The sequence below is a fragment of the Schistocerca nitens genome, chromosome 2 (genome assembly GCF_023898315.1).
Source record: "Schistocerca nitens isolate TAMUIC-IGC-003100 chromosome 2, iqSchNite1.1, whole genome shotgun sequence".
Taxonomy (NCBI): Eukaryota; Metazoa; Arthropoda; class Insecta; order Orthoptera; family Acrididae; genus Schistocerca; species Schistocerca nitens.
Genome location: NC_064615.1, coordinates 1,121,332,246 through 1,121,476,424, shown reverse-complemented (window position 1 = coordinate 1,121,476,424; position 144,179 = coordinate 1,121,332,246). Strand labels below are relative to the sequence as shown.

Here is a 144,179-nt window from a genome sequence, read left to right as displayed (position 1 = left end):
AAATTTTACCGCAGAAACCAGAGACAGAGTTGCTCGATGCTCCGCAGGAGTGCCGTACTGAGGTAAGTCAGTAGCATTACTACCATGAATAGTTAGTATGAAGAAAAGGCCTGACAGGGTTACAGCGCAGAAAAGCCAATTACACGTCTGACTGCATGCATTGCAGATTCACCCTCTCTGCGAAATTTGTTGATTTATTTGGAATGTCTCACGCTCCAGACATTCCTACATGACAGTAAAATGCAGTCGAAAATCAAGTTTACATGAAGGACTGTACAAGGGATTCATTTTATTACAATTCAGTAATACTAAAGTTCATTGGTTACAAGCTGTTAAGGTAAACTTTAGATCGAACTCATTACTACTGTTGAGATACAGTAAGCTTCAGTTGTAAAATTGCCATGAGTTCGGAATGCCACTAGCGTGACACATGTCGGTCTCCAAGGAGTTGAGATGCACCGATTATAGTCGACAGCCTTGAAGAGTCGCAGCTGGTCGAGCTCTACTGCTAGCCAGACTCTCATCTGTCCATCGGTGTAGTAAGCTCGAGGCAAACGTGTAGGATTAGGAGTTGGCTTTCAGTTTGCGACGATCGCGTTATACACGCAGTGCGATTTGGAATTGTGGGCCGAGCGAGATTGAAACCGGTTGGCTCATTATTAACGCAACTACGACGAGGATAGTGTTGAGCGATTTATGGAAACGTGGAATACATAAATCCGCGTGGCAAAAGTGAAATTATCACAGAACATACTTCTTGCGGAAATAAATCCTTGTTTACCTTGTGTCTTTAAGAAAGATATAATACTTTACTGAAGTATACGACCGTATCAAAGCTGGACTGTTCTGATGCTTGCCACTAAGCTTAGGTTGACCAGTGGCTGCCAGTAGATTGCGTCCTCAGCCATTTTGTGGGAGAAACAGACGAGGTCGGCTACAGGCCTCACTGTACTGTAAATGTAGACCGCAGTTGCACATCTTGTCTCATCAACACACACTAAACAGAGGTATCATTGCGAAGACGTATCAATAGTAAACGGAAAAGCTGCGATGCAGTTCTGTAATTGTGTGACATTAGGCAGACCTATTAGTTGAAATGATGTCTCGAATCCGACATCCATATGTCAGGGGATTTGAAACCAAGAGCTGGAAATAAATGACTATGAACGCCATAAATTAACATGTTGTGTGGCAGTAGGGGATAGATAAAGAAGACAGAAGGAATCACAGCATCTCAATGATTGTAGCCGACTAGATGGTGAACGTGCCACCTAAGACAGATGATAGAAACGGAATGACTATTGCACCAAATCAGTATGCGTGGTAACGGGTACGATGGTTCAACCCTTGTAAAAGTTCAATAGGATAAATGTGACGACATAAAGATTCCGAATGAACTTATGGAATACTCTATAACATCCACAAAGGCGCTCTACTGGGACTCTCTTGTCTACCTTCTAACATAGTTCACACCTAATTGCTCCAGCTAAACTTTCGTGTCGTCTGTTTTGCCTTATTGTGATACTGCCAACGGTTGTTCTAATGCTGACGCTCACATGATCTTTTAATTACGTTCTTAATGAAAACTATCTGGATAAGTAGACTGTAAGAGTATAAAAATTGTAAGAGCATACGAGCAGTTGGCAGAGACCACATGGAATCAACGGCACAAGCCGTAAGGAAAGGGCGAATGAAGGGTGGCCGAGGCATTTTCGGTACAGGTTCTGACAGACGTACCACGAGAACTGAAACAGTGCCATCCCATCTGTTCGTCCACACCGGTATCTGTCGGATGTGATGACGAAGCTATAGATAATTACTATAGTATTAGGACGTCTTTGTTCGATAGCAATTCATAAAAAGAAATATGACAAGAATTTTGATTTGTACAGTCAGTAGTAGGCTGCCTTCGAGGCTAAATTATTTAAATGAAACAGTGTTTTGGATCACCTTCCGTCACAGGCTGAGCAACATCTTATGAGGCAAACTCTATATCTACATATATGCTCCGCTCGCCACCATGCGGTGTGTGGCGGAGGGCACTACTCGCGCTATAGTCATATTTACCCCCCACCATCACACACCCACCCACCCACCCACCCACCCACCCACCCACACACACACACACACACACACACACACACACACACACACACACACACACACACACTTTTCCACTCGCGATTCGCACGAGGGAAAATCGACTGTCTGAACGCCTCAGTACGAGCTGTAAATTCCCTTATCTTTGAATGGTGATCATTGCGGGAATTGAAAGTTGGTCGTAATAATATATGATCTACATCCTCGGCGAAGATAGGGTTTTTGGAATTTAGTGAGCAGCCCCTTCCCTTTAGCTCGTCGTCTATCTGCAAGTGTGTCCCACTTCAAACGTCATAACCATGTAATCAGAAAACAACGAATGTGCGAAATACGACTTACATAGTAGTATTTACCAAAAGACTGCGCTTCGTAGTCACAAAAGAGGATTACCTCTGACCAATTTTTACTTCAGGTACTTAATCAGAGTAAATGAATAATTTAGTAGGAAATGGAAATTTGTGCCAACTGTGTTACTGGTTTCGCTGGTCCTGTTATAAAACATAGTCGAGATGCATCCAATCGAAAAGAACACGTGCTCTTTGACCCATCATCCTTTCCCATATCTAGACAAAATTTTCTAATGACCTCGTCAATGATGGTACGTTACCTCTCAATCAGCATACTCCCATCATTGCGGCTGCCACTGCACGTACTTTCTACATGTTATGTTGCCTCGCCACAGCTGTGCTGTTAGGGATTCGTCGGATAATATCTTTTTGAAATTTACTAGTGTGTGGTTGATGGTGTTGCACTGGTTATCTGAAATCCTAAGGAAGTCGAATACTTTATTGAATGACACGATCTAGGACAGATTCTATATGGCTAAAAACGCTCCTCACACTTATTAGCTGGGATGATTTGACAGAAGAGAGTGACGCACATAAATGCGCGCAAAATAGTTCCACGTGATAACACAGTAATAATTCTAGATATAAAAGTGTTACCACTGCATGAATACAAATGTGTGATACGTAACGAAACAGAAAACAATAATGAGAAATATATTGCTCAACAAGAAGGTTACTAGTAATGCATTAGGAAGTAATTCTATTTATTGGAGGTTAAAAATATGAAATCATATATATAACAGACATCAGTGAAGTAGAAGAACAACATCTGTTGGGGGGAAGCGGATGTAACTTTATTGGAGTGAATTAAAACATAAATCTTTAACAACTTCAGAGCAATGATACAAGTACTGGTATATGACACATGAACGTGAAAGACGTGTGAACGTTTTATACTTGACTAAACAGTTTTATTGTAAATTAAATTAATTATCTGGACAACTGAGAAGTATGTTTCCTTTTAATTCCAAACGATATCACGATTATTGGATGTATTACTTAACTTTATACATGATTCAGAGTAGTAATAAAAGACATATATATCGACATTTTCTTTAGCAAGGTCCCTTCTTTAGAGTTGAGTGCATGTTTTGCTACGTAGTTGCTGTACGTCTTTATGTGTCCTATTGTAAGAAGTAAACAAAAACCATCACAAACCTTACATGCCATGTAGACCACAGAGAATGTATGAAGTTTTTAGATCATCATTCTCTTAGCAAGTTTCATTCTTCTGAGTGATCATTTTGTATTATGGATTGCACGAAGCACTGCATGGGCAACCTGCTTCTTATGTTCGAACCTGAACGTATCTTAACAATTCTTACTTTCAAGCGCCCGATTAACTATTCCTCCTTGCCTTACCAGTATTCACGTTATCCTTCCTGATCAGTCTGGCCCATAAAAGTGTTCCCCCTCCATTACATTCCTGTACCTGTTAGTTCTCTACCTCCACCTTACCTTTTAACAGACATCTGTAGCACTGTTCTTCAGCTTTATTACAACCTACACATAGAGATCTCGTATAACCCATTTTAGAAAGTTAAGTCAGTGTGTATGGTTCTCTGTAGGTTAGACGCTTGCCTTTACAGCTGAGTCAGTGATGATGAAGTCAAACCATCCATAGGTCCGCGTCATTGGGCGTTTCGACGTGACCAATGTGCTAGAAGATATTCCACCGCTCGAAGACGACGCCTGTAAGCTGACTGTGAACGCCGAGACTATTTGCAAGAAAGCAGAGGTGGAATTCGCTGATCTTCCGAAGGAGGATCCCGCTGAGGTAAGTTAGTGTTATTAGTACAATGAAGAGCTAGCAGGAATAAATGGCCAATCAGTTTGGAGCAACGAAAAGACAAATTCATCTCAGACTGTCTGTATTGCAGAAACAGCCACCCTGCCGGACGATAATTTTCGCGAACCTCTCACAATCCGGATACCTTTCACGAATGTAAAATGTAGTCGACTGTCTCGTTTACATGAAGGGCTAAACGAGAGATTCACTATATTATATCCCAGATTACACTCTAAGACAAAAGAACGACGCACCACAAACGAATTATGAGAATAGGAAAGATATCGGTAGACGTGATGTACAGGTACAGACAAACAAATGACTATGCTTTCAAAAAAATTGGATGATCTTAACAAACTGAGCAAGTGAGAAACGCGTTGGTACACCTCTGGACCTTCTGCAAGCAGTTGGTGGCCTTGGCATTGATTGACATCATTGTTGGCTGTCCTCCTGAGATATCCTGCCACATTCTGTCCAGTTGGCGCGTTAGCAGTTCAAAATCCTCAGTTGGTTGAAGGTTCCCTTCCACAATGCTGCAGACGTTTTCAATTGAGAAGAATTCTGGCGACTTTGATGGTCAAGTTAAGGTTTGGCAAGAACGAAGACAATCAGCAGAAACTCTCGTCCTGTGCGGAAAAGCATTATCTTACTGAAATTTAATCCGAGGATGGTTTGTCATAAAGGGCAATAAAACGGGGTGCAGAATACGTTCGACGCACCACTGTGCAGTAAGATTGCCACGGACGACAACCAACCGAGTCCTGCTATGAAAGGGAAAGGCGCACAAAGCATTATTTCTGGTTGTCAGTCCATTCGTCGGGCGACATTCAGATTGGTATCTCACCGATGTCTGGGGTGTATATATGCGTATTCAGCTGGGTATCTCTTTGACACGAGTAGAATTGTCTTCAGCGAAGAAGCTCTCTTCGAGTTGAGCACCGGTGACCAAAGAAGACGTGTCCCAAGAAGCCCCTGGCTGCCGCCCTCCATACAGTCTGACAGCCAGGAGTGACGGTCTGGGGCGCCATTATTTTTCACAACTGGAACTACTTGGATTCCATTCGCGGCTCCTTTACAGTACAGCAGTACGTCGATGATATTCCATGCAACGCTTTGTTGCTATCAAGGGCTTATATTTCAGCAAGGCGGGAGTTTATACTGCCTCCTTTCTTGCTTGTCAGATCCTACCATGGCCGTTCAGTTCGTCGGCTCTCTCCGCAATTCAGAGCGTTCGGAGTGTTATGCGTAGGGTCCTCCGTCCAGTTCCAGATTTTGATGCTCTAACACTCCGATTGGCAGAATATGCCAGGGTGCCAGCAGGACATCCAGTAACTGCAGTAACCTGTGCCGCGTCGAAAAACTGCTGGTATAAAGCCCGGAGGAGGAACAGCGCATTATTGACTCCCTCAATTTGTGAAACCCTTTCTCTTACGTAAATAATTCAGTTTAACTGAAACTGTAGTAATTTGTTTGTCTATATATGTACATCACTTGCACGTGTTACATGTCTGGTGAACTCTTTTTTTTCTTGCTTCTCACAATGATCCCAATAACAATAAACAAGTTTTGTCTACTCGAGGTGTCCTCCTTCGACATATGTCTTTCAGTGGTCTGTGAAATTCGTTTCACAGTATAATGTGTTCCTTCTTACCCTCGTCTAATTCCTCTTTCCTTTCGATAATAATTACTTCAAGCTGGTGCTCTTTGTTGAACCTGTCCGTGCACTGTATCCCAGTTGCAGTTTTTCCTTTCTTGCTTCATACTGTCTTGCAATCTGAGCCCTAGGTATTGATTTATGTGATTGAGTTTCTTCCAAAGTTTTCTTAAATTTTCCTGTGTCTATTATTCTCACTGCCAAGTTTAGAGTTTCTTCTCCATTATTTTTAAACTTGTGTATTCACATCTGCTGGCTTAATTTTCTGTATTTAGGTATTTTCTTCTTTGGTGAATAAAATTCATTACTGATGAGTTGTCTTTTCCTCCATTTGATCCTATGCATCTTTCATTATCACATCTCTCGAAACCAACCGTTCGTCATCTTTTGCAATACATCTCCCTTTCTGAATCAGCGGTTGCCTAAACCTCCCTTTGAAACACTCGATAGTCTTCTGAAGTCTTCTGGTATCTCCAGGTTTCCAAAAGATACATAGCTTCCTTTCACTGTTTAAAAAAAAAAACCAAATTAAACTGATTTCTGTGCACATTTTTCCAGACACCTTTCTTTATAATTAATTGCCCATAGCTCATGGTGCTCTGTTATATTTTATATTGTCCTGCTCTCGAATTCCTGCCTTGCATCACAATTACTTGTTTTCTCCTTTCATGCAATGAATATGTTTTTCTATTTAAACTTTATTTATTTCCACCTTATAATTATGTACAAGCTAGCAGCCTATGGTATTAACCTCATGTAAGTGTAGGACTGATGTTTATCTGGCTACTCATGTTCATCTGGCTACTAAGTTGTTCGGCCGCAATCCTATTTTCTTGTACAAAAATAAATCATCTCCTGAGAAATTTCCATTTGCTTTCAGCTGTAGGAAGTACCCACACAACAAACCCCACCTCACTGACCAAATTAGCTCCATTTAGCAGCAATACGTGTATCAGGGGGAAGTGCCTAATCAGGACGCCAACGAGCACCTTACTTCGTCCCGCTGGCTGTAATGAGGCACGCCTCAGCCAGGTAGCAGGCTTCACCAGTGAGGCAGCTGCATACACTGACACTTTAGACTATACGCCGGCAGACAGTGTGTTGTCTTTTCGTTTACAATTCCATCATTTCATTGCAACAGATTCCCTCATACCCTGACGCCCAGCGCAATATCACATATTTCCGTATTTACTTTAAGTTATGTTGGGTGTCCAGAAACCGAAAAATGCACTGAATAAGCAAATGTGCACTAGGGGAAGGAGAGGAAATGGGTAATTTTGGAGGACTCGTAACAGCTGAAATCAAACAATGCTTATAACTGACACACAGTTCTTCATTGAATAAAAGTAAACCACCGGGTTGGGTAATTCCCAGTTACAAGATTGCTCGCAAGCAGTTGAACTATCCATTTTAGATTAACATCAACAAATTCAGAACAGATAATTCGATAACAGTAACAACACCCACATCAGACTGACTTACATGCAATGAATTACATTGAAAGGACAACTTAATTAATAACGTGCCAGAAATCGTATCAGTGTGTATCTAGTTAAAGTCCCGTTGCTAATAGAGAGATCTTCAGCGGTATCCCATTGACCATTGTGCGATAGACGAACACTCTTGTTTGTAAACAATTTACTTCTCTTTTATATTTTTTAACGCTTAGCAGCCGTACTGTATTCTCTGAAGGCTGGACTTCTTAGTATCATTTTAGCGCTTCTCTGACGTTAACAGGACGTTGTGCTCCTGTCCTGGATTTGATTATACTCTGCTGCTACAACTCGAAATCTTCTATCATTGCTCGTGGAACTCGTACATGAGGCCATCTTTGGCGATTGAATGTGCTCGTATATTATAAATGTTGTGAGGCTAGTCTAAGGTTTTCAATTTTCTCAAGCAGTTTAATGCTGTTTTGTTCAACCAACTACCCTATCATGAATGACTTCATTAAGTTCATTATGTAAGTCTCTGGCTCTAGACCGTCGGAGTTCTTTGAAAATGAGTCTCATGCATCTGTTTCATATGACTTGAAAAGATTTTATATTTGTCTAGTGTACTGTGCCCCAAAACTAACTTCTGTATGTCATGGCCTTCATCGTGATTGCCTCATAACGTCTTATTTTTGTATTGACGATCACGTTTTCGCTGTCTAGTAAGTCATGTAGGGCATCAACTAGTCTGATCGTTTTTTCTTTCTTAACTTGTATGCGTAAGTTGAATATAAATTTATTGTCTAATAATACACCTGGCTATTTGACCTGATTGGTCCCCTGTATCTGTCTGTTACTGATTTGCAGTCGGCCCCTCAGGTCTGGTCTTCTTGTGGAGAACAGGACTATGCGTTTCTTATCAGCACTTACACGCACCATGTTATATTTTGTCCGCTGCTCTGTGACAGTTAGATGCCTCTAAAGGCGGCCTATGGCTGCATTCACTCTGCCTCAACATCGTTTGCTAAATACCCCAATTACAAGTTTATAAATTGTAACAGACCGGAGACGACATGTAAAAGTGTATTATTTATTAGCTATCAGCTGTTATGAATATCGTTAAAGCTTATTTTTATTTCTTCTTTTCTTTGCTATACACCCGTAATAACAAGAATGGTATTCCATATTAACTGTTTGTTCGTCACAGTGTCTGGTTATACTTTGCTACTATTATTTTATTATGTCGGTCCTAGGTGAAGACTGATTTTGTCCCAACTATAGCTATGCTGTTTGCCTAGGTGGACGCTGCTGATAATGAAAAACCTCGTAAAGACGTGGAGGAAGGGGCAGCCGAGGATCTCAGCAGCCTTACTTCGGTTGCTGCTTCCAGCAACTGAAGAAAAGATTTATTTGTTCCAATAGTTCATGTTTGTTTCGAGTTTTTTGTTCTCTTCGAGTTATTTGTTCAGTTTTGTTCTTTGTTCTTGTGTTCGAGTTTTATATTTGTTCAGTTTTGAATTTTCATTACCAATCTTTTTCTCATTTATATACAAAAAATTAATCTTTTGTTTTCCGTCAACTGTTGTCTACTTCTTTAAGTGTGTTACTGTAAAATGAGAGTTTATGAACATACTTTCTAAGAAGTTCATTTTCCTGTATTTAACAGCAAGCAGTTGTAGACGCTTTACATTCTGCAAAGTGATCAAAGATAGCTATTTAAAATAAAACAACACAGCCTGCTGTCAACCGAATGCCAAACACATAAGCCCCTCGTCCACAGCACCAAATACATTGTCACCTCACGGCTGAGCCATTTTATGTAGTCTTATAGACGTGGGTATAGTACACTTCTCATTTCGTAGACAGCCAGATGCCATTCAGAGAAATAATTTTCAGAGAAATAATATTCAGAGAAATAATAATATATATATCCTTGTTGCCACAGGATACATTACTTGTAATTGATCACCATATGCAGCTGTATTACCACCAACCACTACGATGTGCATTCAGGATAGTCTAAGGCACTTGAAAACCTCAGTACAGTGCCATAAATAGGGTAAACATGTACCTCCACCTGTAGCGCATATTTTAGCTTAGTGTACAATACCACATTCACTTCACAATGACACACTTCATAAGATGCTGAGAAGCTCAATTTAATTTTATAGTTTTTAGAGTGGTTTGGATAAGTGTGTGTAAAGAGGTGTAACACCGTATCTCCAATGACTATGGGTAAAATCATGGCCCGGAAATTTTTCCACACTTGTGAACAACTTATATGGGGGTATATACCGGCCATAAGATGTTTAGGACTCCGTTAGATGAAACATTTATGGAACTTTGCGACGACCTCTCAAAATCTACTTCTCCTACGAAGCTTACTTCCATGTAGCAGATGCGTACATATCTCAAGATTGCGCGTTCGTACCGATATAAATTGGCGCCCTCAATCTGATGTTTGAGAGATTTGTAATATATTTTCTGTGATGCTCCTTGCGCCCTTCCAAGAGTACAGTACCTTTCTACTCGTAGTTTGTTTAGGAATATTGTATACATGCTCTATACGAATTTCTCATCTCCATCTTCCGTTGATACACGGGGTAGCTACTTCAGGAAAGGCAGTTGGAACAAGTTAAACTGTTAATAAATGGCAAGCCCTCACGGAAGAGTGTTTTTTTTTGGTGGGGGGGGGGAGGTGGTTTGAGGGCGCTCAACTACTGAGGTCATTAGCGCCCAGTCACAATTGTTAGAGCACATAGAAGCTAGTAAAACTCAAGGGGGGGGGACACCAGAAAGTCCTTACAAAGATGCAGATAAAATAAGTGAAAGAGTTAGATGCCTTTGGACAAGCCAGTCAAAGTAATAAAACGAAGAACACGAGCAGCTGCTCGAGCGTCATCAGCTAAAATATCCTGTAAAGTAGATGGCAGAGACAGGACAACACGAGATTGACTAAAACTGGGACACAACAATAAAACATGGCGCACTGTCAAGGCATGACCACAAGGGCACTGCGGGGCTGGGTCACCGGAGAGCAGGTAGCGGTGGCTAAACCGGCAATGCCCAATCCGCAACTTGGTCAGAAGGACCTCTTCTCGCCGAGATGGTGGGGAGGAGGTTGTCCAAGCAGTTGGGAACGGTTTTTACTGCCCGGAGCTTGTTTCCTTGAGGTGATGACCAAGTATCCCACCACAATGACACAAGCCTCTTACAAACAACCCCACTAATGTCAGCTGACGGGACACAATGGGAGGCTGGCCGAGGCAGGAGGACTGCAGCCTTGGCTGCAGCATCAGCAGCCTCATTCCCAGGCGCTCCTACATGGCCGGGAACCCACAGAAAGCTGACAGGTGAGCCATCATCAGCAAAAGAATGGAGGGACTGCTGGACCCGTTGCACCAACGGATGGACCGGATATGGAGCTCCAAGGCTCTCAAGAGCACTGAGTGAATCAGAGCAGAGTAAATACGATGAATGACGGTGGCGGCGGGCATACTGAACGGCCTGATGGAGAGCAAAAAGCTCGGCCGTAAAGCTGGAACATTGGTCGAGGAGCCGGTATTTAAAGGTGACGGCCCCGACGACAGAGGCACAGCCGACACCATCGTCAGTTTTGGAGCCATCAGTGTAAATAAAGGTGTGACTGGTAAGTCACGCACGAAGTTCAACAAACCGTGAGCAATACACTGCAGCCAAAGTACCCTCCTTCGGGAGCGAGCTAAGGTCGAGATAAATATGAACCGGAGCCTGGAGCCAAGGTGGTGTCGGGCTCTCACCCTCTCTGAAGGTGGTAGGGAGAGCAAAATCCAATTGTCGAAGCAGGCGACGAAAGCGGACTCCAGGGGGCAGCAGGGCAGACACATACAACCCATACTGACGGTCGAGAGAATCGGCGAAGAAGGACTGATAAGAGGGGTGGTCGGGCATTGACAACAGCCGGCAGGCATACCCACAAAGCAGTACGTCGCGCCGGTAGGTCAATCGTAATTCGGCAGCTTCAGCATAAAGACTCTCGACGGGACTAGTGTAGAATGCTCCGGTCACAAGACGTAACCCCGATGGTGGATGGAGTTGAGATGGCGTAAGAGGGATGGCCGAGCAGACGAGTAAACGAGGCTCCAAATTCCAGCTTTATATCGGACTATGGACCGATACAAGCGAAGCAGGACAGTGCGATACGCTCCCCAAGATGAACCACTAAGAACTCTGAGGTCATTAAGGGAACGTGTACAACGGGCAGCCAAATAAGAGACGTGCGAAGACCAACAAAGTTTCCTGTCCAGTGTGAGCCCTAGAAACTTAATTGTTTCCACGAATGGGAGAACAACGGGACCGAGATGTGAGGATGGCGGAAGGAACGCTTTATATCGCCAAAAGTTGATGCAAACCGTCTTCTCTTCAGAGAACCAGAAGCCATTTGCCACACTCCATGAGTATAGGCTGTCTAGACAACGCTGAAGGCAGCACTCCAGGAGACATGTTCGCTGGGCACTGCAGTAGATCACGAAGTCATCAGCAAAAAGAGAGCCTGAGACATAAGGTGGAATGCAATCCATAATTGGATTGATCGCAATGGCAAAAAGGGCTACGCTCAAGACAGAGCCCTGAGGCACTCCGTTCTCCTGGAGGAAGACGTCGGACAATACAGAACCCACACGTATCCTGAACTTTCGATCTGTTAAAAAGGAATTAATAAAAAGGGGCAGACGACCGCGTAGACCCCACCTGTGCCTAGTGCGGAGGATACCTCCTCTCCAACTGGTATCATAAGCCTTCTCCAAATCGAAGAACACGGCTACCGTTGGGCGCTTTCGCAAAAAGTGGGTCATGATGAATGTCGACAAGGTCACAAGGTGGTCAACAGCGGAGCGGCGGCGACGAAAGCCGCATTGAACATTGGATTCTTTAATCTCGACGGCTACTTACCAAACTAACCGAGCGTTAACCATGCGCTCCATCACCTTACAGACACAGCTTGTAAGAGAAATGGGGCGGTAACTAGAAGGAAGGTGTCTATCCTTCCCGGGTTTGGGTATAGGAACAACGACGGCGTCACGCCAACGCATGGGGACCTGACCTTCGGTCCAGACGCGATTGTAGGTACGAAGAAGGAAGCTTTTGCCTGCCGGAGAAAGGTGTGCCAGCATCTGAACGTGAATGGCATCTGGCCCCGAAGCAGAGGACCAGGAAAGTGCAAGTGCACGTTCGAGTACCCGCATAGTAAAGGGGGCATTATAATTTTCCAGATTCGGCGAGTGGAAGGAAGGTCGCCGAGCCTCTTCTGCCTCTTTCTGGGAAGGAAGGCAGGGTGGTAATGGGTGGAGCTTGAAACCTCCGCGAAAAAGCGGCCGAAGGCGTTGGAGACAGCCACAGGATCAACAAGGACCCCATTACCTGAATTCAGGCCAGGTACCGAGGAGTGGGCCTAAATGCCCGACAGCCGGCGCAGGCCACCCCAGACGACAGAAGAGAGAGTAAAACTGTTGGTGAAACAGGCCCAAAAAGCTTTTTTGCTGTCTTTGATGACTACGGCATTGCGCTCGGAGTCGTTTGTATCCAATACAATTCTCCAACGTAGGATGGCGGCGAAAGGTGCGTAAAGCACAGATAGCGTCTCTACAAGCCTCATTCCACCAGGGGACGGAAACGCGACGTGAAGAAGAGGTAGTACATTCGGCAGCATTGATGATAATAGCCGTGAGGTATTCGACCTGACTGTCACAACTGAGAAAATCGTGGTCCGGAAAGGTCGCCAGGGAGGAGTAAAGTCCCCAGTCAGCTTTCGGTATGTTCCAGCTCGAAGGATGTGGGGATGGGGTGTGGTGCAGGAGACGAACGACACAGGGGAAGTGGTCGCTCGAATAGGTGTCAGAAAGGACATACCACTCGAACCGACGGGCAAGAGTGGTAGAACAGATCGAGAGGTCCAAGTGGGAGTAGGTATGGGTAGAGTCCGAGAGGCCAGTATTGAGGCAGACAAGATTGAGATGGTTGAAGACATCCGCCAAGAGTGAGCCTCTCTGACAGGATGCAGGAGAGCCCCAAAGGGTATGATGGGCATTGAAGTCGCCAAACAATAAAAATGGCGGAGGAAGCTGAACAATCAGGTGCATCATGTCAGCCCGACTAACAGCGGATGACGATGGAGTGTAGACGGTACAAACAGAAAACGTAAAGGCAGAAAGAGTAATACAGTCAGCTATTGCTTGGAGTTGGGTGGTCAATGGGATGGGATGGTAATAGACATCGTCCCGAACGAGTAACATGACCCCACCATGAGCTGGAATACCGTCCACAGGGGTGAGGTCAGACCGCTTCGAGGTATAGTGGGTAAATGCAATACGGTCATTTGGGCGCAACTTGGTTTCCTGGAGACCAAGGACGAGCAGACAGTGCAGGCGGAGGAGCAGTTGTAATTCCTCCTGATTCGATCGAATACTTCTTATGTTCCAATGTAACAAAGCCATCGCTAGTCAGAAAAAAGGGGGAACGAAACGGGTGAAGAGCTGGTCACCTCGACGGCTGCGGAGGGCCAGGTTTCGAGGGAACAATGCTACAACCGGCGGGAGGCGGATCCTGTTCCATCGAGTCGTCGCCAGCTGCGGCCGCTGTCCCAGGTTGCGTAGGAGGGGCAGCATCATTCGCTGACAAGAGGCCAGCTGAGCGCCTGGCAGCAGAGCGTCCCGGCGAAACTGAGGATGGCCGGGAGTGGCGACTCACGGATGGAGCGTCAGACTAAACGCGCTGGGGTGGAGAGGGGGATAGAGACTTCTTCTTGGAGGCCTTCTTGGAAGACCGATGAGGCACGGGGATGGCGGGCTGGACCCGAAGAAGGTCCTCACGCGCGGGGTCCGTTTTGGAACGCCGGACGTTGGAAGCCGGGGTCCGGAACGTTTCCCCGATAGACGCCTGAGAAGAGGATCGCTTCTCAGGCGGCAGAGGGGGAGGAGGAGGAAGGGTGGCCCTGGGGCAGAGGGGGCAGGGGCCGCGAGGGAGGAAGATTTGGAAGGGAGGGATTTGGGAGGCAGAGGCATAGACCCCGGACGGGGTGAGGAGGCGGAGGGGGGACAGGATAGGGGTGGGGATACTGTGGAAGGAGTGGACACGACTGAGGCAAAGGAAGTTGTCAACGTCACAGGATAGAGGCGGTCATACTTCTTCCTGGCCTCAGAATAAGAGAGACGATCCAAAGTTTTTAATTCTCGAATCTTCTTCTCCATCTGATACGCGGGGCAGTCTAAAGATCTAGGCGAGTGGATGCCAGGACAATTGACGCACCGAGGTGGTGGGGTGCATGTATGTTCCTCACGAAGAGGACATCCACAATCGCCACAAAGTGGCTCAGTCTCACACCGTGACGACATGTGCCCAAAGTGCAAACACCGAAAACAGCGCATAGGCGGCGGGACGTTAGGTCGCACGTCGCACCGGTAGCACATCACCTTTACCTTCTCCGGGAGAACGTCCCCCTCGAAGGCGAGGATAAAGGCCCCGGTGTCGATGCGACGGTCTTTGGGGCCGCGCTGGACTCGCTGGACGAAATGCATGCCTCGGCGCTCCAGGTTGGCCCTGAGCTCCTCATCAGATTGCAGCAGGAGGTCCCGATGAAAAATAACCCTCTGCATCCTATTCAGTGCCAGATGCGGGACAATGGACACTGGGATGACCCCTAGTCGGTCGCATGCCTGGAGCGCCGCCGACTGTGTGGCGGAGGTGGTCTTTATAAGAACGGACCCCGAACGCATTTTACTGAGAGCCTCGATTTCCCCAAAGATGTCCTCGATGTGCTGGACAAAGAACATGGGCTTGGAGGTGGCGAACGTCCCCCCATTGGTCCGAGAACAGACTAAATAGCGGGGGAAGTACTTCGCCCCAAGCCGGCGGGCCTGTCCTTCCTCCCAGGGAGTTGCCAAGGGGGAAAGGGCAGTAGAACCAGAACCAGAGACAGTACCTTTCTTTTTAAAAGACTCGGCCGTAGAGCATCCTGATACATGTTGACGTTTCATCTGCGAAACGTCCGCCCCGATACCACCCACTCCGACCAGGGGCTCTCCCCACGGGCGCCACCCAGCCTCAGCAAGGGCCACCTGGCAGGATGACCGTTGCCGGGAGTCCTGATGCCCCAAGGAGACGGGCATCTACTCCTTGGCTGACGTGGGGAGGGTGCAGCTCAGGTATCGGCAGTACGATCCCTGTGTTGTTAGGGGGCTACAACCTAGAGGGTACATGACGACCCCACCACAATGGGCTGGCTACTGTGCTGGATTTCTGGTGCCATGGAAAGTCCATCATGATCGTAGGTGCAGATGGGGACGCACTATGGGCGTAACTTGTGCAACCCATTAGGCGTTTAGGCCCAATTTGAGGAATAGTGGGTGTGGTTACAACGCCATTACAATGCTGAGTGCCAAGGTCTTAGTGCACTGAGGACCAGTGATACACCATGTAAGGCGTCCTTCCCCAAAAGGCTCGTACTTCTGTAGAATTTTGAAAAATGGAGGTCAAACCCCAAGGGGGACCATCACATGGAAGGCCGAAACGGTTGAATCTCCTTTTAGTCGCCTCTTACGACAGGCAGGAATACCTCGGGCCTATTCTTACCCCGGACCCGCAGGGGGGCTCACGGAAGAGGTTTGTCTCCCATTATTTTCAGGTATGGGTAACTGTATGGTTCAGTGTGAATGATACATACGCATTAATGTAAGAGTACGATTTTTAATCCCTATAGACATAGAAACCGTTGGTTCTTTAACGTCAGTTTGATTAATTGTACTGCATCTTGCCAAGATAATACCAAAATTGTGATTTTATCCTTTGTATGCAATATCGTGGAAATACAGAACAACGTCATTGGTCGACACAAAATGATTTTAGCTCTGTTAATCCTGGCTCTGCTTGATCTTTGTTATTCGTTGTGTACACCAGCTCACTGATCTCACCTTATTCATAACTTTGAGTGAGATCATTTTCGGAAACCTGTTCTGCTATCTTCACCCTGAATGCGATCAGAACCTTCGGAGTAGAGGTAATGTCGCTTGGAACATATAACATCCGAAAACTGGCAACTTAATAGAGCAGGGCTTAACAACTGGCATGTTTTGAGCGCGAGTACTCGCGTCTGCTCAGGCCCGTGCTCGCGAGCAGGTGCAAGCTCGCGGAGTAGGGAGGGAGGGGAGGGAGGGGAAATGCGCGCGCACGTTTGAATAGCGTCGCAGCGTGCCTATTCAATCCGCGCCGACTGTGTAACGTTTAAAGTACTACGATCAGCTCTAACAGTCACTTCGCTGGTTAAGAATCATGTCAAGTCGGCGTTGTGTAACCCCAACCATGCTTTCGCAGTTCAACCCCCATTGGGAGGAATTGTATCTGTTTAAAGAAAAAGATGGTGTTGCAAAATGTTTAGTATGTCACAAAACGCTGAATTCTTTTAGGAAATTTAATTTGCAGCGACATTATATGTCGTACCACGCGAAAGACTACGGAAGTGGAAAATGTGATGGACTAGATCGTGCACAGGAAGTTATTAAACTTAAAAGGAAGATATCCGAAGAAGATCTGGACGACGAAGAAAAATCAACTGAGGCAGCTCTCAGAGGGAGTTACAAATTTGCCTTGCTTTTAGCAAAATCCCTGCGCCCCTTCACTGATGGCGATTTAATAAAAGAATGTTTGGTAGTTGCAGCGGAACATTTGTGTCCATCTCAAGTTGAACAGTTTCGGATTGTGCCATTATCTAACATGACCATTATGCGTCACATACAGGACATGGCAGACGACGTCCAGAGCCAGCTTGCAAATATCTGTAAAGATTTTATGGCGTATTCTCTAGCTCTGGACGAAAGTATTGAAATCACTGGAACAGCGCAGCTTGCCATATTTATTAGAGGTGTTAATAGAGATCTACAGGTGAGGGAGGAGCTCCTCGATGTAGTAGCCATGAAGAACATTACAACCGGAGGTGATATTTTAAGTAGTGTTGAAGAAATGTTGAAAATATAGGATTGTCGTGGAATTCTTTAGTTTCAGTGTCTACAGACGGTGCACCAGCGATGACAGGGGAAAAAATCAGGTTTCGTTGCGCTGTTGAAGGAGAAAATGCAAAAACTGACCGTGCCGAATGAAATAAGGGACGTTCACTGTGTGATCCACCAGAAAAACTTTGCAAAGAGTATCAGTCTAAAAAATGTGATGAGTGTTGTTCGTACAATCAATTATATAAGGAAGCATGGGCTACAACACAGGCAATTTAAAAGCTTTCTTGAGGATGTAGAAAGCCAGTATGGTAGCCTGCCTTATTACAGCTAGGTTCGCTGGCTTAGTCGTGGCGAATTATTAAATCGATTTTTTTGCCTATTAGATGAGATAAATATGTTCATGGAAATAAATAACATGCTTGTTCCTGAATTGAAAGAGCCTTCAAGGAAATGTGATCTCGCGTTCTTAGCAGATTTAACTAGCCATCTGAATGCTTTGAACATTTCACTACAAGGTAAAGATCTGCTAATTACTCATTTCATAGATCGAATACGAGCTTTTAAAATGAAATTGACACTTTGGCTGAGTCAGCTGGAAACAGGAAGTCTAGCTCATTTTCCTAAATTATCATCCGTGCAAGATGTTCACAAAGACTGTGAACGTTATTCACATAGTTTAGTAGCCCTTAGCCGGCCGTGGTGGCCGAGCGGCTCTAGGCGCTACAGTCTGGAACCGCGAAACCGCTATGGTCACCGGTTCGAATCCTGCCTCGGGCATGGATGTGTGTGATGTCCTTAGGTTAGTTAGGTTTAAGTAGTTCTAGGTTCTAGGGGACTGATGATCTCAGATGTTGAGTCCCATAGTGCTCAGAGCCATTTGAACCATTTTAGTTGCCCTTAAGGAAAAATTTGATCAACGCTTTCAAGATCTGACAGCTCCATATTCCACGAATATTGAAGAGATTCGTCCTGAGCTGCGACTAGAAATTATTGACTTGCAGTGTGACAGAGAATACAGAGGCAAATTTCAGAACAAGAAAAATATTTTGGAATTCTACAGACACTTCCCTCAGGATAGATTTCCTCGTTTGCACAAACTGGCGGCTACAATAATATCAATGTTCGGTTCCACGTATGTTTGTGAACAACTGTTCTCTGCAATGAAATGTTACAAGACGCGCCTGAGAAACGCATTGTCTGATCGAAATTTAAACTGGACGCTGCGCCTACAATGCGGAAGAACAATTACTCCGAACATAGACGCAATTGTAAAGGGCAAAAAGTACAAGGTAACCGAGAATCCAACACTTCAGTGACACCTTTTATTGTGTAACAGTTCACAAATTAATACGAATGTAGAGGCATACACTAAGCTAATAAAATTATGTGGCACGTGTACGTTCTCCTTTGTTTCATTTGTCGCAGTAATAATTCGTGAGCGATATCTCTGCAGGTGGCCGCGGATTTACATTGACTGGCAGCAGCTGTTGTGTGCCCCACGTGACTCTCCCCACTCTCCGCTTTGATCCGGTAGTGGGGGTAGCGTGCTCGCGTTGCTCCGCGCTCGCGCCTTGCTGCTCACAGCTTGCTCCGCGAGCACGTATGTTGTGAAGCCCTGTAATAGAGCCTAATAGAGAGATGAAAAGGCCAACGCCTCTTCAGCCGATATGTTTAGTCCGAACTGCGGAGGAACGTATGAATGGACCATAGCAGAGCGCAAAGTTTACAAAAGTATCTCTGTCGCTAAAATAAAAATAGAAAATAAAATTTGGAGAAAGACTGCAATGAACGTTCTCTGAACTATTGGTTTGTTGCTAGACTAATAACACATCTCACTTTTGCTACTCGAAAATCACGAAATGCATAAAGTGAATGTAAAAACTATTTCGGCAGCAACATATTCCTGATGCGAAACTATTCCAGCAGACACACTACTAAGCTAGCAAGAACACAGAGTACATATCTATGTGATGTAAGAATTATTTTCCACGTCGAATTCAAAACAGATATAAACACGCTAGATAAAATAAAATTGTAGGGAGGCGTCCGTTTCGTTGGTCCGCAAGCGTTTGAAGGCATCAGAAAAAGGACGGTAATTATATGTTTTTGTAAGTCATTCATCGATTCAAGTTTAATGCCATTCTTGAGTAACTGAACGAATAACAAGCGCTTCTGAGACTTCGTAATGTTTAACTAACCGCAGTAACAAAATAAAAGAAAAAATATCAGAAGAAAGAAGTCTCTATCCCACGGAAAATATTAATGTCCTACTTCATAAAAAAATCCAATAGCAGCAGTATATCATGAAACTGACTATTTGTCTTACAGCGAACTCTGCTTCAGCAACCAACTAAAGAAAAAGTGCCTACAATTAGCCGTAATATCGGAACCAAAACAAAACCTTCTGTTCTGCATCATAATAAAACTGAAATAAACATCTCATGTTCAGACAGCCACGCAAAGAGAATGACGCAATTTTAAAAACATTACAAGCAAATCCTGGTTGTTGTACGCGCGAAATTTTAATGAGACGTAATGCATCAAAAAATCAGTAGATTCCAATACTTGGTGATGCGTATGATGTTTACAGGAACAAACTGAATCATTCACTTCTAATCCTGACAGTGAATGTGAGTATAGTAAGGTAGCAAACAGTTATCGTGGCAGACATCCCTTACAGAAATCATCAAATAGATTCTTCTTGTGTAAAAGACATTCAAGAAACAAGGCAGAGCGTAAAGAAATATTTGCCAGTCAATTGGGAATGTATTTTTTCTGTTTGCTTTATGTCTCCTCTGTTAACTACAAATGCCCACTGATTGCTTCTTACCTTATGCCAAGGTGATACTGTAATGGACTTTTTCTGCGCCAAATAACGAATTTTCAGTGATTCATTACATGTGTAATGATAATGTGATATAAGCTGTACCACAAGTTTTTTTGTTATTTTGTATTTAAGTGCAAATGAAAGATGAAGTATTTTTTATATTCTAATGTTACAAGCACTTTGGTCTGTGCAGTTTACACGTATAGAGACCGCTTTCGTCTAGCAGGAAAACTTTTATTTGTGCAAAATTTTGTTAAGGAGGAATCGAGAAATGATAGGAGTCAGTCGATGATGTTTCTCAGTAACTTTATGACGAATAGACAGGACAAGAAATTTAAGAGTGATAATTTCGAGGAACGTTAGGGAGTTTCTTTGTGACGAAAGTCACAAGATTTTATGTAGAGCTTGTAATTATGGTAACGAGGAGAAGAATGCAGTTTGACCATACAGAGACAAGGATAGTTTTAGGAAAAGACAAAGATCTTAATGTTATCAATGAAGAGGAGATGCAAGAGAAGAAGATTTCAACCAAAAAGATAGCAAGAAAAAATATCAAAAAAGGCAATTCAAGACTATAAAATTTGACAATGAATCGATGCAGGAGAAAAGAAAAATAAAACCTTCAGAAGTATGAGAAGAACTAGCAGTCATCACAAAACACTAGCGTACAGTGAATTTGCCGAGGCTGAGTACACTGAATAGTTATCGGCTTTATTTTGATTGAGGAAAGACTTTAAAAAAAATGGTTCAAATGGCTCTGAGCACTATGGGACTTAACATCTGAGGTCATCAGTCCCCTAGAACTTAGAACTACTTAAACCTAACCAACCCTAAGGACATCACACACATCCATGCCCGAGGTAGGATTCGAACCTGCGACAGTAGCGGTCGCGCGGTTCCAGACTGAAGCGCCTAGAACCGCACGGCCACAACGGCCGGCGAGGAAAGACTATGAACGTCAACAGTAACGTGGATGGTGTTGTGAAAAGTGACCTGTAATGATGACCAAGGCACACATTATTTGAAGAATGTTTCTCAATGCACATTATGTGCAGACGTTAATTATAATTAGAGACGTTTAACATATCTTGAAGGTTAGAGAATGTTATCCAGAAGAACAATCGTTGGGCTGATATATTTTTATATTCACTGAAACAAAGATTTGTCTTGCAATTAAATGTTGTTTTCATGCTATTAGAGAATGTATGATTTCTGTATAGTCAATATTTTTCTTGTAGAGTGAAGTGCAACAGTTGGTGTTGGTTATGCCCTGCATAAAGTTTGCCCTCCCTGCGAAAATGACTCTACTCTCAGTGACGATTCTCAGAGTCTGACACTAAAAAAGTGCAATGGACTTTATATTTGATGTTTGGAATGGTCCGTTTGTCAGAAAATCTTCAGGACAGGGATTTTTTTTTAAAGAATGGAAAACTGCGCTTACCAAGTCTTGATCCTAGCTCCCACAAAGTAGTCCCCTTGGCTACCTACTCACAGTTGCCAACGTTGCTGGAGGTCTTAGAAGCAAGCAGGGAAAGTTTCAACTGTGGTGCTTGTAAGTTCATTTCTCACAGCCCATTTGGTGGATGTGGGATGTCAGTAATAGAATGACTGACCAGATACTCGATAACAGATGAAGCATTAAGGGGTCTTGCATTATCGTGCAGTAAGAAGCAGTCTTGTGAATGCCGCATATTAGGGCGGCGATGTCGAATTGATTGTTGCAAACCTTTCAAGACATTGATGTAAGCAGTTTGGTTCACTGTTTGATATGGAGGTCATAGTCGTGGCGAACTAATCGTTTAGTATCAAAAAATGCGTTCAACATTGTCTTTGTTCTCGAAGATTGTCGTTTTTTACAATTTTCGAGGCTCATGATCCAGAATATTCCTCCATTCAGCATTTGACGCTTCATGTGAGGGCGTTAACGGTAGACCAAACTTAAGCGCTAACAATAACGTTTGACGGAAATGTGGAATGACTATCCAGTACTTCAGCAGACACTCTTCCCTTTCCTCTTTCTGTCGGTCTGTTAGTGTGTGAGGGACGAGTACGGCAATAATTTTCCGTTTGCTTGAATCTTCGCATAAAATCTTAAGACACACATCAAGATTCAAATTGAGTTCTTCTGATATCACACGCACAGCTGCAAGTCGCTTGCTATAAAAACCTTATACGCTCCACGTTTGCATCGGTATGTGCTGCAGACGGGCGACCAGATCGTGTTCGTCTTGATTTGAATCTCTGTCTTCACGAAACCCTTTGTGTTCTTGAAAGTGCCTCGCCTGCATTTATTGCCCAGTTTCACTAGACGTATTCCAGAGCTTGATGCACAACTTTACACTCACTCTTTGCTCATGATCAGTATCCATTGTGTTAGCGTAAGTAATGTGCCAAAAACCCAAACAGTGTGTTGCTAAGCACACCACTGTCACATCGTTCGTTTTGTACGGTAACATGGGCGAGGTCATTTCAGGAATGGACACATGCCAGGTAACATAAAAACAACATTTGTCCTTATTAGTATTGCAAACTCAGAAACAAAAAACCTTGTCCTAGAATTTTTCTGAAAAAGGGAGCGTTTTAAAATATTTACTGCTGGTTAACTTTTCCTTTTACTGAAAACAAGTTGAATGTTCCTAGGATCTAGCTTTCCTCTCATTAGTAATATATGAGTAGTAGTTGTGCGTTAATACGTAATATGATTATCTATCTGTGGCGAGCTTGTAATACCACAAAACGAGTAATCAGATCGATGCAGGTGCCCTCTCAAAAAAGTAGCTTAATAAAACAAAAAGTATCGTAATTCTGAATATTCATTATTGGTAACTAGTTCCGAATCAAATATAAATAGAATTGGCCACGAGAGTATTTAACTTGTTACTTCCACCCAATGCTTCCAAAAAGGCTTGTTTAGTAGCTAACACATGTTGAATCCCAAAAACTGTAATTCATTTAACTTAATCTATCGTTGGTATGGATTTGAAATAAAACGTATAAGATTTATAACTTGGGCTATTATTGTGCCTCATATACCCAGAATTCCCGATAATGACATCACCTAAAGTAACATGAATCACAAGTTGTCCTTAGTACACCCCTACAAAAATCAGTTTTTCAACGAATATTAGAAGATCATGTCCGGTACAGCTTATTAAGTGAATGAAATACCGACTTGCTAAAGCCTACCGCAAGATAAAGGGATTTCACAAACAGAACGCAAGCTATTTCAAAGAATCGTATTCACTGCTAGTCACTCTGGCATGAGCTAGACAGATTTGCACTAGTCAACATGGCTCGCCCACTGCCAGCATTTCATAGTGCATAACGGTTAGATATGCCCAGGGCAGTTTTGCTCTTAATAAAGTGTCTGACACCTACAAACTATTGTTGATTCTCTCACACACACACACACACACACACAGATATACATACTATTGGCCATTAAAATTTCTACACCACAAAGATGACGTGCTACAGACGCGAAATTTAACCGACAGGAAGAAGATGCTGTGATACGCAAATGATTAGCTTTTCAGAGCATTCTCACAAGATTGGCGCCGGTGGCGACACCTACAACGTGCTGACATGAGGGAAGTTTCCAACCGATTTCTCATGCACAAACAGCAGTTGACAGTCGTTGCCTGGTGAAAAGTTGTTGTGATGCCTCGTGTTAGGACGAAGAATGCGTACCATCATGTTTCCGACTTTGACGAAGTTCGGATTGTAGTCTACCGCGATTGCGGTTTATCGTATCGCAACATTGCTGCTCGCGTTGGTCGAGATCCAATGACTGTTAGCAGAATATGGAATTGGTGGGTTCAGGAGGGTAATACGGAACGCCGTGCTGGATCCCTACGGCCTCGTATCACTAGCAGTCGAGATGACAGGCATCTTATCCACATGGCTGTACCGGACTGGGCAGCCATGTCTCGATCCATGAGACAACAGATGGGGACGTTTCCAAAATAACAACCATCTGCACGAACAGTTCGACGACGTTTGCAGCAGCATGGACTATCAGCTCGGAGACCATGGCTGCTGTTACCCTTGACGCTGCATCACAGACAGGAGCGCCGGCGATGGTGTACTCAACGACGAACCTGGGTGCACGAATGGCAAAACGTCATTTTTTTCGGGTGAATCCAGGTTCTGTTTACAGCATCATGATGGTCTCATCCGTGCTTGGCGACATCGCGGTGAACGCACATTGGAAGCGTGAATTCGTCATCGCCATACTGGCGGATCACTCGGCGTGATGGTATGGGTTGCCATTGGTTACACGTCTCGGTCACCTCTTGTCCGTATTGACGGCACTTTGAACAGTGGACGTTACATTTCAGATGTGTTATGACCCGTGGCTCTACCATTCATTCGATCCCTGCGAACCCTACATTTCAGCAGGATAATGCACGACCGCATGTTTCAGGTCCTGTACGGGCCTTTCTGTATACAGAGAATGTTAGACTGCTGCCCTGGCCAGCACATTCTCCAGATCTCTCACCAATTGAAAACGTCTGATCGATGGTGGCCGAGCAGCTGGCCAGTCACAATACGCCAGTCACTACTCTTGATGAATTGTGGTATCTTGTTGAAGCTGCATGGGCAGGTGTACCTGTACACGCCATCCAAGCTCTGTTTGACCCAATGCCCAGGCGTATCAGTGCTGTTATTACGGCCAGAGGTGGCTATTCTGTGTAATGATTTCTCAGGATCTATGCACCCACATTGCGTGTAAGTGTAATCACATGTCAGTTCTAGTATAATATATTTGTCCAATGAATACCCGATTATCATAGGGGTGTGTGTGCGTATAAAGACACACACCTGTTTGTGTGTGTATGTGAAAGCAGCAATAGTTTCAATGTGTCATATATATTCTCAGCATGTGTAAATGCAGGCACCTTCAACAACACATTATTTCACACTATAAGACAGAACATCCTATCCCTACCATAGTCATGGGCAGATGAATAAGAAGCCTTCATTATTGTTCTGCTTTTATATGGCCAATGACTTTGGACCTGATTACCTCGTTGGCTGGGGCCCTCTTGCTCTTATTAACCTTATTATGTACACTATCACAGCAGATCACATAACGAAAGTCAATCAGTAGGTTCAAAGGTGAGAGAAATAATCCCTTTGTAGATAACTTAGATGAAACAAACCGAATCTGTAGAATTTGGCAAATATCCAAGTATAATGGACAACTTTCATCAGACTCTCTTAAAACGGGAGAGCAGGCTTGAAACTTTTTCATGAACTAAATACAAGAACACATTCCAAGCTGATCGCTTTTCGCAACATCTACTGCTAGGAAGTCGTACTTATTCGCAAGTACAATCAGAAATAAAATATTTCACTATCCACTAAATAGCACAAAATTTCTTTGATAAATAATCTTGATAAATTTCAATATGTTCCTCCTGAAATTATCATCAGTGTCTGTGAGGGTAATTGTATTCTATGGTATTGATCAACAACATTAGTAATACGTGTAACACTGATCTAGTAAAATGTGAGAAGTTCCCAGGAATGATACTTGAAAGATGTTAGCCATATCGAAGTCATGATTGTAATATGATTTAAATTATTTACAATTAACAGTAGAAGTTGTGCAAAATACTTAGATTCAAAAAGCTCTTGCATAAGAGACAAATGTAAATCGTCACAAAAATGAAATGACTTAGTCAAAGCTATGGCCTGACTGTTGTGATGTAAGTGAACATCAACAGCTAATATGTGAAAGTAGTACAAAATACAAAAATATGATATTAGAGTGTGGATGCGATGTAAATGAAACACACATAGCTAGCATATCAATAGAATTATTCTAAGAAGCTTAAGCTTAAGGTTACTCTCAATAGCTAACTTACAGGTATGTACTTTAAGTGTACTATCTTAACTATTTTATAAATCTGAGCACCCATCTCATTTATGCTCTTCTTTGGGGTAGAATTGTATATGCCAAAAAACAGAAGATTATTGTTTTGGCAACTTCATCATGGTCGTATGAAGGACACATTAAATGTGTAGAATCACTAAGTCGATGGAGATAATCTATATAGAAAAGATCAAACAAATCTTAATACTCGAGACCCGATTATTTATCACACCAACGATATTATTGCAAAGGATTATGAAGTGGTTTCCAGTATAGCCTAGTGATACACAAAAATTTGCCTCAGGTGGCACGTGCAGTTACTTAGCTAATGTTGTAATTACCAAGGCTCAATACGTGAGAGCATTAATGAATCTAGATGGTCCACAATGATAGAGAATTGATCGTTGTCATGTTCAATTAACGTAGATGAAGTTACAAGTGTCATGCAACACATAACAGTTAGCCATCTGTGAAACATAGAATGATAAGAAATGAGCTTGTGTTTATAAACTAGAAGAAGCTGACACACACATTATTCGTTCGTGTAACAAGGAATGGCTGATCTATTAGTGGCACCAGAATTACCTTCCATGCCGTTTGGTGGCTTGAGTATGATGTAGATGTCTGACGTGTGCTCAAAGACAGGGCGCTAATCGTTATCTTTGGTGCATCTAGTATACGAAAAACGTATATACTACAATGACAATATTTTGTTTCATTACTATCAGGATTGTTCACTTCTGCTTAACTACAAAATTTGTACTTAATTTAATTGATGAAAGGTGCGTATCAGAGATAACCATTTTAGATTTCCCTTGTCCATTATAATTATTGTTGTATCTCGGGAAGACAAATGTTTTACGTAGGAAGGGTGCAGTAACTTTGTTATGTTCTGCAGACTGTCTCTTTTCTGCTTGCATTTTCTTAGATTTTTTTATCATACCAGGGGAAGAATTCACACTGGGGACGGATATGACTTATTCTCGGTTTTATTACGCTCGATATTCAACATATTTCGTACCCTTACCGACCTTTACGAAACATGGATGATTAGTTGGTTGTGAGAATGTCTGTGTAAATACGAACGCACGCACATCGATAATTTAGATGGTCCTCTACGGTCCCGTCTTGGACCGTGGAATGGCCGTTCGATCTTTTCCCAGGGGCTACGTTGTGTCGGCAGTCTAGCGGGTGCGAGCAGAGGGGGGAAGCTCGGTCTGCTTGTTCATTCGTAACGAGTGGCTTCTCGATTGGTTCCTTGAAGATCACCGCGCAAGAAAAACGATTGCTTCAATTTTTTATGCTTAGGAAATACTGAAATGAGAAACCAGGTGCTGTGTCTGCTGTCTCCTGATTGGAGGAGACGCTCGGCACCACTGCAGAGTCGCTTTGTCGACTGGTCAGTTCGCCACTTCCAAGGTTTTATCTGTCTCTGTCCTCGGAGTTGCTGCAGACTGAAAGTTGTTCAAAGTCAGCAGACGCTGTTCGGGGTCTGTTTAGTGTCACTGCCACTGCTGTGCTCACTAGAAATGTGATTTTAGTTGTGAGATAGTAAGTATTTTCACGTTAGGAAGTATCTGCGATTTTTAATTCATTTGTCGGAAGCACTTTTTGGACACTTCGTGAGTGATAAATATCTGGTCGTTTAACTAGATTCAGTTAGGGAAGGCCTTGTTCCTCATCCAGTCATGATTTACTTCTTGCATCACGATCCTTATTAAGTTTCTTGATTTCTTTGCATTGTCGGCTTGAAGCCAGTTTTCGCAGATCGTCTGCCCTAGAGATGGTGACCTTGTCGTCTGCTCTCTTCAAGTGTCTGGATTTTTGTTTCACTTGAGTGTCCAGTTTGAATTTTTCACTTAACCTAATCCCTACGGAATACTGTTGACTAAAATAGTTAAAGCAGACACCCCTCACTGATCGATAGTGAAAGGACTTTCTACATTATAAGTGTTTACAGGAGTAGAGTATTTCATTCTGTTTCGTGAATAAATGTAGCCTGGAGTCAACTACTAAGCCAAACTTCTCGCTAACGTGCATTCCAGCACACCATCCAATATTCCTGCGCTCATTAAGCCCAACTGCCCTGTAATTAAAATCTATGAGAAGACATATTTAAATTTTATCCCTCATCGGCCGTTCTCAAGTTTGCGTTAGATTTCCCTTTGCACACATTAATAAAAACAAAACAAAAAAAAGAAATTACGACCAAATTCAATTAAGCGACTTCAGCCAGTTCGGCGCAGTGCGTGTCTGAGAATGATAAACATTTGTGGGGTCCTGCCCATTCTTCTCGCGTAGAATGCCTAACGGATGGTGCGCTCTCGGAATGTTGTACAACAATTCACGCAAAATCACATTAATAGTTATTATTACAAATAAGAAGAATGACAAAACTTAACTTGTATTTACAATAAGTGATCGCAAGCTATGGGCGATATGCAAATAAGTGGCCTTTGCTATATACAGTGTTAATGCAAGCAGTTGATATGGATCACACTTCACTGGTATCATCATAGCACTCCCTGCTGGGCCGTGCTGATGCTGTCCGAATACTGAGCGGCCAAGGTTGGCAGGAGCGGCGCTTATGTTCTCCTCTCGTAGAGGCCGCTGCTGTCGTGGTGCGGTCCTAATCAGCGCACCACTGGCTGACGTTGTTTCACCGCCTTCTCTTCTCTTGCGTTCTTCAGCTCCGTTCTGGCGCTTCTGGTTACGCCAGAACAACATTGTGCAAAAGGAAACATGGAACTTCGAAAATGGTCACGTTACATGCCGAAAGCTCGGCCCGCAGAATGCTCAGTTATGAAAATTTAGACGATATCAGTAATTTTTTTCAGCAATGGGCGTGTTTTAACCTAGACGAATCTAATTAAGGTTAGTTGAAACAATTCTTCGTCTCAGCACAGCATAGAAAGACCAGTTATTTCACAAAGTTTTGAAAGGAATAGACAATGCAAAATGTATGTGGTGGATGAAATACCGACTTGCTTATCCTGATGGCCAATTGAACGCAGTTTATAAACGGAAACTGGAAAAGTGAACTGTAACCGCAGAAAGGCACTCTCCCATGGCATTCTGTAGAATGCGCTCCTTTGTACCTGATCAGAAAACTTAACATTTACATAAGATGAAAATCAAAATGAAATAAAATTCCAATCAAAGAAGATTTATTCCGGTGACACATAAACTCTATTTATCACGTCGACAGCCCAACATTTCTCGCCAAATACTTAGTAAAGAAAACGATGGTCATCTCAGATGCAGAATAGTCGTATAAGAGGATCTGTAATATCATACAAGGACTTAACACACACAAACCCACTGCTGCTTTAATATATTGCTTACTCTGTGATTTGACTGCGTGTTATACAATTTCAGCAAGATTGCAATAAAACTAGTTACTTATTATTAATGTAACATGAGGTTTCATTCAATAACTGCTTTTCACGGCTAGTGATCGTTATTTTGTTAGACAAATCTCCACCTGGGAATGTGTAGCAATGTTGTCTGCCAAGCATTGTAAATGGCACTAAGTTCACCCACAAAAGTAATCATATACATTCCAGCAAACAAGCTAAATGTATGGTGTGTAATCTGAATTAAACAAGAGTATTGATTTTTAGTAATTTTCAGTGCTATTTCATAATACTCTTTTTACTAGTTACAGATCCTTTATCGAATTTAACGCTACTGTTATTCGAGGCGGCAACACTTTCCCCTAAGCAAAATGAACAGTTTTGTCGCACAAAACCTCACGCACACAACACTAATGTATTTTTTCGTGTCAAAATATTTCATAAAAGTTAAGAAATAATCAAGCTTCATACATCAGCTTATACGAATTTGTATCACATAAGATGCTGTTTCCTTTCATAGAAGTTCACTATATTTAGAGATAATTCACAGTCTAATTGGAATTTATTACCTCAGATTAGGTTCTGGGCCACCAATAGAGATTTATTATCGCTATTATGAGCAACAACATTTATGTCTGTATATAAAGTCAATTAAAAACTATCACTGCAGTATTTGACTAAGATGGCAGCTAACGTAAGGCAATGAGTTATCAATTCTGCTCCAACCCCTGTTTTAATACTAACAAATAATATATATTAAACCTTTTTGTACCTTCACTATATGCATTAACATTTGAAAATATTTCTTAGTGTTAATCGCTTATTATTCAGCGTTTACCAATAAACCACGCTGTAGATCAATAGCTCCAATGGTTGCGCTGCTTTGTAGCTGATCAGGAAACTTAACATTTACATATGACGAGAATCAAAACGAAGTAAAACTCCAATCACAGAAGATTTATTTCAGTGACACAAACTGTTATTACCAAATATTAAATTAGCAACATATTACGGTTTTTTACTGACCTCTGTGTTACCAGACATCAGTCACATCCTATCAGTACAACACTTCGGACAAGAAGAAGGATTATCCTAGAAGAGTCAGATAACAAAGAGGTTTCCTTTATGTTTTTCTGTAAGTATTGTCTAAGATATAGTTTTTTACAAAATATTAAATTATGCTATTGACAATAATTATTTATTATTTTACTAACGACAAAGTCCTTTTTATTAATATCATGAGCATGTTCATTCACTTTCTACACACAGTGCTGTCGTGAATGTTATTCTGAATAAAATATAGGCGTGGATATTACAACTCTCACAGTCTTCTCGTCATATATGAGGGGCAGTCAACAAGTAATGAAAAGCATTTTTTTTTTTGCTCCACCATTTTTGTTACAAGATGCATATTTTGTTACAAGATGCATATTTTGTTGTGAGGCATCGTGATATATTTCTGCTTCACACCCTCCAGTTTCATGGAATTCAGACAGGTGGCGGCGCTATACGTAACCTTCGAAATGGCGCCTGTAACGGAGGTGCATTACAAGCAGAGAGCTGTCACTGAGTTTCTTCTGGCGGAAAACTGGAGTATCACAGATATTCAGGCCGCTTGCAGAATGTCTACGGAGATCTGGCAGTGAACAAAATCACGGTGAGTCACTGGGCGAGGTGTCTGGCATCATCGCAACAAGGTCGCGTAAATCTGCCTGACAGCCAGCCTGCCGGCCGGCCGCACACAGCTGTCACTCCTGCAGTGTTGCAATGTGTGGGCTCTCTGTCTCCAAGTGACCCATGAGTCACAATCAGACGCCAGGCTGCACAGCTGTGTGTCTCTGTTGGTGGTGCTGACTCACTCAAAGTCATCTGCTAACATTTCGCACCTTCAGACTTCCATCTGCTTGTCCAACGAATGATGCACTCTGCGGAAAGCAGTACGTGGGTGATGGAGAGCTTACTGATACAGCTAGACGGTGGCTCAGACGTTGGCCAGTAGAATGGTACCATGCGAGACTACAGGCCCTCCCAGTAGGGTGGCATAAGGCTGTCACACTGAACGGAGGTGATGTTGAAAAATAGACTTTTGTAGGCAAATCCTGTGGGGAATAGTATGGCGTATTTGAACCCATAATACGCTCTCAGGAAAAAGAAATGGTTGTTTTACTTACTGAACGCCCCTCACGTATATACAGTCGGTCTCAAATGTTCAAATGTGTGTGTAATCTTATGGGACTTAACTGCTAAGATCATCAGTTCCAAAGCTTACACACTACTTAACCTAAATTATCCTAAGGACAAACACACACACACCCATGCCCGAGGGAGGACTCGAACCTCTGCCGGGACCAGCCGCACAGTTGTCAGTCTCAATGGTACACCATTTTACACCGTAAGAAAGGAAACCTTTCTCTATCACAGCCTCCTGTTTTCCTTCGGAATTTGTAAAAGAATGCCTAACGTCTCAGCTCTCTTTCCCTTGGTTGGCTTAGGTTATTCAGGTCCTAAATAACTCAAACAGAGAAACTACCGTAACAGGCGCTGCAGCGAAAGTTTATCAGTGGGTTCTGCGATAACAACAGAAGTTCGTCGCGAATAAGCGACACATAAGTAACTGAAGGTTGGCAATGTGCAAATATAACAAGCAAATTTAATTTTGATAAGACACGGCAAAAGGAATCGAGGATTGTCAGTTTCGAAATGGAGGAAGAGTGGAGAGTTAAAAGTACAGTAGAAGACCAGGGCTAGAGTACAGTAATCAGGTTCAAATTGATGTACATTGTGGTTAAAATTTATGTAAATTTCGGTAGTTACGTAGAGCTGAAGAGCTTTACACAGAACAGGAAGCAGTCTTCGACTGATCTCCACAACGACACAGACATGTGTAACGCTAATTATTTACAGGTGGTACTTAGCTAGGAAAGCCGATAATTGAGAAAAGTATTCTTCGCAAAATCAAGCAAAACAAAGGCTGAATTCTTTGTTTTCTCTGTTGTCCTCACTACTTGACGCAAATTTTTTGATAACTGTCTCACCCAATTTGATATTTTAGCTTACTTCCTGTTGCACTGAATTTCAGTGCAAGACCATCCACGGATATGGATCTGAACCTCATCTGATCTGTACGACCTAAAATTTCTTGGCATATCTTTCGATATGTTCTCTCATTGAAAGATGTATTGTTTTCGTCACCGATACATGAAATGTGATAGTTTTCATCTTTGTCCCGAGATTGTGTTATGTTGTGAGGGTGTAACTTCGCAGGTCTTTCTTGAGACAGGATGACAGTGACTGTTTTCTATTTTGGACAAATACAAATACTCTCGATGCTTTTTTAATGAGTTTCTCTCTTTTTGATCAGTTTGTGGATGTGGCTTCCATAGCCGAAAACATCACGCTTGTTAAAATATTCTGGGTTATTACTGGGTTTGTTAGCTGAATTTTTGGGAAGAAACCCAACTTTAAACTGTTCCGAAACATTTTCTGTGATCAGGAGAGCATCACATTCTGTTTGGTAAAACTCTTGGCCTGGAAGTCACGCGCCTGTATTGTCATACGATATGCGGGCACACGATAGAGATTATTAAACATACCGATAATTTAATGAGATTAAGCTGATTGTGAAACTGAAGGGTATCTTTATTCCACTGCTATAGAAGATGAGTACTGTTCTTCTATCATGGGGCGATATCATAGTGAATGCAGTAATCGACAATGGCCAATTAAGCTTGAACCTTTTGAAAACATGTGGCAGCATATCTGTGCAGGGGAGCACGCAGAAACGAACTTTTATTGCAGTCAGTAATGAGCCAGCAGCTTGCAAGCTGGAACGCAAGTCGATTTCTTCGAATTATACATAGAAGAGATAATTAATATAGAAGTATCTTGAAGGACATCTGGAGCGACTGGATACAGTGTTGTGGAATTAATCGGTCCGCGTAACTGCTACAATCACCAGTGAGTATACGACGAGTATAACAACTGACACAAATAGTCTGTTAGATAAAGTATTACGCGCAACAGCCGCGGAATACACTTAAGTCCGACATAATGCTGTCACAACCGAGCAGAAAACTCTTTTGTCTACAACTGACATTTTCAACGTAATGTGATCGTTGCACGGATGGCGTTTGTTGCGAAATAGAACGGCGCACACTGCCGCCTTGGCTAGGATTGAATTTATGTTCACGCCTGCATTTCTTGCGGTGTTTCCTTGTTTTTACTCAACTCCCATACAACAGCACACACTCACACTAATATCCCTCCCGTATTGGGGGAAGTGTCAAAGGCTTGCAGTTAAGGCAAATGCAAATTGCAGTTAAAGATGACAGTCTCCATTTTACTGGAGTGTGTAAAACATAAGAGAAAACGAAAGGAAAAGAAGGAAGATTGGATTTAACGCCCCGTCCATATCTAGGTCATTACAGATGGAGCACAAGCTCGCATTCTGTTAAGGGTGGGGAACGAAATCGGCAGTGCCCTTTCGAAGGAACTACCCCGACATTTCTCTGGAGCGATTTCGGGAAATCACTGAAACCTAAATCTGGATGGAATTTGTTACTTCTCACTCCATTAAGTTCTAATTTCTCTGAATCATCGAATCTGTAAATTAGTTATCGCCAAAGGTATCTTTCACGATAATATATGTTTATGCTTATTACCTTTTTCTTTCATTTCATAACTTTATTGTAAAGCCTAACTCTGAATGACACGGATATCATACTACTGCTTGGTGTAATCATTGAAGCTGCTGCTCTCATTAGGGAACGTACTGAAACACTCGCACAACCAACAGTACATGTCCTCCATAGAGTCCGCGTATGCAATGAAGCTGACTGTGGGATACTCTAGAATTTATTGTCAACTGTAAAACACTTGTAATGTGACATGCACAAGAGGGCTTAAGGTGAATCTGTTACAAAAAATGATATTTTTCAATTGACACTTTGTAGCATACGTTGTAACATTTACTACCTGTTATATATCTGTACATGTGTAAACCCGATATTTTATTGAACAGCACTGAAGCTGAATATGAAACTATACTATCTCTAAAACTATTCGAGAATATGTCCATATGAATATTTCGCCTTCAAATGATCGTTCTTCTGATACCCCTGAAAAGTCAACATACCTGCCGAGAAAACCTGTACCCAAGGGGTTTGCAGTTTAATTTTTTTCGTGTTTACACATTTAGTACTTAGTTGTGTGGACCAATGCCTGAAGCTATTTGAAGAAATAATAATATGAGGGACGTTCAGTGTGTAATACAACAGATATTTCTGAAGGCAGTTTGGTTTGATTTGCCATTCCAGTGTAGGATATTGTTTCCCTCTCCTTTGGATACGAAACTCTATTTTTCAGTAAAATTCTTCAGGGTATCAGACCGCATCGTCATAATTTAAAATGCGCCAACGTTTCGGCCAGCGTTGCAGCTAGGGCCTTACGTTAACTGCTAAATGAACACACTTGGTCCCTTAAATAGCTGCACGAGAAAACCGTGTCGTTACTTGATTGGCTGTAAAAGGAGGTGGAGGAGGAGTGAAAGGTATGCTTTATTGGTGTTTCCTTTATTATCTGTCATTGGCTGAAATAGCTGTTTTCTATTGGTCTTTATATTAATCCACCCCATTGGAGGAGATGGACGAATAGCGAACTGGTGATGGCTGTGACGTCACACTGTTTCCATGCTGTCCAGAAGCCGGCTGCGGCGTGCCATTGCTTTGTGTGCTCGCGACCTCTGCTGCGGCTCTCCGCGTGTCTGCATGGGCCGCCACGGCTCTGCCGCCGCTCCGTAGCCCTACTATTGCAGGCTGCCAAGACCTCGGAAGCTTGTACCCGTCCTCTCTATTCATGTTGGCGGGTCTTTTGGCTATTTCTATCGCCTCTCTAATCTTTCTTTTGAAAGTGAGAGGCTGTTTCGCCAGGACGCGGGCTTCTTGAAAAAATATTGGTTTCCCGCACTCATCTCGGTGTTCCGCCACTGCTGACTTCGTGTGTTGTTTCAGGCGGATATATCTTTCATGTTCCGAGAGCCTTGTGCTAATCGGACGTCCTGTCTCACCTATGTAGACTAATCCACACGCACAACCAATTTCATACACGCCAGCTGTGTGTAGTTTGTCAACTGCATCCTTGGTAGAACCGAGCATGTCTGATATTTTGTTTCTGCTTCGGAAAATTGGTTTGATGTCGGCTTTTCGTAGAAGTTTGCCAATACGTTCGGTGACCCCTTGTACATATGGTAACACAGCAATGCTCTGTGCCTCCTTCTGCTCTTCCCTATTAGTCTTCTCCCTTGTCGACATGGTGCTGTCTATCATCTGCTTCCCATAGCCATTAGTTCCGAAGATGGACCTGAGGCGTTCAAGTTCTGTCTTCAGATGTTCTTCGTCGCTTAGCCTTCGTCGCTTAGCCTCTCACTTTCAAAAGAAAGATTAGAGAGGCGATAGAAATAGCCAAAAGACCCGCCAACATGAATAGAGAGGACGGGTACAAGCTTCTGAGGTCTTGGCTGCCTGCAATAGCAGGGCTACGGAGCGGCGGCAGAGCCGTGGCGGCCCATGCAGACACTAGGAGAGCCGCAGCACTGGTCGCGAGCACACAAAGCAATGGCACGCCGCAGCCGGCTTCTGGACAGCATGGAAAGAGTGTGACGTCACAGCCATCACCTGTTCGCTATTCGTCCGTCTCCTCCAATGGGGTGGATTAATATAAAGACCAATAGAAAACAGCTATTTCAGCCAATGACAGATAATTAAGGAAACACCAATAAAGCATACCTTTCACCCCTCCTCCTCCTCCTTTTACAGCCAATCAAGTAACGACACGGTTTTCTCGTGCAGCTATTTAAGGAACCAAGTGTGTTCATTTAGCAGTTAACGTAAGGCCCTGATGAAGGCTAGCTGCAACGCTGGCCGAAACGTTGGCGCATTTTAAATTATGACGATGCGGTCTGATACCCTGAAGAATTTTATTGAAGAAGACAACGGCCGCGGAAGCCTACGCTTACATTTAACCAACCTGTATGGGCAGGAAATCCACGGAAACATCAAGAAGTTAGAAACACTGCGTTTAAAAAGATGTAAACTGCTGAATGTCCTTGCTTTTTTGAAGATATGCAGAGACACGAGTGTTGTGCCGTATTCTTTGCGGTTGACGTCTCACATAAAAACGAACAAGGCGAGGAATATCTGTGTTAAAGCCAGTAAAGCATTGCTACGGGAAAGGATGCGCAACATCCGCAAAAGTCTCGATGCTCACAACAGGAATTTGTGTGATCTGCACCTATTTCTGGCCGGAAAACTTCAGATGGAAGACTGGGATAAAGTCGACAGGTTAACCTTTCAGCAAGCATCAAGGACCAGCAATAGTATTACTAACCGCCAGATGAGAAAGTACGACAAAGTACAACAGAAAGCCACGGACGAAACATTGACGCTGGACAGGCGACGGACAGTGGTCAACCTCTCCAGCCACACCTTGAGCGAAGCAACCACAGCAATTCTGTCCAAGGGGATGAATTTCGCAGTCGCACCTAAGTGAGTTCCAAAAGAAGATATCATAGAATCCGTAGAGGCTTCGGTACGTCATCTGCCACAGGCCGAGGCGGAGAAGATCCGGCAGGAAACGGTCAGAGTTCTGAATAAAGCAAAGCCACCGAAGCAAAACATCAACGCTGAGGAATACCATGCCATCAAGGAACTCAGGGACAACCCCCTCTTAGTAGTGGTACAGGCAGATAAGGGCAACGCCACTGTAGTCTTGGACACAACTGATTACAACAAACGAATGGAAGATATTCTCGCAGAACCTATCTACAAGAAACTTCAGGGAGATCCGACGGCCAAGGTAATCAAAACGACGCAGGCACTGCTCAAGCACTCTAGAATCAACTTCGACAAGGCCAGAAGATTCATCCCGCAAGTGACACAGGCACCAAGGATATATGGTGTACCGAAGGTACACAGAACAGACTTCCCCTTAAGGCCCATAGTAAACAGTATAAATTCGCCGACCTACTACCTAGCGAAAGAACTGGCACCTAGGCTCCGACACCTAGTGCATCAAACCGAGTCCTACGTTAAGGATTCCTCTCACTTCGTGTCTCTCCTAAAGGAAATGCGTGTTACGGACCAAGATCTGATGGTTAGTTTCGACGTCAAATCCCTATTCACGAATGTCCCAGTGTCAGATACTGTGAACATCTTAGAAGAACGCGTGGCACCTGATTTATGTGAGCTTGTGCGCCACTGTCTGACGACCACCTATTTCAAGTGGAGAGGTCAATTTTATGAACAAACTGACGGTGTAGCTATGGGCACACCCCTATCGCCTATCGCAGCAGAAATTTTCATGGAGGCATTTGAGGAAACAGCCCTCCAGTCCGCACCATTACGCCCAAATTGTTGGCTTCGCTATGTCGATGATACTTTCGTCATCTGGCCCCACGGAGAGGAGGAGTTACAGAACTTCCACAAGCACCTTAACCAACAGCATAGGAAAATTCAGTTTACAATGGAAACAGAGAAGAATGGGGTGCTGCCTTATCTCGACGTGGAAGTTTATCGAAAACCTGATGGTAAACTTGGCCACAAAGTGTACAGGAAACCAACCAATACGGACAGGTACCTTCACGCCTGCTCCCACCATCACCCCACGCAGAAGAAGTCCGCCCTGCACACGCTAACGAAGAGAGCGTACAGGATAAGCGACGAAGAACATCTGAAGACAGAACTTGAACGCCTCAGGTCCATCTTCGGAACTAATGGCTATGGGAAGCAGATGATAGACAGCACCATGTCGACAAGGGAGAAGACTAATAGGGAAGAGCAGAAGGAGGCACAGAGCATTGCTGTGTTACCATATGTACAAGGGGTCACCGAACGTATTGGCAAACTTCTACGAAAAGCCGACATCAAACCAATTTTCCGAAGCAGAAACAAAATATCAGACATGCTCGGTTCTACCAAGGATGCAGTTGACAAACTACACACAGCTGGCGTGTATGAAATTGGTTGCGCGTGTGGATTAGTCTACATAGGTGAGACGGGACGTCCGATTAGAACAAGGCTCTCGGAACATGAAAGATATATCCGCCTGAAACAACACACTAAGTCAGCAGTGGCGGAACACCGAGACGAGTGCGGGAAACCAATATTTTTTCAAGAAGCCCGCGTCCTGGCGAAACAGCCTCTCACTTTCAAAAGAAAGATTAGAGAGGCGATAGAAATAGCCAAAAGACCCGCCAACATGAATAGAGAGGACGGGTACAAGCTTCCGAGGTCTTGGCTGCCTGCAATAGCAGGGCTACGGAGCGGCGGCAGAGCCGTGGCGGCCCATGCAGACACGAGGAGAGCCGCAGCAGTGGTCGCGAGCACACAAAGCAATGGCACGCCGCAGCCGGCTTCTGGACAGCATGGAAACAGTGTGACGTCACAGCCATCACCTGTTCGCTATTCGTCCGTCTCCTCCAATGGGGTGGATTAATATAAAGACCAATAGAAAACAGCTATTTCAGCCAATGACAGATATAAAAGGAAACACCAATAAAGCATACCTTTTACCCCTCCTCCTCCTCCTTTTACAGCCAATCAAGTAACGACACGGTTTTCTCGTGCAGCTATTTAAGGAACCAAGTGTGTTCATTTAGCAGTTAACGTAAGGCCCTGATGAAGGCTAGCTGTAACGCTGGCCGAAACGTTGGCGCATTTTAAATTATGACGATGCGGTCTGATACCCTGAAGAATTTTATTGAAGAAGACAACGGCTGCGGAAGGCTACGCTTACATCTATTTTTCAGCATAATCTACGTCCGATGAGACGGCCTTACGCCTCCCTACAACGGTGACGTGTACGTGCGCATGGTACCACCTGCTGGTCCACGTCGGAGCCAACGTCGGAGCCAACGTCTTGTAGCATCATCCACGTACAGCTTCCTGCGGAGTCTATTCTTCTTTCGACCAGAGACATGGAACTCGGAAAGTGCGAGATCCAGGCTGTAGGTTGAATGAGGAAGACCATTCCAGTGAAGTGTTGTGAGCTTCTCTTGGATACAAAAATGGTTCAAATGGCTCTGAGCACTACAGGACTTAACATCTATGGTCATCAGTCCCCTCGAACTTAGAACTCCTTAAACCTAACTAACCTAAGGACATCTCACACTTCCATGCTCGAGGCAGGATTCGAACCTGCGACAGTTGCAGCTCTTGGATACGCAGACATGTGTCGTTCACATTTTCGTGGCAACGAACACGCTGAGGTCGATCCTTCAGTTTCATGATGGCAGCAGGGCAAACTTCAGAGTGTCCACACTACGAACAGAGATGTCCAGCTCTGGAGCGAGGTGTCTGTCTGTGATCCGTCAGTCACCTCGAATGAAAACGTCCACACGTTCCAACACTGCAGGAGTCACAGCCGTGTGCAACGAACCGGCACGAGGGAGATAGGTCAGGTTAGCGCGACTCTGTTGCAGAGATGACAGACGCCCTCCCAGGCCTCGGTAGACGTTCTGCAAGCACTTATGAATATCTGCGATACTCTGGATTTCCACCAAAAGAAACTTAATGACAGCGCTGTGCTTTGAACGCACCTGCATTACAGATGCCATTTGGAAGGCGACATATAGCGCCGCCACATATCGAAACTTCATAAAACTACAGAAGCTGAAGCGTGATATTCCAAATTCTTGATGTTTTCAACAGAAAGGGACAGAGAAAAAAGTATGTTATATTATTTGTTGAACGCCCCTCGTAGAACGATGCCTTCATTTCCAATGTGTACTTTACTCCGTCGACGTTGTGTAGCTTTACAGACCTGTCGTGAGCAAAGAAATTGTTTGGAACAAATGCTGCTACGTATTTATTTATTTACATACAGTTGCGGTCAAACCGAATGTCGGTTTGAATAAGGCAAAAACTGCTCTTGTACCTGTTCTAGGCTCTAGAAGCTACTCGTTAAGGCGTTCCACTGAAGTCGTCCATCGGAGAGACAGATCTGTTTGCCCGCCGGCGGAGAGGAGTATGGACTGCGATCGGGCGATAACGGGCTGCCCCGCCGGAGCTACGCGGGCCGCCTGTCCTCTGGAGGCGAACAGCCGCTGAGGCGCGCCACTTGCCGTCAGGATGGAGCGGTACGCAGGTCGCGTCGCCCTGGTGACGGGCGCCAACTCCGGCATCGGAGCCGCCACCGCACGGGCGCTGCTCAGGAGGGGGCTCGAGGTCGTCGGCCTCGACAAGAGGATCGACAGGGTCCAGGTAATTAATTAACCAGCAGCCTCGGTACAGCATCTCAAAACTGGACAGGTTCAAAATCTGTCCCAGAAATTCTGAAACAGAAATAGCGTTGGTTTCAGTGCCATATAGAAATGAATGTGATGTATTAAGAGTAAGGTATTACTTTTTTCTATTTTTAACTCCATCACTTTTTTATGACACAATCGTAACTGGTTTTCAGCCTTCATAGGTCATCCTCAAATGCTACTTTTTTTGAGTCATCAGTCTTCTGACTTGTTTGATGCCGAGTGCCACGAATTCCTCTCCTGTACCAAACTCATCATCTCAGAGTAGCACCTGCAACCGACGTCCTCAGTTATTTCCTGAATGTATTCCAATCTCTGTCCTCCTCTGCAGTTTGTCTCCTCTACATCTCCATCTAGTATTATGGAAGTCATTCCCTGATGTCTTAGATGTCCTATCGTCCTGTCCCTTCACCATGTGAATCTTTTCCACATATCCATTTGCTCTCCGATTCTGTGCAGAAATTCGTCTTCATTGCCTTATCATTTAACCTTACTTTCAACATTCGTCCATAGCTCCACATCTCAAATGTTTCGATTCTCTTCGGTTCCGTTTTTCCCACAGCCCATGCTTCACTACCACACGATGTTGTGCACCAAATGTACCCTCTCAGAAATTCCTTCCACAAATTAAGGCCCTTATTGCCAGTGATAGTCTGCTTTTGATGTCCATCTTGCCCCGTCCGACACTGGACATATTTTTGCCCAGGAAGCAGAGTCCATTAACTTCATCTACTTCATGACCATCGGTCGCTGTTCTCATTTCTGCTTCTTCCCATTACTTTCGTCTTTCTTAGATTTACTCTCAATCCATATTCTGTACTCATTAGACTATTAATTCAGTTCAGCAGATCATGTAGTTCTTCTTCACTTCCACTGAAGATAGCAATGTCATCAGCAAATCTTATCATTGATATCCCTTCACCTTGAATTTTAATCCATCTCCTGAACATTTCTTTTATTTCCATCATTGCTTCTTCGATGGTACAGTAGAGACGAAAGGCTGCATCCCTGACTTACACACTTTTTAATCCGAGCACTTCGTTCTTGGTCGTCCACTCTTATTATTCCCTTCTGGCTCTTCTACGCATTGTATACTAACCGTCCCTCCCTATAGCTTACCCCTATTTTTCTCAGAATTTCGAACATCTTGCACAATTTTACATTCTCTAAAGCTTCTTCCAGGTCTACAAATCCTATGAATGTAGCTTGATATTTCTTTAGTCTTGGTTCCATTTTCAACCAACATGTCAGGATTGCGTCTCTGGTGACTATCTTTTCTTAAGCCATGAGCTGTTAAGCTGAATGTGCGATAATTCTCGTGCTTGTCAGCTCTTGCAGTCTTCGGAACCATGTGGATGATATTCTTCCGAAAGTCAAATGGTATGTCACCAGACTACTCATAAATCCTACACACCAACCTGAATAGTCGTCTTGTTCCCACTTCCGCCAAGGATTTTGGAAATTCTCCTGGAATGTTATCTATCCGTTCGGCCTTATTTGATCTTAAGTCCTCCAAAGCTGTCTTGAATTCTGACTTTAATACTGGATCTCCTATCTCTTCTAAATCCACTACTGTTTCTTTTTCTATCACAACGGATATATCTTCCCCTTCGTAGTGGCCTTCAATGTACTCTTTCCAACTATCTACTCTCTCGTCTGCATTTAGCAGTGGAACTCCTGTTGCACTCTTAATGTTACCACCCTTGCTATTAATTTCACCGTAGGCTGTTATGTTTTTCCTATATGTTGAGTCAATCCTACCGACCTTCGTTTTTTTTTCGATTTCTTCACATTTTTCATCCGGCCGTTTTGTCTTAGCTTCCCTGCGCTTCCTATTTATTTCATTCCTCAGCAACTTGTATTTCTGTATTCCTTTATTTCCCTGAACCCTAGACTTCCTATTTATTTCATTCCTCAGCAACTTGTATTTCCGTATTCCTGAATTTCCCTGAACACTTCTATACTTCCTTCTTTCACCGATCAACTGAAGTATAGTTTCTTCGGAGCTATTTTCTTTGTACCAATGTTTCCTTTCCAACTTCTCTGATGCCCCTTTTTGGAAATGTCTATACCTCTTCAACTGTACTGGCTACTAAGCTATTCCTTATTGCTGTATCTACAGCCTTAGAGAACTTCGAGCGTATCTTGTCGTTCCTTAGTACTTGCGTATCCCACTTCTTTGGTATTGGTTCTTCGTGACTAAAATCTTACACTTCAGCCTACTCTTCATCACTACTACATTCTGATCTGATTCTATATCTGCTCCTGGGTACGCCTTACAGTCGAGTATCTGATTTCGGAATCTCTGTATGTGTATGACGTTATCTAACTGAAATATTCCCTTATCACAGAGACTTTTGCAAGTATACCTCGTCCTCTTGCGATTCTTGTACAGAATATTCACTATTACTAGCTTAAATTTATTACAGAACTGAATCAGTCTTTCTCCTCCCTCATTCCTTTTCTCAAGCCCATATTCTCCTTCCCTTAAAACTGTATTCTAGTCCCCGATTACTATTACATGTTTATCTCCCTATTCGTACTGTATTACCCGCTCAATATCCTCATATACTTCCTCCATCTCTTAATACTCAGTTTGCGAAGTCGGCATTTACACATGAACTATCGTTAGTGTTGGTTTGCTGTCGATTGGGATAGAAACAACCCTGTCAAAGAACTGTTCACAGTAACACACTCTCTGCCCTACCTTCTATTCGTAATGAATCCTACTCCCGCTACGCCATTTGATGCCGTGCGATATTACCCTATACTCATCTGACAATAAATCCGTTTCTTCTTTCCATTTCACTTCACTGGCCTCTACTATGTCTATAACGAGCCTTAGAATTTATCTTTTCAGATTTTCTAGCCCCCCGACCACGTTCAAGCTCCTGACAAACCCACGTCCCGACTCGTAGAACGTTATCCTTTCATTGGTTATCTAACCTTCTCATGGTCACCTCCCCTTTGGCAGTCCCCTCCCAGAGATCCGAATGGTGGACTATTCCGGAATCTTTTTCCAATGGAGATATCATCATGAAACTTTTTTCAGTTACATGCTATATATCTTGTGGATACACGTTATGTGTGTTTAATGCAGTGATTTCCGTTGCCTTCTGCATTGTTGATTGCGTTTACGTAAGCTTATGGACTGACTTTTTTCTGGTTCATAAACATTTGATCTTTATCTGTTATTACTTTTCTGTTGTAGTTTCATCTACTGGCATGTTCCATGAACTTGGATATTTGATATTGTTGATTCTTCCGCCCTTAGGAGCAGTTTCCTTACCCGAGGTCAAGAGGGTGCCCTGAAGCTCCGTCCGCTGCACCGCCCTCTTTGACAAGGCCGTTGCCAGAACGAGGGTGATTCTTATGCCAGAAGTCCTCGGCCGCCAATGCTGGTTATTAATCAATATTTAAACAGTTTCGTGTTTCGAACTTGGGACCGAAGACGTTTTCGTTACTAATCAAAGACGATACCCCTCGACCACTTGTGCATCACCAGTGCTGCTATGGACAATACTAACGGTTACAGTAAGACCTGAAACAAGTGCTATATTTTCACTTGGTTTACTTGTAAGCTTAGTAATGTTGGTTTCATACCTATGAGCGGTATTTGATGAACAAGTGCTCATCACCGTTTCCACAAACGGTACGTTGTTTTTTGCAAAATGTATTAACAGTTCTTGCAGCTAACAAGTGAGTCCGACTGTAGGACTGTAATACTGTAAACACTATTGTCTGAACTTGCCATGTTCACAGAGATTCAAAACACGTTATCGAATGTCGGCAAACAAACAGACCAAGACTTACCTTAATGTTGCGTTTGGCTTCTATATTCACATTAGTGAAATCCTTCAGTACAGTCCAGGTTTTCTCAGTAGTGTTTACCGGAATGAAAGTGTCATCCCTCCGCGGATTCCCATTTATTTTCACGAAGCATCTTTGCTATATTTGAGTGTTTCTAGAGTGTGTAGTAACAAATCAAACGGACCGTCTCTGAGTTGCTTCGATATCTTCATTTAATCCGAACTTCTGGAGACCCCAAAGTACTGGAGTATTACTCAAGAATGGGTCGCACAATTGTTCTATTCGCGGTCTCCTTCATTTCTGCGCTAAATTTTCGTCAGAATTCTTCCAATAAATTTAAATCGATAAATCGCCATCGCTACTGCCGACACTACTTGCGCGTTTCATTTCATATCGCTTTGCAATGTTACACGTAGACATACAGAGTGTAACAGGTGTAATTTATTTTATTTTTATTTACACATCAAGCTAATGTCCAAGGTCATGGAATGTGTCAGTACATTAAATTACAACATAAAGGTAATAACAGACCAAAATCAAACGTTTATGAATCACAAAACGTCTGTCCATAAGTTTAAGTAAACGCGATCAACAATACAACAAGAATCACCTTAATTTTTCAAGGAATTCCTCGACAGAATAGAAGGAGTGACCCATGAGGAAACTCTTCAGTTTCGATTTGAATGCGCGTGTATTACTGCTAAGATGTTTTAATTCGAGTGGTAGCTATTTGAAATGGATGCAGCAGTATACTGCACACCTTTCTGCACAAGAGTCAGAGAAGTCCGATCCAAATGCAGGTTTGATTTCTGCCGAGTATTAACTGAGTGAATGCTGCTTATTCTTTGGAATAAGCTAATATTGTTAACAAGAAATGACAGTAAGGAATATATAATCCCGACCGGTTGGCCGTGCAGTCTAACGCATGGCTTTCCGGGTGGGAAGGAGCGCCGGTGTGTGTGTGTGTGTGTGTGTGTGTGTGTGTGTGTGTGTGAAATCTTATGGGACTTAACTGCTAAGGCAATCAGTCCCTAAGCTTACACACTACTTAACCTAAATTATTCTTAGGACAAACACACACATCCATGCCCGAGGGAGGACCTCGAACCTCCGCCGGGACCAGCCGCACAGTCCATGACTGCAGCGCCTGAGACCGCTCGGCTAATCCCGCGCGGCGCAGCTCCGGTCCCCAGCACGAATCCGCCCAGCGGATTTGTGTCTAGGTCCGTCAGGCAGTTTTCCATTTGCCTCGGCAAATGCGTGCTGGTTCCCCTTATTCCGCCTCAGCTACACCGTCGGCGACTGCTGCTCAAACAAGTTCTCTACGTACGCGTACACCACCATTACTCTACCACGCAAACATAAGGGTTACACTCGTCTGGCGTGAGCGTTCCCTGGGGGGTCCACCGGTGTCCGAACCGCACAATAACCCTGGGTTCGGTGTGGGGCGGCGGAGCGGTAAAGTGGACTGTCGTAGTCGTCGTCGGGCTGCGGCAGGGACGGAGCCTCTCCGTCGTTTCTAGGTCCTCGGTTAACATATATATATTGAGAGGCCAATGTTAAAATACCCAGACTCGTGAACAGGGGTCGACAAGAGGTTCGTGAACTTACACCACTTACTGCCCGAACCACTCGTTTCAGAGCCAAAAATATCCTTTTAAAATGGGAAGAGTTACACCAAAATATAATACCATACGACATAAGCGAATGAATATAAGCAAAGTAGACTAATTTTCGTGTCGAACGATCTCTCACTTCAGATACCGTTCGAATAGTAAGAATGGCAGCTTTAAGTCTCTGAACAAGATCCTGACAGTGGGATTTCCATCACAGTTTACTAACTATCTGAACACCTAGCAATTTGAACTGCTCCGTTTCATTAATCATATACCCATTCTGTAAAATTAAAACGTCGGGTTTTGTTGAATTGTGTGTCAGAAGCAGTAAAAACTGGGTCTTCCTGTGATTTAGCGTTAGTTTATTTTCTACAAGCCATGAACTTAGGTCATAAACTGCACTATGTGAAACCGTTCCAGTGTTGCACCCAACATCCTTTACTACCAAGCTAGAGTCATCAGCAAACAGAAATGTTTTGAGCTACCCGTTTTACTAGATGGCATGTCATTTTTATAAATAAGGAACAGGAGCTGCCCCACTCACTCACTCATACGTGGGGCATCCCCCACCTGACCGTACCCCGCTCAAACCCCACACCACAGCCATTCTCAACATTGATAATAATGTTTTCCTGTTTGTTGCTAAAGAAAGAGGTGAACCAATTGTGAGCTTCTTCCCATATTCCGTATGGTCCAAATTCTGCAGCAATATTTTGTGATCAACACAATCAAACGCCTTAGTTAAATAAAATAATGTGCCTAGCGTTCGAAAGCTTGTGTTTAACCCATCCAGTGCGTCACAGAGAAAAGAGAATTAGCATTTTCAGTTGTTAAATGACTTCTAAAGCCGAACTGTACATTTGATAGCAAATCAATAACTTTTATAAACACTGCTGGCATAGAAATAAGTCTAAAATTATCTACATTATCCCTTCCTCCTTTTATATAAAGTGGCTTTACTACTGAGTACTTTTGTCGCTCAGGAAACTGTCCATTCCTAAAGGACAAATTACAAATATGGCTAAATACAGGGCTAACATGTGCAGCACGGTAGCACGGTTCTTTAATATTCTGCAAGACACTCCATCATAACCATGAGAGACCTTAGTCTTCAGCGATTTAATTATTGACTCAGTATCCCTCTTGTCAATATCACAGAGGAGTGTTTCAGACACCAATCTCGGAGAGACATTTGTCAAGAAAATTGTATGATTCCCTTTAGAAAATAAATTTTTATTTAATTCATCAGCAATGCTCAGAAAATGATTGTTAAATGCTGTACATATATCTGATTTATCAGTAACAGAAATATTTTTACTACGAACTGACTTTATATCGTCGACCTTGTGCCGCTGACCAGGCACTTGCTTCACAACCGACCACATGGTATTAATTTTATCGTGTGAATTAGCTATTCTATTTGCATACCACATAATTTTTGCCTTCCTAATGACATTCTTAACCACCTTACACTACTGTTTGTAATGGGCCACTGCAGCTTGATAGTGACTGCTTCTAGCATTTTGGTATGAATCCCGCTTTGTTCTACATGATATCCTTATCATACCAGTCAGCCACCCGGGCAGCCTTTTACTGCTAGTACCACGTTTAGGATGTTCCAATGAAAGCAGCTCGCAAAGAGCATGAGAAATCTGTTAAGGAAAGCATCATATTTGTGATCTATTTTATCGGCACAATAAAAATCCTGCCTCTCTTTTTCCTTAACGAGGTTTAAGAAACTGTCTATTGCTGTTGGATTATCTTTCCTACATAGTTTGTAAGTATACGTGACTTTTGTTTTTGTACAAAAGCCCTATAGTGTTAAAATTTGTGGATCATGGTCTGAAAGGCCATTCATCCTTTTACTAACAGAATGCCCATCTAGTAATGAAGAATGAATAAAAATGTTGCCTATGGCTGTGCTACTGTTCCCCTGCAACGTAGTTGAAAAAAACACCGCCTGCATCAGAATATACGAATTTAGGAGATTTATCAACATCCTTTTTCTTGCACCATCATACACAAAATTTATATTGAAGTCAGCACATGTAATTAATTTCTGGTACTTCCTACAAAGTTAACCAAAAACCCTGTCTAGCTTGAGTAGAAATAATCTGAAGTCAGAGTTAGGGGACCTAAAAACAACCAGAGTTAGCAGTTTAGTGTCACTAAATTCAACTGCCCCTCCTCAACATTCAAATATGTGTTCAGTGCAGTGCTGTGATACGTCTGTGGACTCACACGGAATACTGTTTTTTACATACATAACCACTCCTCCACCCCGCAAGGAACTCCTTGAAAAACAGCCAGCTAATCTGTGTCCTGGTAAATGAAGCCTCTGAAGTGTTAAATTATTTAAGTGGTGCTCCGATATACCAATAATCTATAAGCAGTTCTCTAATTTTGTCTCTAATACCTCTTATATTTTGAAGAAATATTCTAATTCCTTCTCTACTTGGAAAAATGACGTCCTCTGAACGTAAGGCCTGAGTTAGAGGGACTTGCTTTATGTAAGTGCAGGTATTTCTACTGGTGTCTGAGGACAGCGTACGGAACAATATTACATCTTTATTTATGTCACTGCAGTCTAAAAGTCGTAGTCATTACAAGTAATATCATTTAGTTGGTTAGTATCTCTAAGTAGATGTTGCAAGAGAAAACAGTGAATGACCGTCTTTCCCCTGGGCAGCAAGTCGGGTGTGAAGTGTGGACGTGTGGTCACAAAACGCTTAGTGTATACTGACAGGCATAATACTCTTAATGGTGCAGTATGATCATGCAGAAAGCCTCAGGTCCTAAAGTTTCTGATGTGTTTGTAGGAAGACTGTTCCACGCAGAGAAACAACAACCAGCACGCTGATGTGTGTAAACATCAAGGTCCCATGTATAAGAATGTCCGCACTAACAGCTGTTACAGCCTGGATAATCACCATGTCTTTGTCCTTCAGCACAACACTACTAATGTACCCAACAATACAGGAGTGTTTTTCGTACTCATCGGCATTAACAGACACTTTTCTACATTTGTAGCAAGCTGTCATTCATCATATCAAATTGAAATGTTCTCCGACTCATCCTGTAGCCTCCAACACACTCTATGAAAACACTGTGCCTTACACTGCAGTGTAGTCAGCAAACAGTTGCCTTATCCATCACATCGTTTATCCATATTTAGAGAATAAGATAGGTTCTATCACTCGTCCTTGGCATGCTCCATATAATAACCTGGTCTCATTTGCCCTCTGGAACAACGTACAAGGTACTGGTCCATACTGTCGGACCTTCATTAAACCACAACACAGCACTGTGTGACAATGTTTGGAATGCATTCTGGAAATCTAAAAAAATTGAATTTGCCTGTTGCCTCTCATCAATGGTTCGCAGGTTATCATACAAGAAAAGGACAAGTTGAGTTTTTCACGAGCGGTGCATTCTACATATGCACTGATTTCCGGACAGGAACTTTTCTGTCCAAAGGAGATTTATTATTTCGCTCGATAGCGTTACGGATCCGTTCTTTCAGTCTTCTTATACACAGGGGTCACCTGCACTTTTTTCCTCTCAGTTGAGACTTCGCTCTGGGCGACAGATTATGCAAGCTAGGTAACGGACCAGTGACAAAGAGTACTCTCCGTAACACCAAATACTGCATTCCAATCCCTAAGTTGGTTCTCTCAGCTACACCGGCACGAAGAAGTAGGAGACACGGTCTACCATTGGACGTTACTGAGCAGCAGTATATATCACACAGTTGAACCACGTTCCACTTCATAGTGGCAGTTGTCACGGTTAGATGTCGGAGATCGCTGAAACAAGCGTTAAGCCGGCGCGCCCTCATGTCCGGATGTCCACACGCAGAGCCTCAGCAAGCCAGAGACTCACGCAGCACTGGCTACCGCCGTGTACGCGCGTCTCAGCGATCGCTCCAGGTCTGCAGCCAGACTTGGCATACCAGACAGGAATGTCCAGATGTGGAGGCGTCTGGGGATGACTGGAATGGCAGGAATTTGGACTTTATCAATATCTCTAGTGGCAACACTTGTCATTGATTGATACTGATTTTCTCAAATATGATCACGGAGGCTGCCCAGCACATACTGAATATTAGTTCGCTGTTCACCCTCCTAGAGTGCGGCATGATGTTATCTCGCCGGACTGGTTTGTGAGGCTTAGCGACGGCTTGAGCCTTAAACCAGAAATGTCAGTTAGTTCCTGTCACAGGCTACCTCTGCCAAACAACTGGACAGCTAGCAGACTCGTCCTAGAGAAACCAGCCACATATTTATCAGTGTATTAAATATTACAATCATCGTACCAGTCTGATAATATTTGCCAATGAACAAAGTATTGGAAATGGCTCCTGTTGACGGCTTGGGCTCTGGAAATTTCAATATCTGTACCACTGTTATGAGTGGACATAATTTTCCTCATAAAACCATTCCTGTCCCTTACAGCAATCGGTGCAATGAAAAATTTTGTCCACACACACACAGACTAGGTGTCTCGATTCTCCTCATTTCTAGAAAGTTATTTGCTTTGAAGTCTCTTAGCCAGTCAGATTCGGGAATAGACTGTAGGTATTTTGAGTCAGCGTTTCTGGGAGGTGCTGCATCCCCTCCAAGACTCTCTCAAACAAGTGTTGTAAAACACAGGTCTCCGGCAATATGTGATGATCAACAGTGCTCCCAGTGACGAAATGATTAGAAAGTCATCACCGATATGTGTTGGTGTACTGTAATAAACGACGCTGTCGATAGTGCCACAAAGAACATGCCAGGGTCTGCTTAGGGGAGCCAATGAGAGGACGTTCTGTGATCCATTTTGCTGCAGCCATATTGCCCGCCCTGTTTGTACACTATATCAGATCCAGTTAAACCCCTGCATTTGCTGTATTGTGTAACTGTTTACGAGTTGAGTCTATCACCTCCCTATGTCAGCTATACTCTTCCGTGAATTGAAATTACAATTACCGATGTCAAATTTATCATGCCTTTACAACTGCACATATGCAATTTTCTTACGTGCATAGTAGTCTGACCACTTCCCACTAAAGTCTGGTGACATGTTGGAATATAAGCCACAGTAACTTTACGTTCAAGGAGCACTATCATTTATAGTTGTATAGCGACAGAAAAAATTATATGTCCACACTCGCACCAGTTGGGCGTCGTTGTGCCAAATAACAGACTCCCTCTCCCCTCCCACCATCCCACGCCACATTGTCATTATCACGTATTTGTAGAGGAATAAAGGATGTAATTACAATTAAAAAGCTTCCGCAAGTTTTTTGTTTTCTAGATTTCGCCACTTCCACGAAACCCTTTCGTATTTTTTATGCTTGTATATCCAGCTATCACAGTGGCGTCTTACACGTTCGGACCCCCAAGTTGGAGTTTGTGTTAGCTGATTTCAGCCTTATATCATGTTTAAACGCATAACTATCGTACACCTAACACCCAGATCATACAAATTTCTTGCCCAAGACATCATTGTGAGTCCAATATACTACAGTACCTCTATTCGGCGTTAATTTCCAAGAGCCGAGTAAACGGGTAGAGACACGTTTGCACACCATAATGTTATCGTGAAACTGTTCGACATTTAATTTTCTATTGCTAAAAACTGCACCAGTTTAACACTTTCGAGGCGGAACACCTCGAGACGGAACTGATTTTGCTGGCTCTGAGAACTACGGGACTTAACATCTTAGGTCATCAGCCGCCTAGAATTTAGAACTACTTAAACCTAACTAACCTAAGGACATCACACACATCCATGCCCGAGGCAGGATTCGAACCTGCGACCGCAGCAATAAGTTTTGTTTCGGAAAAAAGAACCTGTTACAGCGCCATATAAAGATTTTGTTTGTTACATGTGCGAGAATACAATTACTTCGATCAATATTGAAATTATACGAAGCATACTGTACGCTGGGTTCTATTTTTTTTTTTTCGTAACAAACTAATTTTTGCCAGCTGCATCAGATCTGTCTCGGCGTGTACCTCCTCCAAAGTGTTAAACAGGTGCAGTGTTTCGCAAGGGAAAGTGTGCTTAGAGCCGATACCAAACACTTTTGCGATAACATTATTGTATGCAAACATTTCTCTAGCGGTTTACTTGGCCCTTGAAAATTAACCCCGAATGGACGCACTGTAGTATACAGCACTTGCAATGATGTCTTAGTCGAGAAACTTGTGAGATCTGGGTGATGGGTCGACGATTGTTATGCGTTTAAACATGATATAAGGTTCAAATGCACTAACACGAACTTCAACATGGCGGTCCGAATACATAACACGCCACTGTGTTGGTTTGATTTACAAGTATCAAAAGTACGAAACGGTTTCATGGAAGTGGCGAAGACGAGGAAATATGAGGTTTATTCAAATGAAACCTGGTCAGTGCGTCGACCTTTGCCTTACACGTGAGGTGGCACCGTATAACTGCAGGTATGGTGGTGCCATCTATTGGTAGAGAGACTGACGCGTGGTCACCGTTTGATGTTGCATAGTGCCAGCGTGGTTGCTCGCCAAAGAGAAGGTGGTCACAAACGTTATCGTCCACTACGAAATGTATCGACAAATGAAGGCTGTGTAAGATGAGTCGTTCAAGTGTCGTGGAACGGCGCAAACGATTCCTTGAGTGGCGCGAGTCACTGGAAGACGACGCTCCTCTTGGACAGGCTCACCGTGTCATCACACCGGAAACGGTTGCGGAAGTGAATGCTTTGTTCTTGGACAACTGCAGAATCACCGTGGACGAGCTCTATCGGTCACTGGGTATTAGTGTGGGCACCGCCCACGGCATAATGCATCAACACTTGAACTTTCCAAAAATCTGTGCGCAGTGGGTTCCCCACCAAGTGACCGCCGAACAGTGCAGTACTGGAATGGCGCTGTCTTTGAGTCATCTGTAACGTTATCAATATACGAAACACGGCTTTCTTTCGCGTATTGTCACAGGTGACGAAACATGGTGTCACCACTTTGAACCGGAAAGCGTCAGAGCAAGCACCTCCAAAGAAATCAAAGGCCGTGAACAACAGTTCTGGTAAGGTCATGATGTCCTTGTGTGACCACAAGGGCTTACTGCTTGTCGAGTTCCTGGAACAGCGAACTACCATCAATGCCCAGCATTATCAATCCACTTTATAGAATCTTAGACGAAACATTTAGTCGAAACGCATGTTTTCCAATGGCGTTTATCCTCCAGCACGATAATGCCCGCCCACACACGGCCAATGCGGTGAAGACGACATGGCAGCAGTTTCGGTGGGAAACGCTTGATCCTCCTCCTTACAGTCCCGACCTTTCACGGTGTGGCTTTCATGTGTCTGGACCTCTAAAACAAGCTATTCGCGGACATCGATTCGCAACGGACGACGAAATACGTGACTGGGTCCAGGCCTGGATCCGACAGCTTCTTCAAGGGTGTAATCGAATGGGATAAATGTGCCAATAGCTTTGGCGACTATTTTTGAGTATGTGTGCTGTGTATAACTACATTTTTGAGTTAATAAAATCGTTACCGTTTCTTTACACAAGTGACCGGGTTTCATTTGAATGCCCCTTATAAAAAAGTTACGAGGACTTATTTAATTGTAACTAGCCCCTTTATTCCACATAAGGTATGTGATAACGATAATGTGGCGAAGGGGCGAGGGGGGGGGGGTGGGGGTGGGAGGTGGGGGGGGAGGGGTTGTTTGCTACTGTGCAGTGCGAAATGACAGCCGGCTGGTGCGAATGTGCACATCAAATAATTTTTTCTGATGTTCACATTCGCACCACACATGTACACATGTAAACTACATGTAAACTACAATCACAGATGTGTATGTTTTAGAGTGTAACAGTACTGTGGTCAGTGTTCCGACATGTCCAACGAAAGAAACTAAGTCTGGTTGTAAGGGAGGTGTAGAACTGATTCGGAAAATTTCGATTTAAATGCTTTGATTGCCATAAAGGGGATGAAAGATTATATGTGGGAAATTATTTCGACTCATAAGAATTGTATAGACACTCATATTTCCAGAGCCAAAGCCGACAACAGGAGCCATTTCCAATACTTTGTTCATTGTCAAATGTCATCGTAATATTTAATTGTAATTCCACTAATAAACACGTGGCTGGCCTCTTAGGACGACTCTGCCTGAAGTCTGGGTGTTTTGCAGAGGTAGCCAGTGGTCAGAATGAATTGACGTTTCTGTATTAACGTGCAAATCATCGCTAAGCCTCACTAACAGTCAGCTGGGGTAAACCGTGTCACCCTCTAGGTGGGTGGATAGCCAACTAATACTCAGTTTGTGTTGGGCAGCCTTCATGATCACATTCATTGTGAGTATTATACCATTTTTAGGTTTATATTTGAAAAGATTCAATATCAATCACTAACAAGTGGCGCTGGAGGTATCGATAAATTCCAAATTTCTGCCTTTCCAATCGTCCCCAGACGCCTCCACAGCTGGGCACTTCTGTGTGATAGGCCTAGTGAGGCTGCTGACATGGCGCGATCGCTGAGTCGCGCGTACACGGCGGCAACCAGTGCTGCGCGATTTCTGGCCTGGGGCGCTGCATGTGGACTTCCCGAAGTGAGAGCGTCGGATCTGCTACTGTTCCAGCAATCTCCGGCACCTAACCGTGGTAACTACTACTGCAGAATGGAACACTGTTTAACTACGTGATATATACTGCTCCTCAGTAGCGTCAAGTGGACTCTGTCTTGCAGTGGAAAGATGGTATTCGTTGTTGTTACTGTACTGCCACATGGTAGACCGTTCCTTCTCCTTCTTCATCTCGCTGTAGCTGAGAAAACCAACTTAGGGTTTGTCGAGCACTTCAAAAACCCAACCACATCATCAAATTCCCGATTGAAAAATTTATTGTTCCTGATAGTGGTATTATGAGCATACATAACGATTGAACCCCTCCACACATTGTTTAAGGTCGTAGCACGCAATTCAGCAGAAATTTGAAATTTTCGGCTACCTCCAGTGTAGTGGATTTCCTACCAAATGACCCAACTGTCCCAGTATCCACCAACAGGAGGCAAGGGAAGAAAACTCCAGGAGAGTTTGGAAACCGGGCACTTATGGGGTCGAATCGCACCAAATGTAGCATTCCTAGTATCCACCAATCGGGTACAAGGTAAAACTGGTAGCACACGAATGGTATTGATTTAATTAATTAGAAAATCAATCCAGTAGAGTAAGGGAATACTTCCAAGAAATCCACAGCTGGGTGTTTCCCGGGTATCCACTAGTCTTTTCAGGAGAAAGAAGGGATTAGTGCGGCACAGAACACACACTAACAACTCCGTCTCAAATGCCTTTGTTCCATCTGTTACCGGTTTCCCTGGCTATCGAAGTGTCAGGACAAGTAGATATAGCGACCACCAGCGCCAGGTAGGTGTGGGGGCCATCGAGGGATGGATGAGATGTGGTCGGGGGAGGACATTTTGGTCTGTGTGTGCTTGCATATTTTAGTTCACACAAACAGAAAGTAATTACTTGAAACAGATGCTGTGGGAGAGAGAGAGGTAGGGGGGGGGGGGGAGAGAGAGGCAAGAAATGAGTCTGGTATCAAGGGATGCCACTGCCTGATTCTTTGTTTGCAGAGGATTAGTGCGGTCTTAAAGTTGCGACGATCCCTGACTTGTGGCACGCACTGTGCAGTGAGATTGGTCCCGCATTCAGTGACGTGATCGAGAGCTTTTTCGCCGTAAATGTTCAGGACAATCTGCCCCTATGTGTGATGAGTGTTTCATGACAGTATTCAATGTATGACCACAATAAAGTAGCGCCTTAAATGTTTAAAAATTCCATACTGCCTTGTCATCCAGAAACTGTTTAAAGAACCAGTATTACATACACTACAGTAAATTTCCTGACAGATTCTTTAAAGGAATAAATGACTATATTACACATACTCCCTTGCCTGCCATAAATTATTTAAAAATATTCGATACGCCCCAATCGATTCCTGTCAAGTGGACAATCAACTAAGTCTTTTTCTCCTAATTCCAGATGGGGGAGGCGAATGGATCTGGGGGAGGCAAAGGTAGCTGGTAGTTTTCCCAGAGGAGGAGAGGTTAATTAACTGTTCAATTTAATTTATTAATCCCTTAGTTAGGAAACATACACTTTCGATAACTGAGGGGATTTCCTGGAGGGGTGGAGGACGAGGAGGGGGAGGTGTGAGAGATTTCTCAGAAGGATGAATTACGCTCAGGGAGTCATAAATCAGCCTCCATAAAGCAATGAACAGAACAATAGGGAGAGGGTGGGGAAGGGGGAGAGATTACATGAAAAACCACCTAGCAGAACAATAGGTTTATGTCATAAATAAGTCAACTGTCACGACTTAATTAATTTGCATATCAATTTGATATCAGTTAATGTGCTCCAGAAGGAAGGTTGTCCTACCACTGAAGTTCTATACTGAATTCCCCCAAGAATGTGGAGCCGAGGAGATGCCGGCACACACACTGGAAGATGTAGTATGCATTACCAAAAGCATAGTGGAAAAAATAAGAGGAATAATTAAAATCTTCGAATCCTCTCGCCTAGAGGAACTGCAGAAAGAAACGGAACTAATACTTGAAACCGCCGAATAAGTATTTTACAGGAAGAAAATTTGGTATGTATTAGAATTCCAGAAAGTACTTCTCTGTGTTTGTCAAGTTACATGCTGGAGAAAGAAATAGATGATGAAGATGCAGATCTAAGTTATAGGCTAAAAATTAAATTGGGAATTATTGAAACTACACCTAACAAAAATAAGGACTGAGTTATTTTCTTGGTGTGAACGTATATGCAAAAGGTACTACAGATTTAGTACAAAAACATTTAGTAATCGCTAACATACCAAAAATCCTAATACATCTCCTATATACAATGATCCATGTGTTTATATTTCGGATGGGGGAAGCGGGTGGTTGGATGATCTTGAAAAGTAGTTGTAATTACGGAGGTGAAAGTGTAGCGACCCCCTTTTCTTACCTATATGGAATATGTAAAATTGCGAAACCTAGAAGTATTACGAAATATTACGAATGAATACCATGAAACGTGCACAGACCGAAATCAATGAAACTGTGTGTTCTGGAGGAAAGTAGACTGATGCTACATATGAACACCTGAATAGTGGAAAGAGGTGGTCTCAAGGTGAAACGATCATAGCATCCTGCACGTGAGCAGTACAACCTAACATTGACTGGGCCATGACTTCAGTTTGCAAGAAGAACGTTACAAGGAGCAGTGATAAGCTGCGATAAGACTGTTACATCTCCTCTGGATACTGATAGTGGTGTTTGTTTCTTCGTAAGATGTCGCTGTTTCTTCGTATGCATTTTCAGCTGCCGACGATCATTTTATAGGACTGTTAGGAATATACTACAATTTCCAAACCGTAATCGGGCTTGAACTTCGTAAAAAGCAGGCTTCATACATCTCTGGTAAGCTATGTAACATTTGTGTTACAAAGAACCGATGTTTTGTTTTATGACCTTACAGTTTAACTACGGTAGTTTATCGGAGAGAAATTAGGAGGGACAATGTATGTCATGCGCTGGAAATAACATTTCTTACTTGGACTATTAACAGCGTTACATTCCACGTGACTAATAGGTTGGAAACATGAACTCTAAGAATAACCGGCCATGAAGTTCTGTTAAATTTTCAGCAATTACGTCAAGAGCCCCTGCATGATGTGAAAACAAGAGTGAGCTGTGCAGTTACTGAAAATTGAATTACTGAATCGATCATTTCCCTCCAAACCGAAACATCTTATCGGTAGAGTCTACGTGATCAGTATACTGTAAACTTTGACGGGAACTGACAACTAATGAGAAGACCTACGACTGTATCATGCAAAACAGTGCAAGAACATGGAGAGCCAATGAGTCAGAGACAGTACTAAATGATACTGTATTTGTTCCTTAGCAAGGGTGTAACAAAATTCAATTTGCACCAATTTCAAAATGTAGGCTTACTATTTAACCAAAACAGGGCATCATCGTATTTTTATTAGTTGCATAGAGATCTATAGTGAGTTTGAACATCAGCCACAACTCGTCTATGATTATGGAATTTGGAGTAAGTGTTCTATTGCGTCTTTTACGTGGAATTGTCTATCGGTTCCAGTATTTGCGAATGATCCCCTTGATTTCTTTATAAATGTTTTCTCTTGGTGACTAATATTGCTAACCATGTTCACCAATCACTATCTCTTTGTCGATGGACTCAGGATTATCTACTTTACTTGTTGTCAGCAGCGCTAAACTGTATCTCTCACGTGATTGTTGTGAAACTAGTTTTTCGGAGCAGTTATCTGATAAGCGGTTTAACATTACTTTACAAGAATGCTTGTTCTCACAGTCGATAATGTAAGTGAACATTTCCGGTTTGTACTAGCTGTATGAAAGCAGCCCCTTTCTGCTAATGTATAGTTGAGCTGCATCCGTGTAATTCAATTTAGGCTATACTGAATGACATTAAGAACGGCGCGTCTAATTCTGACACCATGTGCAAGCATGCAGTTATCAGGCTAACTGGACCACCGTTAGTTACTTTCATCTGTGTGTACTAGCAGTTACGTTGGATTTGCATTTCACCTAGCCTAATAATTTTGCGCACCCAACCACGAGGAGAGTTTCTGTCCCAACTTTGCGATATACATTCCCTTTACTGTTGAACGGAGATTCTAGTGTTATTTGAAAGTTATCTAAAGCTCTCACTCCGGCAGATGACAACCAGCACTTCTAGAACCTCACGTCCCGTATTTGATATTATAACGGTTTCAGTTATTGGGTTTACAGATTACTAAATTTTGCGTGGAGATGTTGGGTAATTTCGAGTCACATCCAACAAAATGTGTTCCACACGCCCTCTCTTCCCTCTTGGCCGCTTCTGGTCTTTGGTGGACACTGGGGTAACTGTACGAGTCTCCGTAGCTCGTGGATTCTTCAGGAAAGCCCTGCACCGAACTGATGAAGTTTCTGCTTTGGACAGTCCACTTGGCTCCAGTTCATAGCAACATGCTCGGGCTTTACATAGTCTCTTACTGCACGTTCGTGGTATACATATATCCAATATGAATATACCCTGAACTGGGGTAATTTGATGTCAAGCAATAGACATCCCAGTTCGCGTTCGTTATTCAGTACAAGATAATGAAGTCAGCAAAGCGGCGATATCCACAAGCGACTTGAGACTCAACCATGCCCAAATGATACTGCTTTTGGAAAGCCTGGTAAAAAGTTTTTCACAGGTGGCTCGACGACATGAAGCATCCTTGCAGAAGCTGTGTACTTTGCAAAGATAAATATGAGCCGCTTCAGTTTGCGGACCACAGAAAAATTCGTGCTAACACCTATGTTACTTGCTTTCTGACAGATCATACAATATGAAATAAGTCGGCAGACTCTTGATATGTACCGATTCCATAATTACTCTCTTGCCCGTTGCCAGGTCTGTTTGGAGAAGGAACTGCGAACTATCTAGCGCAGGACCTCCTAAGATATCTTGCTACATCGTAAGAACTCCATAAATCGAAGACTCAGTGAATATCGCGCTGCTCTGATTGCCCGACAGGAGCAACAACTGGTACAGACTTTAATATTTCATCTTCACTATGACAAATACCAACTGCAGTTAGCTGAGACAACGGCAGAATGGTGAACGTTATGTTGCGACATCAGCTTCAACGAATCTGGGTACAGAACTATCTATTAGCACGTATCACAACAGCCCTGCTTCCCCAAGATTCTAGTCTGAAGGGGAAGAAAATTTTCACCATTAATAGGTTAAGAGCACCCACTTGGATTCCAATAAAACGGATATAATTAAAATCCTATCCAAATTGCGATTATTACTCAGATGAAGAGGTGGTCCTATATACTGACGGAAATCTCAACACCAAAGAGTTTGCGACGTAAACGAAAGATGGTAAGCGTGTGTCTTCATATTAAAGATGATGTCGGTTCACATTTCGCCCTTGTCACTTGAGATTTGCGCTAGTAGTTCCATTATGAGAAGCCAAAATGGGTTGGCTTCAAATACGTGCGGTCATACCTTTGAGATTATACGTGGTGAGTTGATGTTAGTGAACGTTGCCCTTACAGGGACAAAGACGCCATTATCAACACCTCACTGAGTTTGAACGAGGTCCTGTAACAGGACTACGAGAAGCTGGAGGTTCTTTCTGCAATACTGCAGAAGGACTTGCAGGGATATAACCACAGCACATTACTGCTGGGAGCGGTGGTTACGGGAATGTACGGTCGCAAGAAGACCGGGCTCTGGACGACCACGGGGCACTACCGAGAGGGAACACCATCTGTTTGGGAGTATGGCTCCGACACATCGCACTGCATCTTCAGCAGTCAGTTGAGCAGCAGTTTGAACCACGATGACACAACAAACCGTTACAAATGGATTACCCCAAGGACAGCTCCGAGCCAGACATTTTATAGCGTGAATTCCACTGACCCTAAACTACTGCCGTTTGCGAATTCAGTGGTATCAAGCGAGAGCTCGTTGGAGGGCTGAGTGGAGGTCTGTTGTGTTTTCTGATGAATGTTGGTTCTGCCTTAGTGTGTTGGTAAGAAGGAATCCAGCTGAAGGCCTGCAACCATCCTGTCTGCATGCTTGACACATGGACCTATACTTGGAGTTATGGTGTGGGGTGATATTTCGTACGACAGCAAGAGCTCTCTCGTGAACAGCCCACGCATCCTGGGTGCAAATTTGTACGTCAGTCATGTGATTCGACTTGTTGTGCCGCCATTCATGAATAACAGACCAGGGTTGTTTTCCAACAGGATAATATTCGCCCACATACCGCTGTTTTACTCTTACGTGCTCTGCAAAGACTCGACATGTTGCCTTGTCCAATTCGAGCAGCAAATCTGTCTCCAATCGAGCACATATGGGACGTCATCGAACAACAACTCCAGAGTCATCCACTAACAGGATTAACCGCCCCTTATTGACCGACCAAGTGCAGTAGGCATTGAACTCTTTCCCACAAACCGACGTCCGGCACCTGTGTAACACAATGGATGCGCGTTCGCATGCTTGCATTCGACAGTCTGGTGGCTACACGGGTTCTTAATGTACAAAAATTTCACATTTAGAATGGTTTATCTCGCGCTTACATTAGCCTATGACCTCGTAATGTTAATCAATTAAATATGTTAACTAGACAAATTTATTCCGTAAATTTCATTACTCTACATTAATCACTTTTTGATATTGCGAGTTTTCCCATCATTGTAGTTGTAAACAGTAGATGTAGCTAGGTTGGGTTAACCAGTTTTCATTGTTCGACGGAAAAGGTTATAGTGTCATGAAATTTAGTCCATCTTTATTAGCGGTGTCCCTCAGTGAAGAACCCACCATTACTTCCGTTGCTACTTCGCTTTATGTCTGTTTTTGTGTTATAGCTGTGTCTGTCTTTCTTTTATAATGCATTCACAATGAACAGAACAAGATCAGGAACTGCACGTGATACTGATATGTTGCTACGTTGTTATATTTTGTAATAAGTTGTCCATACGTCTTCCTTTTATGGACGGTTATGAATAGATTCCTGAAAGAGAGTCGTTATGTTGCGACATCAGCTTCAGAGTACCTGGGGCCGGAGTATCGAACAGCACATACCATATCACCCTTGTTTCCCCACAATTCTAGTCCAAAGCGGAAGATTTCCATCAATAGATTAAGAGCAGGCCATGTGGCTTCCAGTAGAGCGACACACCTGACATAGTCGATATCCTATTTGAAAAATGGTTCAAATGGCTCTGAGGACTGGCACTTAACATCTGAGGTCATCAGGCGCCTAGAACTGAAAACTACTTAAACCTAACTAACCTAAGGACATCACACACATCCATGCCCGAGGCAGGATTCGAACCTGCGACCATAGCGGTCGCGCAGATCCTGAATGAAGCGCCTAGAACCGTTCGGTCTTAGCTGCCGGCGAGATATCCTATCTGAACTGTGGTTACTGTTCAGTTGAAGAGCTTGTCTTTTAGTTTCTGGTGCACTAAGTACAACAGTGAACACAACACCAACTGAAGTCCTAAAAATTGTTTATTTCTCATACTGATTTGCTTTAAGTTCTTTGAAGAATTATGAAACTGTAAGTTTTTGGTTGTTACCTGTTTGGTGCTTTAATTCGATTAGTCAGTGGTAAAAGCTTAACATTGACTGACTATGTTAAGTTTCTTTACACATTATCAAGTTAAGTGAGGCTACCTGTCTTCGCGAATTCCGAGGGTCTGGGGAGAGAAACAAAAATATTATCATCCTTCTTGGCAACAGCTTCTTTGTTCATGTAGTTACGACACTCACTTGTGTAGAATGGAAGTTTGTTAAATGGCACACTTGATCTATCTCCTAATGATTTTTTTTTTCTTCTGTCTCGTGCAGATTCGACAAATCTATCGTTTATTTCTTGCAGGCTCGAGAACTGAAGGACGCTCCGGGTACGCTCTATCCGTTGCAATGTGACGTCAGCTGCGAGGACAATGTTCTACGCGCCTTCAAATGGATCAACGAGAATTTAGGAGGGGTCGATGTTCTTATCAACAGCGCCGGCGTTTGCAGAGAGAACCTTCCAACAAGTAAGTGAGCCACAGTTCGTCTCCATTCAAGTAAGAACCTTGAGACGTCATGATGCTGCAAAGAATCTTGAAAGAGATTTACGGTTTATTTGGACAGGTGGTAAATTACGCACAGAACCGGTGCTGAAAAGGCTTCTTGTACGCTTACTGTTTCTCTTGTTTCTCTCTGGCCACGCTGGATGTCTTGTTCATGTCGTGTGATATGTTTGAGACTCAGAGCAAGGATCGGGATTAACTTAAGGAAAACATGTGCAATGGTGGGCCAACTCCATGCGTCATTTATCATTCACCTCAAAAATAAATAAATAAAAAAATAAATAAAAACAAAAAAATAATAGCAATTCTGTCATAAGCCAACTAACAGTTACCACGAATCTCGTTAAATTAATACAGATAACTGAGGTTTTTAAAGTAATATCGCAATGCATAATGAGATTTGCACTACACGTAAAATTACAAGTGGTACTCTAAGAACATGTCAACCATGCAACACTGTGATGGCCCGATTTCAAAGTCGCGTGGAGTGGCCGCGCGGTTTGAGGCGTCATGTCACGGAGTGCGCGACCCCTCCCGCCGGCGGTTCGAGTCCTCCCTCGGGCATGGGTGTGTGTGTTGTTCTTAGCGTAAGTTAGTTTAAGTAGAGTTTAAGTCTAGGGGCCGATGACCTAAGCAGTTTGGTTCCTTGGGAATTCACACGCACCGATTAGAAACAATTGATGAAACAAACGGGCGGCAGGGCTGCGTCTGCGCGTCTAGCAGCACAACTGTGGGCTAACCCCTACAACAGAAGTTGAATTTAAGTACAGCAAACGACAAGTATAGGACGTCAAAATGCGTACATCTCCACTGCAGCCGGCCGGGGTGGCCGAACGGTTTTAGACGCTACAGTCAGCAACCACGCGACCGCTACGGTAGCAGGTTCAAATTCGGTCTCGGGCATGGATGTGTTTGATGTCCATAGTTAGGTTTAAGTAGAGTTTAAGTCTAGGGGACTGATGACCTCAGCAGTTAAGTCCCATAGTGCTCAGAGCCATTTGAACCATTTCTCCACTGCAACAGTAAGCTCGAGACCTGCTCCGAGGCAAACATTGGTCACAAGTACATATAATGTTGGTTAAGTCGCATAGTGCTCAGAGCCATTTGAACCATGTGAATTACAATGATCTTACAATAACAGAAACACTGACAAAATTACTTTCTCAAAATTACCAAAGCATGATACCAAAAGAATGGCAATAAACTGCTCAGCTTGAGGTTGAAATGAGAAATCCGCAGAAGCGTGAGTGACCTGCCAACACCTACGCCTCGTGCGTTGACGGGAAAGCCACCGAAGCAGAAGGAAGACGCGTTCCTGCATCGGACCAGCAGAACAGCAATGCGTCAACCGCTGCCTATACAAAGCTGTCGACATGTACCAAACGTCAAACAGCAGACACGTTTGACAGAAATTAATATACACAGTCGTATTTAAACGCACAATTAAAATTATTCGCAAGGATACCAACTATTAAAACTTCAGCACAGGAGCACCCTGCTCATAAACATTGCAAGTTAACCTTCCTAGAAATAACAAGGAAAAATGTACAAAGTCATTTGAAAGAAGGCCATAACGTCTGCAACAAACAAAAATCAAACCCAGTAGTATCAAATAATGATAACAGTGACTTCAGGTACCAGATTACCATTGCAAAATACTAGCTTGGCGCGTAAAGAAACCTGCAGACTGATACACACAGGTCCAAAAGGTGTTACTGAAAGGCATAAAAGAACAGGATACCTGGCCAGCTAGCACCGTAAGAGAATTAACAGTCTTTAAGTAGAGCAGTTACTGAATAGTCTTCGTACATGATTTCACATAAATGCGAAGGAGGTCAATAGCTTCAGGACTTCAAGTAGGCACTGGATAATACTGCCCTCCTGCTCGTAGCTGCTAACAAGAGGTTCAGTACACCTCGGCGTATTTAGCCCACCACAATTATCTGATGCATTTCGTAACCAGGATACATGCGACGAGAGCCGCTTTTTGCCCTCTCAGCTCACCCGAAGCAACGGTAAACGCTGCAAGTAAAGGAGGGCACCTACAGACTAACGGTCAAAGGTTTCAACTCTCTGCATCGGTCATTACGCCGGGTAATCAGGCACACCCGTCCAGATCCGTCTTCCATACACCACTCCTTACTACACAGCCCTAGAGGTAACACACAACCAAGCAAAGATGATACGACTAGGGCCAGAATCGATGGCGCAGAAGTGGCGCCAGTACGATCGCGTGCGAGCGCGCCCTCACAGAAGCCACCACTGTTCATTTTTGTTGTACAAACTGCGTGTAGCATAAGAAGCAAAGTTGTCACATATTATTGATACAATTTTCGATAAAGCATCGTTCAGTTCACTAAGTTTGATGCGCTTAGTCAATGAAAGAGGAAAAGAGGCAGCAGATACAACAAAGAAAAGAATCATAAGCTACTCTGGGAAAGTGCCGAAAGCAAACCAGCCGTCTACGACGTTCCAAGATGGCAGATGAAACAGTTCCATGATGAAATAGCAAAGACAGTGTGTGGTGGTAAGCCATATCATGAGCTCAGCTATAGACCACGTAGCCAAAGCAAACTAATAGTATTAGGCGTTCACAAGCGGGCAGATAAGGCAACGCCATGTTGAAACGGCAAACACACTGCGAGATAAACCAGTTGTTGGGACTAGCGATAGGACACTTAGCTGTTGTTCACAGCTCATGGAATTTGAATGAAAAATAAGCAGGAGGAATCTCTCTCTCTCTCTCACACACACACACACACACACACACACACACACACACACACGAGGGAGGCTTCATTTTGTCCTATATACATATAAGCAGGCACTCCCTCCAACTGGGCTACAGGCTGACATTTTCAGTAACTGTAGCTCGAATCTGTGGAATTAGCTTCAGATAACGCCCATCTGCTAGTCTGTTTCGTTCTGGTCTGTAGTAATTTCTGTACGACAGTTACAATCTTTCCATTATACAGCTGATGGTTGCCCATAATCGCAACTGCGAATACATTTGATGTCACTGAAGGCTGTCGTCCGTTCATTAACAGCGGAAGTAGCGGCGCAACATTGGGCTGACCTGTCTGGGGTTTGAATGAGTCTCCAAGGCGTGTGCTGTACAGGCCTAGACAGTTATCCTGGTAGGCGACACAGATTTATAATGCGTTACTATAGCCAGAATAAACGGCCATTCAACAAATGGTAAAATCTTATTAAAATACAGGGTGGTCCCGAATTCATGGTACAAACTTTAATGGTAGGTGCAGGACATTGTAACAAGGATATATTGTATAGGAATGTATAGTCCCAGGTGACGCGGTGAGGCGTAAACAGGGGAAATAACGGCCGAAAGGAAAACGAAAGATTTTATTGAAATCGTTGTTGACAAGTGTCATGTTTACAGTAAGTGTTCAAAATTGCGTCCACCATGAGCGATACATGCTTGACAGCGTCGGTGCAGCGATTGGCGTACACGTTCAAAGATGCCTGGTATTTCACGCACACCTGCAGCAGCTACAGATATGCGAGCAACGAGATCCTCATCTGAGTCAACTGGAGTCTCATAAACAAGGCTCTTAAGATGTCCCCATAAAAAGTAATCGAGGCAAGAGAAATCAGGAGATCGGGGTGGCCAAGGGACTGGTCCACCACGCCCAATCCATCTAGCACCAAACGTGGCATTCAGGTAATTCCGTACAGCAGTGCTGAAGTGTGCTGGCGCTCCATCGTGCTGAAACCACATGCGGTTACGAATGGCGAGCGGAACATCTTGCAGCAGTTCTGGTAACACTTCTTGCAGAAAAATAAGATAGCTTTCGCCACAGAGTCGCGTGGGTAGTAAGTATGGCCCAATCAAAAAGTCGTTCACAATACCAGCCCACACATTAATACCGAAACGTTGTTGATACGTATGTGGACGCGTTGCATGTGGATTATCTGTTGCCCACACATGGGAATTGTGCGCATTAAAGACACCCTCGCGTGAAAATGTCGCTTCATCTGTAAATAGCACATGACCTACGAAATCCGGCTGCAACGCACATTGCTGCAACAACCACTGGCAGAAGTTCACGCGAAGAGGATAATCTGCCGGATTCAATGCTTGTACTTTTTGAAAATGGAAGGGGTGTAAGCGATTTTCATTTAACACTCTGCATACAGTCTGATGACTCACATGTACGTCACGCGCAACAGTTCTTGTGCTTGACTCGGGTCTATCAGCCACTATGTTCAAGATGCGTTCTTCCAGTCGTGGAGTGCGTACAGCTCTTAATCGACCAGCGTCATGTCTGTTGACGTCGAACGTACCTGTTTCACAAAGTTGACGATGTAACCGTTGAAAAATTCTATGATCCGGCATTCGTCGATTAGGATACTCCGCGCGATACATTCGTAACGCAGCTCTGGCGTTACCATTTGCACGGCCGTACATGTAATGCATGTCTGCTTTTTCTGCATACGTAAAGTCACCCATCGTCTACGGCAGCACAATTGTGAATGGCGCTTGTCCCTACTGCGATACATCATGTTCATCTACTGCCCTCTACCGGCAGTGACACCAACCGATCACTCCATTTCTCTTTCCCCTGTTTACGCCTCACCGCGTCACCTGCGACTATACATTCCTATACAATAAATCCTTGTTACAATGTCCTGTACCTACCATTAAAGTTTGTACCATGAATTCGGGACCACCCTGTATATCACGTATTTTATACACACTGATGAGAAAAAACATAATGATCAATTGCTTAAAAGCCTGTTGGTCCACATTTGGAAAGCAATACAGCGGCGACTCTGCGTGCAATGGATTCTAGGAGCTCGTGATAGGTTTTAAGATGTTTTCCCCGCTCAAATATTATTTTTATGCATACGTGAGGAACGATGTTAATTCCAAATGATTAATGTGTGATTCGAAATCTTCACAAGTGAAGAAAAATCCTTTTTACTAATAATTTGTGGAAAAAAATTTGTTTTATGTTCTCGGCAATTCAGAACTTCCGAGCCTTCATTGAGATTCGAATTTTGGAACGTGGATTACCCGGAAGACCAACGAGTGATCACAGAGTCGCATTACCCCCTATGGTGTGTCCGTATATACTTAGATGTTGACACTGTGTTCATATGGCAACACGACAGAGGACATCTTTGAGGTTGTGTGACTGTTCTTAATTATTTATTCCGGAGTGTCTGGGTACGCCACCGTTTTCACAACACAGTATGATTCTCTTACATGTAAGATGCGAAATTCTCCTCCAAATTTCTGGCATGATGGCAGTAAACGTACGCCGAACAAAATTCTTAAGTACATCTGTCTCGCAACGTGTGACAGAAACCTTCCATTTGATGAACCCCTTAAAACGCATTGCACACAGGATGACAGATCACAACTTCGAAGCGGCCACTCCAAAGGTACAAGCGAATGGACAGAACAACATCCAGTCCGTTTATAATAAAATATCTCATTGAAGCATTCTCTAACGGCGATAACAGAATGGACTGGTGCCCTATCCTGCTGAAACCACATACGCCCGAGCAGTTCCCGATCTTGCAGATGCGGAATAAACCAATCGCGTCGCATGGTGACATAAGCAGTGTGATTCACAGAAGAGTTGAAGAAATTAGAGCTACCAAGTGGGTTGCAGACATTGCAGCCAATGTCAGGACATGTGTTGGGTTGTGTTCTAGTTCGTCATAAAAATATTGGTTTTCTTTACTCCAGAAACCTTTCTGTTTCTTGCACTGCGATATATTGCACACTTGTCAAAGAAAAACAATTTGTCTCTTGAAGGTAGAGTTGCTAAGACATCAAGCATTCACCCAGTCAAGCCTAATGACTTTTCGGATGTCGTTACCATGCAGTTCGTTTGCGAACGAAGGTTTAAATGCCTTTAGCTTGCAATCATTCGTGATATGATTTTGTAATGTAGAGTTTGGAACTCCCAATTCCGCTGACCGTTTACGAATGGACTTCTTTTGGCGAACGTTCGACAGACACTGCATCCTCCACAAACGTTTGCATTAGCGTTTATGATCTTCCTGGGCGCATCTAATGTTTTACACATTCAGCTGAAGTGGCTTCGGCTAATCCCGCGCGGCCTCAGGCGCTGTCATACACTGTGCGGCTGGACCCGGCGGAGGTTCGAGTCCTCCCTCGGGCATGGGTGTGTGTGTGTTTGTACTTAGGATAATTTAGATTATGTAGTGTGTAGGGCATGCAGCTTTACTGTATGGTTAAATGATGATGGCGTCCTCTTGGGTAAAATATTCAGGAGGTAAAATAGTCCCCCATTCGGATCTCCGGGCGGGGACTACTCAAGAGGACTTTGTTATCAGAAGAAAGAAAACTGGCGTTCTACGGATCGGAGCGTGGAATGTCAGATCCCTTAATCGAGCAGGTAGGTTAGAAAATTTAAAAAGGGAAATGGATAGGTTAAAGTTAGATATAGTGGGAATTAGTGAAGTTCGGTGGCAGGAGGAACAAGACTTTTGGTCAGATGAATACAGAGTTGTAAATACAAAATCAAATAGGGGTAATGCAGAAATAGGTTTAATAATGAATAAAAAATAGGATTTCGGGTAAGCTACTACAAACAGCATAGTGAACGCATTATTGTGGCCAAGATAGGCACGAAGCCCACGCCTACTACAGTAGTACAAGTTTATATGCCAACTAGCTCTGCAGATGATGAAGAAATCGATGAAATGTATGATGAGATAAAAGAAATTATTCAGGTAGTGAAGGGATACGAAAAATTTAATAGTCATGGGTGACTGGAATTCGAGAGTAGGAAAAGGGAGAGAAGGAAACATAGTAGGTGAATATGGATTGGGGGTAATAAATGAAAGAGGAAGCCATGGTGTAGAATGTTGCACAGAGCATAACTTAATCATAGCTAACACTTGGTTCAAGAATCATAAAAGAAAGTTTTACACATGGAAGAATCCTGGAGATGCTAGAAGGTATCATATAGATTATATAACGGTAAGATAGAGATTAAGGAACCAAGTTTTAAATTGTAAGACATTTCCAGGGGCAGATGTGGACTCTGACCACAATCTATTGGTTATGAACTGTAGATTAAAACTGAAGAAACTGCAAAAAGGTGGGGATTTAAGGAGATGGGACCTGGATAAACTGACTAAACCAGAGGTTGTACAGAGTTTCAGGGAGAGCATAAGGGAACGATTGTTACGAATGGGGGAAAGAAATACAGTAGACGAAGAATGGGTAGCTCTGAGGGATGAAATAGTGAAGGCAGCAGAGGATCAAGTAGGTAAAAAGACGAGGGCTAGTAGAAACCCTTGGGTAACAGAAGAAATATTGAATTGATGAAAGGAGAAAATATAAAAATGCAGTAAATGAAGCAGGCAAAAAAGAATACAAACGTCTCAAAAATGAGATCGACAGGAAGTGGAAAGTGGCTAAGCACGGATGGCTAGAGGACAAATGTAAGGCTGTAGAGGCTTATCTCACTGGGGGTAAGATAGATACTGCCTACAGGAAAATTAAAGAGACCTTTGGAGAAAAGAGAACTACTTGTATGAATATCAAGAGCTCAGATGGAAACCCAGTTCTAAGCAAAGAAGGGAAAGCAGAAAGGTGGTAGGAGTATTTAGAAGGTCTATACAAAAGCGATGTACTTGAGGACAATATTATGGAAATGGAAGAAGATGTAGATGAAGATGAAATGGGAGATACGATACTGCGTGAAAAATTTGACAGAGCACTGAATGACCTGAGTAGAAACAAGACCCCGAGAGTAGACAACATTCCATTACAACTACTGACGGCCTTGCGAGAGCCAGTCCTGACAAAACTCTACCATCTGGTGAGCAAGATGTATGAGACAGGCGAAATACCCTCAGACCTCAAGAAGAATATAATAATTCCAATTCCAAAGAAAGCAGATGTTGACAGATGTGAAAATTACCGAACTATCAGTTTAATAAGTCACAGCTGCAAAATACTAACGCGAAGTCTTTACAGACGAATGGAAAAACTGGTAGAAGCCGACCTCGGGGAAGATCAGTTTAGATTCCGTAGAAATGTTGGAACACGTTAGGCAATACTGACCCTACGACTTATCTTAGAAAATAAATTAAGGAGAGGCAAACCTACGTTTCTAGCATTTGCAGACTTAGAGAGGGCTTTTGACAATGTTGATTGGAGTACTCTCTTTCAAATTCTGAAGGTGGCAGGGGTAAAATACAGGGAGCAAAAGGCTATTTACAATTTGTACAGAAACCAGATGGCAGTAATAAGAGTCGAGGGGTATGAAAGGGAAGCAGTGGTTGGGAAGGGAGTGAGACGGGGTTGTAGCCTATCCCCGATGTTATTCAATCTGTATATTGAGCAAGCAATAAAGGAAACAAAAGAAAAGTTCGGAGAAGGAAATAAAATCCATGGAGAAGAAATAAAAACTTTGAGGTTCGCCGATGACATTGTAATTCTGTAAGAGACAGCGAAGGACTTGGAAGAGCAGATGAACGGCATGGATAGTGTCTTGAAAGGAGGATATAAGATGAACATCAACAAAAGCAAAACGAGGATAATGGAATGTAGTCGAATTAAGTCGGGTGATGTTGAGGGTATTAGATTAGGAAATGAGACACTTAAAGTAGTCAAGGAGTTTTGCTATTTGGGAAGCAAAATGACTGATGATGGTCGAAGTAGAGAGGATATAAAATGTAGACTGGCAATGGCAAGGAAAGCGTTTCTGAAGGAGAGAAATTTGTTAACATAAAGTATAGATTTAAGTGTCAGGAGTCGTGTCTGAAAGTATTTGTATGTAGTGTAGCCTTGCATGGAAGTGAAACATGGACGATAAATAGAATGGACAAGAAGGGAATACAAGCTTTCGAAATGTGGTGCTACAGAAGAATGCTGTAGATTAGATGGGTAGATCACATTACTAATGAGGAGGTATTGAATAGAATTGGGGAGGAGTTCGTGGCACAACTTGACTATAAGAAGGGACTGGTTGGTAGGACATGTTTTGAGGCATCAAGGGATCACAAATTTAGCATTGGAGGTCAGCGTGGAGGGTAAAAATCGTAGAGGGACACCAAGAGATGTATACACTAAGTAGATTCAGAAGGATTTAGGTTGCAGTAAGTACTGGGAGATGAAGAAGCTTGCGCAAGATAGAGTAGCGTGGAGAGCTGCATCAAACGAGTCTCAGGACTAAAGACCACAACAACAACAACAACAACAAAATGTAGTGTGTAAGCTTAGGGACTGATGACATTAGCAGTTAAGTCCCATAAGATTTCACACAAATCTGAACACTTTTTTTGAAGAATAATTAAAATGTCATGTTAGATTTTAGTTATTTTGGTCAATTGCTTGTGTACAGGGTGTATGGTGCTTATTCATACTGCCGGCCTTTAATGTTATCATGTTAAGAGACGCACCTTCGTCAGGAGTGGGTCAGTATAAATCTTGGTCCCATCTTCGTTGGTAACCCCCCCCCCCCTCCGTAGAATAATTCTCCTCCATTGTTCCCTGCTCCGTCTCTACACCCTCTTCCTCCCCCCCCCCCACCCCCCACCCCCGCCCCTACAATGACACATGCCTGCAACGCTACCAAGGGGAGTTCAACCTTGCGTCAGGAAAGGATCAAAGTCAGTTGGCTCAACAGTGGACACTATGAGGAATGCTGGGCAAGATGAAGAATAAACTGGAATTCAATTAGCTGAGATTGATATAAGTAATCTTACATATGCAGATGACACCATACTGGTTGCAGAAGGTGAAAGAGAGTTAAGCATCCTGATGGTCTGAGGGAGAACGTCAAGAAAACGAAAATTGTGCAACTGCATGTATCACTGCATGGCATACGGGAGGAGAAAAAACGGAGGTATTTTCTGTGTTGGTGAATGCAGCCACCAAAACAAGAAACCGTTGTTGCTTTGAGGACAGGGGAGGTACAACTTTGACAGTGTTTTAAGGAATAGAGACGTAACTTTAAAACAAAAAACCTTATAGTAAATTGTGATATACGGATGTAAGACCTGAGTCGCAAGAAGGCTGAACGGCGTGGAATATATACCTCTGAATTGTGGTATTGGAAGGAAATTCTTAAGAGTTTCATGGACTGCAAAGAGTACGAATACAGAAGATAAAACCAGACTGTTGCTTCGACGGTATAATTCTAAAAAAAAAAAAAAAAAAAAAAAATCCTACTTTGGGGTCATGACTAGAAGACACCATTCGATGGAAAAGGCGGTAATACTGGGCAAGATCGGAGGCAGAAGAAATGGGCGGCCAAGGATGAGATGGATCGACGGGGTTATAGCAGTAATTGATTCGAAACTGGAACGTCTGCAGGAGAAAATGCAGCACAGAAGAAATTAGCGTGCCTTAGTTCATGGGGTCATGGTTAGAGGGAATCGACTAAACAAATAGAGAGAGTGAGTGAGTGAGTGAGAGAGAGAGAGAGAGAGAGAGAGAGAGACACTACATACCAAGTTAACATCGTTTTACTCGTTGGATTGATCCGAGAGGGCGAGCTAACGCTTGTCAATCTACCCTCTTACTTTTATCCATTTTTAACCAGTGTTACACGATGGAATCATTTCCTGCCGCATCATTAGTGTAAGTTTGGCACAACCACTTTGATTTTGTAACACAAAGTTACGCATATCTTTGGTATTATAAATATTTCTAACCTACAGAACTCTTTTCAATAATTTTTGTTTGAGTCGTTTTTCAATTAGGCAACAGATTCCATCTGCACAGTACGGTTGATTTATTTTACGAACTTCTCACTACAGGCGACTTGTTTTGTTTTACCTGTGTTCTTTGTAGTTTAAATTCATAAATTTATTGCATGTTCGTTTTGAGGCACCTTTCTGATAAAACATCAGTTACAAATGATTTATGATGATTCCTTCAAAACATTTAAGCAATACTGAAATTGAAAAATAAAATATCAGATTCATGAAATATAATGAAATAAATTTTTTCGTTAGTAAAGGAATTACAGTGTTACGTATTGTTTCAAGGTATCAAAAGTGGGACACTTTAAACTAAAATCATGGACACAAATCCTCAGCGAGGCGACCAGTCTATTTACGCAGACAATTGTTTAAAAAACTGAGAGCTTTCAAAGAGCATGGTTTGCGTTCCAAAAGCATTACGCAGAATGGAAGAAAATTTGTACTACCAGAATGTGTGAATATATTGGATTGCGACTGAAAAAGAGAAGTTTGCAAGTATTGGAAGCCAACAAAGATATCGTTGCATCCCATCTATTGGCCGGTGAAGAAACGTGAATGTACAGAGTTGCCAGAAACAGTCTGAATAGCACTTAATGCTGTTGCAGGGTAGGTTGCGCTGAGAAATAATTCAGTACTTTGCGCCGTGTCCGAATAAAAGACAATGGAAGTCAGGCCGTTGCAACTTGAGCGCGCAAATTCAAGAGGCCCGCCACAGACAGTGTCCCCAAACATGTTCGTTTGTTTTCCGAATACCGAGCAAGAGAGCGACAGAATAAATAATCATGGGACGGTAGTAAGGATCGAACCAGAGCCGAAGGCTGAGTAGTCTCGAAAGTTGGCATCCATGTTATAACAACTGATACTAATTTCTTCTGGCGGGCCGCTTGAATTTGCGCGCTCAAGGACATTCAGTGCTTGCTATTTCGGAAACGGAGCAACGTTTCGAGTTCTTTTCTTAAAAACTATTTCTCAACTCAGCCTACTCTCCAACACCCTCAAAAGCTTTTCAGATTGTTTCCGACCACACTGTATATAATCCAGAATGATAAAGGTCCAGGTACAAGCGACGTATCTCCTTCCGAATACTAAACAAATGTAAGAGGCAGCCAGCAGCAAAAAAATTCATTATTTCTATTTTTGGAATAATAAGGACGCGGTTCTTGACTTTATGTAATCCCGCTGTTCATAAATAGCGAGAGACACGTTCACCTTTCGCATGCATAAAGGCGTCATTACCCAGAAGACATTACACAAGAATAAGTAAGCGATCCAAATTCACAATAGTAATGCCAAACCGTACGAATCTTTGGCAGCTAATCTGGCACCTTCTTAGACTGGACCAACATCCCTTACCCATTGCAGAGCTCAGAAGTGACACCCTCCGACTTTTACAGGTTGGACCCTGTGGAACACAGTCTTCACAGTCTCCAATTGATAATACTGGTGACATAAAGTGGCTGTGAAGACGTAGATACAACATTGTGCACTCGACTTCTTGCGACGAGGATTACAGAATAAGCTGAAACGACGATGCTCTGTCACTACACTGTTCTGAGTAGCTTCATTGTATACAGGGTCAGTAACTTTAATAGCGTAAGCAATTCGAATGATGTGTCAGTACACACGATTTCACTGCAGTCCTCGTCCTTCGCTTTATTGCTGACTGATGATGGCGGCATGCTGTGTTCCCAGCTGGTCAGACAGCCGAGTGGCGGCACACACTGGACGTCAACGTCCTGGGGCTGTCCGTCTGCACGAGGGAGGCCGTCCAGAGCATGCTGGACAGAGGAGTCGACGACGGCTTCGTCATCCACATATGCAGGTAGACCTCAAAGCGTCTATAGCGATGTATTTTCGTCTTGTGACACTATATAGAGGTATTCCTAAACATAGAGCCATTCAGCATTTAGCTTCCAAAAAACGTCGACATCAGGTACCGCGTGAGATTCATTGTCTCTGGTACCTGAAAACCACCCTAAGCTTGAATTCTGCACTGACACCTGCGATAGCTCTGACATGAAGAACATTTCATGAGATACCTTAGGGAGGAAGTAATAAGCTTCCTGACAGTTCTTGGATTACAGTACTCCTCTTCATCATGCAGCAAATACATGTTGCAATGTAAAGTGAGATCGGTTCAGAATTCTCCAGTGCCCAACTGTCTATTGTGATTCTCAAGGAATAATCCTCAAACATTACTTTGGAAAACGTACAACCGAACCTGAACCCTATTATGCTTCATTCCTGGATCGTTTGAGACTTGAGTTGGCTTAAGAAAAGCATAGACTAGCACACAAAGAAGTGCTCTTTCACCAGCATAATGTTCCATACCACGCATTAGCGATAATGGTGTGAACTGGGCTTTGAACTGCTTCCTCATTCGCGTTGTTCACCAATCTCAGCTCCAAGTTACTTTTTCCTCTTCCCTAAATTGAAATTTTTGCTTGCTTTTAAGGAATTTTCAACAAATGAAAAAGTGACAGCCGCAGTCAACAAGTATTTTCGCAGAGTCTGACAAAACCTCTTTCTATTGATGGGACGAAAAAACTGGACCAAGTATGTGTCCCTCATAGGAGACAACGTCGAGAATTAAGGTGAGTTGTTTACCGAGCAAACTTTTTTCCTTGATTTCTTACTGCATTTAGTATACCACCTCGTATTGCCACACAGCTTAAAATACAGGGTTATTACAAATGATTGAAGCGATTTCACAGCTCTACAATAACTTTATTATTTGAGATATTTTCACAATGCTTTGCACACACATACAAACACTCAAAAAAAATTTTTAGGCATTCACAAATGTTCGATATGTGCCCCTTTAGTGATTCGGCAGACATCAAGCCGATAATCAAGTTCCCCTATGCTTTCGAACTCATACAGGGTTATGTACAGGTGGCTGATACTTTTCCTGTTAGGCTTAGCTATACACAGCGTTTAGCTTTCATTATTACAAGACTAGCTACTTTGTTTACAATTCGGACATTAGAATTACAGGTGATCAAATCACTGTGTATTTTCGTTTAAGAATAATAAAACGGTTTCCGTTTTCCGAATACCTGGTTCTCGAAGTATTGGTACGTATTTATAGCTGCCAAAAGAACAAACATTACCTCACCTTTTTACAAACTGTGTAGTGTTTACCTATGTTAAGAAGATTTGCAGTTGGTGTTTTACTTTTAGAGTTTATAGAGTTCGTTTTCACTTAACTGTTGACACCACTGTTAATCATTATTGTTAATCTGGTGCTGTTACTGTTGGTGGTAGTGCTGATGTGACGATGGTGATGGTGGCTCGAGCGGCGGCCCTATATATATATACTCCTGGAAATTGAAATAAGAACACCGTGAATTCATTGTCCCAGGAAGGGGAAACTTTATTGACACATTCCTGGGGTCAGATACATCACATGATCACACTGACAGAACCACAGGCACATAGACACAGGCAACAGAGCATGCACAATGTCGGCACTAGTACAGTGTATATCCACCTTTCGCAGCAATGCAGGCTGCTATTCTCCCATGGAGACGATCGTAGAGATGCTGGATGTAGTCCTGTGGAACGGCTTGCCATGCCATTTCCACCTGGCGCCTCAGTTGGACCAGCGTTCGTGCTGGACGTGCAGACCGCGTGAGACGACGCTTCATCCAGTCCCACACATGCTCAATGGGGGACAGATCCGGAGATCTTGCTGGCCAGGGTAGTTGACTTACACCTTCTAGAGCACGTTGGGTGGCACGGGATACATGCGGACGTGCATTGTCCTGTTGGAACAGCAAGTTCCCTTGCCGGTCTAAGAATGGTAGAACGATGGGTTCGATGACGGTTTGGATGTACCGTGCACTATTCAGTGTCCCCTCGACGATCACCAGTGGTGTACGGCCAGTGTAGGAGATCGCTCCCCACACCATGATTCCGGGTGTTGGCCCTGTGTGCCTCGGTCGTATGCAGTCCTGATTGTGGCGCTCACCTGCACGGCGCCAAACACGCATACGACCATCATTGGCACCAAGGCAGAAGCGACTCTCATCGCTGAAGACGACACGTCTCCATTCGTCTCTCCATTCACGCCTGTCGCGACACCACTGGAGGCGGGCTGCACGATGTTGGGGCGTGAGCGGAAGACGGCCTAACGGTGTGCGGGACCGTAGCCCAGCTTCATGGAGACGGTTGCGAATGGTCCTCGCCGATACCCCAGGAGCAACAGTGTCCCTAATTTGCTGGGAAGTGGCGGTGCGGTCCCCTACGGCACTGCGTAGGATCCTACGGTCTTGGCGTGCATCCGTGCGTCGCTGCGGTCCGGTCCTAGGTCGACGGGCACGTGCACCTTCCGCCGACCACTGGCGACAACATCGATGTACTGTGGAGACCTCACGCCCCACGTGTTGAGCAATTCGGCGGTACGTCCACCCGGCCTCCCGCATGCCCACTATACGCCCTCGCTCAAAGTCCGTCAACTGCACATACGGTTCACGTCCACGCTGTCGCGGCATGCTACCAGTGTTAAAGACTGCGATGGAGCTCCGTATGCCACGGCAAACTGGCTGACACTGACGGCGGCGGTGCACAAAGGCTGCGCAGCTAGCGCCATTCGACGGCCAACACCGCGGTTCCTGGTGTGTCCGCTGTGCCGTGCGTGTGATCATTGCGTGTACAGCCCTCTCGCAGTGTCCGGAGCAAGTATGGTGGGTCTGACACACCGGTGTCAATGTGTTCTTTTTTCCATTTCCAGGAGTATATATATATATATATATATATATATATATATATATATATATATATGTGTGTGTGTGTGTGTGTGTGTGTGTGTCTGAATGATTGACAGTCGGTAATGTCCTATGACAGCCGACCTCGTCTGAACTTTAGTTTTATCTGCACTTGATGCAAAATTTAACAACTGCGCAATTTGCAAAATATCCATTACGATTATGTTTTGTTGTTCTTAGGCGTTTTCATTGCTCAATTTCCAATCAACGTCTCATGTTTCGAGAATGTCTAGAAGTTCTTGTATTTTTGCGTGTTTATTAACGAACATGAAAGTTGACTCTTATCTCCACAGTCTGCACTGGTGTCCAAAATTAAATCACTATTCCCCCGTTGTCTGTATAATTCACGATATAATCATAGCAAATGTCAACAGATGTCCATACAATCGTGATATGCATGAACGATGACATTCCGATAACGCCAACGATGACGTCAGAGCACCCATCAAACGAGGCAGTATTTGTCGAGTAGTCCGACAACCGCGGTCGTGGTGTACACTGTCGCAGACGGTGCCGTGTGGCACAGAGGAGTCGCCTATCAGACTCTCTGCAGTGAAGAGAATGGAAGCGGGACAGCCATATTAACCAGTTGTCGGAATGTGTGTGAAGATGCGTTAAGCTGAAAAAAAAAAAAAAACGAAGAAAATCTTTGTCTAACGTTATAAATGGTGCAGTTGTTTACGTTCTGTATTTTCTACATTTTTTCTACTTTACTGCCATCTGTTTATATTGTTTTGTTGCAAAATTAACCTTGCCTGATTTCTGTTTGTTGCTTGGATTTTGGACACCAGAGTAGATAATACGTTTGATTGTCAGAAAAAAATATTTGCATTATACACGGTTTTCTCGAATGAAGGTGTCGTTACAACGGATCTATTTTCGCTTCCCCTTAAATGAAATGACAACGTCCGTGAAAGTAATGTAGCATTCTGCTACCATGTAGAGTTCTTATGCATCTAAGGAAACAGGAAAATTAGAATTGCGCGAGACGGTATGGTGGATAAAAAAGGTGGAGGTGTGGATTTTAGACCCCCGTCCAGCGATTCCCATGAAAATTTCCTGTGGTTTCTTTGTTCATTTTAAGGCATAAGCCAGAATAATTCTTTCAAGGCCACCATTGATTTCTTAACGTGATCATTTTACAAAGGACAAATGTTTGTCCCTAGTAACCCCGATGTCGACGGGACATTAAAACTTCTTCGCGTAGACCTGACGAAGTGCATTGTGCTTTTTTTGTGTTCACTTGAACTATAGAAACGAAGGCATACAATTATTGTAACCTACAGATCTTCATAACCTACTCTCTGTAGAGCACCATGCATTTTCATATATCTGTGTGCTAATCATCGTGTGCCAAAACCATTGCCGAGTAGTGATAAATACTATGACTTGCTCACTGTTGCGACCAACAACATGGTGAAGTGTTGAAACTAACATTCGTAACACTCATCAACCAAAACCTCCACAGAGGAACTCAATGTACAGCACCTCTGGTGTATCAGTTCCTGCACCTGTCGAATCTATCAAACACACTCCTCACACCTAACCCTCTGTTTCGCTCCCATGGTTGGTAGGGAGGAATCTGCAACTTCTCCAGTATCACACTGAAGTTTATGTATTTTAAGGATAGAAAACAATGAGAAATACAGACGTGTTCATAAGGGTGCTGTCACTTCAGTGCCAATACTACCCCTTCTAATTGCGTGTGATTATGTGTATGGCAGTAAATGATGTGATGACAATGGCATGATCACGCTTAATAAGTGAATTAAACTAGCCTTACCACTGACAGTCTCCAACTGGGAGTAACGTCTGGGTTAGTCCCCAAGTTGTGACAAAACTCCACTCCAACTTGATCAAGATCGGTGTTTGGAGTCTAATTCTAGCAAGAGTAGATCAGCCGGGTACTGATAATACTTTTATTATAAAAACAACTCTCGAAGAAACAATGCAAAATGATCATTCATTGGTATAGGACGTTAGCTGCTACTCATTAATCTTAATTTGAGATTTTATTCGACAGAAACACTTAAGTGGTTGACACTGTTTAACATCTAAGTTAAGAAAGCCTCTACCCTTACTGGCATTGGCAGTGAAAGGCACTGAGATCAAAGAAATGGAACGCACGTATTCTGAAAGAGTGCCTATCTGCCGAGCCGTGGTGCGTATATCGCCGAATTCAATTCTGTGAAGAACAATTCTGCAGCGATTATCTGTAAACTGCTGCCAGTGGTCGTAGTGACGAAGTGCTTTGCGTAGCTGAAAATTCTGACTACACAGAAGACGTCTTACGGCGTCTGTAAGCTCCTGGAGTCGAGTCCACTTCCGTGTAATGCCGGACACGAATTAAGAATTCTACTTACTTATTAGACAGGAGTAGAGACTTTCCTTAAGTGTGCGCTCTTAAAGAGGCACTTTGTAATGCCTTTGTCTCCACGAAGAAGCACAGGTTCGTATCTATGCTCACATAGAGACGAATAATGCCGTTCCTAGTGGCAACATCAGCACATTCGAATCTAATGCTGAGACAGTTCTCCGACACCTCGCCAGCAATGTCTCAAAACTCTATCCACCTAACCTTATCACTCACCGACACTCACCAGAGAGCTCTGAAAATCGCTGTCTAGCCACATATATCCTACCGACACCACCAAGAGCGGCTCCCCGCCGTGAAGCGTCCAGTTGAGAGCAAACCTCGCGTCATTAGTGTGAATTTTCCTTACAGCCAATCACAGCCCCCGTTAACAATGGAGTAACTTCCACTCTACACGTCATGAAGCTATCAGTCAACCTCTTTCAGCTCATATTCAGGTCAACAGAAACTTGTAGAACAAATTATGACCCTTCCTTCATCGGCAATTGAACTAACCAAATACTTTTCTGTGTCTTTTGGCAGGAATGCGGCTTGGCACTTCGCATAAGAACGTCTTTCGGCCGTTAACACGCATTTGCGGCAGGCATCCCACTTACATTCCTTATGCTAAAAACGGCTGCTAACGGTACCTGCAAGATTCTATGTCTACAATCTCATGCTTTCAGCATCATCTTGCCTAAGCCTCCTTAGCGACCACAGGTCAATCACGAGAAGCCCTTTTCCACCGGCCTCACGACGAGGCGATTGTCTTGGCTGTAAAAGTACCAGCATTCTCCATTCAGATCCATGAAACTGGCTTCCCAGCAGCCCTTGTTCCATGTCGATCACAGGGACCGTGAAGTCCCACTTTCGCCTTTCTGTCAGAAAATTACACTTTCAGCTTGCATCTCTACAGAAATGTCAGTATAAGGCTACCCAGCACCAACCAAGGAACGATTAATAATTCGATAGCTCCCGCCCCCCTAAAATATGCGATCCCCTACTAAGTAAATGAAATACGAATTGTCAAAATTATTCATGTTTGGTGGTTAAATCTTGCCAAGTTACACAGTATATAATCTTTATCCACATAGTACAGGCAATACAAATTTGTTTCTTTTTCTTGTTTTCAGTATAGCTGGCCACATCATGCCATTCGATCCATTGTACTCCATGTACTACGCCAGCAAGCATGCTGTCAAGGCTCTGCTTGAAGGACTGAGGAAGGATCTGGTTGCCAGGAAGAGCAACATACGGTGTGGGGTGAGTTTCAAATGCATTATGTTGCTACGTTTCAACGTCTCCGAGCAGGACTGGTGTTTCTTAATTTTGTGGTTACGTAAATATACTTTTCAGTCATACAGAATTTTCTAACCTGGTAAATAGACAGTTCAAACAAGTATACGTAAATTGCAGGAAAGGAAATGGAGTGAACTGAAACTTAAAAAGCTCATTATAAGTATCCAGGCTTCGTTATAGACATAGGAAGTTAATTAAATAAACCATTGCTAACACAATTTCACAGACGAATCTGCCACTATGGAGCAGACTGTGCGCCCATCTAAAACTTGCTGTCTGTCTGATACAGTGCTCTGATTTTTTGACTCCAACCTGAAACCTTCACTTCGGTAGCAAGACTCCTACTGGCTGACTTACTCACACAGAACCCGTCTTCTTACTTCCGCAGTCGCTCTGCCTCCCTTCACTCCGTCCCGCGCTCCAACCTTCACAGAAGCTCTCCATGGGCACCTTGGTTCACTGTCCTTCTTGAAAGAATGAATATGGGAAGAAATGCAATGAAGTAATCCACTGTTGTCGCATTTATCTAGTATATAAGACTTTCAAATATTAAAGTCGTGTAACAGTAATTGTTTATTCCGTGCTTGGATTGCACAAATAATCCGAATTCTCAGGCCTAGTATGAAAAAGACACTGTTCAGCAATTAGACTTGCAGCAAGGAGTTGACCATTTTATCTGCCATGCTGAAATCAGTGGTGGAAGAAGGCGAAGGTGGGCCCGCATGACTTGTCAGTTTGCAGTTGAGGTTGCGTGGTGCCGCGTGGCTGTTGACAGATGGCCGGTGGCTTTTATCTTCGCATTTCTCTGTAGCCGGCCGCGGCTTTACAAGCGACACTGAGAACAGTTCAATACGCGTCATGTGCCATGTTTACACATTAATCGTTCTGCAGGAGAATCGGTCACTCGACATTGGCACAGAGCTGCTGTCCCATCCAAATCGATTGTTTGCTGTCTACCAGAGTACATGTGATGAATTTTATCTGCAGTAATTTACCTGCAAGGGTGACACCCAAGCTTTATTTTTGCAGTTGTGGGTCTGTGGACTGAGAGAAGAACCGTCCGACAATGAACGGAAGCTGTGGATGTCACAAAATGACAGTAAATCTTTGGATGAATGCAAGGCTCAATCAGTCTGGAAACTGAATACGAGACAGGTTGAAATGTCGCATGAATGCCAAGTCAAAGTGCCCACTCCGAAACACTGTCACGTCTTCACTTAGAGTGCCCTCAAATCAACCAGTTCCAACCCTCGAAGGACCGTGCTCAAGAGTTTTCCTCTTCTTCCCCCCCCCCCCCAATCCTGTTTTTGATGGCGATGAATTTCCCATAGTGTCACCATGTTAATGGTGGGCTCAGTTTCCACTCTAGCACAATAAAGGGCAGAAATTAGGTAGCTCCACCCTGTCATTCGACGTTACAGGCTGCCAACCACTTCGATCCCACTCCAGAGATTCACTCCACGTCGACCAGTATCGAGATAAGATGTTACCACGGCAGTCTCACACAACTCGATGAACCAGTCACTGTCTGCATCAAGTTCCCTACATACTCACACGCCAGCTTTTCGTGAATGGGTTCTGGTTCCTGTTCTGTGCATTGCAGAGTCGCCAAGATGGCACCAGCTCAACAGAAGGTCCGTTAGTTTCTACTGGGAAGGCCTTTAAGGTTCCCACTCAGGTATATCAGGTACTTGGAAACTCGGTGTCGTCCATTAGCTGTCTCAGCCTTTTAGTGGGCCTCTCATTTCAGAGTGAAGTGAAACACAGTCACCAATTTTCAGAGGCTGCCGGGATAGTCCTAATAATAAAGTGTGGCTTAACGGGAACCCTACTGCTCAGAGCGTTGCATACTTTTTAGTACACACAAGAGGTCGTCACTTCATAGCTATTCAAATGTACTTCTCTGTAATCACCTCCGTAATATCTTACATGGAATAAAAGGAACCACATCGTTCTCAATATTTTATCAACTTATGTTCAAAGCTATATGCTTCGTCGGATGATAATCATTGAACACTTTTAGTAAACGAAGCCTGGTATGTTGCGTTCTTTCTATTCCACATCACGTTGTGTCTAATTGTAAACAGCATAGATTCGCGTATTTTACATCCCACTTCGGTGTATTACAAGGCCCTTTTCCCTCTCTGCTCCCGTCTACTCTCTACAGTTGGTGTTTTAAATGCTTTTGTTTCGTAATTGGCCAACTGCTCTGTATGTGTGTGTGAGTAATATCTCGCTAACTATCTGAAAGAAAGGTTCTAAAATTCTGGTTACCATCTCTGATATAGAATCGTCTATTGCTTCCATAGTTCTGAACGCAAATAGATCCTTGCAAATTACTTTTCTTATGTATGAGATTCCGATTAATCTACAATACACCTGACCGTCTGTAAATTAGAATGTATGTGAATAATGGTTCACAGGAATACTCAGGGTGGCTTTATCATGAACAATCTGTCTTACACAATGGTTAACCGTTACGTAATGTAAATGTGCCCCTATCAGAAAAATGCAGCTTCTGAATTTATGTGAAACTCTGTAAATCAAAACTTATCTTAATTTCTCTCAAAATGTTCGTTTAGGCCCTACAGTTATTCCTTATTTGGCAACGGGTAACTCGACTTTGCTCTGACTGCACTGCAAAAATGATGAGCTGAAATAAATCAGTGCGCAGCAGTTTGCCTGTTCATATTACTTGTCAGACTGAGTTTTGCTAATTAAACATCTTTTTCCTATTTTTTAAATACAGGATTTTCTGTCCATGCTACAGTGAAAGGCATGATGGTGCTGATCTATCTATCACGTAATACTGAGGCTTCACTATTAATAACCATTAACTAAAGGATTCGTCAGCTGGTCTCGTACTCCTCCATAATAATCCTTAGATGTTAAGCAATTTGGAGGAATCCGTAATGTAAATTTGTAACTGTTTTCTTCTTAGTGTCAGTAGGTGAACCAACTGCGGCGTCATAACGTTGAGATGATAGAAACAGTAAATTTCTTTAAGATTTTTCAAGGGGAATATTTCCAGTACTAGTATCACTGAAAGCAAATTCACTAGAATGTAATTCTCGTCATGAGATATCTTTCAGTTCTTGAGGCATATGCTTCTTATTAGCTTGTAATGTTCCCAAGATAGTTTGCTTGTGATTCCTCCATAGATCTTCGGCCACATCAATTGAATTGTAATATCTGTCTGTGGTGACATGTCACCCTGATTTATGTAGAGGAACCGCCAGGCGTTTGACCACAGCTGTAGCGGAATTTTGTTGTTTTGCACCATCATTTCTTTTCCCAGCATAAGGCTCCATGCTGAGAACATATCTGGTTTTAGCGTCTGTGAGCATGCGTATACGTATACCGTATTTACCAGGTTTTCCCTTCATGAAGATCTTGAAGGGACGCTTTCCGTGGAACAATGAAAAAATTTCATCAATAACAATGTGCATCCCAACAAAATAATATTTTCGCAGTCATTAATTTATTTTATGAAAAATTACTCGTATTGCAGCAAAGTTATCAGGTTTCCTGCGATCGCTTCTCGACTCTCTACTATCAGATCTTACTATTTTAGTAAGCTGCTGGAAAGTGATTCGGCTCATGGTAACAGTATAAACAAACCTTCCTGAAGTGTAGGACCATAAATCCGTAACAGATGACTTACTGTCATTCTCCTTCCCCATAATAAAAAGAAGTCCTATATACGCCATGAATTCCATACTGTCTGTCTTGGGTATTTTCTGCCTCAGTGCCTCTTCATTGGTACGGTTTATTATGATGTTGACAATTTCTAGAGATAAAAACTTTTCGAATGATTCTCGTGTTGTTCCTACTTTACCTTCGCCTTTATGCCTTCTCATTCTGACTATGTTTTGTGCCACTAGTCTTCTGATGTGAGGAGGTTTGGTGCTATACATTTTTCCAGTGCTTGTAATGTACTCGTCACTAACTCGCAAGCTGCCTCGTCACCAGTTTCAGGTGCCCAGTCTTAGGTTCTCTCTCACTGTCCATATCCTCGCGCACAACACCTACTTCTTCAGGTTCACTAACTAGTCGTCAGTTTCATCAAATTCAACTTGAGAATCTGTAGATTCTTCCAGGATCTATGGTATTACTCTGTCACTAAGTGACTGTCGCTACATTTTCAATCACAGTTGTATCTAACACTGAACTAAGTGCACTTGAACAGGAAACAATAAAGACCCAAACGGAAATGAATCATTGTTGAGACCATTGTTGTTGTCAACCCAGAGACATACTTTCCCCGCGTTCTAAGGTCACACCATGCTATTATTTGTGGAGTAAGACGACTGTCGTGGGAAGTCGCATTACTATCAAGAGCGGAAGACTATGAACATCTCACTTAAACTTAAATTTTCCGATTAAACTTAAACGAGAAATGTGGAAGAATCATAGAATCTGGGGGAAGACTTCATTAAAGACGATAAATATTTTTTTACAAAATTTTAAGAAATAAAACACCTGACTAGATTTCAATATTTCCAAAAGGAAGGCATAAAGTAACGTATCCCCCCAACCCTTTGGTATTGAGAGGGTTAATATCGGTCAAATACAGTCTATAAAGCTTTTACAGGGGCTTCTGACTGCAAGCTGCAGTTATTTACGTGCTGTGCTATTTGTAATAGTAATAATTGCCACTGGAAAGCTTCGTTTATATTTTTATAGTGAACAACACGACGCATCATCGATGTCCCTCCTAAATTGGTGCTTCAGACTATTTAAACACTTTGAAATACATACTTTGGGGGTGTGTTGTGAATAATTAGATCCAGTGTCTCTAGTTGAATGCCAACGTCACATATATTTTTTTGCAGCTATAGGCGTGGATAGGGTAGTTTTACGACATCGAGTTTTCAGGTTTAATTTCTAAAATGAGGACTGTTGATCTTTGCCTTAGGGTGCATACTTCAGACTTTGGTCACTAATTTAACGACTGTATATATGTGGAAATTAACTCTCACTTTCTTTTACACTGCAGTGTTGCAACACTGCAACATCAGACAGCGTTTTAACCTCTAATAGAAATGTAAATTTTTGAATTTTTCGTGCTGCTGCTGTTTTTTAATTGACACTGGAGCCATCTATTGTCGTGGTACAAAGATCTAACTATGGACTCGACTTTACAGTGCAGTACTCTGCTGGTGATTGGATGAATAGGGATTTGCAATTATTTCGCGTTTTCTGGGTTTGTGGAGTCGCATTTAAGCTACAGATCACTTTCAACAATTACAAATTTTTAATTTTTTATTTATATTTTCGAAGCAAATGCTGATTTTTAATGATTTACAGAGAAATATCGATTTTTCATGCAGCCATCTGGTAAGTAACAGGAGCAAATAAGATGTGAAAATGGACTTGCTCTTATTTATGTTTTCAGACCTTGTGGGATAGTATTTGAGATAAAAATCTCATTTTCAGTGAATAAGAATTCCTAATTCATTACTTATATTTTCGAGCAAATGTCGGTTTTCATTTGTGAATTAAGAAGTATGCAATTTACTCGTTCCAGTACTCTACAGCGAATGAAACTTAGCTACCAACGTGAGGACAGGCATAGTCCTTAAACGAGTTTTTGGAAGTTAGTAATGCATGTGAACAGCAGTCAAATCTCGCTCCCACGAATGCAGGGAGTGCTCAACGTGTGTGTGTGTGGGGGGGGGGGGGGGGAGGGGGGTGCTTCATGCATAATTTCCACAGTGGCAGTAGGTGTGCACAGGCCCTCTTCTCCTTGACCGGGGGACGAGCAGCGTGAGATGCTTCCTCGAATGACCGGAGATAAGGAAATACGGATGTTGACATCAGCAAAATATGAGAAGCTCAACTGCGAGATATTTCTTAGAATGACCTCTAGGTTGGGCTCAAGGTTATCTCTCTCTCTCCTTGCCCTACTACTTCTAGAATGGACCAACTTTGTGTTATAAAATATTTGCACTTAAATTTTACTAACTCAAATGGAAATGAGATTGAAATGAGGAAAGCAGTGGTGTAAGTGGCTATGATACTGAGAATTTTGAAAAGTAAATAATAAAATGATTTAGAAAACATGAAAACACAGCTAGATAAATGCAGTGGTCAATAATACAATTATACTGTATCTATGAATGGCAAATACACAGGTTTGCAAACAGGAAGTAAAGCATTTTACCTAGATACTGAATTTACATGTTGTTCATTACGCAACAAAATTTGCTACGAAATAATTCCGTCATAAATATGTAGGAACTGCAACAGTTTTACGACAAAGGGCAATGAACGTTTTTTTTTTTGTTTTGGTTTTAGGGCGCAAAACTGCTATGGTCATTAGCGCCCGGTCCGTGACTTAGGAAACAGTAAAAAACGAAAATGGAAACCAGCAGTAATGGGAACGAAACTCAAAAAATTTGAGAAACTAAAAGCAGAAGGAAGGCTTAAAAATCCACTACAGAAAGGGGTTGGTTGTCCCCAAAAAAAAAAAAGTTTCAAATGACTGACGTCATTTCACTGGCACTAATAAACTAGAGAACGCGATCGGCCGAGCGCGTGTCATCTGCTGAAATGGACGATGTATCAGGCGACAGCTGTAGACGGGCGCGTAACGGAGTAAAATAGGAGCACTCAATTAAAAGGTGTCTTACCGTTCACAGCTGAGAGCAGTGGGGACAGAGTGGGGGAGGATCGCCGCTTAAAAGATGTCGATGGCTAAAAAGACAGTGCCCTATCCGGAGTCCAGTTAAAATTACCTCCTCCCGACAACGCGTTCGGGAGGAAGAGGTCCAAGCACAGGGAAGAGCTTTCACGTCCCGGAATTTATTATGGGGAAGTGTCGACCAATGTGCGTGCCATAAAAGAACAACACGACGATATAAAACGCTCCGTAGATCGGCGAAGGGAATCGATTGGATAGCTGGCCGATGAAGAGAGACTGCAGCCTCGGCCGCTATATCGGCCGCCTCATTTCCAGAGATACCAACTTGTCCTAAGAGTTTAGAGGAAGCCACCGAGACGCCCCCCCAGGTGGAGCAAGCGCAGACAGTCGTGAATCCGGCGGACCAGAGGGTGGACAGGGTAAAGAGCTTGGAGACTGAGGAGAGAGCCGAGAGAATCTGAACAGATATCATACTGTATCCGCTGATGGCGGCGGATGTAGTGGACAGCCTGGAGAACAGCGTAAAGCTCCGCAGTATAAACCGAACACTGGTCGGCAAGCCGCAATCGATTTGGGGTGTCGCCAACAATATAGGCACTCCCTACACCCAACGATGTTTTCGAGCCATCAGTGTAAATTAATGTGTCTTCCTTCATTTGTGCACATAGCGCAGCAAATGCCCGACGATAAACAAGTGAAGGGGTACCATCCTTGGGAAATTGACAAAGGTCACGGAGCAGGCAGATCCGGGGACGGAGCCGAGGCGGTGCTGTACCCCAAGTTGTCAAGAAGGTTTTAGGAAAGCAGAAGGAAAGAGAATGGAGCAGTTGATGGAAGCGGACTCCCGGTGATAGTAGGGAGGAAGGGCGGCCTGCATACCCTACATCAAAGGAGGCGTCGAAAAAAATCTCATGGGCTGGATTAGCAGGCATGGAAGACAGATGCCTAGTATAACGACTCAGAAGGACTGCTCGCCAATTGGACAGCTCTCGCGTCCGTAGGCCGTCGTAAATTAATATATATATATTATTTTTATTATTATTGTTTGATTGTTGCCGACTTACGTGGAGGGCCTTAATAAAAATGATATTTAAGTTGAACAATGTAATAAACTTTCCATATTAATTTCCTCGGCTAGTCAGTTCACTTTAAAGCAAGAAATCTTTAGTTATTAATTAAAATTGCGGCCCACACACGCGCGAGAGTATTTTTCTTACCTCCATTAACCATTGTATTGTAGTCGGAGTCCTGGCTCTGGCTCTCGGCTATGGTGCTGAAAATAAGAATCTTAAAGCTAAGTATTTCTGCAACTTCGTGCGGCTGCGGAGAAAAATTAATATTATGCTAATAGCGGGCGAGTTTTCCGCTTCCGCTAATTTTTCATAAGTTAATATCGCCACGTAATGGCGTTGTTGGGTGCATCGGCCGCTGCGATTGTTGAGCTGTAAATTACTTGAATGCAGGTTAATTCAAGGAAGTCGGACGTGAAATCGGGATCACCTCTTACAAATTAAAAGTGCACAATAATATTAAATCAGTGTATTATATGCTTAACTCATACAAATATGCTTACATTTGCCAGCACTCGAAAGATGTCCCTCTAGACACATTCAAGACAAAAGAAGAAGTAAATGAAGACGACTAAAAAATTAACAAAAGAGTGTATCTTGTCACCTCTTTAGATCATTTTGTCATAAATTATTTCTTTGCATTTGAAACTTGGACAGAGATATTATTATTTTACGGCTACATGAAAAAAAAATCTCTTACAAATTATGAATGTCTTCTTTATAAATATTGTCTTTTCGTAATATGGCACTGGGGACGCTATATTGCCCCCAGAAATGTTTATGTCATAAAAAATGTTCGTGTTTTTTGACATAAATATTTCCTCTTTCATGTCCACAGTGTCGACACGCAGATTTTTCTTTCACAGTTTACATATGTCTCATCGTATATTTACAAAGTAGTAATTACTGAGGTGTGTTGCACACAAGGTGTAATACAGATGAAGTTCAAGGTATACAACCGCGAGTTAGTCCGGAATATTTGAAGTCCCAGGGGTGTCAACTGTTCGCTCCCCATTTGGCGCGGCCGTAGGGAAACCTGGGGAAAACCTCGGCGGAGCGACAGACTAACTGCTTTGGTCACCTTCACTTAATTGTTTCTGGAATGTCATTGGAGTACAGGATGTGCATACAAATATTTTTGTTGCACTTTGCAAAAAATGAGGTCATTATATCACTTGGTTGCGGTGTCGATGATCTACGCAGCGACGTTTGGCTCCCGACGGCGTCGGTTGGTGTGTTCGGTGCTCGGCGCTCGCGGCGGCTGCGGAGAGGTCAACGCCCGCCCGACGCCAGCGTGTGTCTCGCCGTCGCGGAACGTCAGAATCAGCTGATCGGCTGCACCGTTGGCGATGCGCTTTTGTCTGGCCCGGGCGTGTCGGAGTGGGATGGTATTCGCTCCCCGCTCTTGTTGGCAGGAGTCAGCTCTGCTACTCATCTCCGACGTGGTACATGTAACATACACAAAACCAACGTAATATTTGTTTCCCGCTGCAGATGGTTACGCTAGTGGGAAAGAAGAATTTATTAGTGCGGCAGTTGTTGTTAAGTTTTCGCCAGTTTCCGAGTGTCAAGCTAGCACTGTCTTGCAGAATACATGACATGGATCTTCTCCCGTGAATGAAGTTTTGATGCGCCACTGTTTCCATTACACGTCAGTTTTTGTCTTGATAAAATTATTTATGTTTTCGCCGCACTCGCAGGCACTGGTTAGTGTCCGAATACGAGCTTAGCACAAACATTCGCCGTTTCTGCGGTCGCTGTCTTGCAACAGTCAACGCATCGCATTCCAATCTCGCATTGTTGTACTCACTGAAATTACAGTCTGTCCCAAAAATATTGACTGTGGGCTCACTTCACGTTAACAGTTTACATTTATGAGCAAATTCACAGTTTTTCGTGCGTAATATTGGCGTTTGGCGTCCTTACCGCTGTTGAACGTTCAATACTAGCACTTCACTGTCCATATCACAGTTTCACCTTCACAGTTTTTCACACTTCTTAAAGTAACTGTTTCGATTAGTTCACAAACACTAATGTACTTCATTCAGTCTGAACTGGATTTTGGCTCGTGCTGGATTTTACCAGTCTCTCGAACTAATTATCTCTTTTCATTTTCCACTTAGAGTCGTACTTGCCTTCAGATTTTTTGACTATACAATTGTATTTTCATCTCATCTGAGGTAAGTCCCCATGTCATGTCTGCCCACTCATTGCGTACTTGCCCTCCAGAGCCAGGCTCGACTTTACAAAACTTTGCCTCTCGCATTATTGTAGACATTTTATAATCTAGGCCTAGCGTGCAAGTTCCTAGATTAATGTTAGATTTGTGACTTTTGTTTACACTACAAATTCTTGCAAATCTCTGCCTTAGCAGATGGCAATATATTTTAACAGTGCTTAGCGGTAATCGCGTATACTGATTTGCTTTGTACCTTGTCCACAACACATGAGGTACCTTGGGTGATGTACACCCTGCACTGATATTGTTAAGTAAATTATGATTGAGCATATTTCAAGATCGGTATAGACATAAATACATGAAACGACATATACACTATAATATTGAATTTCATAAGTTGCATTACTACTACAGTTCAAAAATTTTCATGACAAACTAATGAAAAATTATTTCATCATTACATGCTATTGAATTTTTTAAAAATATTTTTTAAAAGCATTTTTCAACATGAAATTTTTAACATATTCTTAAACCTATGTTCATTTTTTTCTTCAAAATGCAGTTGCTTAAAAATACTATTATTCCTTAACATCTACAAAATTGAATCGCACTAATCTTGTATGCCTCATTGTCTTTAAATATTACACTAAAATCGGAACATTTACACACAGAAAAAATACACTATAAACTTAACCTACTACACACAAATGTAAACGTTGCTCTACTGAGCAAACTTCTTTAAGTCTTTGTAAGTATTTTTCTTGTTTCCTTCGTAACTGCCTCCTCCTTTGACCACGGGATGGTGTAGTTTGCGTGACAGAAAGTATCGTGAGGTACCACTTCGATGTTATAGGTGTAGCCCTCGATAACACCGGGTTTTTCCGAAAACACGTTCTCATAATCTGTAAGTAGCTGAGTCAATTCGTTTTGTTGTGCTGCAGTCAAATGTTCTGACTCCCTAACTTTCATGGCTATCAGTTTCCTTTTTTCCTCTTTATCTTCAGTAATAAATTCTTTATAATATGCTTGTCTTGTACTTAAGTCAGAATATAAATTCATTACCTGTATTCCTTCGAATCTCGACTGAAAGTTCCGGCAATATTTACCGTGCACTTCCAGTGTCCTCAACAACGGCAAAATTACCCGTCTACCCTCATTCATAAGGCTTACTTCCCCGCACAAGAGGTCGATTTTTGCGTCCCTCTGGCGTAAAAATTCCATCCCCAAGATGCAAGCAACACCTAATCCCTTAACTACTAGGAACGAGCTTTTCATTGCTTCATTTCCTACCGTAAACTCGACTTGCACCTGGTGCTTTATGATACGAGATTGTGCACCTATTGCACCTGTTACACGACAATTCTTCACTGGCAATACTGGTATCCTATTATTTTGACTCAAGTACTTGTAAAAATTTGCGCTCATGACATTGGTTGACGCACCGGTATCGACTATTATGTGTATTGGTGCTCCATACATATATGCTTGCAATATAGCCTGCGCAACACTTTTGTCGGTTCGGTTACGCTTCTGCGGTATGTCTACAAATTCCTTTTCTATTTTTATTCCCTCATTGTATCTCAACATACAAAGTTTATGGCTGTCATTCGTGAATGTGCCCTCACTACACCATCCTGCAGCCAACAACAGAGAGCGTATTGTGGCTGTCTTTAGTTTAACGGATGAGCATTAGTGGGTTGACAGTTGTCTGCCACTTCCACTAACCTCACATTGTGGTTCTGGTTGTTGTTGTTGCTACTGTTGGGTTGGCCACCCTGCCTCCCCGATGGTGTATTTTGATATTGTGTATGGCTCTGGTTTTGCGGTGGTCGGTTGTAACTTCCTGACATGTTCTGTGATGGACCTGGGTTGGCGTTCCATTGTGGCGCTGTGTTTTGTTGCCACTGTGGTGTCAGTTCATTACAACCACGCCACTGGTTTCGGTTGTTCCGCCATTGCGGATTGCCGTTACCATTACATCCATTACTCATGCGTCCATCATGATGTCTCTTTCGATTTTGACGATTATAACCGTTGCCGTTATAACCATTGCCACTGTTTGTGCCTCGATTCAGTTGCCGGTGCTCTTCCCTATTCCCGTTACCATTTGGTACTAAGTTACTACCATTACTGTGGCTGCTATTGTAATCGGCTTTTTGTTGATTACAGCCTGCATGGTTCCACTTGTTTTCGGTTTTCACATCTTCGATCAATAAGTCAACAGAACCCACTATTTCCATGAATTGTTCTATATCGTATTCCGGCACATTGATGAAATATCTTTTAATTTCACTGGGCAACTTCATTTTTATTAATCTGATTATGTCACGATCGCACGTTGGCTCGTCCCAGTACCTGGTTTTGTTTATATACTTTTCGAAATATTTGCGTAACGTTCCCATCTTAGGATTGTACCTTTCTGGACTGTACAACTCCTTTCGTAGTCTTTCTTGGACGCTATCGGACCAGAATTTTTGCAAGAATGCACCTTCAAACTGTTGCATCGTTAGACATTTTTCGGACACGTCGGTGGCCCGCAGTGCCGCGTCACCTTGAATAAAGGAGACCACGAACTGTATTCTTTGTCTTTCCGCCCATGTCCTGGGAAACACATTCCTGAAGCTCTTAATAAATACAACAGGGTGGACATTTCGTTTTTCGCTATTGAAGGGTTGGAATGTCCTGTGTTTTATTACATTGTCCTCTTTTTTGCACATCTGATTGCTACATTCTGGGACATTCATTACTTCGTGATGGGCGCTGCACGGTATCGCATGTTGTTCGTGCTCATAATTCGCATTAGGTTGCGGTTGCGCACTCGTACCCTGCCTACCGTCAGCGTTATTATAGTAATCAGTGCGCGGAGTCGGATTCATGATCTGTCCGCCACTGTTTACATTGCTTTCCAACGCAGACAGTCTTCGCGCGACCTCCTGTTGCCAATTTGGCAACTCCGCTGTCACACGGGATTTGATCTGTGTTAATTCGGCAGGTAGTGCGGCAGCGCTAGCGTCAATATTTACACTCGCGGCCGCAGTCGCTTGTTCTACAGCTGTTTTTACGTTGCTTTCAATCTTTGCAGATATCTTGCGATCCTTTACTTCTAGCCATTCATTTAATTCTATTTCTACTTTTTGAGCTTGCACTTCCAAATATGCGTCAACACTTTTCCGTGCATCTATCTCCACATTATCCACGCGGTTGGTTAAAGTCTGGACATCATCTTCAAGCCTAGCCTGCGATATCTGTAATTTTTGCATTTCGCCGGCTAAGCTTTGCACAAGATCGGGTACTTCTTTGCACGCGTCCCGCATCTCGGCAAGTTCGCTTTGGATCCTATCTAGTTTTGCTTCACTGCGCTGCTCTTGCTCAATGAGCTTTTGCGTTGATTTTTTCTCCTGCTCATGCAGCATCTGAGCCAGTTTTTCGTCTCTGTTTTTCCCTCTGTTCTAACATTCTTTCTTTTTCCCTATCTCTTTCTTCTAACCTGCGCAGAAATTCTGCAAATGGGTCTGCAATCGGTGAGCATACTAGTGTCCCGCTTAATCTAGCACTCGATTGGCCCCCCTGCCCAGGCAGTGGAGTTGTTACTCTATTCCCATTCTGCTGTGGAGCGTCATTCACCGTCCACAGATCCTCGCACCCCGCTCCGGAAATTATGTTATCCGAGGCGGTGGCTTGGGATTCCTTTACGTATTGCAAATGATCCTCACTTTCCATATTAACAGAATTTTGTTCTTCTGGTACGGATGCTTTAGGTTGTCCTATCTTACCCATACTAAATTCACTTTAAGCCACTACAAATCTTTAACACTGATACACACAAAATTAATTATCCCCTCCAAAAATAAACATATAAATATACAAAACACCGAAGGTATCTCATGTGCACATGGGTTCGATATTCCGCACAGAGCTACACAGGATGCTTGCACAATAGGCCTTACTTTACTTATTTTTCTTTCTCGCAATTCTTTTTCTTTTGCACTCTTTTTCCTCTCCAGATCTCCTCAGGGTGTGGTTTTGTTGTTGTACATGAAAAAGAATTCATACAAGCATTAATATTTTACAACAATTAGACACATACATAATTACATTCAGTACAATAGAATCATATTAATCGGGCCCCAAAGTTGCGGCGCCAATCTCGCGTCCGTCGGCCGTCATAATTTAATATATATATATATTATATATATAAAATTATTATTATTATTATTGTTTGATTGTTGCCGACTTACGTGGTGGGCCTTAATAAAAATGATATTTAAGTTGAACATTGTAATAAACTTTCCATATTAATTTCCTCGGCTAGTCAGTTCACTTTAAAGCAAAAAATCTTTAGTTATTAATTAAAATTGCGGCCCACACACGCGCGAGAGTATTTTTCTTACCTCCATTAACCATTGTATTGTAGTCGGAGTCCTGGCTCTGGCTCTCGGCTATGGTACTGAAAATAAGAATCTTCAAGCTAAGTATTTCTGCAACTTCGTGCGGCTGTGGAGAAAAATTAATATTAAGCTAATAGCGGGCGAGTTTTCCGCTTCCGCTAATTTTTCATAAGTTAATATCGCCACGTAATGGCGTCGATGGGTGCATCGGCCGCTGCGATTGTTGAGCTGTAAATTACTTGAATGCAGGTTAATTCAAGGAAGGCGGACATGAAATCGGGATCACCTCTTACAAATTAAAAGTGCACAATAATATTAAATCGGTGTATTATATGCTTAACTCATACAAATATGCTTACATTTGCCAGCACTCGAAAGATGTCCCTCTAGACACATTCAAGACAAAAGAAGTAAATGAAGACGACTAAAAAATTAACAAAAGAGTGTATCTTGCCACCTCTTTAGATCATTTTGTCATAAATTATTTCTTTGCATTTGAAACTTGGACAGAGAAATTATTATTTTACGGCTACATGAAAAAAAATCTTACAAATTATGACTGTCTTCTTTATAAATATTGTCTTTTCGTAATATGGCACTGGGGACGCTGTACAGCGGAGGTTCAGCAGTCTCAGCATAAAGGCTTTCCACAGGGCTGGTGTAAAAAGCTCCAGACACTAAACGTAATCCACGGTGGTGGATAGAGTCGAGACGCCGAAGAATAGACGGCCGAGCAGAGGAGTAGACTATGCTTCCATAGTCCAATTTCGAGCGCACTAAGGCGCGATAGAGGCGGAGAATGACCACTCGGTCCGCTCCCCAGGAGGTACCATTCAGGACACGGAGGGTGTTGAGGGATCGCAGACAGAGAACCGAAAGATAGAAAACTGTGCTGGTCCTCCCATGTTTCCTGTCAAACTTAAAACCCAAGAATTTAGCGACGTTAGAAAACGGAAGGTTGACAGGTCCTAGATGTAAGGAGGGTGGAAGAAACTCCTTACGTCGCCAAAAATTAATGCAAACGGTCTTACGGGGAGAAAAACGGAAGCCGGTTTCGATGCTCCAAGAGTGGAGGCGATCGAGACATCCTTGAAGACGTCGTTCAAGAAGGCTGGTCCGTTGAGAGCTGTAGAAGATCGCAAAATCGTCCACAAAGAGGGAGCCCGAGACATCAGGACGGAGACAATCCATAATTGGATTTATGGCAATGGCAAACAGTACAACACTCAGCACGGAGCCCTGGGGTACCCCGTTTTCTTGGGAGAAAGTACGGGTGAGAGTTGTGATCACCCGCACTCTAAATGTGCGCTCTGCTATAATTTCGCGAAGAAAAAGGGGCAGCCGACCTCGAAAGCCCCAAGAGAACAGTGTGCGGAGCATGCCTATCCTCCAACAGGTATCGTATGCTCTCTCCAGATCAAGAACTATTGCTACTGTTTGGTGTTTCGGAGAAAATTGTTCATGATATAAGTGGAGAGAGAAACAAGATGGTCAACTGCAGAACGATGCTTTCGGAAACCGCATTGGGCAGGTGTTAAAAGACTGTGGGACTCCAGCCACCAAGCTAAAAGGCAATTCACCATACGCTCCAAAACCTTACATACACTACTCGTGAGAGAAATGGGGCGATAGCTAGAGGGGAGATGTTTGTCCTTTCCAGGTTTCGTAACAGGAACGTCGATAGCTTCCCGCCATCGTCTGGGAAATGTACTGTCTTTCCAAATTCGATTATAAAGGCGAAGGTGGTAACGCAGACTATGGGCTGATAAATACAGCTACATTTGGATGTGGATACCATCCGGTCCTGGGGCGGAAGTGCGAGAAGAGGAGTGTGTATGTTGGAGTTCCCGCATGGAGAAAACAGTATTATAGCTTTCGCGATTTTGAAAGGAGAAAGCAAGAGGTTGCACTTACGCTGCACGTTTCTTCGGGAGAAACGCTGGCGGGTAATTTGAAGAGCTCGAAATCTCAGCACAGTGTTGACCCAATGAGTTAGAAATTGCGACAGGGTCCACTAACGTATTATGCGCGACAGTGAGCCCAGAGACCGGGGAGAAACTAGGCGCGCCTGAGAATCGTCGAATTCGACTCCAAACTTCCGAGGAGGGAGTGAAGTTGTTAAATGAGCTAGTAAAGAATTTCCAGCTTGCCTTCTTGCTATCGCGGATGACGCGACGGCATCGCGCACGGAACTGCTTATAGCGGATACAGTTGGCCAAAGTAGGATGGTGGCGGAAAACGCGAAGAGCACGTCGAAACTCACGTATTGCGTCACGGCATGTCTCGTTCCACCAAGGAACTGGGAGGCGCTGGGGCAATGGGGAGGTGCGGGTATTGAACGTTCCGCAGCTGTAAGAATAACGTCTGTAATATGTGTTACCTCATCGTCGACGCTAGGAAAGTGACGGTCATCGAATGTCGCTAGAGACGAAAAAAGTGTCCAATCGGCTTGGGCAAACTTCCAGCGTAGCGGGCGCATACATGGCAGTTGAGGCTGCAGTCTAAGGACACATGGAAAGTGGTCACTCGTGTGTGTATCATCAAGGGCGAACCATTCGAAGCGATGAGCTAGCGGAACAGTACCGACCGAAAGGTCCAAATGAGAGAAATTTGTCGTGGAGGCAGACAAAAATGTAGGGACCCCAGTGTTGAGGCAAACTAGATCCGCTTGGTGGAAGACGTCTAGCAATAATGAGCCACGTGGACAAGGATGTGGAGATCCCCAAAGTGTGTGGTGGGCATTGAAGTCCCCAACCAGCAAATAGGGGGGTGGAAGCTGACCAAGAAGATGAAGGACATCAGCTCGAGCCATTGGTGTGGACGATGGAATGTATACAGTACAAAGAGAAAAGGTATATCCAGAAAGGAAAGACGGACAGCGACAGTTTGAAAGGAAGTGTTTATGGGGATTGGATGATAATGGAGAGTGTCATGGAGAAGAATCGTGAGTCTTCCATGGGCTGGAGTGCCTTCAACAGAGGGAAGATCAAATCGGACAGACTGAAAATGCGGGAGAACGAAGCAGTCATGGGGACGCAGCTTTGTTTCCTGAAGACAGAAGATGACCAGCGAGTAGGATCGTAAGAGGATCGACAATTCATTCCGATTGGCTCGAAGGCCGCAGATATTACAGTGGATAATGGACATAGGGTGAACAGAAAATGGAGGAATGTGATCAAGGCTGCCGTCAACTCAGCGGCTGCTCAGAGCTTGCTACCAACAGCATGGATTGACAGTCAGTCGAAGGCATAAGATCCTTATCCATAGGTTGTACAGGAGCAGCTCCTGCCACCAGCGATCTGCCGGTTGATCGGCCACCAGCAGTGCGCCTCGGCGACACAGAAGACGGCCGAGGGCGATTACCGCCATGTGGTGCTGTAGATGAGACACGCCTTGGCAGAGAAGGAGATGAACTGTGATTCTTACTAGCCTTCTTGGAAACATAATGTTTAGGTGAAGGAGGAACCGATGGTTGTGAAGTTGGGGTACGTAAAAAATCTTCATGAGTATGCTCTTTTTTCGAAGTCTTGGTGTCTGACTTTTGGGCTCGAGATTTAGCAGAACCCAATGAAGGGTGAGCCATAGAGTGGGCAGGCGAAGGTGGTGAGGTTGAATGGGCGATCTTTGCACTGTCTAATCTGACGACCGTGGCACTAAAGGTGAGGTCACAAGTCTGCGTGGCTGCCTCCTATGTTGGCTGAGGAGAGGCAAGGACAGTGCTGTATATTCCTGTCTGAGGCATGGTGGGCTGTCGACTGGCGAATAATTTTCGAGCAGCAAAGGTTGACACCTTTTCCTTCACTCTGATTTCCAGAATGAGCTTTTCGTCTTTAAAAATGGGGCAATCTCGAAAGGAAGCAGCGTGGTCACCCATACAGTTGATGCAACAAGGGGATGGATGTGGACAAGCACTCTCATGGACATCCTTGCCACACGTAACACATTTGGCCGCATTGGAACAGGACTGGCTGGTGTTTTTGAGCCGCTGACACCGATAGCAACGCGTAGGGTTTGGGATGTAAGGACGAACGGAAATTATCTCATAGCCTGCTTTGATTTTCGATGGAAGTTGAACTTTGTCAAATGTCAAAAAGACAGTACGGGTTGGAATGATGTTCATGTCAACCCTTTTCATGACTATGAACTGCCGTTACGCCCTGGTCAGACAGGTAGTGTTGAATTTCCTCGTCGGACAATCCGTCGAGGGAACGAGTATAATCGACCCCCACGTGATGAATTTAAAGTACGGTGCGGTTCCACCTGGACAGGGAAGGTGTGTAGCAGTGAAGTACGCAGCAATTTTTGTGCCTGGAGGGCACTGACTGTTTCTAACAACAAGGTGCCAGTTCGTAATCTGGAACAAGACTTTACAGGACCTGCAATTGCGTCGACACGTTTCTGAATAATGAAATGGTTTACCATGAAGAAATCGTGACCTTCGTCAGACCAAGAAACAACATGGAACTGTGGCAGCGATGGAAGGACTGTCTGTGGCTGTGACTCATTGACGCTTGTGAGCTGACATAGCAGAAGCTGAGGAAACCATTGCGAAAGTATCCCCCATGATTACCGGCGTCTCCGATGGCGCACTCCTTCCTTGTGGGGGCCCTCTGAGGGCACTCCCGCCTTAGGTGATTGTTCACACCTCAGGTCACACCTCCCGACAAACGGACGGAGGGACCAATCGGCATTTTTCGGAAGGTATCAGCTCGGGTAATCACCCCTCCCTGGGCCTGGCCATTACCAGGGGGTACGTACGTGTCCTACCTGTCTACCTGTCTACCTGTCTACCTGGGGCGGGGAATTACGCGTTACCCCGTCACCGGCTACGCATGAAATGCGTGGATCGACCTTCAGACACGCACAGGGAGGAAAAAAGAGAAAGGGAAAGGGAAAGGAAAGAAGAGAGGTCTCAAACGCCGCAGCAGAGAAAAGGGCAAAGAGAAGAGGGAAGGAAAAGAGAAGGACAGAGGAAGGACGAAGACTTGCAAGCAGTGAAAGCAAAGAATTTGTTACAGTTTCGAGCGTCCGTCTCCAGACGTAGGCACAAACCATACTCCCAGAGGGGGAGAAAGGGAAGGAAAGAGCCAGAGGTGATAGGGGGGGGGGCGAAGATGGGGGATGGGGAAGGATGCGGAAAGGGCAGGTATGCATCCCGGAAAGGAAGGAAGGCCACATTAGCTCGGGGTCCCGTGCTCACTATGCACGTGTCCACAAAAGAGTTGTGGACCCCTGGGGGGGGGCCATGAATATATGTGTTCTTCAGTGATTAAGTGTTTCAGAGATGACAAATAAAAGAAACTGATGAACTAACAGACGTGTTAGGCTCTGAGGAAACGGTGCCCAAGTAGATGGACCTCCAAATTTGATTCATTCCTGTTAAACAGAATTTCATACACATTTTGCAATGCCTATCCAGTACAATTTCGGGGAGCAACGAAAGAAGGGATAGAAGTAACTTTTAATTTTTTAATGGATGGAGATATTTGAGTTTGTCCTGCCTCTTGTATTCCACATTAGGATTTTGGAAAATACTGACTTAGTTTCTAAACTACCGCATTCTTCTACTACTGATGTGTGAGCGTGGTTTCCTATTCTAGATTTGTTCTTCCAGACACATTCAACAATCACCGCCCACAAAGTTGGTTGCAGTATTCCTGGGATACTGTGCGTGTGTGTGTGTGTGTGTGTGTGTGTGTGTGTGTGTGCGCGTGTGTGTGCGTGTGTGTGCGCGTGTGTGTGCGTGTGTGTGTGTGTCTACCCACGAGGATAAAGCTCTGGCCCTATACTTCCGTTTCACTCTTGCCAGGTCAGCTACCTAAAGACGCACATAGAAATAATTTTACCCATGTTTCAGAAAGAGTGCCGAAAAGTAGTGAAACGTGTCTTTATGTAATTTTACTTACGTAACATAACTTACTAACAGCTATGGATTTCTCAAGACATTTGGCCGAGGAATGCATGTATAAGTTCTTTCTTTAGCTAAGAACACACCCCATTCTGTGGATGCACTAAACACTTACTCGAAAGCATCTGTTTCGCAATACTTACATACAATTGGAAAAATAGTAGCCTGTTAATCAGACTGAGTAAGATCAGGCTCAAAACTTAAGCCAAACATACGCATCTCTTTGGATTGTCGAAGATGAATTCACACAATATACTAATCAAACTGAACCACTGAATTCTCAAGACAGACGCCATAAAAAAAAAAAGACGTTTACTAAAGTCAATTTCATACTTTCGATGGCGTCTAAAATACGACGTTTAGGGAACACTAATTACCTTATGTAATTGAAATTATTCTCTGTTTATGAGTTTAACACTTGGTGAAAAGTGAATCTGACCTAACAACTCTTCTTTATGTTTTCTAGACTGAACAAGTCATGTAATTTATTGGTAAAACCTGTTGTAAAACCTTTATTTCACAATGTATGAGGGCTAATTAGGAAAGTAAGGAATTATTGGTCGCGAAATGGAAACCACAGTGTAAATCCGATCAGACTTTGCACAAATATGTAGGGCAGTGTCTCTAGTATGCCAGTAGATAGTGTCAAGTTGCTCTTTTTTAGTTCTGAGCGCACAATCAGTGCATAAAGATGCCCAGAGAATGGTGACTTCCACAAAATATGATGCGTGCCGGGAGTTTTTCGCTTCTTTTCATGCAACTCCACGTGACGTAACTGTCATGCATTATCTTCTTCATGAAAGTTTCCGACCGCACACTTCAAGGACAGTGAGGACGCACCTGCAGCGTTTTCCATGGGAAGTGTTTCATCACCCACCATACAGCCCGCAATTTGCTCCCAAAGATTTTCCTCCCTGCTCAGATGAACTGCCGGCTATGAAGACAACATTTTGACAGAGACAACGAGCTGCAGACCAGAGTAGAAAATTGTCGGAAAACACAGTAAGCTGCCTTCTTGATGAGTGTATTCTAAAGTTGGTACAATGCTAGAATGGACGTCTAAGTCGGAGCGGCGACTATGTAGAGAAGGAGGTGGAAGTTGTAACTAACTGTTCCAAAACAAACATTTTTGATTTTCACTGCGGTTTCCACTTTGTGACCGTTTGTTTCTTACTAGCCCAATAACCGTCGTACGTTTAATATACTTCAACTAGGATAATAAGTTTGAGAAATATATAAATGATCCGTAGATAAATAATAAATTTCAAGGGCAAATAAAACAGTTTTTAAAACTAAGTATTGTCTTCTGTTTGTTAACCTTTGATTTTTGTTTTAGGAAATATCGCCAGGAATTGTGAAAACAGCTATATATAATAACTTAAAAAAGTATTCGCTTGTAGCACTGGAAAATATGCATACGCCTATGATGGAACCTGAAGACATAGCGGATGCAGTTATCTATATGTTATCGCAACCTCCACATGTTCAAGTACGTATTGATAATGGTCATAAAAAATGCCTAATTAAAGAAATATTTTATACACAGAAAAGGTTATCTGTATTTCTTCTTCCTACGAAAATTACAGACTATCATAGGTAATCCAACATCTTGCACAGGTTCTTTACACTAAAAAGATAGGTGTTCGAAATTTGATAAAAGTTTCATTAAGTTTTATAATGATAATAAATAAAACATTGGTTGCTACAAACGCACACAGCCCATTTCAGATAAATATTAAATTTACATCAAGGGCCAATAATAATAATACTAATAATAATAATTGAAGATCCACCTCGAGATACGATAACAGGATGTAGAATATTGACAGTGTAATAGCGCTTATGAGGAATTTATGTGACACAGACGAAATTGACGAAGTGGAAACAAGTAATTGGGTAAGAAACAATGTAGCATATTTAGTTCTGCTGATTCAAAAGGAAATAAAGGAGTGTATGAAAAGGATGAAAAGGATGAGAAGAATAGGACAGAATTTTCTTCTGTTTACAAGTCAAAAAGAAAAGAAACTTTGGTCGGCAACATTACTATGATCACTCAGTAAACCCTGCCACTTATTGTTAAGGGGATACGGAATCGGATTTTGGGTTAAAAAATCGAATTTTTTTTTATTGGCGTATTATATTCTGCCATGTTTCCTCTTTAAAATGACGTATCATACATAGCTCTACTACAATTATAACTATTTTATTTTTATATATTTGTGAGATCGGGTATTGCGCTTTAGTTATACACGTCTCTCGTGGCTGACCATGAACTTTTTGGCAGTACCTTTAAAGTGACATGAATTCAAATATCCCGGTTTCCAGCGACTATTTATACACTAGTTGCCCGAAAATGTTTCTCTCTGGTTTCCTCAAGTTACTCTTTGACTTTGTGGCGGGACTGTTTTGTAAACAGTGTGATATAAGAAAGTAGTTGTTGTTGAGTTATTTCGTATTTAGTGCTTCATTTTTCGCAGTGAAAATGCCTAGAGCTAAAGCAAAAGTATTTAAAAAGCGTGTGAACTGGCAAAAGAAAAGAAATAATGATTCATTAGCAAAGCAAAGCAGTTCATCATCATCACTGTTGGAAAATGTGAATCCACTTATTACTGATTTGCCGAACGAACTTACACCAAATGAAAACAGTGCTTCTCATAAAAAACTAAGAGATTTGGAAGAGAAATATAATTTACTTGATAGAGGGAATGAAGTTTTTGAACTCATTGATACGAATATATTGTGTGAAGCTCTTGAAAACAGTTTGTGCTGCAAAAAATGTCATGGAAACGTTTCTCTGAAAGTAGAATCCCATGTTGGCCTGGCTGCCCAGTTTAATTTAATATGCAGTGTTTGTAAATACAGCTGTAAGTTTCCAAGTTCGGTTTCAGTAACTGTAAATAATGGATACAAGAAAACTGAACTTTATAGTGTAAATATTAGGTTAGTTTATGGATTGCGAGCAATTGGTAAGGGCAAAGCAGCTGGTGATATGCTATGTGGTGTTCTAAATCTTCCAAGTGCACCTTCAAAGTGTGAAGCTTACTATTATGTACTAGGATCTGCAGTTGAAGATGTAGCACAGAAGTCAATGCAGGTTGCTGTGGAAGAAGCAGTGGAAGAAAATGACGGCAGTCGTGACCTCACAGTGGCGTTTGATGGCACGTGGCAGAAAAGGGGCCACACCTCCAACAATGGTGTTGTAACAGCAACTAGTGTTGATACTGGCAAGGTTATTGATGTTGCAATAATGTCTAAATACTGTAGGTGCACAGGCAGGCTGAAAAATGAACACAGTGATGACTGTATTGCTAATTATTATGGTAGTAGTGGTGGCATGGAGGTTGCTGGGGTGAAGAAAATTTTTCATCGCTCTTCACAGTGGTATAATGTTCGCTATGTCAAATATCTGGGAGATGGTGACTCTAAAGCATTCAAAGAAGTTTTGGAAAGCAAACCATATGGGAACAGTGTAAATATAAGCAAACTTGAATGTATAGGACATGTGCAGAAGAGAATGGGTGCCAGGCTGAGAAGGTTAAAATCAGTTATGAAAGGGAAAAAACTAGATGATGGGAAAACCTTGGATGGCAGAGGAAGATTGACTGATTCCATAATAGACCACATTCAGAACTGCTATGGCCTTGCAATCAGGCAAAATACAGGCAATCTTGAAGAAATGAGGAGAGCTATATGGGCTTTATATTTCCACACCGCATCCACGGATGAGCATCCACAACATGGTTTGTGCCCCAAAGGTGAAAACAGCTGGTGTAAATACAATAGGGGACTAACAACAGGAGATAAATACATTCACCACCACAGTCTACCATCAGCCATCATGGCAGAAATAAAGCCCATTTTCAGAGATCTGGCTGACAGAAGTCTTCTGATGAAATGTCTTCACGGAAAAACGCAGAACCCCAACGAGTGCTTGAATAGTGTGATATGGCATCGTCTCCCAAAAACAGTGTTTGTCGGAATTAATACACTACATTTTGGTGTGTATGATGCTGTGGCAACCTTCAATCTTGGAAATATAACTAAATGCCAGGTCCTTCAAAAGTTGGGTATGTGTGTTGGTTCCCGTACGGTACGTGCTATGTTCTTTTAGATCAGCACAGACTAAGGCATGCTGATAATATAATCAAGACATTAGTGAAAGAAGCAAGACAGGTGCAGAGGGGTGCCAAAAGAAGACTTGAAGATGATTATGAAGACTGTGAAGGGGGTATTAGCTACGGATCAGGAATGTTTTAATCTTCTTTCTCCGTTTCCCGTAAGTTTACTTTTTACTTCATCTAGGAACATTATCTCAGGTACTGGTCAACCTAGAAGTCTGAAATTTTTATGACGTAGTGACATAGGTCCCTATTACATACTGAAACAACGATTTTTTAATTACTTGATTTACAAAAGACTTAGGGGTGATAGTCTAGTAAAAAGCGATGGAAAAAATTTACTTAAAAATAAATGTACAATATCTCTGTAAGAAAATACTTTGACAATAAACTGTTGTTTCAGTATTGTTGTAACATATGAATGCACATACAGTAAAATTTTTACCTCTCTGTCTCCAGTAGTTTGTGAGAAAATGTTCCCTATAGTAGGCATATATTAACATTGCGGGGATAGGTGATTCCGTATCCCCTTAAATGTAGCATTATATACCAGCAGTAAAATACCACTATTTGAGCACAAAGAATGCAAATGGACTGCTCTATAAAAGACTAACTGAAAAGTGGGTAACCAACTGTGTCAGTCCTCATTTCGACGACCTCACCAATGATTCTGCATGTGAAATATTCACACTATTTTAATACACAACATTCTATTTCCTTTTTCCCAGTCCTCCTTAGTACCGATGTCATTGTATTCATCATCTCCCTTCCCATGTCTACTACTTCTCCCATTGGACATTCTCCTGTCTGTCTCTCTCCCATTGTCATTGTGATAATACCCTTCTCTCGCTCTTCCTTATGACTGTCTCTTTCTTTCGCTTTCATTGTCTCTCTGTGTCACACTGCCATTGTTATCTTTCTTTTCAGCCACTATTGTCTCCTCTCCACTTGTGTCCTTGGGGGTGGTTTCCCTGAGGCTTTGGTCTCTAGACTAGAAAACTTAAAAGCGTGGGTGGTGTGGGAGAAAGTGGGTGAATTTTAACATCTGGATCCCTGTAACACATGTTAAAATCGAAAAAAGGTTTAGAAATTCCCAGAGAACATCATGTTAAGGACATATGGTAAAAGTTTCAACGATTTACCAATACAGAAGCGGCCAGCAGCACAACTAGTAGCATACTTTTGGTGCCCAAAAACACAGTGTTTAGGGTTTTTCCCAAGTACAGCCATTGAACAAAGACTAAAGTAATAAAGTCCACACTAGACTACACCTGATTCTAAAGAACCATACAATTTACTCAATAATGTGAACATTTTAATTATCAACAAAATAGCCTGTGCCATAGCTAAATTTAACCATAGATCATAAAGCAAATAAAACCATAAAAGGAAATCTTAAGGGAAACAAATTTTAAACATCAATCCAAATTGAAGAGATAATACAGACATCAACAGGAACATTTCTGGGTATGGTGCCATTCTAAAAAAGCGGATAACAGTAACACAGCAGTTATTGTGTATCGAAGTGACTAGAATTCCAACCCAATCGAATTTTTTGTATCTAACATTATCACTGAACTAAAAAGAGACCACACCCCAAAAATTATAACGGTCTGCTGAAAAAATTCTTAAATTTTAAATTTTTTACTAACAATTAATGAAGCCCAGTACCGTGTTGTAATGAATAAACAGTCCTTGAGGCTAAGGTCTCAACCTAGGATTCACAAAAGTGGTTATCCTGTATGTCCAATTGTAAACGTTATAAACAAGCTACGACACAAAATACCACAAATCTTAATAATACACTGAAGAAATATTAAACTATCGAAAACAGCTTTTCAATTAACAATATTTTTGTGTTAATCAGCAACATTAAGTATCTAATAACGCTAGACACTGCAGTATTTGCCTCCATTGACATAGTAAACGTCTACAAAAATATATTCTTCAAATACAACCTGTCAGTAATATAAAAGATTTTTATTGGGTACAGAAAAGCTAACCAATGGAGAAATTTCTGAACTCAGGATATCGCTTGAATTAATGTTGTAACATATGTTTTTATTCAGTGGTAAGTATTATACACAAGATACTAGTATGGCAATGTATAGTAACCTGGTGTGTTTGCTTGCAGGCTTATTTATACATAACCTACAACAAAAACTATTAACTCATCCACAATATCCCGCCTAAATTATGTTGTATAAAAGATATGAGAGTTACACAACGGCTCTTTTCACTGGTCCAAAAGAGGAAGTAAATAATTTAGTTGATGACATGAATGGAATGTGCTTAAGTATCAGTATCATAGATGAATATCAGGGACACGAAGGAATTAATTTGATTCATATGACTATTTTCAGTATTTGTCGTCACAAGAACAAGCATACCTCACAAACATATAGAAAATCGACCACTGCTGATGTTACAATTACCAATAACGCATACCATCCTGACCAACACAAAATCTGTTCAGGTCATCTTGTAAGTGCTCGCTATGCAACACCATCAGTGAAGCAGATGAATGTAAATAAATGAACATACTTAAATCTATAGCCAAAAATATATAACAGTTCCCTCATAAACACCCTAGATGAAAAATCGAAACTTAACTTAAGCAACTACCATCACCATCAGAAGCCAAGAAATAAACGACAAAATTTGCCCACATTACATTTCTTGACAAAGTGTCATACAAACTTACAAATCTTTTCAGACCACATATTACAACAAATACCGTTCCACACAGACATTAAACTACAGAATAAGAGTTGTTCACATTAAAACAATGGAGAGTGGCATCGAAAGCGTGACATGCTCCTGTTCTTGCTACTGTACAGGACAAAAGGAAAAATTTTGCAACGTGTTACAAAGAATATAAAGAGGACTTTGGATGCAAAAACTTAAATAAGCCCAGATTTGCATCGCATATTGCTCATCATGAACACTTTATTGGTAGTATCAGTAACAATTTGTGCCCCACATATTATAAACAAAGGATTATAGGAGAGATTTACATTCACAAGCTAAAATCATCTCACAGAATCCTTAACCAACAATGTGAATTAATGTAGAACATTTTCTTTCAGTATTTTTAAGACATTCCAGACCAAAACAGAAAAGGACTAGAATAAGAAAAGGCTTAAAAATTTGGAATGAGTATATAATGAAAGCTGTGAAAGAAAAACAGGATGCATATATAAAATACTTAAGCAACCCCACTATTGAGAAGAAACAATACTATACGAAGAAAGGAAATAACGCTAAACGCGTAGTAAAGAAAGTACTTCAGGAACAGTGGGATAGGTTTATTTCTAATATCGAACATGATATCCACGGAAGACAACAAATGCCAAATAAGGTTTTAAAAGCATGAAACACACCAGAAAGACATAAAATACAAATAGATTGTCGTCAAGAAGAAGAGTGTATAAATCTGTACAGCGAATTGTGGTATGATCATAAAGCACAAGAAACAGAAATTGAACAACTAGAATAGAAAGGATTAGATGTTAGTGCAGATGTTAATTCGTCAGACTGCATTTCATCACTTAAGAACAGAAAAGCAACAGGAAAAGACGGCATTAAAGCTGAATTATTATAATATGGAGGAATGATGCTACACCAACGACTGCTACATCTCTTCAACCAATGTTGGAAGAAGAAGAGTATTCCCAACCACTGGACAACAGCTACAGTGATATCAATTTTTAAAAAAGGAGATAATGTTGTTGTTGTTGTTGTGGTCTTCAGTCCTGAGACTGGTTTGATGCAGCTCTCCATGCTACTCTATCCTGTGCTAGCTTCTTCATCTCCCAGTACCTACTGCAACCTACATCCTTCTGAATCTGCTTAGTGTATTCATCTCAAGAGATAATAGCCTATGCAATATTTACAGAGGAATAAGTTTACTGGACTCAGCATACAAGGTGTATGCTAAGATTTTAAATACAAGACGTAAAAACATAGCAGAAGCAGTACTGACTGCATGAGGAACAAGTGGGTTTTAGAAAAGGACACTCCTCAATAGATGCGGCTTTTATTCTACAGCAAATAATAGAAAAACGAAGAGAGTGTAATAAGTCAAAAACATTGCTTTTATTGACTTTAAAAAAATCTTTTGTCAATATCAATCGACAGAAACTTTGGGAAATAATGATGAATCGCGGATATCCAAAGCATCTTGTAAATGTGATAAAAAGTTTATATCGAGACACAAATATCAGCCTAGATCTCAATGGTGAAACAACTAAGGAGATACCAACTAACTAAGGGGTACAACAAAGTTCTGCATCTTTCAAACTTTGTCCAACACCAACATTAATGAAATAATACATATATGGAAATCAATATTTCATAAAGGCATCTACCTACACAGAAACATTCTTTTAAACAATTTACTATATGCTGATGAGGCAGTGATCATAGAAGATAAGGAAGATGACCTTCAGAAAGGAATCTACTTGCTAAAACAAATAAGTGGAAAGTTTACCATGGAACTTTCAAAATAAACAAAGACAATGGCCTTCATGGGGAAAGAACCAATCGGGACCAAAATACTGATAGATCAGAAGATTTTTTTTACCACAAGTGAAACATTTCAGTTGCCTTGGATGTAAAATGACACATGGCTACAGCAGAGATATTGAAATTAAGCTACATAAATTCAATTGGGTATGTGGAACAGTTAACAGGTACCTAAAAAACAAAACCAGGAAAGACACTCAAATTAAATTTTACAAAACTGTTGCAGTTCCCACACTGCTCTATAGAAGTGAGACCTGGATGATTACCAAGAAGCAAGAAAGCCGGGTTGAGGCACAAGAAATGAAATTCCTTAGAGGTGTTAAAGTTTGAACAAGAGACGGCAGGCTAAGAAATTAAGATATTAGAGAAGAACTGCAAATCTTTAGACTCAATGATAAAATTCGAGGTTACAGAAGAAAATTTAACGAACATCAACAAAGAATGGAGAGTGAGAGACTTCCCTAAAAGACAAGAAATTATAAGTCCCATGGGAGAAGAGAGCGAGGAATACCCCGACAGAAATGGGTGCCATAACAGGCAATTCCTGCCTAATACGGAAAGAGAAATGGAGGTGATAAGAAATATTCATCCTCTTGCATAAATTATATTCTCATAGTCACGTAACAAATATGGCATAGTGTAACCCATTTGCTCTTTAATTACATACTTAATATTTCACTTTGTTTGTTTGTCTCTTGTGTGACTTTTTAATCCATATTAGATGTACATTGCCAATATAAGAACATACCTGCAGCTGGGAAAACTGACTTAAATATGTTATCTGTGCTTGTATTCTCTCATGCAGAGCCCTTTCGCCGAAGATCATGAGTAGGAAAGACAGACATCTACCGATTTCATATTCTTTGTAATTACATCCAGTGTTTCCCTTCTGTGAATAAGCATCAAACCAGGCGTAGTTAACTATTGTGTATAATCGATAATGTGCATTGTGGGAACGTGTTTATTCTTGATATCATCATGCAGTGCCCTGTAAGTACCCATAAAATAACAACCTTTCCGGTTCGTTACTAATTACAAAATTTTCGTTATGTTTGCCAGCACTATCACCACGGCGTCTATATACATTTGGTGTACGACATAATGTTGATGTAATATGTACATTACGGTATGAACCTGCAGTGGCTCGAAAACTAGTTGATAGTACAATAAGTCGTATCAAAACTCCAAAAAAGCAACTGACTGTATATTTATATCCAAACAAATCGAAAACTCATTGATTAAAGGAAAACATGTGCCCGCCTCTGATGTTTTCACTGTCGACTTGTCCATCTGATAAAAGCGTAAACTGGTTATGTATCCCACCTGATACAGTCTTTCTTTTGCCCTATGTACTTGTAGCCACACTCACTCTTCTTAGTTGACAGTTAGTCGGGATATAATGCATGGTGACAACTGTTGAACTGTATGAAATACCGTTCCACATAGACATTAAACTACAGAATAAATTTTTTTCACATTAATCCAGTGAAGAGTGGAATTGAAAGCCTGGCAAATGCAAATTAACATGCTCTTCTTCTTGCTTCTGTACAGGACGCAAAAACTTAAATAAGACCAGATTTGCATCGCATATTGCTCATCATGAATACTCTTTTGGTAATATCAATAACAATTTGTGGCCCACCTATTATAAACAAAGGGTTACAGGAGGGATTTACATTCACAAGCTAAAATCACCTCAATGAATCCTTAACCAACAGTGTGATTCAATGTAGAACTTTTTCTTTCATAATTTTGAAGACATCCCAGGCCCAAACAGGAGAAAACCTGTAGTAAGAAAAGGCTTAACAATTTGGAATGAGGATATAATTAAAGCTGTCAAAGAAAAACAGGATGCATATATAAAATACTCAAGCAACCCAGCTATTGAGAAGAAACAATGCTATACGGAGAATGCTGATGCATAGCATGGATAATCCTGTAAATGCGAATACGGCATTAGTAATGTGCTGCTTAACACAGTCACATCAATAAAATATCTTGGCGTAACAGTGCAGTTGGAGTTGAAATAGATTCAGCAGCTCAGACTGGTAGTAGGGAAGACGAATAATCGACTTCATTTCATTTGGAGAATTCTGAGAAAAGTCGTTCATCTGTAAAGCAGACGGCGTACAGAATGCTAGTGTGATCCATTCTTGACTACTGCTCAAGTGTTTGGGATGCCCAACAGGCCGGATTAAAATAAGACATGGTACCAGTTCAGAGCGTGCTGCTAGATTTGTGACCCTTAGGTTCGATCAGCACGCAGCTATGACGGAACTGAAATGGGAATACCTGGAGGGACGACGACCCTGTTTTCGTCTACTGCAGATCAAGTCTACTGTCACCAACGTACATTTTGCTTAAGGGCCACGAAGATAAAATGAGAGAAATTCGGGGCCGTAACGAGGCTTATAGGCAGTTGTTGTTCCCTCACCCTTTATGCAAGTGGAACGAGAGAGGAAATAAGTAGGATAGGAAATGTATATTAAGGTGGTTTGCTGAGTACATACAAAGATGCAGAATGTGGTAGAACGACGGTGAACCACGAATGGGCCGTAACGTGGTGGACCTCACGCCTCATCACAGAATGGTGAAGCCCGAGGCTTGCCCACTTCGTGAAGCAGGCTAGGCGCGATTTGTGGCAGATGCGACGACAGAGCACAATGCTGGTGCACGCACAAGTGTCTGCATCCTTCAACATGAGCCTCAACAGCAGGCAACTCCCAGGCGTTCCCTCATTAACCGAAGCAATCACGATTGCAGCGGGCACTGGATCGTCGTGACTGGACCTTGGATCAATGGAGAAGTGTAGCCTAGTCGGATGAATCAAAATGTTTTGCGTCACCAGGTTATTGGTCGTGACGACCTCTTCGCTATGGATAGAGGCCGGTTGGGGTAGTATTGTTCTGTGAGGGACATTTATCTCGGCTTCCATGGGACTGTGGAAGTTATTGAAGGCACCTTCACAGCTGTGAACTGCGTGAACGTTTTTGTGGGACACCTACATCCCTCCTTGCTTGACGTACTCCTCGACGGCGGTGACATCTGGCACTAGGATAACTGTCCGTGTCACAAGTCCAGAACCGTGTTAAAGTTGTCTGAGGGGTGTTAGAGGGCATTCACATGACTCTCCTGTCTTGATCATCAGTTTCAACTGATCTGAAACACATAGGACATTGGGCCCAGATTCGTTCCCAGAAACAGTAGGTTTGTAATTTGTGGCAGTTGCCTAACCTGTGCGTTGCTATCTAGCGCCACATACCTGCAGAAACCTACCAAGAACTTCAAAATTCCATGGAACGCTGAATGGCTTCTGCATTGCGCTTCAAAGGTGAACCAATACGCAGCTAAGCAGCTGGTCCTAATATTACGTCTCATCAGTGTAGGTGTTTCTATGAACGCTGTTGGGGATTTAATGGAATTACATAAATGATTGAGCCGTTCTCAGTACACGCTCGATTATCCCCGTTCTCTTTTCATCTCACCTGCCAAGACTTACAAGAGCGTGAAGAGAACAGATGGAGATACAGTTCTGTCTCACTCTCAATAAAGGAAAGTGCTGTGACATTGAAATGCATTACTTGCCCCAGCTTTATTACAATTGTTATATTTGTTAAAAATAAAGTTTTTGTGATTTGGATTCTGGACATTGAGTTGACTCTGAGCAAGGCAGGGTTGAAGTTACGTCCGAGCCGTACTTCTTTCACATCAAAGACATCGCACATATTCTCAGCAGCTGCCGGGCGGGTGGCCAGAATGTGGGAGCGAATGGGCATCAGTGAGCAGCAGGGACACGCAGTGTTGCTCTCTAGATGATTAACCGCGAGTGTGCGCCATATACTGCCCCAGAAAATCACCACGGACACTTAGTCAGACAGCAACAATTTTAATTAAAATGAGAAATTGTAGCCTGAGTACGGGGCTGACTGAAAAAAGAAAACAGGATTTTAACACTAACTAATACTGTAAAATAATATCAAAGGTACGCAGCCTAAGAGGATGGCTGTCTAAAATACTTTTTCATATACACGCTGGTGGACTCTTGTTGCTAAATACACAATCTTGAAGGAAAGTGATAGTAACAACGTTAAATGATATTCCCGAATGTGGACCGCCAGGTGGTGGTTACTATTGTTCTTTCAGTTAAAATGCTTGCTACGTCAAGTCAGTTCTGTTGAATGAACAGCAAAAAACTTCCTTTCAGCTGTACTATGGAAAAGCAAAGTCTTGTAGAACGAATATCTTTCACACGTTCATGTTACAACAGTCTTTATTCTTTTGAGAGTTGTTCTTCCTGTGAAGTCTTCTCACTTCGAGTAGAGAGGAGGTAAAGCTAACTTTGCAACCGTCCATGACTGGAATAATGAAAGCAAACACCTTTGCTGCTGGTATTATTTCATAGTCTGTTCCCTACTCGACTGTCAATACAACTTTGATAGCCCTCAGAGAAGTTTTTTATCGACCGCAACCTATTTCACCTACCTGAAGCTTCAGTAAGATCTGTTCCTTACTCCGTGCCATTGTCGTTTGCAGAAATGCTGGAATGTCTCATAACAATGCAAACATTGGACACAGGGAGATTGGTTACTGGCCGGCCAGAGTGGCCGAGCGGTTCTAGGCGCTACAGTCTGGAACCGCACGACCGCTATGGTCGCAGGTTCGAATCCTGCCTCGGACATGGATGTGTGTGATGTCCTTAGGTTAGTTAGGTTTAAGTAGTTCTAAGTTCTAGGGGACTTATGACCTCAGAAGTTAAGTCCCATAGTGCTCAGAGCCATTTTTAGATTGGTTACTACTACGTCAGTTACGGTGACACAGTTCTGGTAATATGATCTCTATTCTGAAAGCCGTTTCTTCACAGACCTGCACTGTTCACATGCTATTGGAGAACATAAACAGGAATCAGTTTCACGACCAAACCACTCAAATCTACCGATCGCTATTTCGCGATCAATTTTAGTTTCTTCCTTTTTTTATAATCATTTGTACTTCCTGAGAAAGTATGTGAAGCACTCAGAACACATGACCGGATATCACTGTAACTTCGCACCATCGGTGGGTATGTAAATGATCAGACTTCCAAATTTGTGACTGGTAGAACGGGGACCGCGGTGCGTCAGTGTCGTTACCAGTCCTCATAGGGTTTACGAGGGGCGTGAATAACACCAAGTGTTGAGTGATCACTGTGAAAGCCACATAGATACCACGTACTCGAATGACACAGCGGTATCAGCGCATGACAAAAATACGAAATGCCTCCATTTGGCCGCTAGGGCGAATAGTGCAGCGTCCAGATTTACGATGTTGCCTTTCATTGGACGGCGTGGGAAATGAGGCCACGCATTCTTGTTATCAAGGTTCCGGGCCTCTACAATAGACCACGGAAAGGGAGAATCGCCGAATCGTGCACACATCCGCACCTGTCATCCGAGAGAGGGTACTGAACATTCCGTCTAATCTCGCACCGTGGTGAGAGACCAGCAGCAGGCAGACTAGGGAATTACCGTCCCCTGCGTAGGGTAAAGTTACCAACACGACACAGGTGGGTGCGTTTGGAGTGGTGCCGTGACTAGAAAGCATGGAGTGCTGACGAATGGCGTCGCACAGTGTTGAGGGATGAACCGTAGTTCTGGACGACCCCTGATGATAATCGCCGGTGAATATGGCGGCGAACTGGGAAGAGGTCCCTTTCCTCCAGTGTTTCGAAGAGGCATATATAGTGGTTTTACTGCTAAGTCTTCGTGTGAGGATCCATCAGCTGTGAGTTCAGTCAAGGCTGGGAGTTGGAGAAACTCTGACAGCAGAGCGGTACATAGCAGACATCGTGGGTCCTCAAGTGTTATCACTCATGCAACAAAATCTTGTTGTCATTTTCTTAACGGGACACTGTACTTCCACACATAGTAGTGATTCTGTGAACTAAAAAGTGGCTCTGAGCACTATGGGAATTAAAATCTGAGGTCATCAGTCCCATTGAACATAGAACTACTTAAACCTAACTAACCTAAGGACATCACACACATCCATGCCCGAGGCAGGATTCGAGCCTACGACCGTAGCGGTCGCGCGGTTCCAGAATGAAGCGCCTAGAACCGCTCGGCCACTACGGCCGGTGATTCTGTGAACTGTCTGGGGTATATTGACTTACTCCTGTGGCCAGAAAATCCACTAGATCTCTCCTGGAAAAAGAATGCGTGTGGCCAGCTCGGTCATAAACTCTGTTCAGTGCGAGTTTCCAGGGTATCAAGGAGCCGCTACTGAGGGAGAGGACACAACGTCCTTATGGCACACTTCCTAACCGAATCTGCGCATGCGTCCACGTCAAGGAAAGTGAGGCTGTTATTGAGGCCGTAGGAAGCGTTACTCGGTACAGGCGTCACCACGTCTTCTAATGCGGCGTCTATTTTTTTTTTCTTTTGTTCCAATGTGTTATAACTGCCGCTGGAAGGCAAAACTGATGTTTCAGCCAAGGTTTCTGCGACCTTCCCCTGCGAACGCATCGGGTTTAGTCATCTAATGACAATCAACGACAATGAGTGCTCGGAAGCCTGAAAACTTGTTTGTCAGTTGACATAACAGATAGCACCTTAAAGCAGTTGTTACACAAAACTGGAAGTGCTTTTGGGAGTTTGTGTTTGTACGATAATACATATGTGCTACTAATGCAGCATTTTAAAGCTCTGTTTCTTGTTTTCTTACTGGCTGTGACAGACATATTTTCTAATTACAGTATATACCATATTTATGTATTTACTAAGTTGCTTAATATGTGTACACTCCACACACTTGCACAGAATTAAAATTTATAAATGACAGTAATCTTTCTAATACTGTCTGCAGATTTTTCGTGCTGTGTACAGTTGTAGTAATCAACGTCAGAAACAGATTTTATTACTCTCATATATTAAAAAAATTATTACATAATATACTGCTACAACGATATTAACGTCTCGACATCGGGCGTGACATGACATGACCTGCCATGTTATAACTGATTCAGGCCAAGGCCTAATTAGGAGTAATCTCATTCTAAGATTTTAACTTTACCAAACAAAAAATATACAAAACCCGTAACTGACAGACAGCAAGGTAGAGTGACGAAATACTGAATCATAGGCTAAAGACGAAGCAACATTATCTACTGATGATGGACTCACCGTATCCGAAACGCAATGCGACTTAATAAAATTTTTGTCACGAATTTAGATGTATATCTTTGCAACTGGACTCAATGACTCTAATATACACATTGCTACTACAGTTGGTGAATATCATACTGTAAAATGGCTTTAACAAAATGTGTTATGTCTTCGCTTTGGTGCATTTCGATTTCTCAATTGTTTACGTATGTGTCTTCTCTTCTGTGTGCTTGTATAACAGAGAATAATTTTCCTTTTTCTGTTGCAGGTCTACGATATTATCATTCGTCCAACAGGAGATTTATATTGCTGACGAAATATTAAAGTGCTTCATAAAATTCGCCAAAGACTCTGCGTATCCTATTAGAGCAGCAGTACTCGAATATACGACGCAAAATGCAATAGAAAATCTGAATGCATAATATAAGTGTAAACAACCAAGAAAACAGTTTCTCTGTATAGTATTTGGTAACGAAATTCTTCAGAATATAGCTTGTTGTTAAACCTTCAGCTTTCATGAATAGCGATGTTCAAATTGGAAACAGCTCAGAGAGCCTCCGACCGGGAGACTACATCTGTGGCATCATCAGTAATACAGTAAAAAAATACACAGTGGAAAATAAACGTGACACACGCTACAACAGAGACAAACTGAATCAGTCTATGGATGTGAAGCAGCCCCGTCAATTTTCTGAAGATCATGGGTTAATAACTCGTATATTAACAAACTTCATTAACATCAGTCTTTTGTTATGTGTCTATGATCGTAAGGTTCTTCTGTTACAGTGGAAGATTAAAAATTAAAATATGTATCAAACGTCGGTGCCATCAAATGTGAGTGACTGATTACTTACGAAACAAGTCACATAAATGGATGTGATTCCCAGTTTCAGAGGTATTCAAGACCAGAGAAATCATGACAAGAAATATATGAAGAGTGGAAAATGTCAACGTTCTAAACATATTTTGTTTTCAAAATGCGTTCTCAGAGCTCTTGTGATTTTAGTACTTCGTTTCATGACATTGGACTTGTTCCAAATGTCAAATCACGGAATAAATCTTTGCAACATCATTACCAGAAGCTACATGGTCTTTGTGAGAAGCAGTGCATACCTCAGCAGTTCCATCAGCTGAAATTACGAACTCGTCCAGCGGTTTAGATGCATACAACTGACTACTGTGAACTTAAAGACGCTGCTGAAACATTGTCAGTGCAGGCGGTAAGATCTCCAAATGCCCTCTCTTCAAGGTGTATGATCCTCACACATGTCAAACAGCTATTAAAAATTTTTACTCTGACACAGAAGAATGGGAAACTGTCACTGTTTTCAAAAGAGGAAAGACCATGGCAGGTCCAAGCAGGAGTCGATACCGAGGGACTTTTCATGAATAAAATTTTGACACTCCCTTGTAATGAAAGAAGAAAAACCTTTCATGTGATGGTTTATGTTCAAACTAAATGTAACTTACCAGTATGGAAGCAATAAGTAATATCTAACAAACCTGTAGTTGCATCCGTTATCCTGCGTATTTTATCAATGTAGGTAAAACATTAATGTTAGTCTATTTACAAATACGTGGTGGAAGCTGTTTAAGAGATCAGATGGGGAATAAAAAATTTATACACGCTTAACTTTCATTTAAAGTTTTTATCCCTCACAACAAGAGGAGTGTGGCCGAAAATATTGTTCTTCAGGTTGCCGGACTATCGAGAAATACCTCCGTTTTTCTTTGTTCCACTCCACAAACATTTCACTGCCCTTCCTAAATCAAAATCGGCAGCGAGTTGGCTCAATGCAGCTCTTCTTCGCCTGGACCTAGTTACAAATACCGTAACACACCTGTTTAGTGCTCCACTTACAGCAGTATCACAAGGTCATAAACTTACAATCGCAAATACTACGAGCAATACAGGTAGAGTTACTGAGCTATTACTTCCATGAGAAATACAGAAAAATTCTCAAGATTGTTTCTTTGTGTTTCTTTCACAGGACTGTTGCTATCACTCCCGATCCAGTTCAGAGATGGATGCTTATCAACGCTGTTCGCATAATTATCCGTAATGCTTGAACAACGACTTTTATGCACTGCAGAAGGAACATAAAACCCAAACATATACATAAATGTAACAATTAAAAACTTATTTTGCATGAATTTATCGTAACTGCGCATATCAAGTTAGTATAGTCTGACCTGAAGGTGTTTTAGATGCAGTCCTATTCTAAAATGTAGCTCCTTACAGATGAGCAGAGCTAGTTTTGGACTGGAAACAGGAAATCTGTTGTGTGAAGTTAAATCAGGTTGGGATTACACAAGACAACAGTGGCACACGTTCTGCAAATTGTGGTGGTGTGCAGTGTTCTCAGGCATTGACAGTGGACGTCGTCAGCGACACGTGAGTTGACTTATAGCACGTGTCAAAGTGGTAAGCCTACCTTGTCACTCACATCGTTTTTGCATTAAACAATGTTTTACTTAGCTGGCCGCGGTGGCCTAGCGGTTCTAGGCGCTTCAGTCCGGAACCGCGCGACTGCTACGGTCGCAGGATCGAATCCTGCCTCGGGCATGGATGTGTGTGAAATCCTTAGTTAGGTTTAAGTTCTAGGGGACTGATGACCTCAGATGTTAAGTCCCATAGTGCTCAGAGCCATTTGAACCATTTTTGAATGTTTTACTTAGGAGAAACAAGGAAACACACGCTGCCACAATCATGGCTTCATTTCAGTCTGAAACCATCAACGTCAGTATTCAGGAAGTGCTGGCTCTTGACCAAAGTACCTAACTCAAGGCGTCAACGATGGCACCATCGGATATCCCCACACCCCTCCCTCCACCCATGTGACAAAGTCCAGCTGTCTGTATATATGTATATATGTATGTATATGTATATGTATGTATATATGTATGTATAAAATGGCTGGATATTTAACACTGTAAGGTTTTCGTATGTTTTCTGCCATTGAAAATAATTCACTTTTGCTATACTGTGAAAAAGCTGAATGAGCGCACTGCATGAGCAGTGAGTAATATCCTTGACTGTGTTTATCTGTGGTTCGCTTGCTCGCCTGTGAGTTGTGCAGTGCTAGGGCGTCCTTACTTGAAGTATAATAGTGAGCAGTTGAGTTTTGTAGAGAAAGAGATTCGGTAATTGTGAATCTGAAGGCAATTACCTGGAATATTGTATTATGGAGATGAAAACTTGTTTGTAAACCTATGTCATTGATCCTACTCATAGAGAAGATTTTTGGAGGAATATTTCAAGAAAGCCAGTGCACGGTAGGAATGAAATGCTTGTTTGGCAGAACTGTTAACTGAGGAAATTTTTGTCCCTTAAATGACGAATAACATTCATGATTAGCATTAATTTGATCTCTTTGTTTTTATTATGTCACAAATAACACTATTGACTACATGTCTGTAATTTTTGTACTTAGAGGATTTCGTAATTTTTAGTCATCTTATGTTATATAGTCCCTTTTTGTCAGTAATCAACGGTTAATTTTTCAAGAACGATTTTCTTTAAAGTATAAGTCACGTCAATTATTCTTAGTGAAGTTTTTAATGTTGTGACCAGTGTGCATTGCACCTTACTCCACGTGAAGCCACAGATTGTTTTTGACGAGCAAAAACAAATTTTGTAGTAATTACTTTATTTTCTCTTCAGCTGTTGCTTCCGACGATTTCAGTTTGCTTTCCAGAACGCCAGTGCATCGGACATAAAACAGAATCGAGAGCAAGAGGTAAGTAACTTTTTTTCAGGGGAAATCTCACTTCGCACTGTTCATAGTCAGATTACTCAGGTGTTCAGCCAAGCAAGCAGATTAATTTACAGAATTTTCCTTCTGAGTAAAACAACGTCTTATTTTTGTAAACATTTCAAGTCAGAAATTGCACGTCATGTCATGCAACTATCATAATGTAGTTCAGTACTGAGTTTCAGTTAAATAGTGTGCGCTGAATGCAGAGTATGTTACGTTTGGCATTTAATTAGATTAGTGTTAATTATTTCAGATTCAGTATTCCAGTGATTTTAAAGTTTTGTTGCATAACAATGTCCAAATGCGCGACGCAGTTGTTGAATAGAATATGTAATTTGCCCATCCCCCAAGGAGAGAGACTTTGAAGAAAGAATATTCTGTATTTTTATTTACACATAAATTTTTATACAAAACTTAAAAATTAGGAGGATATTCAAAAAAATAGATGTTTTGCTCCACTCCTCTGACATCATGGTAGAAGCAGATAAATTATCCAAGCATAGATTAGCAGGAAATTAAAAAATGTTGGATGTCACATTCTCATAGTGACCGAAATAGGCCAGTTTAACTAAATACAGAATGCAAGAAGGCCACTGTGTTTATCTCTCATATCACTGAGGAAGAGGGGATTTAGTCCTGAGTATAGAATCCTCTAGAAGGCTGGTGCGATCGAGGCCTGCGAGAAAGACAGGCCGCGGCACATACGCCACGAAGGTAGGCCGAGCTCCCCTGCTAGCTCGCTCAGCTCAGGAACAAACTGCGTTGCTACACCTGTTAACTCCTAACTGGGTGTGCATCTACAAACGAGAATTGCATCTTCTACTGGAATCCTCTATTATATAGTTGTATTGTTTAGTAGTCTCATAAGGATATGAAGTCCATAGACCTATTAATAATTTGTTACCACTGTGCTGTGGTACAATAAAATGAAAATCATGCCAGATGATTACCAGTTGCTCAGACCTACCTTCGTGACGTACGTGCCACGGCTTGTCTTTTTTGTCGGCAGTGTCTATGGCGTCAGAATCCAAGATGCTAGGAGAGAGGGAGCTAAGGCGGCTGGTCACTTGTTCTAAGGGTGGAATTCAACATCACCCGCGAAAATTCAGCCACAGTCCGCTAGTAAGCCCTGCTAGCCTCGACACTTCTTACAGGAGCTTCTTAGGTTGTGAAGTTCAACCTGTAGCCGCAAAGCACTGACGGCTGACTGTTTCGAACTGCTACTGAGTGGAGAGCCTCATCTTAAACAAGCAGCATCTTCTGATTCAGCGGTTTGGACTTCAAAATATTTTGTTTTTCTTATGCTTCTGCAGCATAGGAAGCTACATGCTTGAGCACAACTGGGGATAAATATTCGTACATAAGAGCACTTATCAGTCTTCAATGGTTTTCCCCGCTGTTACAACAAAAACGAGGCGGATTTATATTTCTGACACTATATACATTTCCAACTCTTTTCCCACACAAAAGGCTTACAAGTGCGACAGAGGACTTCCCATAAAATCCGACACAGCATTTAGTAAATTCGCGAATGAAACTGATGGATAATACCTGCGGCCTCCAGTGATGTTACGGGAAAATGTCAAATCCATTAATGAATATTTATGCGTATTATCGAAATGATATCTTGGCAAGCTGAAAGGGATATTTCGTTTAGAACTTTTATTAGAACGTATTCACCAACATTGGTAAATGATGAGAGATTGGCAGCAATGAGATGTGTATAAGGGAAAAAAGTGCAAAACTGTTTATGAGCATACTTACTTTACAGTTTTAAAATTTAGAGTTTGTTGTCAATATTATGATTATTACTGGCGAATGTCCCCTCTGGAGAACGATAATCAAATGATTTTCAATGTTTCTTAGGGTTCTTCTTATTTTCCCAATATTTCTTCATTTTCTCCCTGAGGCTTTGTTTCTTTCTTCAGTCCACTTTGATCGGTATGGTCTTGCTTCCATTTCGGGAAGAAACTTCCACTTGTCAATTGTGCTTCTGAATTTATCCCTGGTTTTGTGTTTGTTACGTCAATTTTTGCTTTTGTCAAATTCTTCTTAAGTTCAAATTTGTAGGTACAAATGGTTCAAATGGCTTTGAGCGCTATGGGACTTAACATCTGAGGTCATCAGTCCCCTAGCTTTAGAACTACTTAAACCTAACTAACTTAAGGACAGCACACACGTCCATTCCCGAGGCAGGATTCGAACCTGCGACCGTATCAGCAGCGCGGTTCCGGACTGGAGTGACTGGAACCGCTCGGCCCCAACGGCTGGCGTTTTTGTGACGAGGATAACTTACTTGGGAGTAATACCTATATCAGATTATAAAAAATGGTTCAAATGGCTCTGAGCACTGTGGAACTTAGCTGCTGTGGTCACCAGTCCCCAACTTAGAACTACTTAAACCTAACTAACCTAAGGACATCACACACATCCATGCCCAAGGCAGGATTCGAACCTACGACCGTAGTGGTCGCACGGTTCCATACTGTTGCGCCTAGAACCGGTCGGCCACCGCGGTCGGCGAACGTCATCTGCCAGCGTGTGTAGTAGTGTCAACAGTAAAATTAGAAGGCGGTGGTGTTATGATGTGGTCGTGCTTTTTTATGGAGGGGACTTGTACCCCTTGTTTTGCGTGGCACTATAACTGCACAGGCCTACATTGATGTTTTGAGCACCTTCTTGCTTCCCACTGTTGAAGAGCAATTCGGGAATGGTTATTGAATCTTTCAACACCGTCGAGCACCTGTTCATAATGCACGGCCTGTGGCGGAGTGATTACTCGACAATAACATTCCTGTTATGGACTGACCTGCACAGAGTCCTGACCTGAATCCTATAGAACAGGGGTTCCCAACAAAAATTTCTCGAGGACCCCTCATCGAGCATGATTCGTACCTTGTCATATCACAATATCAAGTACCTATAAAGGTCAAATTAAGAGTCTTTTTATACGTTTTCTATTTTTGGTACACCGAAAAATCATTGACATATTCATTACTGAAAAAATATTGAGCGGCCAAAACAAAAAATCTATTGTCATACGAAATATATTTAATATATTTTTTATTCTAATAGCATCTTGCGGACCCCTCTGACATAACTCGCTGACCCCTGGAGGTCCGTGGACCACCTGTTGGGAACCACTGCTTTAGAACACCTTTGGGATGTTTTGGAACGCCGACTTTGTGACAGGCCTCACCAAGCGACATTGATACCTCTCCTCAGTGCAGCACTCCATGAAGAATCAGCTGCCATTCCTCAAGACACCTTCCAGCAGCTGATTGAAGTAATACCTGCGAGAGTGAAAGCTATCATCATGGCTAAGGATGGGCCAACACCATATTGAATTCCAACATTACCGGTGGAGGGCGCCACGAACTTCTAAGTCATTTTTAGCCAGGTGTCCGGATAATTTTGATCACAGAGTGTACATAGGCTTCCTGCGCTCTTTCCACAGTGTTTAGAGTGATTTTATTTTTGTTTGCAACAGTTTTCAGAAACTACGCTGAGGGTCTCATTGGTAGTTGTTCACTTCAGGTTAAATTAAGTTTTTGTATTCTCGACCTGAGTTGTATTTCCAGCTGGTTATGTGCGTATTAAATAATAATCAGTTAGATTTCTGGGATGTTTGCTACAGCGTGATATGTTGCCGTTGTGAGCAGTTACCAACCACTACTGTTAAGAATAATAGAAATGAAGAAATGGTAACGAGTACCAAATGCTTACAGTTTTATGTAGCGGGAGTATTTCGTGCACAAGGGATCGAGCCTTATTTAAACCTCTTCCAGGTCCGTTAATTGTGTCGCTATTCGTGTTAATCGTGTCAGGCATCCCACAGCCGCCACACGGGGTAGCCGCGTGGTCTTAGGCGTCTTGTCGTGGCCCGCAAGGCTACCCCCGCCGGAGGTTCGAGTCCTCCCTCGGCCTTGGGTCTATGTGTCGTCCTTAACGTAAGTTAATTTAAGTTAGATTGAATAGTATGTAAGCTAAGGGACCGATGACATCAGCAGTTTGGTTCCATAAGACTTTAACACAAATTTCCATTTTTTTCCATCGCACGTAGGAGCATTTTCAAGCCACTAAAACAGCTAATTAGATGTCCATTTTAATATTAAAATACGGCAGATAATTTTCATATTTCTTAGTTTACGTGCGTAATCGTGCTATAAGTGGTGATATTGGAAGCTAATATGCAGGCATTACCTGAAAAATGTATAACTCCACCATTTCCTTATTTCATGCAAGAGCTAACTTATTACACATTCCTTAGTTTTACATTATTGAATGTTTGTAAGTGGCCTGACAGGTGATTCCCAGGCAAAGTGTACCTAAGAGTTTCTGATCAAGATACTTGTACAGCCTCAGGAGACAACGCCGGAGATCCTTATGTGGGAGGGGGACGGAGCATTGGCTGTGAAACGGAGGGTCATCCGCAGGGGACAAAGAAGCTTCCAAGGAAGTTGGCGGGCAAGAGAGCGCGGCCAATTAGAGGTTTCATTAACTGCCGGAGGTGGGCAGAAGCAGACCTGCTGGCTCAACGGAACGTGGGGGTGGAGTCCGCAGCACTGCGTGACGTCACTGAGAGCAGGTCTTCTGAAGCAATCGGTTCCAAGAGATCTAATTTGAGGTATTGAGACCGTGAAGTTATCTGACAATTATTTTAGGAAAATGTAATCAAGAAAACTTTGATTCTGATATGATGTATACATGCAGGACGGAGTTCCACGGATCGGAGCGTGGAATGTCAGATACCTTAATCGGGAAGATAGGTTAGAAAATTTAAAAAGGGAAAGGGATAGGTTGAAGTTAGATATAGTGGGAATTAGTGAAGTTCGGTGGCAGGAGGAACAAGACTTTTGGTCAGGTGAATACAGGGCTATAAATACAAAATCAAATAGGGGTAATGCAGGAGTAGGTTTAATAATGAATAATAAATAGGAGTGCAGGTAAGCTACTACCAACAGCATAGTGAAAGCATTATTGCGGCCAAGATAGACACGAAGCCCATGCCTACTACAGTAGTACAAGTTTATATGCCAAATAGCTCTGCAGATGATGAAGAAATTGATGAAATGTATGATGAGATAAAAGAAATTATTCACGTAGTGAAGGGAGACGAAAATTTAATAGTCATGGGTGACTGGAATTCGAGAGTAGGAAAAGGGAGAGAAGGAAACATAGTAGATGAATATGGATTGGGGGTAAGAAATGAAAGAGGAAGCCGTCTGGTAGAATTTTGCACAGAGCATAACTTAATCATACTAACAATTGGTTCAAGAATCATAAAAGAAGGTTGTATACATGGAAGAATCCTGGAGGTATGAGATAGATTATATAATGGTAAGACAGAGATTTAGGAATCATGTTTTAAATTGTAAGACATTTCCAGGGGCAGATGTGGACTCTGATCACAATCTATTGGTCATTAACTGTACATTAAAACTGAAGAAACCGCAAAAAGAAGGGAATTTTGACTGGAATACTCTCTTTCAAATTCTAAAGGTGGCAGGGATAAAACACAGGGAGCAAAAGGCTATTTACAATTTGTACAGAAACCAGATGGCAGTTATAAGAGTCGAGGGGCATGAAAGGGAAGCAGCGGTTGGGAGGGAGTGAGACAGGGTTGTAGCCTGTCTCCTATGTTATTCAATCTGTATATTGAGCAAGCAGTAAAGAGAACAAAAGAAAAATTCGGAGTAGGTATTAAAGTCCATGGAGAAGAAATAAAAATGTTGAGGTTCGTCGATGACATTGTAATTCTGTCAGAGACAGCAAAGGACTCGGAAGAGCAGTTGAACGGAATGGACAGTGTCTTGAAAGGAGGATATAAGATGAACATCAACAAAAGCAAAACGAGGATAATGGAATGTAGTCGAATTAAATCGGGTGATGCTGAGGAAAGTAGATTATGAAATGAGACGCTTAAAGTAGTAAAGGAGTTTGGTATTTGGAGAGCATAATAATTGATGATAGTCGAAGTAGAGAGGATATAAAATGTAGACTGGCAATGGCAGGGAAAGTGTTTCTGAAGAAGAGAAATTTGTTAACATCGAGTATAGATTTAAGTGTCAGGAAGTCGTTTCTGAAAGTATTTGTATGGAGTGTAGCCATCTATGGAAGTGAAACGTGGACGATAAATAGTTTGGACTAGAAGAGAATAGAAGCTTTCGAAATGTGGTGCTACAGAAGAATGCTGAAGATTAGATGGGTAGATCACATAACTAACAAGGAGGTATTGAATAGAATTGGGGAGAAGAGGAGTTTGTGGCACAACTTGACAAGAAGAAGGGACCGGTTGGTAGAACATGGTCTGAGGCATCAAGGGATCACAAATTTAGCATTGGATGGCAGCGTGGAGGGTAAAAATCGTAGATGGAGACCAAGAGATGAATACACTAAGCAGATTCAGAAGGAAGTAGGTTGCAGTAAGTACTGGGAGATGAAGAAGCTTGCACAGGATAGAGTAGAATGGAGAGCTGCATGAAACCAGTCTAAGGACTGAAGACAACAACAACAACAACATCATGCAGGATGGAGTACCGAATGAAAATTAGTATCAAGTGTGGTATTCGCACCCAGGTCTCCTGGTCATTAGGCAGATGTTCTAACGACTACATCACCCTGAAGCACTTAATGTGACGCAGGATCCCCGATCTCGTTCGAAGTTGAGGTGCTAATACGGCAGAGCTGAAGACTCTCTGTAACGCTGTTCGAATTTAGGACGAATAGCAAGAGGACTGAGGCGTGAGTGGGTATTTGAATTGAGAAAGGAGGCGTGCTAAGATAGTGGAAAGGTGCTGTGTCAGGGTGTCGGAGTACTTAGCGCATCTACCTGACGTGTAAGAAACATGGGTTCGAATACCACACTTGGTACAAATTTCTATTTATTCCTTCAGTCTGCATATATACATGACTGATGTTCGAGACTTAAAAAGTCTCTGGAACCATACAGTTTCATATGATTATTTAGTCTCAAAACAACCCATGTCACTCGTAAAGTTACTCAAAAAAACTGTGTCAGAATTAAGTAAACAAAACAAAAATGAATATAAATTGCAAAAATCTCATCAATGAATTTCTAAAATAATGATCGAACAAACTGCAATATTGCTCAATTATTTCTACAAAAGCACGTAACGCCACCCATGGCTTTGAAAATTCTGAAATAGTACGATCTACACAATCTAAACATAGTTACTGTAGTTAGACAGCTATCAAACTTAAAGTTCCCAGTCGTCAGCGAGTAGCCTTGCTTCTATTGGTCAGAGCTCGCAAAGTAATGGCGAAGGCCACAGCTTACCACATACCACAATCAAATACGTAAATCTGCCTAATGGGACTACTCCGCACGTTAATGAAAACACATCTCTCCAATAGGTACGTAAAAGAAACACATGCAATAACAACAACAATAAAATGAAAGAGAAAGATAGAGTTGGTAAATGACAATGATTACTACTAACATTGGTATCAACAATGTCAACATTGACTGAAAACAGCCTTCACTGAAATTAGATTTATTTACAGAAAGAGCAACGGGGGCGAAAATTCATTGCAGCAAAACAAAATTACAATTTGATAGCTTGGAGACTTTATAGAGCGAGACAGCGCATTGTTTTGCAGCTTATCTGTGTGAGATCGGTGAGTTTGTGCGTCAATTACAGTTCGATAGCTGTTGCGGTGTAAGTGAAGTACTTCCACCAGTTGCGTGTTGCAGTGGTTACACACTGCTGATGAGCATGTGACCCTCCTGGCCGTAATATTACCCTCTGCCATATTCCTTTAGTCACAGACTGCCAGAAATAATCGTTGCAGTGTACATCCAATATGGCGAGATTGTTTCATATACATTAAACAACAGAAGTTTCCACAAACACCGTTAATGTTTTAAAGTGTGCAAAACTTCATTAAATTGCAAATTTAACAGGAACTTAGTTTGTGTAAGTCCCTTAGATGTAAATAACTACTGCTGTTGATAGCACCCCCCGAAGCATCTTTCATAACGTTCACATTAATGTCCAGTCCAAACGTGTCTGAAACACAAGAACTCATCCATAACTTTTGCGTGCGCTTTTGTCGGGCGCGGCACTATCACTTTACACAGCGTACCCCTATGTACACGCCACTGCACACACACACACACACACACATACACACACACATATTGACTCTCTCTGCTTGACATATACGAGTGCTATCACTATTCCTGTCTACATCTCGTGGTCTAGTGGCGCCTGCACGGTAGCTCAGCGTGTTCGGTCAGAAAGCTGGTTGGCCTCAGTAATAAAAAACTGAGTGAAAGGATCAACAACGACCTTGTACGGATGTTATGTGATGTCCGCAACGACCAAACACAACGATCAACAATGAACGAAATGAAAAAAAAGAAAAAAAAGTGGCTTGCGTTGCTAGCTGTGGAATATGATGTTCCAGGTTCGATTCCCAACCGGGTCGGAAGTTTTTTCCGCCTGGGTACTGGGTGTTTGTGTTGTCCCCATCATCTCAACATCATTTCGGAAAAGGAAAGACTGGGAATTTGTGCGGGCGCTGATGTATTGCGAACAGCTAGAAGCTGTGGGAAACTTTAGCCGTCGTACTTCTGAAGACCTTGCAGCTCTCCTGCGTTGCTCAGTTACGGTATCCTGTTGAGTGGAATGTTCCTGAGGTAAAGCTATCCCCCATAAGTACTGATCAGAGTGATTCTGACATATGAAGAAACAACAAATCTGACGTTCTACGGTATGCCCCGTCGGAGGTTCGAGTCCTCCCTCGGGCATGAGTGTGTTTGTTGTCCTTAGCGTAGGTTAGTTTAAGTTACATTAAGTAATGTGTAAGCTTAGGGACCGATGACCTCAGCAGTTTCGTCCCATAAGATTTGCCGCAAATTTCCAAAATTTTTCTACGGTATGGGGGGTGGACAGTTAGATAACTCAATCGAAAAGGTAGCTTAGAGAACTAGGAAAGAGAAACGGGTGGTTGAGGTGAGATATAAGGGGATGAGTGAATCTGGATGGTTGGAAGAACAGGATTCATTGTCAGGCGACTACAGTATTAGCAAAACATAATCATATAGGGATAGGAGAATATCTAACAGTGAATAAGAAACTAGACATGAGTGTGAGTTATTATCAACAGCGTAGTGAACGCATTGTGGTAGCCAAGGTAGACCCAAAGCCAGCAGTGACCACGGCAGTACAGATGAACCAATCTAGTAGCTCCGTAGAGTGAGAAACCAAAACATTCAGTATACTGTATGAGACCAAAATTTGAAATGGAGGACTTTATTTCGATAGTAGGAAACGAAATGGAAGGACAAAATGATAGGGCAATATGGACTAGGGAAAAGGAAACGAGAATCTGGTAGAATTTTGCACTGACATCAATTTAATCATCACTAAACAGACTTTGTATGTGGAAACGAGACAAGAATCTACACATAACTCACACAATTTTAAGATATAGTTTTAAAAATAGATTTTAAACTGTAAAATTTTTCAGCTAACAAATGTTGTCCTAGATCACAGTCTATTGATCATCAAAGGCAAAATGAAGTTGAAGAAATTGAAATGATTTAGGTAATGTAGGAGATGCAGAAATTCAAACAACCAGTACTTGTTGTGAGTTCCAACAAAGCGTTATGTAGTAGTAAAACGAAATAGTGATAATGTCTATAATAAATGAGGAACTGATATTTCAGAGATGAATTACTGAAGGCTGCAAGGCAAAAATTAAGCAAAAAGACAAGTCCGATTAAAAATCCTTGTAACACAGTTGTCAAATTGAATAATGGAAGAAGACAATAAAAAATCATGTAAATAGAAATACAAATGAAAGTGCAACTGCCTAAAACCACTGAAAATAAATAAAGCTGATATTGCTAGCTGGAAAGTTGACACCTTGCACGACAAGAGGAAACGTAATTGTCGCTGAGGAGAAATTAAAGAAAAGACAAGCAGCTGCAGACTGATCGTGCACTGCGATGACAAGCCAACAACAACCAAAGAAACGATGATTGAAGGGTGGAAGGCATACGTAGAAGCGTTACATAAAGGACACATAACTCCGTTATGAAACGAGAAAAGTGAGAAGATGAAGTTGAAATGGTCGGCGCAATACTGCGAGAAGAATTTAACCAAGTACTTTAGTACATAAGTCTAAACCACGCTGCTGGAATAAAAGAAATTTCTCCAGAATTGTTACATTCCTTTGGCGAATGAAACATAATAGAAGTGTCCAACGTGACCTGTAAGACACGAAGAGTATTCTCAGAATTCTAGCAGCATGTAAGAACTCCAATTCCAAAGAACGCAGGAGCTGCGTAGCGTTGTTGTTTCAGTATCTTGATCGCTGGACAGGTCTACGTATCCTTTTGCAAGAATCAGGATACTTGCTGAAGTATACCAACAATAAAAGTGAACACTAACATTCTACCTCTGTTTCCGCTTCCCAATTAACAAACTGTACTAATACAAAATACTACAACAAACAAATTTTCCTCTGCTGCAGTTGTAAGAACACAGCCCACTTAATATTTTAAATAACATCATTCTCACCGTCGACTGTATTGTTTATGACAATTTCCAACGATTGCAATTTCGCTTTTATGTTATTTTCAAATACTTAAATGTGCTGGAAATACAGCAAATATCAACATTAGTAAAACGAGTGAAAAGAATGTGAATCTCTAACGCTCTTGTCATCATTTGTCACAGACACCACCGGTAAGTAACGGATGGGATTCGGTCTCTTGAAACTAGATTCGTGCTTGCTGCACATGTCACTGGCGAAGAGGTTTGATCCCGCCCATTATATGCCGTAGAACAACTTACGTTGTTGACATGTGCAGTTAGAATGGTTCCAGGAGTGGTGGCTCTGAGCACTATGGGACTTAACATCTGAGATCATCAATCCTCTAGAACTTAGAACTACTTAAACCTAACTAACCTAAGGATATCACACACATCCATGCCCGAGGCAGGATTCGAACCTGCGACCGTAGCAGTCACGCGGTTCCAGACTGTAGCGCCTAGAACCGCTCGGCCACACACCGGCCGGCGGTTCCAAGAGTTCAAATCCCGTCCGTTACTTACCATAGATCGGCTTTCGCTACTGACATCAGCAGCAAGCACGATTCTGGTTTCAAGAGTTTCAACCCCATTCTATGCTTACCGTAGCACGGTATTTGTTGATATAAAATGTAGGTTATCAATAGCGATAAAAATTTCCCGAAGAAAAAGAGGATTATTTTAACATCGAATATAAAAGTAAATCTTACAGAGTATCCGTTTATATGATGTTACAACGTGGAAGATGAACATTACAAACAGGGAACAGACAAGAGTAAAACTGTACAGCATGGCTGGCTGGGAGACCCCGAGGGGTAGGCTGAGCTGCTAGTTTGTAAGTTTTTCTTACTTGAAGCGCGGTGGCACCTTTCCTTTGCAAAGTGTGAAACTTGTGTGTAAATTGTGTCTGTCGAATATAGCTTGTTTTAAAGGATGTGTGTACGTAACGATGCGTCATGTTTGCGTTGTATGACGATGTGAGAAGACCTACTACACATGCCGAGCTAATGTCTCCGGGCGACGCACAGATCGCCATCAGAAGCGTCACATGCCCTCGTTTCGTGAGACACTGGAAAGAGGTTTGCAATTTAATTCACAACACTGGCGCAACATCTGGTGCTCAGGAACTGTACGGCACCACCGGTCCTCTCTTTGCCACTGAAAATTCCTTCCGCCATTACGACTCGAAATGGTTACTATCCGAGTTAATAAGAGACGGAACTGATCCACCATGGTACGCAAAACATGTCAAAACACTGCTGCAGAAGCAACGAAAAAAGCATGACTGGCTGGCTTGGGTGTTGCGAAACAACTCGAATCACTTAAGAAAGGCAGGTCTTCTGGTCCAGATGGTATACCAATCAGGTTCCTTTCAGAGTATGGAAACACAATATCGCCTTTCTTAACAATCATATACAACCGCTCACTCGACGAAAAGTTTTTACTTAAGGATTGGAAAGTAGCATAGGTCACACAAATATTCAAGAAAGTAAATAGGAGTAACCCATTGAATTACAGACCCATAACACTGACCTCTATTTGCAGTAGTATTTGGGAGCATATTGTGGTGTCACCGCCAGACACCACACTTGCTAGGTGGTAGCCTTTAAATCGGCCGCGGTCCCGTAGTATACGTCGGACCCGCGTGTCGCCACTGTCAGTGATTGCAGACCGAGCGCCGCCACACGGCAGATCTAGAGAGACGTCCTAGCACTCGCCCCTGTTGTACAGACGACTTTGCTAGCGATGCTACACTGACAAATACGCTCTCATTTGCCGAGACGATAGTTAGCATAGCCTTCAGCTACGTCATTTGCTACGACCTAGCAAGGCGCCATTACCAGTTTATATTGAGATTGTAATTAATGTATCAACAAGAGCGATGTTCTCCAGTTATGGATTAAAGTTAAGTATTCCAGAAGCTATGTACTATTTTTGGCTACTATAATTACTTTACCTTGTTCCAGACCTCACGCCAGTCTGCGTGAGCTTAAACGCGTGCATTTCGGCCTCCTCTAGCAACACGGTGTTGGCTCTTCTGCCAACACATCACATATACTGTACTCGAACATTATGAATCACCTTGAAGAAAATGACTTATTGATACATAACCAACACGGATTCAGAAATTAACGTTCTTGTGCAACGCAGCTACCTCTTTATTCCCATGAAGTAATGAGTGCTCTCAACAAGGGATCTCAGATCGATTCCATATTCTTAGATTTCCAGAAGGCTTTTGATACCGTTCCTCACAAGCGACTATTAATCAATTTGCGTGCATATGGAGTATCGTCTCAGTTGTGTGACTGGATTCGTGATTTCCTCTCAGAGAGGTCACATTTCGTAGTGATAGACGGTAAATCATCGAGTAGAACACAAGTGATATGTAACATTCCGCCAGGTAGTGTCATACGTTGGTAAAAAAGTGAAAGTTTGATCAATTGGAGCGAGTTATGTTGATGTGGCGATGTATGAATGTGATGGTGATGGTAATTTAGAAGTATAATGTTGATAATGGTACTGACACTGAAGCTGCTGTAGCTTGACTGGTGATCAGTCTGTGGTGTCACCGCCAGACACCACACTTGCTGGGTGGTAGTCTTTAAATCGAACGCGGTCCGTTAGTATACGTCGGACCCGCGTGTCGCCACTATCAGTGATTGCAGACCGAGCACGGCAGGTCTAGTCTAGAGAGACTCCCTAGCACTCGCCCCAGTTGTACAGCCGACTTTGCTAGCGATGGTTCACTGACTACATACGCTCTCATTTGCAGAGACGACAGTTTAGCATAGCCTTCAGCTACGTCATTTGCTACGACCTAGCAAGGCGCCATATTCAGTTACTACGAATGTATTCTGAACAGATATTGTGAATCATGTACCGTCAAGAGCGACGTTCGTCATTAATGGATTACAGTTAAGTATCTACATCTACATCTACATCTATACTCCGCGAGCCACCTTACGGTGTGTGGCGGAGGGTACTTATTGTACCACTATCTGATCCCCCCTTCCCTGTTCCATTCACGAATTGTGCGTGGGAAGAACGACTGCTTGTAAGTCTCCGTATTTGCTCTAATTTCTCGGATCTTTTCGTTGTGATCATTACGCGAGATATATGTGGGCGGTAGTAATATGTTGCCCATCTCTTCCCGGAATGTGCTCTCTCGTAATTTCGATAATAAACCTCTCCGTATTGCGTAACGCCTTTCTTGAAGTGTCCGCCACTGGAGCTTGTTCAGCATCTCCGTAACGCTCTCGCGCTGACTAAATGTCCCCATGACGAATCGCGCTGCTTTTCGCTGGATCATGTCTATCTCTTCTATTAATCCAACCTGGTAAGGGTCCCATACTGATGAGCAATACTCAAGAATCGGACGAACAAGCGTTTTGTAAGCTACTTCTTTCGTCGATGAGTCACATTTTCTTAGAATTCTTCCTATGAATCTCAACCTGGCGCCTGCTTTTCCCACTATTTGTTTTATGTGATCATTCCACTTCAGATCGCTCCGGATAGTAACTCCTAAGTATTTTACGGTCGTTACCGCTTCCAATGATTTACCACCTATGGCATAATCGTACTGGAATGGATTTCTGCCCCTATGTATGCGCATTATATTACATTTATCTACGTTTAGGGAAAGCTGCCAGCTGTCGCACCATTCATTAATCCTCTGCAGGTCTTCCTGGAGTACGTACGAGTCTTCTGATGTTGCTACTTTCTTGTAGACAACCGTGTCATCTGCAAATAGCCTCACGGAGCTACCGATGTTGTCAACTAAGTCATTTATGTATATTGTAAACAATAAAGGTCCTATCACGCTTCCTTGCGGTACTCCCGAAATTACCTCTACATCTGCAGATTTTGAACCGTTAAGAATGACATGTTGTGTTCTTTCTTCTAGGAAATCCTGAATCCAATCACAAACCTGGTCCGATATTCCGTAAGCTCGTATTTTTTTCACTAAACGTAAGTGCGGAACCGTATCAAATGCCTTCCTGAAGTCCAGGAATACGGCATCAATCTGCTCGCCAGTGTCTACGTCACTGTGAATTTCTTGGACAAATAGGGCGAGCTGAGTTTCACATGATCTCTGTTTGCGGAATCCATGTTGGTTATGATGAAGGAGATTTGTATTATCTAAGAACGTCATAATACGAGAACATAAAACATGTTCCATTATTCTACAACAGATTGACGTAAGCGAAATAGGCCTATAATTATTCGCATCTGATTTATGACCCTTCTTGAAAATGGGAACGACCTGCGCTTTCTTCCAGTCGCTAGGTACTTTACGTTCTTCCAGAGATCTACGATAAATTGCTGATAGAAAGGGGGCAAGTTCTTTAGCATAATCACTGTAGAATCTTACGGGTATCTCGTCTGGTCCGGATGCTTTTCCGCTACTAAGTGATAGCAGTTGTTTTTCAATTCCGATATCGTTTATTTCAATATTTTCCATTTTGGCGTCCGTGCGACGGCTGAAGTCAGGGACCGTGTTACGATTTTCCGCAGTGAAACAGTTTCGGAACACTGAATTCAGTATTTCTGCCTTTCTTCGGTCGTCCTCTGTTTCGGTGCCATCGTGGTCAACGAGTGACTGAATATGGGATTTAGATCCGCTTACCGATTTTACATGTGACCAAAACTTTTTAGGGTTCTTGTTTAGATTGTTTGCCAATGTTTTATGTTCGAATTCGTTGAATGCTTCTCTCATTGCTCTCTTTACGCTCTTTTTCGCTTCGTTCAGCTTTTCCTTATCAGCTATGATTCGACTACTCTTAAACCTATGATGAAGCTTTCTTTGTTTCCGTAGTACCTTTCGTACATGATTGTTATACCACGGTGGATCTTTCCCCTCGCTTTGGACCTTAGTCGGTACGAACTTATCTAAGGCGTACTGGACGATGTTTCTGAATTTTTTCCATTTTTGTTCCACATCCTCTTCCTCAGAAATGAACGTTTGATGGTGGTCACTCAGATATTCTGCGATTTGTGCCCTATCACTCTTGTTAAGCAAATATATTTTCCTTTCTTTCTTGGCATTTCTTATTACACTTGTAGTCATTGATGCAACCACTGACTTATGATCACTGATACCCTCTTCTACATTCACGGAGTCGTAAAGTTCCGGTCTATTTGTTGCTATGAGGTCTAAAACGTTAGCTTCACGAGTTGGTTCTCTAACTATCTGCTCGAAGTAATTCTCGGACAAGGCAGTCAGGATAATGTCACAAGAGTCTCTGTCCCTGGCTCCAGTTCTGATTGTGTGACTATCCCATTCTATACCTGGTAGATTGAAGTCTCCCCCTATTACAATAGTATGATCACGAAACTTCTTCACGACGTTCTGCAGGTTCTCTCTGAGGCGCTCAACTACTACGGTTGCTGATGCAGGTGGTCTATAGAAGCATCCGACTATCATATCTGACCCACCTTTGATACTTAACTTAACCCAGATTATTTCACATTCGCATTCGCTAATAACTTCACTGGATATTATTGAATTCTTTACTGCTATAAATACTCCTCCACCATTGGCGTTTATCCTATCCTTGCGGTATATATTCCATTCTGTGTCTAGGATTTCGTTACTGTTCACTTCCGGTTTTAACCAACTTTCCGTTCCTAATACTATATGCGCACTATTTCCTTCAATAAGCGATGCTAATTCAGGATCCTTGCCCTGGATATCAAACAAATTACGTGCGCTTTCTGAATTCTAATTCCTTGTCATGTTCCAGACCTCACGTCAGTATAGTCCTTCCTTCCTCACGCCAGCCGGCGTGAGCTAAAACGCGTCCATTTCGGCCTCCCCTCGAAAAATGGTGTTGGCTCTTCAGCCAACACAACACAGTCATAAGTTCGGGCTACGAAATTCGGACGGAAAAGGAATGAGCGGCAGAAGCAGATCGTGTACAAGTTGTGTTGTGGGTTGGCAGGAGAGCCAACACCGTTACTAGAGGAAGCCGAAAGGCACGCGTTTTAGCTCACGCAGGCTGGCGTGAGGTCTGGAACAGGTCAAGGAAATTAGAATTTAGAGAAAACTGACATTGCTGGTGGAATACTTAACTTTAATCCATAAATGGTGAACGTCGCTCTTGACGGTACATTATTGATAATATCAATAGTAAATGGTAATGACGCCTTGCTAGGTCGTAGTAAATGACGTAGCTGAAGGCTATGCTAACTATCGTCTCGGCAAATGAGAGCGTATTTTGTCAGTGAACCATCGCTAGCAAAGTCGGTTGTACAACTGGGGCGAGTGCTAGGAAGTCTCTCTAGACCTGCCGTGTGGCGGCGCTCGGTCTGCAATCACTGATAGTGGCGATACGCGGGTCCGACGTATACTAACGGTCCGCGGCCGATTTAAAGGCTACCACCTAGCAAGTGTGGTGTCTGGCGGTGACACCACAAGTTGTATTCCTGATATTGTGCAGGTTGGGGTGCGATTGGAATTAGACCAGGTTATATGCCCGGGAGTTACGCATTTATAATTTGTTTGGAAATGAGCAATATTCGAATGTAATATCACGAAAAAACAAATTACCTGTTTAATTATGTTACTACTTTCACATTACTTTCATACAAATCATGAGTATAAATAGGACTTGCGGCTGTCGAGAATTTCCCGTCAGCGAGGTGATAGTTCGAAATAATTTGGAAAGTCATCAACTAAAACAGAAGATGATGATTTCACTGACCGTCTAGTAATGTCATCAGAAGTTCCAGACTAATTGCAAAACTATTTAGGTAAGATATGTGTATGATGCGAAAACTATCAATTTCATCTGAATGATTCAAAGTGTGAGGTCATCCACATGCGTTCTAAAAGGAGTTCGTTAAATTTTGGTTGGTTGATAAACCACTCAAAATCTCGGGACTTCAGTGCAACTAAATACCTAGGCCTACAGTTACGAATAACTTAATTTGGAACGATCACGTAGAAAATGTTGTGCGACATACGAACGAAAAACTGCCGTTTATCACCAAGACACATGGAAAAATGCAACAAATCTATTACAGAAACTGCCTAACAACACTTCTCCGTCCTCTTCTGCCCTTATTGCCACACATCGTACTGTTACTGATGACGGACATCACCTTCAAACGGAGAGAAAGTTTAATCATTCAACGGTCGTTATGTAACGAACACCTCCACAAAGTGTGATTTGACGGTACGCGTGTCTATGTACACAAGTGGAATAATGACAAGTTACACATCCAGTGCTGGTCACATTCCGGGTAGCAACTTTGCAGCGGCTGCCGTTCCGTTTCACCCCCGGGGTGCGATCGCTGCAGGTGACTGTTATCGATGGCTGATCGCGTTTAACGTCAATCGTTCTGCGAAATGACGTTCGCTTAGTGATGGACGGCGACTGTCGACGAGAGAGAGGGATTTATCGGCACACTGATCCGCGGGCACCGAAAAAGCCGGCCGCACGACTGCGTCTACATTCGCTTGTTACGCCAGGCGCGTGGGTAGCAATAATTCCGTGGGTAGCAATAATTCCGCAGTGAGTGCGCTTCTACGAACTGCCCGTTGGCAACCCTCTCGTACAAAATTATTGTGTAAATTTCTCATGCTTCCTTTGCCGTGTAGCCTCGGGTGGCCATATTTTTTCGTTGCTCACTCCAAAATAAATGCATAATGTATCTTTTCGTCATGCATGTTATTTTCCATACCTCTAAAACTTTTATACGTCTTGACGTATTCTTGACAGACAAAATGTAATTTTGCGACATAATCTCCGTTCGTTTCAGTCGCATTACACAACCATGGAACTAAGGCCTGTATAACCGCACGACTGAAGACTGGAGCAGTGGGTCTGAGCCACTGTTTAGCAGCTTTCACAAGGGAATCATCGCCTGAGATCTCGTTTCGCGAAGGGATCCGTTTACTGAAGATGTGGTAAACACAGGGTATCAGATCAGGCCTGAGGGTGACTGTTTCACAGTTGCCCACCCAAGGATGAGTAGGGGCTTCCTGTGAAACTTCTGAAGGGTAATCGAACCTACAATGATGACATGTGGTCGGCCATTATTCTGCAATAGAGTCACGCCGTGTGACAATATTCCTGGGCGTTTGGACTTGATGACAGGCTTAAATTTTTGCGAAGTATCTACCTCCCGGTGGGCGTTAATTCTGGGGTCATGTTTCAGAAAGTCAATCAACAGCGGGCCCCTGCAGTCAAAGGAAAAGTTCATCGTGAGTTTCCTGTTGCTTCGACTAAACTGCAGAAGTTTCGCTGGGAAGCCCTTACACGTCCACGACACAGTGTCTGGAGCCCTGAAGGGAGCCATTCATGGCCGTCTGTTTGCTTCAGACGAAGAAGTGCACGTAGGCAGTCCCAAACATTTCTCTATGAAGGCATTGGCGTTCCGGTCTCCAAGTGCCATTAATGTATTGTTATGGGAGTTACCTTTGAAATTGTAAGCAGTTTACTTACTTTTTTCCCATCTGTCTCGTTTTGATTTCACTGTCCCTTACGTTCATCATTTGGAGGAGAAAGTTCGTGGTTGAAATTGGTGTAAAGACCTCCCCGCAACGAAAAACGCCTTCATTTTAAAGACTGCCAGCGCTGCTCGTGTATCATACCCTGGATATGTGGCATGGACTCAAACTGGCTCTGATTGTCATGTGAAGGAATTTCTTGCAAATCTTGGCACACCAGCTGTGTATATTGCTGGTTGCAGTGTTCTGTGAAAGTATACGTCTTCGCATTACATTCAGACATTTGCGCTGGTGACATATCAAGACAGTCACGGATCTGTACATTTCATTTGGCGTTTCTAGTGTAAACTGCTGTTTGGTTTGTGGCACTGTCCTGCTATAATACCCCATTTGGTACCTCGATCAGGACGTGTGTGATAACGAGTTTTACCGTTCTCATCACATACTGACAGTATTCTGATTCTGTTCCATAATTGCCAAATTAGTTGTGTTGTAAAATCGGCTAGGTCCCCACACCACGATCCCTGGGATTGGTGTAAGTCTCAAGAACTGCTGTTTCTTTTCACCTGGTTTCTGACGCCATCCTGACTGCCTCATATAAAAGTGAGAGTCATTGTGAACACCATGGAATACCACTGAGTATTCCAGTGGACTCTGGCTCAACGTCGTTCAAGCCCCGTTGCCCGAGCTGTGGTGTCAGCTGTTCACAGCGCTTGGCAACTCGAGGTCTCGACCAAGGTTCCAGAAATCTGTCTTGGCGGTACGTGGTGACGCTCTATCTGTGACCTCTGTCTGCACTTTACCTGTGTTGTCATCTGTCTGTTCACCGGAACCACTCGCACAATCCTACAATATTTTCGTGCTGTCGTTTTTTTTTTTTTTTTGGATGGTATCGTGGCAGTTCTTACAGCTACACTATTTTCCTGAGTCCGTCTCGGAGCAATCGTTCTGCAGGCACTGCCGTACAGCCAGCTGCCTGTGCCGTGTGTGTCACTACGATTCCGTCATGTCCCTCATGCTCATCATGAGACCATTCTCAACGTCCAAACAGTGGCGATAAGCTACAAGTGCTCATACCATGGGCATACTGTGTGCAATATGTACTTGAAAATGTCCAGTAAGTTTCAAATGGTTCAAATGGCTCTGAGCACTATGGGACTTAATATCTGAGGTCATCAGTCCCCTGGACTTAGAAGTATTTAAACCTAACTAACCTAAGGACATCACACACATCCATGCCCAAGGCAGGATTCGAACCTGAGACAGCAGCAGCAGCGCGGTTCCTGACTGAAGGACCTAGAACCGCTCGGTCACAGCGGCCGGCTCCAGTAAGTTTAAAGACACACTATAGCCATCATTTACTCACACCATTCATCTGAAGAAATGGTAGTCTTCTCTACTGAAACTACTGAGAGTAAAATCGCACAAGAATAAAATGATAATCGACACACTCCACAGGCGTATAAACCGAGCTGTTACTATAACACATGCAACTGTCGATGTCAGAGAGGTCTACAGGCCAGTACTAGGGTCGATGAGCAGCTTCATTGACTCTCAGATAAGTAAGGCTTGCACACCGACCAGGAGGAAGTAGTCAGCGGAGGGCCAACATGGAATCAGCATTACAGGGCAAGAAGACTCTCTCTCTCTCTCTCTCTCTCTCTCTCTCTCTTCCGCTGAGCTGCTGGGCTGTGTACCGAATACACAATGCATGAGCTGCATCGGGGACTTTCGATAAGGGTCCATACGAAACTGACAGTCACGGCTAGCTGCAGCGGCACAACTGCTGAGTGAAGGGCTCTGTGGAATCGAAATCTTGACAAACGCAGCTTCAAAATGTTTCTCTTTTGCTGTGGTGAGGCACAGAAATGTGTTGAAGTAGTGTTTTGACGTCGCTGTTTCCCAGATACTTTGGTTTGGTCACACCGCTGAGTTTTCTGCTTTACCGCTTGGCTAAGATTAATAGGTTGTTCCTTGTCTGCTTTCTGCCAAGCCGAAATAAGATTTTATTTATTCGTGTTGCTTCAGTAAACAAGTTTCCTTTTTGTCAGGATGATTGAAATCTAATATGTGTAAATCTCTTGAACATGTCGAGTATGCAACTGAAGAGTATGTCACTGAGATTTAATTTTACGTATTCAACCAATCTCATGTAGGAGAAAAATACCTTGAGTTCTGAGTAAGATTAACTGCATTGTTAATTTATGTGTTTAATTATTCCGCTAAGTTACTTGAGCTCTCTTGAATATTGCAAAGGAGCTCTTGCAAGAAAGCTTATTATTTTGAATTTGCTTCTTTTAATTACATTTTCAAAATTGTGGCTTGTCCGTACTAACTCCAGCACAGTCCTCCTCCAATAGCCATGCCCACTGCCATTTCATTGGTGGTAGAGCATCGGTGTAATGGGTGATGGACATAATTAGAAATTATTGTGATTTAAATACAATTGTAAGAGCCTTACTCTGTGTGTAATATGTTACAGTTGCGAGTATGGACCAAGGGATATATCGGGAGTGAGCGACCCCCGGAAACAGCAAGCACAAGACGAACTGGCTGTTCGTGGGCGGTCCATAGAAGGCAGTTCACGTGACTACAGATGCATGCTGCGCAGAGCGTTTGCCCAGCCGCTTCTTTCGGCCCGGTGCAATTCACCGAGGTGAATAAGGCTGTCAATACCATTACTGCTATTGCCTCTGTGTTAAACTGCTTGCTGGTCATCTTAGAATCGGCAGAACCATCTAGAAGACAGATTAAACGTGTGGAGGCGCAGATGATTGATTACAGTAATCGTGTTAAGGGTATTAAGCCCTTTAGTTGGAAGCCGGAGAGTTATTCCAAATAAAGGAGTTAGAAAACTAAATAGTGGAGTATGGGAAGACGGCGGAGTAGCTGTTAAACAAGATGGGTGTCCTACAATGAGTGATTTGTGTACTGATATGCAAGCCAGTGAGTTTAGTGTAACTGGGTAACCCAGAGAGGTACAAATACAGTCATAAGTCTTTAGTAGTCTCGCAGAGTTACCGAATCCGCTGTTTATACTCCTTTGGAGGGTGGCCAAGTCTCATTTCAAATAGGTAACCCACTCATACAATTACACTCGGCGGTGACTTGAATCTACCCTCGATATGCTGGAAAAATTATACGTTGAAAGCTGACAGCAGGCATAAAACGTCATCCGAAATTGTACTGAATGCTTTCTCAGAAAATTATTTTGTACAACTAGTTCATGAGACCACTCGAAGCGTAAATGGTTGCGATAGCGTACTTGATCTCGTAGCAACAAATAATCCTGGACAAATACGGAGTGTCATGGCGAATACTGACAGTTACTGCTAGGCTGAATACCATAACACCCATTAACAAAAAAAATGAATCGCAAAGTACATCTATTTAAAAAAATCTGATAGTAATGCTCTTAACGCCTTTTTAAGAGACATTCTCCACTCCTTACGATCTGATCACGTAAGCATAGAAAAGATGTGGAATGATTTCAAAGATATAGTATCGACGGTAATTGAGAAACATAGACCACATG

At 42.6% G+C, this 144,179-nt stretch overlaps 1 protein-coding gene across 1 annotated transcript; it reads left to right on the top strand.

The window, feature by feature from the left end:
• The first annotated feature begins 40,487 nt into the window (after nt 1-40,487).
• On the top strand, nt 40,488-143,304 carry LOC126235593 (dehydrogenase/reductase SDR family member 11-like). The gene is made up of 8 exons (XM_049944307.1): nt 40,488-40,619; nt 42,516-42,521; nt 62,550-62,712; nt 75,163-75,292; nt 81,726-81,855; nt 103,419-103,571; nt 126,061-126,251; nt 143,127-143,304. Exons 1-8 carry the CDS (start codon nt 40,488-40,490, stop codon nt 143,302-143,304), a joined length of 1,083 nt encoding a protein of 360 aa, XP_049800264.1.
• The last annotated feature ends 875 nt before the right edge of the window (nt 143,305-144,179 follow it).

Bases quoted from the DNA above. Each gene is read 5' to 3' on its own strand.
- LOC126235593 (XM_049944307.1), top strand. From the start codon at position 40,488: ATGGAGCGGTACGCAGGTCGCGTCGCCCTGGTGACGGGCGCCAACTCC. The intron at 62,713-75,162 runs GTAAGTGAGCCA...CTGTGTTCCCAG, and splicing joins CAGAGAGAACCTTCCAACAA to CTGGTCAGACAGCCGAGTGG. The intron at 126,252-143,126 runs GTATTGAGACCG...AATATGTTACAG, and splicing joins TCCAAGAGATCTAATTTGAG to TTGCGAGTATGGACCAAGGG.